This window comes from Rhyacophila brunnea, unplaced genomic scaffold (assembly GCF_057557595.1).
Source record: "Rhyacophila brunnea isolate RB1 unplaced genomic scaffold, BYU_Rbru_1.0 scaffold_20, whole genome shotgun sequence".
Classification (NCBI taxonomy): domain Eukaryota; kingdom Metazoa; phylum Arthropoda; class Insecta; order Trichoptera; family Rhyacophilidae; genus Rhyacophila; species Rhyacophila brunnea.
In genome coordinates this window covers 25,319,800-25,463,978 of record NW_028232860.1, presented here as the reverse complement: position 1 = coordinate 25,463,978, position 144,179 = coordinate 25,319,800, and positions in this window count along the sequence as shown.

The following is a 144,179-nucleotide window of genomic DNA, read 5'->3' as shown; positions in this document are numbered from 1 at the left end:
GTTTTACGGTTTATCTGTTCCGACAAGAAACGTACAATATAAAAATCTACTTCTTATACGTTTTTGTTTATTATTATACCTACTCGTTGTTTTACAACTTAGTAATTATTTGTATTCGCGAGAAAACCTTCAGGCGATAAAAATGATTACATTTTGTGATCTATACGCTAAATAAAATAATACAAATTGGCCGGTTATGTTTGGGCAATCTATCATACTTTGTACTAAGAGTATAAGCCAATTAAAATGTCAAGTTTAATAAAGTAGGATCGTCAAAAGAGTATTGCGACTTTTCTTCCAATACAATTAAACGGTATTAATACTTTTTTGTCAATATCGAATTAAATTTTTTCATAGTTAGAATATTTAAATAATGATTGACGATGAAAATGCATTACAATATTGGTTAATAGTTTAATCATTTTCTGTGAAATAATTTAAATTTTATTTTTAATTAATTACTTTTTTATTCAACTAATAATTCACATGCTTTAAGATTGTTACATTCTTAAATCTTGTGAATTATTCGTTGAATAAAAAAAGTAATTAATTAAAAAATATATGCAAGTTCAAGGAAGCTACAACACTAAAATATGTCGGAGTGATCCGTGACGTCGGTTAGTAATTAAAGTAACTACTAACCTACTTTGATTTAAAATACAAAAGCCGATACCCAATAGAAGCTCAATTTAGAAAACTATTAGGATAGTATTATAAGAGCTATTAGTTAAAGTTTGTCGTAATTAAGTATGGTACCTTTAGCATATTGGTCTATGTGCGTGGGCGTGAAACCCAAGAGAAGACCGGGTATCTTACTTTTTTTCAAAAAGTTTTTTTCGATTGATTTTAAGTGTTGTTCGCCAATAAAGTTAACAATAACGTAAATAATACAATCATCATCATCAGCCAGGAGGCTGGCAATACCCATACTATGAAATTAACTAATGAGGATTTGGGATGAATACATAGAATACAATTGTTATAGATACATTTGGGTGAATTCTCATTTTTGATGTTATCATTTACGTACCGAAATTCAGTGCAGTGTAAGATTTCAAAATGTTCCACCGGTGCTTTTCCCAGTCCGTAACAGCACAGTTACGTTTTGAACCAATATGAAATCCACTGATATTACTATAGCAAGTCGGATGTTCACAGCGATGCAATTGTTACGTATCTACTGATACGAGATAACCAAACTATCTCAAGATATTCGTGATTTTTATTTTGTATTACACAGGTAATTATAATATTATAGTATAGATACGCGTTAATAATAGGTAAATATTGATTTTTTTCTTAATTAAAAAATCAAGTTAATCTTACAAGTATAAAGTAGAAAATTAAACGTTATGTTGATCATTTGACAAATAGAATTAATACATCATTGGTATAATTATTATATATTGTATAATATGATGAATTTATTTTCGTTGTTCATTGCATCAAGGTCGATTATATAATTTATATTTTATACACAACAATTCATACAGTTTCATAATATATAATTACAAGATAAAAAGAACTTTTTTTATACCACGTTTTTAAATTTTCTATTGAATCATATAAACTTGACAATTATATGTATTAATAATTTAGGACAAATAAAGCAATTGTCAACAAATCACTTGTTTGCTATTTTGCAACAAACAAACAAATATATAATACTGAAATGTCGTTTTGATTTCCATTGTAACGCACGTATATATTAATTATTAAGTTGCTAGGACCACCCCCTTAGCAACCAATAATAGTAGATTGAATTACGGATTTCTTCCGAAATAACTTTTATACAAAGCAGAATTAACTGAAAATGATTTCAATCCTGCTTAAAGATGGCCAAAAGTATTAAAAGAATGCATTGGGATCGTGTTCTGATATATTCTAAAAGTTTCAAATGTCTAGCTAGTCGGGAAGTTAGTTAAAAATTGATTATAAGATTTGTACTGAATACTGCGGTGGTTGTTTAACCACCGGACAAACAAGAATACGAGCTAAGAAAAACATGGTAATAAATAAGAATGACGTAGGTTCATAAACTCATAAAATAAAAATATAAAAACAAAAGAATTATAACGGCGTGAAAAGAGACCCAGAGATGGCGCGGCCCATTGACTGGATGCCGCAAGTACTATGTAGACGGATTAGGATTTAACTCTATGTTGGCTTCGTAATTTTATTGATATCTCTCGCAGATCTCTCACAGCCTTACTTACAGACAGTCAGTTTAGTCTGATTAGCTCTGACCCTTTTGATCATACAGGTCCTCTATTTTGAGTCTAAGCACTTTACACTATCGAGATTAATTTCTAGTGATAGGTGTGGTTTCCAATTGTCAAATGTGATACCTAAGTGAACTGAAATAATCCTTTGACAAGTAGTTCATCTGGTTATTTGGTCGAGCGACCGATCTTATCTTGTTAATCTGTTTTCGTGTAGTGTTTGAAGTATTATGTAATAAATACTAAGCCGGAAGTGTTTCTATTTTATAAATAAATAAAAAAACATCCTATAAAATCCAATACAATAATAAAAAATAAATATAAAATACAGTTAAATAAAATCATGAACATGCAATGCTTGTATAACCGAGTAGATGTATTGAACATGCTAATAGACAAACTTTTTAAAAGAAAATAAGTAATTGTTATTATTGAATGCATTTAGAAGATTTGTGGTATTTTATTCGGAATTTAATATTAATAAATTATTAGAAAAACCTTTAAACCAATGTTTTTTATATTTATATTTTATATAAATAATATTAAAAAATATATTAATGTCACCCATGTGTTTTTATAAACCAGATTTTATTGGCAGAATTTAATTTTTTTAATACCTACTTAATTAATCATTAACTAGACTTAGTTCTACGTAATAACAGATAGACGGTAAAATAGATTTTGTTTTTACCTATTAAATTTTATGGAATCGTTTATCATACTACATCAATTACCATAGCTATATATAATAAACAATTTTGTCTGCCTAAATTTAGTACTACAATCATACACATATATAAGGTGTTTTAATTTATCTATTAAATAATACTAGAAAGCGTGCTGTACTGTTGAGTGTGTAGAATATTGTTTGCCTTATTTATGACAAGGTAATTTATTTATATTCAGTCTTATACTAATATATTATTTTTAAAAATATGATAGTAGTATATTTACTTTTACTATTTAGTAATAGGCGTGAAATAATCACAAATACCCAGGCTTGGAGAAAATAAAATACCTAAATATATTGTTGAGATAATCGAACTCAGAGTACCCGGATGAAAGGTCAGTGCCTTACACACTGTTATACAAGGGCCACCATTCGGTATCTAGGGTCGATTCACTGCCGCATGAAGGAATCTCTTTGCTCCTTTCATTATTATCGGTCATTAGTAATTCTACGCTGCTACGTACATCAATCAAACTTTCATTGATCCGACAGGATTAAGGGCGTCCCAGAATGACTGTTTTAATTCAGTGGTTATTCAATTACCGAGCGAATTTTTTAGCTAATTGCTATTACATCATCTTGGTGACCGCTATATTAACATATCACTTACTATCTTATCCATTGGTTTCATTTTTTTATATTATGCCCAACGTATAACTTTTATTTAACAATAATGTAAAAATGTTGCGATTATGACATTTTGTTATGACATTATTATGAATACAATGCCTTTTTGATTATTTATTTAAATATATTCATAGTTATAAAATAAAAAAAAATATCTTATATAATTGATTAAACTGCTTAGAGACACTATTTTGAAACCACTTCACTACGTAGTACTTCTACGGATAGGTAGAGATTCAGTAAAAGTTTCCTAATGTCAGTATATTCCTTCTCTCCAATCGCAGTTTTATGCAAGTGCTACTTCTCTAAGTTCTAAGGGTTGCAGCTGTATAAATTATACATTATAAAAACAATAGTTGTAAATTTAAAAATATAAATTACTACAATTATACATAAGCAGAGAATATGTGTCTCCGTAGAGAGATTAATTAACATATTTTTTTAAAATAGATGTTAGCCATTATTTTTACAACCCGTTTGACTCTTGCTAATTGAATGTAGTTATACACAAAGCAGCCATGCCACAATTTTGAAAACATGAGTTATTGTTATTTCCATAATCTCACACGTTTGTTTTACGTTCTGCGCAAATCAAACAAGCTGCTATCATAAAAAAATCTCATATAAATGCATTTTAAAGATTTTTCAAAACGCAGACTATGACATTTTTGATCTGCATAAAGCGACCAAACTGCTGTCATACAAACATGTCAAACATAAATGCGTTTTAAAAATATGCCATTTTCGATCTGCATAAAGCAACCACATTTTAATATTATGTACTTAATTATTAAAATCCTGACTGTGTAAGATGTATTTTTCTACATTCAATTAATAAACATTTATTTTCTCAATTATATTATATGTTTTTCATTTTATTATATATAATATAATATATTTTTTTTTCATTTAAAAAATAGTGCCAGGAAGCTAAATATTAATTTATAATTTATAAGTTTTTAGAATTATTTTCAGAACTTTGAAATTCCTATAGTACTTGAGTAATTTAGAACGGTTTTTTAAGAAAATAAATGCAATAATAAAGATTTTTCTTACAAAAATAAGAGTTAGCTTCATTCTATATTAATCCATAATATTCTAAAAAAAACGGTTTTGCCAAAAAAAAACCAAAACACCAAAATTGTATAGATTTTATGCTTGTATCTCTTTAAAAGTTACACAAAATTATAGATTATATAATATAATATCTATCATTAAAAAAGTATAAACAGTATACAGAGGCTTTGTGGATTTAAAGAAACATAATTTACATAAAAGTGCTTCTATCTCTGTTTGACGTATGTGTGGACTGGCTGCTTTGCGTATAACTACGCTCAATTTTGCTATGGATCAAATATACGTGAAAATAACAATATATGTTTTTTTAGAAAACGGGATTAAAACCTGTACTTGCAGTTTTAGTGAGGAACATTTCTCAATACTCCACCGTAGTGTACTTCAAACCAGACATCAACATTCTAAGGTTGATGAAGTTTTGACAAACTTAGTGGGGCGTTTGCAATCATACACATACAGTACACTATATCAACACATTATCTTTGCGGCCTTTGTAACAAGCCTAAAACGTCGAGAAAAGAAGTAGGAAGAACACATGGTGGAAACTCATTCAATGTTAACAAACAACGAATTCTCCAAAATCATATTCAAGTTAAAATTGATTGGTATATTTCTGATAATCAGCTATTTTTTTCTGGCAAAGAATTAAATTGGCATACTACTATTGTATCAGTAGGAGAAAACAATGACTTTTAATATTGATATTGCTTCGAGTTTTTTGTATATTGATGTGAGCTTCGACAGGCGTTATTTCATAAATAATTATATTTTATAAACATTTTTATTCACAACAATATTGTTTCCATTGAAAAATATATATTTTTTGCATTTATATATTATTTTTCATGGAAACAACACATCGTAAACATATATCATATATATTTGTGTATTGACATTTAATAATAATATAATAATAGACTTAGTGTTATTTTTGATGCCTTTGTAAAAGAGCCTTAATTAGTGAAAAACTGAAATAAACAAAATTTTGTCCTCAAACCTGCGTAGAATTTATTAAAATTTCTCTCTTTAGTCTTATCATTGTTATTAAAGTATTATTTAATGTTTTATACAATAAAAAGGGGCCTGTTGCGTTATTGTCTTTGCTTTTAATTAGTGTTCGAAAACAACGTTAAATTAATCAAAAAATGAAAAAAATAAAATATTCATATAATTGTTGATATAGGTATATTGTCTAAAAGTGTGTAGGTTTTGTTACAAAAATATATATGTGATACTTCTTTTTTAATTATAAGCTATTAAAAAAATATTTTTTTCAACAATTCAACAAGCAAGCCATAAATACAATTATTGCAATATGTATGTACTAAATCTTTTCTTTTTCTTTTACAGATTTCCAGAAGAGCTGCATTATAGTACAGTGATAGTAGTTTAAATTTAAATGTGAGAAATCAATTACTATAATCACAACGTTTCAAAATTGTTCCCGCACGTGCGTATTATGTTACAATAATATAATATTCCTCCGTGTTAAGAACAATACGTTTTAAAAATACGCACGTGTGATGTTGAAAGCGCGTAAAATTCAACAGCTTCCATTTTAATATGCAGTTTCCACCGACTTGTTACACCTGCTGTGCATATTGCTATCGCAAAGCTTTTAAAAGTAATAATGAATCATAAACAAGACGCGGAAATTGCTACAGTGTGGAGAGAGTTATAAGGAACATTATCAGTTGCTAACTTTATTAAACTTGAGTGAATATTAAATAAATGTTTTGAAAATTAAGGATACAGCCCTGATTGATACAATAGTCTCACTAGAGTCTGTTGCGTTGTACTAGTAGATCGCAAAGTTGCATTTACCTCAACAAACCGGTAGCTCCTCTGTATGTAATATAACTATACAGAATATATAAACTGATGTTAAAAGAAGTACACGTAAGTGAAAAGTTTTAAAGTATTTTTTATTTATAATTATATTAACGTGGTGAAAAATACGGGCAAGAATTGCTTGGAAAAATATGAAGTTTTGTAGCTAAAAAGTTCCCAAACTTGCCGGGAGAATAACTCAAACAGCGATACGGAAATTCGTAGTCGGGAGCCTGTGGTTAATTAATCCCGAGTGTTCCCAAAGTGTGTTTATGAGTGTATATGTGTTATGTGAACGGTAGTGGCATTGGATGAAGGGAGTTTGTTCTCTTTGATGTGTCGCGAAATGGGCGGTAAAGGGTTGGGGTGGGCAGCAAGGTGGGCTGCCGCCCTTCTGCTGACAAGTGCCGCCCTTGCGCAAACCGACTGGGAAGACGAAGATCTCGGTAAGTGGTTTTTGAAATCTGATTTAATCCCATCTGGTGTAACAATTATTGATGCTAGGAGTAGACACAGGCACGGCACGTAATGTGAATTAAGGGTAACTGTAACGCCCTTCTGAAAAAATTAAAAACTACAATTTAATACATTTTATTCATAATTGTCATTTTAAATTATCAATACGTTTCTAAAAACTTTGAAAGTCAAATTTTTATTTTTTTATTATATTTTATAAATATTTGAATCATTATAATGTAGTTTTTATTACAATTAATCTGATAATGAAGGTTATCAGAAAAATATATTAAATTGCAGTTTTTGCTAAAAATACCACTCTCACCTATATGTTTTATTTTTTTATTAAGGAAAATAAACAATTACATTGATTACAAATATGTTTTAAAATATAAAATATAACGATATTGTAACCAGTATAGTTTCCATTTGTAAATTATAATATAGTTAGGCCTAAAAAGATAGAAAGTAAGAAGAACATAAAATATAAAGAAATTACATAAGAAAAATAAGAAATAATATTGATTAATTATAGACAAAGAAGTAAGTTAATATATTTTAGATGTGTGTTAAGAATTATTAAAATTTATACATAATATAAGTAATCTAAAATAAAACAGAAAAATAGAAAAGAAAAAACATAGTATAAAATTCATTTAATGTCAATTATACAAAATTTTAGCGATAAAGAGTTTAAATGAAACAGGTGAATTATTATTGAAAGGATCAACGATGGAGAAATAGTGTAATGTTAGTTATTATCTGGTAACGTAATTTATTTATGAAGATATTATAAAGAAAACTAATTATTTTAGGTTTTTTTTAAATTGAAATATATAAAATCTAATTCAAATATAATACTAAAATTCCATTTCATCAATATGGAAATTATTTTCAAATAATAAACTCATATGAAAACTGGAATAAAAATGATTATCATAATTTGATTTAATACTATGAAATATTACAATTAATATAGTTCTTCTAAAATTTAATTTTTTCAATAACTAAATTCAAACAAATCGCAATTTAATACCGCTATTACTGTATTGGGATGAACATTCATTAAAACGCTTCCCAATTCGAGTACAAACCCATAGGGTTTACATACATATTGTCATGTTTTAATAATGGTTTAGTAAAATATCATACGGAGCTAACGTTCTGCCGCTGAGCTAGACGTGGATTTAAGAAATCTCATAAAACTCTCACAGGGCAATTTATTATTTTAGTGTAAATAAACATACAAAATTATGAGCAAATGGTATCCTATTCTAGAAACATACCACGTGTCTGATATTTTACAACGTTTTTATTAGCTCGTTCTATTATTTGTCCGGTGGTTGTTTATCCAGTACAAATCTTGCAATCGATTTTTAACTAACTTCCCGACTAGCTAGACATTTGAAACTTTTAGAATATATCAGAACACGATGCCAATGCATTCTTTCAATACTTCTAGCCATCTTTAAGTAGAATTAAATTCATTTTCAGTTAATTCTGTTTTGTATGAAAAGTTATTTCGGAAGAAATCTGTAATCCAATCCACTATTATTGGTTGCTAAGTGGGTGGTCCTAGCAACTAAATTATTAATATACACGTGCGTTACTATGGGAATCAAAATGGTATTTCAGTATTATATATTTGTTTTTTATTTACTTCATATCAAGTACAAGTTTCAGTATATTGAGCATATAAATGAACAGAAAATTTAAAAACGTTGTATATAAAAGTTATTTTTATCTTTTAATTTTTTACATGTTGATTTTAAACATGATGTGTCAAAATATAGAGCAGAATACACCCAATTGGTTAAATATTTGACTGTAATCAATTTATAGTGCAATGTGCAGAACTAACCTGCCATTGGTAATGCCAATTGGTAGGGCAATAGCTCTGTTCAACCAAATCACTTCGGATATAGACATATCCCACCTGCGTGAGGATGAGTAAAGGTAGGCATTGTTTTATAAATTCTTTAAATATGGTCTGCTTAGCTCATTCGGTATATTTTCTTGTATCTAATTTATATTTTTTTTTGTATTTACACTTTTATACTGTTTAATAACTTAAGGCTATACTTCAGCTGCGGCACGGTCTATAACGATCGTGAACACGCAACGCAAAGATTGTGCAAATGACGCGTGCAGAACAAAACATAATTTGTCATAAAAAATCAACATGCGTCCATTTAATATCATGTTTATTGTTATATTACTAATAATCATAATATATTCATTGACATGTATTCTTTTTCAAGTAAATGGGTAACGTTTTTTAGTCATCTTTACACGATTTAAGAATTAATTCCCCCGTCGCCATCACAAAACAAATTGACGTGTTCACAGCTCGACTTTTGCTCTCCGATTGCCAGCCAGTCCGAAATTTCGTCTCACCTATAGTTGAAAATTATTTTCCGTTTCACTGAAGTACTTATATATTTCTTTTTAATATTATAATACTGTTTTGATAATATTTCTTTGTTTCTAAATATCATGTTGTGAACGTCTTAAATTAATATTCACTTTTTATTTGTAATGTTCACTATAGGAATGTAAAAATAAATAAAATTTGAATTTGAATAAATTAATAGTATAAATTTATTTCTGTGTTTAAAAAATAATGCTTTTCTTTCTATCAAAACTTTACTACAACGGAAGTGTTGAAAACTCAACTCAGACATTGTATTTTAAGTATCAAAGGTTTAATTACAAAGTGAATAAAAAGATACAAAGTAGTTATAATGGTAGTAGATAACATTGACTTTGAATGCCCCACGCAATAAACAAAATGATAATACCTTATTTTTACAGACCTTAATATTATCGTTGATTTATTATAACTGATGTTTGGAATATTTGAAGAAGAATAATTGCTTATACGCTGAGCCATCGAGAAGTTTAATATTATTAATAAAATGTTTAATAAAAAAATTTAAGGTAAAACACTAACTAATTAGTAAGAAAATATCTACGTTTAAATACGGCAAACACAGTACGTAATGAATTACTTAGGTAAACACATAGCCCATCTTACTCCGTCTGGCAATTAATTAGTGTTATGATTGATCGACACAACGAAATAGTAAAAAAAAATAATATCAAATATAGGAGTTTTAACGTGAAAGTGTTGTTATTTTTTGGCAATTACTGAATTTGGTAGAGTGGAGTGTTTATATGGATTAATAGTTATATGACAGCAAAAAACAGAATACAAAAATAAAGATAACTGACGTAAAAATAATTAAATTGTGATTTTTAAAAGAATGTAATTTTTTATTGAACATACTGGTGGCGATTTTAGCAATGGACTGTATAATTTATTTGAAGGTGATGATAGATGGTGGATATAGGAAGACTCGGTGACTGGAGAAGTGTGGCGAGAGACCGGAGTGAGTGGAGAGCGGTTGTGGAGGAGGCCAAATCCTACCCCGGGATGTAGCGCCGTGGAAGAAGAAGAAGATAGATGGTGGATTACGGATTTAGGGCGGGGGGGGGGGGGGGGGGGTTACACAGGATGCCAGACACTGACCTTTGTTGTTGAGAGGGCTGGCACGCACTGGAACTGGTTAGGTGTTCAAGCACTCACGCATTTGTAAACGGACGATACACTTTTGGATGGATGATAGTATATGAGGTTGATGAATGGTGATGATAAGTTCAGGATGTATGATATAGACGCAAAGTTTGCTCAAACCGTATCAGATTTAGCATAAGACGGTCGAACAGATAATATCTGTTCTCGATACCTAATATCTTCAAACTCAAAACATATTATGTTTTGAGTTAAATTTTGAATCACTCTTTATAACGCGGTGTGGCAACACACACCCATTCATTCTCTTGAGCTGACTTACGCACGATGGCTGTCTTGAAGTTACTTTTTAAGTAGCGACGATTAAGTTATAACAAACTTGCTCACGTCCGCTTGCTGCATATCACTTGAGCTAACTACCTTATTTGCAATAACGGTCGTCTTCTGACCCGTAATTGCTCATCGCCTGGTCTTGTGACAATAATACATAAGGAGATTTGAGTAGGTGGAGACTAAGGATGACTGTGACCACAATTTAGCCCAACCACATACATAATTTGAAAAAACTTATGAGAAACACGTAACCACTGTATTTTTTTTAAACACGACATCCAGCAGGATCTGAACCTGCCGCCCTCAGGATTCTCGTCCATGTGACTTGGTTCTATATAATATAAAAAGGTTTTTTCAACATCTTTGATAAAAAAAACTTCTCGTAGGTACATATCGGAAATAAAAAATACGGTGGAATCCTTTACCAATAGGTAACGAGAGAATAAGTAATTATAGGTGAAAACGAGCAAATATTGATTTCTTATAATTAGTTTATTTTATAAATATCACCACATTTAAATGAAAAAATAAAAAATGCCTTTTGTAATACTTTGAAGCCATTTTACTTCTAGATTATCATACGGGTATTTGTTTTCTTTCTGGTTTCACCGTTGTAATAAATTAATATATTGTTCTATACATCAAAGATAAATTTAAAATAACCTATTGATGTGTATTGCTGTATTTAAGTGTTTCACTTCTCTTGTAGCTCACTCAAATAAAACATCGCTTTAAAAATAAAAAACAAAACGGTAAGCAATTGAGTGTAAAAGCTCGCTGTGTTCCATGAATAGGTTCTGCGATCCATTAATTTTAAATGGCTAAATCTCATATAAGAGTTATCTTACGAGGCACCCTCGGAAAACAATTTCAAATGTTTAAGAGGCTTAGCCGGACCGTTACGGGATTTTGATTAGCATACTCCTATCTAAGCTTTTATGCATCGATTTATAGGCTATCTCTTGAACCCTTTTCACTGAAATTTGCATCAGATCGCCCCCCAAGATCGACGTCACTCGCTTACCTCTAAGGTGACCGACCAAGAGGGGGCGCCCTCTATATTGGTTTAATGTTTGTTTTAACTATAGCTAAGTAATATACGGCAACTGTCTTTGTACAATTCGATACTACTATACTCAGTGACAGACTAGTTGACAATTTGTAGATTGCACCAGGTGTGTAATATAAACCAATTGATACACCCAAATTGGTTTTTTCTTAACTCTATTCTGACGTTGAAAGATATTTTTTTAAATGTTTTAAAATGTATTTTGCTTAACGGCCCATATGCTCAGCGCAGGTCAAAATGGAGCTTTTATGGAATTTTCAGACCATAACTCTGGAAATTCATTAAACGTTGTAGATAATCTATTTATATACTTTTGAAGCGTTATTATCCTTTATATTTATTTTAAACATAAAGCATTTATAAAACCATTAGTAAAATTTATGTCGACATTATTATAATGAAATATTTACAATAAAAAATTATATTGATAATCTCTGTGATCCCAAATTTGACAAGAATTAGGCATTTTATTATTCAAAGAATGGGCAAGATTTAAGAATTTAAAGATAATTTTAAAGATACTGATTATAAGCTATGTCTTTGACCATTCAAATGTGATAAACATTCTACGAATAATGATTGATTTAAAATAATTATTGACCTAAGAATAAGGTAGTATTTTTTTGAAATACGCCATTTCTATTGGCATTTCCCAGTGGCTAAGCTACAACATACGGCCGTAGACATAAATTGACAAACGATAAATGAAGTAGAAAGTAAGATCATATTAACGCGCTTATTTGAACATGTACTGTTTAAAAAAATCGGTTGGGTTGTTATCTTATGTGTTACATAATTTATTTTTTCACACAAAAATAAACGCACTCGATTGGATTAGAACCACCGATTGTTCGGTTATCAGCCGAAGGCATTACGCCACAGTATGATACTCCAATAGTGACAATTATACAGTATAATATTATAGTTTAGAATTGTTCTGTTGCCTAGGCAGCGAATTTATTATTGTCGGCCATTTGCAATTCCTTACGTAAACAAACTATTAAACGTAATAGTGGCAGTTGTTGCTTTAACAATAAAAACAACGATACATAATTATATAATTTAGTAATATAAGTTAAAGTGTATTAGAAATAAACCAACGGTGTTCCAATAAGCGGTCGTTTTTCTTGAGTGTGTATAATTTAACAAGGTAATTAAGAGCTAGTCGAAGAATCTAGGTTATCACAAGTTTTGTTTTTGTTTTGTTACGCCAAAGAAGTATAATTTTTAACGCGCGTACATAAGTACACACACCGATTTTTTTTTACATTGTATATTAATGTATTATGCTTAATAAAGAATATTGCGTTATAAATCTTATAAATTATTCATTCAATCTAAAACTCTAAATGTTTTTTTACGATCATGTTTTTGTAATATCCCATTTGTTGGGTTTTTTATTCGATTTTTTTTTTAAGTAATTATATTAAAAGTAGACAATAAAAATAATAAAAAATTGATATCAATCAAAAATTCTAACTGAGCGTTTTCCTAGCCAAATTTAGAACAACTTATTTAGAAAATACACATCTGGCTTAATATGGCATTATTTCATGTATTTTTCGACATTGTAAAAAGCTTAAAATCTCTTTTAAAAATGATTTAGAATATTAATACAGGTTTTATTGGAAATCAACATGCTGACCTTTCGTATCTCATATATTAATATTAAACTAATTGTTACTCCTGGTATAAGTGATTAGTTTTTTTAGCTACTATGATTTTTATAACTAAAAATAATTAACTATGCGAAAGGTTTTCTTTTAATTTTGAAATTTTTAGAAAATTTCACATTTTTATATAACTGGACGATTTTCAAGCACGTTTAATTCAATGACGGTTGGTATAATAATATTAATACTTTATAATGTGGATTCTCGAATTGTCTTTATTTTAACGACATTAGTGCTTTCCGACTTGATTAGAGCTTTTTTTATTTAATCGAATATTTAAAAATCTATAAATCACAGTAATATACTTACTAAGTTTGAAGTACATGAAACCAAAAAAAGTATCAGAATATAAACTGAGATGCCAGTGCTTCATCATATATTTTATTAATTTAAACATTAGAATACAGTTTTAGTTTTATTCGGGAACAGCACACGAGCATTAAACACTCATACACATAAGTCAAAATTACATCTTTATTGAATTTACTCAAATTTATCTAATATGAAAAGTGTTCACATGTGTTTCATTGATCACCCAATACCACTGATTCCACAATAGTGTAATTTATATCCTTATAATAATTATACATTCAGTACAATAAGAATAACCATCATGGCCGAGTGGTAAAATATCCGCTTTGTCCAGTCGAGTTCAAATCACGGATTTAGAAAAAGTTACGATTTATTTTATAATGTTTGTATGGATCCATCATAGCATAGATCTAATAGGTTGAAAAAATGGTTAAGATACTCGTACATTTCTTGTTAAAAAAAATCGTTACAAAACTTCTTAGTGAGATGGTCTAGTTCCACACCGGATTATAGAAACAAATGAAAAAAAAATAGATAATACAGATGTTGGGTGACTACTGTGGTGTTCGATGTGTGGGTCGAGGATGATGATAATGAAGTCTACGATGTAGCAGGGTGAGATTTATTAGCAGCGTATCGGTACAATAGTATATTATACAATGATAGTACATAATAATATATAATCTACTGAGATAGTTACGAGCTAGGTACTTAGATTCGAGTGACATTTAGATAAATTATTATTCGTTATTTATACAATAAAAAGTAATACATTAACATTAAATTCTGGTACATAATCATATTGGACTAATTATAGAGTCAGCGTTTTAAATCGAGTAGCTTGTGAAATATTATTTATTATTACAGTCGTAAGAAAATATGATACGAGGGTGGGTCAATAATTCCTTAGAAAAAAGCATTAAAACAGTTTTTATTTTTGTATTTTTTTTTATTTCTCAACATAATCTCCTTGGAGCTCAATACACTTGGTAAGACGTTTCTCAATTTTTTTTAAACCGTCAGAAAAATAAGTTTTCGGAAGGTCCTCAAAATAAGCATTTGTCCGATCTATGACTTCTTCATTTGAAAAAAAACGTTGTCCACTTAGCCATTTTTTTAAGTTTGGGAAAAGGAAAAAGTCACTGGGGGCTAAATCTGGCGAATACGGTGGGTGGTCGACCAATTCGAACTTCAATTCTTCAATTTTAGCCATTGATCGTAAACATGTGTGAACACGGGCATTGTCCTGATGAAAGAGGATTTTTTTCCTGTTTAAATGAGGCCGTTTTTCTTCAATTTTGTTTTTTAGCTGGTCCAATAAAGATGCATAATAATCCCCTATTATTGTTTTTCCTTTTTCCAAATAGTCAACGAAAATAATTTCACGTGCATCCCAAAATACAGTAGCCATAACCTTACCATCTGATTTTACGGTTTTCGCCTTCTTTGGACATGGTTTGTCTTCGCAATCCACTGCTTTGACTGTTCTTTCGTCTCGGGAGTATAGTGGTGTATCCATGTTTCATCTACAGTCACAAAGCGACGAAAAAATTCATCCGGATTGCGTTGCATGAGCGACAACAGGGCTTTAGAGGCCACCACCCTATTGCGTTTATTGTCGACTGTGAGCAAACGCGGCACCCATCTTGCAGAAATTTTTTTCATGCCCAATTTGTCATGTAAAATAGAAATGACGCTACATTTTGAGATCCCTGTAACCTCAATTATCTCACTCAACTTTAATCTTCGGTCACTTAACACCATATCGTGGATTTTATTGATCATTTCTGGTGTAGTCACCTCTACAGGACGTCCTGAGCGTGGTTCATCCTTTGTTGATGTACGACCACGTTTAAATTCATTTAACCAGTTATAAATAGTTGCAAGTGAAGGAGCAGATATGCCGTGAACTAAATCCAACTCATTTTTTATTTCCTTTGCTGTTAACCCTTTTATATTAAAATGTTTAATAACAGCTCTAAACTCAATTTTCTCCATTTTCCATTTTTCCATTTTCCACAAGCATTTTTTTTTTTAAATGTACGAAAAACACACAACAACCCGACCAATCTGATTGAAACTTCGCAGCATACTGAATCGGTAGTGCCGCTGCATGAAAATAAACCGCTTACAGTACTAGTCGCGCCACTTGTCGGCTTTTCTAAGGACTTATTGACCCACCCTCGTACCATGAAAAATGATTATTCGGCTTATACACCGTAATGATATAATGTGCTGTGATATGATGTAATAATATACCGTATCTAATATCGCCAATCAACTTGCTGATCTAGCTAAGATTTGTTTACTGGAAATTGATTCGCTGGGAATATATTATTGCAGAATAATTTGATACATTAAACAATAGATATTTGATCGCTATTTTACTACAGCTACACAGATAAATAACGCTTGTTGTACCTAATTATTTAAATTATATGAAACAGTTAAATAAAATGGAAGTTTAATTATATCGAAAAGGATTAAAGACAAGTTATGTAGATACTTAAAACAAATAATATATTATTCTCTGTAATGCTTCAGTACCTGGACAGAAATATTGAACATGCTAATATACATATCGATATCATAGTATAATAGAGGAACTCAAAAAAACTTTTTCCAAGATAATGGCGTTTGAATTTTTTGCAGAAGTTATCATTTTAATTTTAAAGTCTTGATTTTGACGAAAGTGTATATTTTTTTATATTAATTTAGTTTAGAAAAATTCAGAAATGCACAATGTAATTGTACAGTTAATTAAATAAGGAATTAATCAATAAATTTCAGTATATAACGGAATTACTGATTATCTCAGAAATGGTTAGATATTCGATTTTATGACACATTGAAGAAATTTTCGACTCTTTTTTTGCTGAATTATAAATGAAAGACCTTTCTACATCGAATGGCATTATTAACTCAAAACTTTTGATTTGTTTTAGTCGTTTTGTTTTCTTATTGAAATAGAGTATCGATACTATTAATTAGAAAGATATATAATCCTGGGTATTGATGAATGTATCGATATCGAAATGCACACGTCATTCATGATAACCGATGAACGTTCAAAAAAGTATTTTTCTCTTCGTTAGAAACAGGATGACTAAGTCCTTATGAAAAAGTCGTTACACAAACATTTCCATTGCCTAACTAAACTGTAACGTCATTTTGGAAGAAGGTACATATTAGTGTTCACCACATTACACTACAATATTTAAACTGTTGTTCTATGTCATGCCTTGAGGGGTGTCTTGTAAAATCGGTAAACTTTACACCCCTAATGTTTGAAGGCGGAAATCCACCCCAGTATCTGACAGAGTAATCAATCAATGCAGAAGGATTCGATGTAGAGATTCATGAAACCAAAATCTGTTTCAGAAATGTCTAACGCTCTATTTTTCTATATGTCATGCTTGTTAGTTAGGTTAGTTGGTATTACATTGAGTAAACAATGCTTAGATGGCTAAATTGAGTGAACAGTAAGAAATATATGATAATTAATATTTTATGATCATCTATAAAATCAACGTATAATTTATATCAACCTGATTATCTCTGATATGATAATAATATATAATTACAAGATAAAAAAAACTTTTTATATACCACGTTTTAAAATTTTCTGTTAAATCATAATATACACTTGAAAATTCTATGTATTAATAATTTAGGACAAATAAGGCAATTGTCAACAAATCATTTTTTTTTGCAACAAACAAATAAATATAGAATACTGAAATGTCATTTTGATTACCATAGTAACGCATGTATATGTTAATAATTTAGTTGCTAGGACCACCCCCTTAGCAATCAATAATAGTGGATTGGATAACGGATTTTTTTCTAAATAATTTTTCTTACAAAACAAAAATAACTGAAAATGAATTTAATTCTACTTAAAGATGGCTAAAAGTATTAAAATAATGCATTGGCATTGTGTTCTGATATATTCTAAAAGTTTCAAATGTCTAGCTAGTCGGGAAGTTAGTTAAAAATTGATTGCAAGATTTTTACTGGATAAACAACCAATGAACAAACAAGAATACGAGATAAGAAAAACGTGGTAATAAATGATTAAGACTCCTTATCAAACGGTTATTTAAAACCTACCTAAAAAAACAAAGTCTCATATTTTACGATAGGCATCGGATTCATCGGATGAAATGTCATAGTTGTCGCATATGCAAAATACCTACTGATACACGTTCACGCATACATGTTCAAAGACTGTAATAACTGTGATATGAAAATTATCGTAACAGATCGCCATATTGCAGTGAAGTTTGAAGGTAAAAAAGGTGGAAATAACTAAATTATACATTATACATTTTAACTAGATACTTGAAAAGGAATCATGTTTTAAATGTGCATATTCTAACTAGAATCGCCGTACGGATAGGTGACTGTAGATACTGTAGAGAGATAGCCGCTGATGCCACTGGATGGCATCATACAGCCCAAATGCGTGATGAATGACATCCACTATATCGAAATACATCGGAGTAATTACACTTAAAATTAAATGAAGCCTACTTTAGGTTATCCAAGAAGATTTTAGGGTTGCATACAGTGAAAAAAATAGTGCGGTGTAAGAGAAATGTCACTACCCAGCCTTCTCAATGTATTCCGACGAGAAGCTGCCACTTAGGTGCGTGCAAAACTTTGTAGTTTAAAGGACAATCACGGTGTTTAAGGTATGCTTGGAAAGAATTTAGGTACATCTCTCGAATAGATACGACATAATAAGAAAAATTCATTATTACAATCTTAAACATACTATGTTTAGTAAGGGTGCCGGACAAAATCCCGAATGCCGAAATCCCGAATGCTGAAATCCGGAATGGCCGAAATCCCGAAGGCCGAAATCCCAAATGCCAAAATCCCGAACTACTTATAGTATTTGTTGAAAATTATTACTGTTTATATTTTTCGGGATTTCGGCCTTCGAGATTTCGACCCAAACCCGCTAACATGCTAATTATATCAAATGGCCAATTAATTAGTGTACAACAGGTGTGCCGTCCGCGTGTTAATAATAACATATAACATATTATGTTTCTGATGTTTTCTAAAGTTCTATAGTTACCACCCTCTCCGTATATTTGTCTTTTATAGAGATCGTAAGAAAAAAATAGTATAATAATAATATTACAAATACTTCTGATATGACGCTATTCAAGAATTGTGAATATATTTTTATTATTTCTAATATACCTGACAGTATTTTTTATAACGTAGGCGTTATACATGAACAACAGTAAGTTCTGTCTGTGTTTCTAGCTCTGGATTTACGTTATATATCATTGTAAATGTAGCATAGCCATATTTACAAAACGTAATGTATTATTTTTCTAGAAATAGTTAATTGCATAATTATTGATTGAAGAAGAGTTGTTTCAAAGAACTCTTTTATTATTATTCAAATGTGAGTTAGAATATTTCGTATAACGTGAAATAATCCACAATTTGATTCATTATCGAACCTCTATCGCGGCTTAAGTTTTTACCAGGTCTTTAAGGAACCTGACTTCTGGTTCGATCATATTTTATAAAAAAGCTTTGATGTTATGTTACGTGGTCGTATTTTGTATTGGAAGAACAAAACATACACGACGTCTCGAAAAGGTCAAAGTGCATCAAAATAATAGAATTTATATAAAACCAATTTAAACTCGCAGATGTCAATCATCGTTGTTTTTCTTAAAAATAAGTAACAATGCGTGGTGAAATTAATTGGTCTTTAAAAAGACGTATAAAAATGGCTTTCTTCATTTATAAAAACACGCATTCATATTTAAAACAATCAATTAAATTATATCTTCTCATGAGTATTTTAAAGAAAATCATGAATAAAATAAACAAAAAATAACTCCCACGCAGGCCAAGGGACAAATATACACATTGTTTTTCAATTTGTGTTTGGAATCAGAGTTTAGAGCTAATAAGTTGAGCATGTTGCTAACATCCATTTCTCGTAAAAACAAAAATCTTTTTTTACAAACCTTCACTCTGTGGAGACCCATATGATCTTATTAGGATCAGACATGGTCAAAAGAAGGAAAAATGATAATGTATTATTATCCATTGTATTATATTTTAGTGCTACAATCAGTGATGGGTCTTATGGCATGTGTAAATATACCATATATGATTACAATAATTATATTATGTACTTGACGCAATAAGATTCTAATTATGATTTAAAAAAGGCTTCGAAATAGTTCAAATCAATCGTATTGTATTTCTCACAAATTTTATAAGGTATAACAAAATCTCTGCAACTAACATCAAATAGGTAAAAACCGTAATATGGATTGAAATATAATTAATATATTATAAAAGACAAAGGTAATGATAAATTCCTTTGCTGAACCAAAAAAAATCCTCATCAATGGCACTCAAATTGAATGAGTCAACAACTACGTCTAACTCGAATAATAATTGAGTATTTCACAAGCATAGTGAGCCAAGTCCATTTTGGTTATGTTTAAGTAAGCTAAGTTTAAACAGAATATTTGAGTATTTCTTATTCTTTAAGAGAAGGGTATGATTTCTCTTAGATTATAACTTAAATGTACTCAAAATATCACTTAATATTTTCAATCATACCTTTACATAATTAGAAATACTCAAATTTTATGTTTAAACCTAGCTTACTCAAAAATAACCAGAACGGACTTAGTTTACTATGTTTGTGAACCACTCAATTAATGTTAATAATTTATGGTGGTATATAAATGGTTATAAACTAATGCATTCTACCAGTGCTCACGTATGCACGTGTGCAACATGAACATAAATGTATGAAAAATATAAGAAATTATAGCACAAGTGTATTTTAGGCATAACACGGAAAGACAACAAGAAGAAAACAAAAAATTAGGAAGATATGATAGAAGCCGCCAAGCAGATAACATGGAAATATGCTAGAATGGTGGACAGCCATTTGAGAAATGCGATCTTACAGTGGTATCCATGGAGCACTTAATGACCACAGAGATGCCCTAAATTATATTGGATTGACGAACTCATAAAGTTAAATGGTTGTATCTGGCAGCGAAGATCGAAGACCGGAAGGTGATATGGTTGGTCTTTAGCCATCGGTGAATCAAACCTGGTTGATGATGAAAGCATTAAAAATAGCAATTATTGGAAAACCGAGAAGGTAAATACTATTATCGTAAATTTTCATATTTTTGTGTTGTCAACATTTAAAAGTAAAAACTGCACGAGGAAACGCAAACGGTAAAGTTCCATTAAAGTTTTAATGTCTGAAACGTGTAGTGCTATAAATTCTTTCATTACGTATAAAATACTTTTCGAAATGCACCGGACGCAGGATTTCTATTTGAAACTTATTTAAAAACTATAAATAATCTTTTCAATTGCAGGCGGACCAAACCAACAATTTAAATCATTGAGAACTTTCACAGTGAAAAAAAGAACATTTTTAATCAAGTTTTTTGATTTTTTGCTTTCTCTTTGAACCGGAAACAAAGACGATACTATTATACAAGTACGTATTTAAAGTGAATATGCATTATCGTGCAGTGGCAAAGGGTAGAGGCAGGCTGTTGAGATCCGACATAAATAGTGAAATAGTAAATCATTTACAATTTATTATGCCATTAAACCATACATAATTTTAGATATTTTATGGATGGATGAATATTGTTTTATCGATTATTGTTTGGTAGAGGCAGTGCATCACGAATTTTAAAAATGAACTAACACCATCTGTAATATGTATTCTTTATTTCTCTTCTCTTCTTGGTCTTGCACTCATGGCTGAGGATCGTGACCACATTTGAATTTCGCCATCCTTTGAGCGACCAAAACTTTCCATCCTTCTCGATCTTCCGCTTCTCTCAGGGCAGAATGGATGTTCCCCCCAGTCAGCACTTTCACTTGGTCGCTCCAGCGCGCAGACGCTCTTCCTCTGCTTTGCTTTTCTTAGAGGCTACCCAAAACTACTAGTCTCTTCAGGTTGTCCGGTCCGCGTCTAATAATATGTCCAAAAAACTGCAGAATTCTTTTCAGACATATTGTCGAGAGCCGTTCCTTTTTCTTCAGTCTCTGGATGATTGTTCGTCCTGTGCTCCGTCCAAGAAATATGAAGCATTCGTCGCCACACCACATCTCAAAGGCATCAATTACCTTCCGTTTCCTTGCCTTCAGGGTCCACGGCTCGACTCCGTATAGAAATATTGGGAACATTAATGTTTATACAAGCATCATTTTTGTGGCAATCGAAATTCCCCGATCCTTCCATATAGTGGTAAGTCGTGTCATCGCATTTTTTGCAATCTGTGTGCGCTTTCATATTTCCGCTTTGCATCCACCCTTTCCACTGATGGTCGATCCCAGATATACAAACTCGTCGACTGTTTCGAGGTTTTGGAGTGTACTTGCTGTTGTTAGAATGTTAGCCCGATCAACAACCATTAACTTGGTCTTATTCCTATTAATAAGGAGGTCGTATTTGCGACTCTCTTCCTCTACCCAGTGTAGCAGCTCTGTGAGTTCTCCTTCATCAGCAGCGATTCTTAATTTAACAAAAACAAATAATTGTTACTGAAAAAGTGTGCACTATTTTGTCAGAATGCCCATAGCATACCTAAACTATTATGGTTTGGTTTGGGCAGGGTTAAATTGTATTATTTATTTTGTTCAATAAAAAGAAATAAGTATGACTGACAAAGTTTAGTGTGCACTATTTATGTCAAATCTTAACAGCCTATCTCTACCCGTCGTCAGTGATATATTGGAACAATAAATGCTATATAGCCATCTCTTTTTGGCAAACCACAAGCTAACTATGCTACAGTGAAATGTAATACGTATAATTTACACGTAACCAAGTCGATATATATACATTGCAAATTACTAAAAAAAAATTATCAATTTGGTAAAGGACTTTAAAGTTATTTGTATGGGATCGTAATTAATAATTTATTTACTTTTTAAATTGAGACAATCAAATTTGAAACTTATTTACCTACTTCGAAAAGTCTGGACAATTTTCAACAATACATAGTTTTAATTAACTTTACAGAAGTTTTATTTAATAATGTCTAAAAAAGAGCATTGTCTTTTGATTAGAATGTAAATAATAATAAAAACTATTTTTTTATATATATGAAATTAATCGAATTAAACCTCGATTTCTAAAAAACCTTTTATTTAACATTTATTACTTTGCACAGTTAAATGACTATAATTATTGTAGATGAAGATTTTTGGAAAAGTTTTGAGTCGAAGCAGAAAAAATCTTTACACCACGAAGTAAAGCTAATTATTTCATTATTATAAGCAATATTTATGGTCTCACAAATAAATATGTTATAATTACGTGACTTATTTTTGTACCTACCATAAAGTAATACAATAATTTTAAACGTCTTTGAAATGAAATTTGAAGAATAAAGCCTTAATTCGTTTCATAAAATATTCGTGGTTAAAGCACTTTCTGTATTGTAATTTTTTTATCAACACGCACATTGTAAATTTAATTTAATATGCACTGATGATTATAATTTTGTAAAATATATTCGATAAAATATTTCGTTTAAGTCTGTAATTTTCGATAAACGGCGTCATTTTGCGATTTATATTTGCAATGATATTATAATAAGATTACTAAGTATATAAATGGGGTACTACATACTGCAAGTTTAATTTTTTATATCATTCGATAAAATGTACACAGTCATTTTTCAACAATTATGTGTCCTTTAAGAAAAATAATGTTACTAAGACGATCATGCCTTACGACAAACTTACCTGCGCAAACCGGTTTGTATTGAGAAGCCCGTGTGTATAAACGGGAAAACTGTAGCTCGCGCAAACCGAAAAGCGCTGTAAAAGTGTTCCGTATTTTTTGAACAAACTATACCGCGCAGGCAAGTCGCTGCCGTCTAGCCGGCGCATTAATCCAGAGGGTTAAATGTAAAAATGTTTACCTCCAATTTTGAAATTCACAATAGTCACTTTCTGTAATGTTCAATTTCGACTAAATAAAAATAAGTTATATTTAATTTAATAAATGGTATACTCTATTGAGAATGCGTGGAACTCCGCAAACGGTCGTGTAAATTCCCCATTAACAATGGTGTCCTGCAAGGTGATACCATTTCACCTAAACTATTCACCGCTACTCTTGAGGACTTATTTCGGAAACTTGATTGGGAGGAAAAAGTTGTTCCAATCAATGGGGAGCACCTCAGTTTCCTCACTTTCACAAGACCCAAAAGACCTCCAAGGTAGAATGCAAGAACTCGCGGATGTCAATCAAACGGTCGGCCTAAAGATAAACGTCTCAAAGACAAAAGTGATGAGGAGCTGTTTTTCGGACCCCGTGATTATCTGTATTAATGGCACTCAACTCGATCAAGTCAGCAGCTACGTCTATCTCGGACAGCAGGTGTTCATAGACGGAAGCATGCACGATGAAATTGCTCGAAGAACAAAGCTGGGATAGAGTGCTTTCGGACGTCTGAATAGTACATTCAAGAGTGACCTACCATTATGTCTTAAGCGTAGGGTATTCAACCAATGTGTGCTACCCGTGCTCATATATGGCTGCGAGACGTGGACCCTCACCACGATATATGTCCAAAGGCTAAGAGTCGCACAGCGAGGCATGGAGAGGTGTACGTTGGGCATCACGCGAAAGAACCGTTAGAGAAACGAATGGGTTAGGAAGCAGACAGGAGTACGCGATGTAATAGACGTTGCCAAACAGCTGAAATAGAGATGGGCGGGGCACATTGCTCACCGAAAGAACGGCCGCTGGACAAATGCCGTCATCCAGTGGTACCCAAGGGGCACGAAACGACCACAGGGTCACCCTAAAAGCTGCTGGATTGACGAACTGGTAAAGTTCGGCGGAAATACGTGGCAGCGAACGACACAGGACCGAGAGAGTTGGAAAAAGCTTGAGGAGGCCTACATCTAGAAGTGGATTGACCCCTGCTGATAATGATGATGATACTCTATTAATATATTATAATATAATTTATATTGTACCGTAAATCAGGGTGAATAGGAATAACGTAGATAAATTTTAAAAAAAATTCAGATTATTACAATTAATTGCCAAAATGATATTTAAAAATCATATTTCAACTGCCCAAAAAATCGACCCACTCTCAAACCAACTTCCAAAGAAAGAATTATAAAGGATTTTAGGTGTAAGTGATGTTGAGAAGCTCTTTTGATTTTAACCAACTCAATTGTTGACAGGAAAAATATTTGTAAAAATTCGACATGACAATAAATTATACATAAATAATACAAATCATCATAGAATATTTTGTAAATACTAAAAGTATAAAAAATTCTCATGTTTTAAAAAAAAATTAATATGAATGTTTATCCTAATGGCATGTTACTTAAGCTTTAAGCTGTGGCAGACAGAGCTTTGTGAATTTCTACCTCATACATATAATATATAATATTAATTTTCTGCGCCAAACGATTTCAGTAAATGGTACAGATTATGTGATATAATAACATTATTATTTGCATGCAGTGGTTCCCTGAGATAACTGAGGATTTATTGGATAGATAATCGGGTTATTATTTGCAAAGATAACAATATTGTAATGCGTACGCATGCTCGAATAATATAGTATGGAGATATCTTATTTTTTCTTTCAAATAATAGTTGAGTAAGCTCTTTTATATCGTTATCATGAGGTCTTTTTGGTATCATCTAGGTCCCTAGTTATTTGCTGCCAAGTACATCTACCGAACTTTATGAGTTCTTCTATCCAGCGGATTTTAGAGAGTCCCTGTGGTCGTTTAGTTCTCTTGGGTACCACTGTATTATTAAGCGGTTATGTACTCGCCGAGGCTATTGCTCTTTCATCTGGTCTTTAGGCGTTATACCCAACATGCACATTTCTATGCCACGTTAAGCTAGTCCTATTTTTTCTTCCAAATAATAATTGAGTAAGCTATTTTATATTTTCATCATTAGCTGGAGTCTTTGTGGTCTCTTGTCGGTCCCTAGTTATTTACTTCCAAGCAGGTACATCCATCGAACTTTATGAGTTCATCTATACAGTGGATTTTTGAGCATCCCTGTGATCGTTTAGTACCACTTGGGGTACTTAAATATGACGAAAGTTATCTAGAGGTTAGCCATCCGCCGAGCCTATTGCTATTTCATCTGGTCTTTCCGCGTTATATCCAGCATGCACATTAATTCTGTACCACGTTGCGCTAGTCGTGCTTTTTCTTACTTTATTTTGAGTAGGTATATATTATTTCATACCGTCGCCGTAGATGTCAAGGGAGCCAGTCCACAAAATCCTAATGCTGAGAAATATGCGCGCAAAGATTTTGTGTGACAAAAAATGGCACACGTGTGTGGTAGTCAAAAGAGTTTTGTGGCTTAAATCCATTGACCACTGCATCTTTGATGATTTTAAAATGCTTTTGTGTACTTTACTCATTTTCGCCAAATTTGTGGCTTGGCTCCCTTGACATCTACGGCGACGACGTGAGGACTAGTAGCATAATTACATCGGTTGATCGTTTTACGCATAAAACATAGTAGAAAGTCACTGTTGAAGAAACTATTCAGACGAAATGCACTCCATGATAGTTTGGTTATGCAAGATTATTATCTCGTCATATACACCACCGTCAAATATTGACATTTCTTGTATAGACGTAGAGATGCTTATATTTTTAATAAACTATATCTTTTATTCAACGAATAAGACACATGATTTCAGATTGTAATATTTTATATACTGAGTATACATATTTTTGAAAATACCTCATGCATATACACACTAGAAAAAAAATCGTTTTTGTAGAAGAAAATACGACACTCGACGGGACTTAAACCTAAATCTGCTGGATTTGTGCCATTATGTTTTATCTTGATTGCTATCCGGAGTTCGGATCTCTACAAATTTCAGTCATAACGTACTTGCACTTGTTATAATTAAACTATTTTTTATTTCAACGAATAATTCACACGATTTAAGAATGCAACATTCATATTAATTTGAAATCTTTTTAGAAAAATATCTGTTAGGTTATTGATGTTACCTTAGTTTAAATCACAAAAGCCGATAGCCAATGTAAAGCGCTGCATTTGCATGATTATTAGTGAATTTAATCGTAAATATTATATTATAGAGTGTAGGTGATTAATTTGGTAAATTATATTCGTTGAAATCCAATTGATGCACGCTTGAGTCCCGTCTGGTTCCATAATATTACTGTAGATAATTGAATTCCTAAATTTTGTGAATTATTTTTAGTTAAATAAAAAAATAGAGTATGCATATTTTTTAAACCGATAAACCATTAATTTAAATTTATATATTATGCAAAATGATGTTTAAGTAAATACTGGGTTTTAAATGTTTTTTTTCTAAATCGGTTTTTGTACTTTTAAACTTTTAAATCGCACCGTGAGTGTAAAACCAAGGAATCTGCAAATTTTTCAATTTCGAGATTAAATGCAAAACAACTGCAAAAGTCGTGAACTTGATAATGTAAAAGTGAAGTAACTGAAAAAACATGCAACATAATGTAAATATAAACCAAATATTATGGTTTTTTTTAGAAACTCTGTTTCTCCTAACAAAACGAAGACTTCAAACCCTAATATATGCAAAATATGTCTTTTGAAGATGCCTTGGTTTTACACTCACGGTGCGATTATTATTATTAAATATATTGTGAGAAATTACACGTCATAATAATTATAATTTATACGTATTTTTGTTGTTAAATTACTGACTTATTAGTTTTAAGAAATTGATGCCTCCTGCAGACAGACATATTAAAAATATAACCAACTATAACAGCCGATAATATGTTTGAGATGATTTTGTAGTTTATTGGATTAACTTTTAGTAGCTTTACTTATATTATTAAAAACTACAAACAAAATTGATGAAAAACTCTGATAGAATGATAATATGTTTAGTTTTGCTAACAAGTCTATTTATTAATAGTTGATCGTGTTTCAATCAATTCAACATCAGAATGTAACTCATATATCAGCCACTAGACTCCTTTGTCTATCTGAATGAGTGAAATACTTAGAGTATTTTGTATTCAAACAAGTGTTGTATTTTACAACAAAGGCTGTAGTTGCGTGCCTTTCGGTAGTGGCAGGGGAAAGTTGCGTGGGCCTTCATTGAGTTGCTCCATTTAGGGTGGATGGATTCGCGCATGCCGTGTTTGAAAATGTGAGATTCATCGCGCGGGGTAGGTATGGCAGTTACCTACTCGTAATTTGATGACATAGGTTATTTGTGATTCCCTCTTTGTGATTGTGGCTGAAAAGGCTAGGCAAATGTTACACGAAACATAACTGTGGTAGTTTTATGTAACTCGGTTCAGCACTAAAATCGATACAGAAAAAAATAATTATTATATAATCGATAGAGCGGAGTGAGTTTTGACTTGATCACGTAGAGCTTTCTTCTTGACTTCTTGGTTCTGAGGGTTCAGTTACTCTAGTGATTACATTTATTTTACAAACTTTGCGTATTTTGACTTTTACTATAAGCGAGATTCATTAATATAAATAATATCTTAATTATTAAATGTCCTGCTCAAAAAAGCATCTATAGTTGCAGATCTATTTTAACTGAATATCAATATTTTGTATATGATTATTAAAAATTTGACATCTCTTTATATGAGGATGATTTAACAAAATATAATGTTCTAATATCATTTTAGTACATATTTTTTTCCAAGAATTCCATTTTACAAAATATTAATTTGGTAAATTAAATTAATTTCTACAATATATTTTTAAGTCGATAGCTATTTCGGTTATAAAACCATTATCAAGACTACATACATAAACGACTTGTTTATGCTATGGTATAAATTCACGGAAGGAGACAGCATGATCTTTCTCCTAGGACTATTCAAGAATAATACGTAAGTACTTACTTTGAAATCAGTAGTTAAAAATTAGTAGTTAAAAATTAGTAGTTAAAAATTAGTAGGTAGTTTCAGAGAGAGACCATGTCATCTCATTCTATGAATTTTATACTGACAAGTAATTTATTGTTATAATCTTGAAAGTGGTGTTACAGCCGAAACAGCTATCGACTTTAATTTATATTATCATCTTGTATCATTTTTCTATCAACTCTCAATATAATGAGAGAATGAAATGAAATAGATATAGGTACGAAACTGCCATTACTAAATTATTGTAAAGACAGTGGAACTCTCTTCTGAGAAATACGTATTTGCTGTCAGAAAAATTCCATTATTCATGCTGTTTGCACAAAATTCAAAAATATTTAATGAAAATATTTTAACGTTTCAGTGGAAATGGGTGTGCAAATATTGTAATAAAATAGGTACAGATCAAATACTGTAAAAGAGCAATGTTTTAAAAAAAATAAAAGTTACCCAGAATATAAAATAAAATTATTGGGTGCGTCAAAAAGTTTGCTGATAAAAGCTAAATTTATTTTATTTTATTGTACAACTCGCGTAATTTGAAACATAGATTTATTGGAATGGATAACGTTTTAAAGTTTGCAGAAGCTATCAAAATATTAAGTTTATTCAGTTTAATTAGCTTAAAATTATGTACCTATTTATATAAAAAAGAACCTACTAAAATTAACTCAAGCTATTACAAAGAGCTTGCTATCCAAATGGGAATTGCTGGGGCAACATTAAACTTGGTGCGGAGTGTCTGGAACTCAAAATTATTAATTATACTCGTTCAAAATTAAATGCTGCCTATACGACGCTTGCATTCTGATGGTGCTGCTTTTCGATAGCGAATCATAGCACCTTACGAAACAGAGCAACCGTATATTGAGCTTCAAAAATAGATGTTTGCGTCGGATACTGGGTATGACTTTAGGAGTAACGAGGAGATAAGACAACGCAACAAGCAGCCTCTCATTAGGCTGAGAGTGAAGAGGCAACTTTGAACCTGACTTGGAAACGTACTGCGGATGCCAGAAGAGAACTTCAACCTACAACTTGCCTGTTATTCAAACCAACATGAGAATACTATGCTACGGGATGCTGTTTTGACTTGAAACGAAACAAGAAGACTGGCGAGCGAAAGGGATTCTTGGAGGCACCGTGTGGTGTCCATATTATGCTCTAAGGGGCGGATAGGGCCGAAGATGAAGATTAGCTTCAAAGTCGATAACCTCCATTTTTTTTAAAATATTTTAATTACTAATCTTGATTATTAATTAAATACTTTTCCATCATAATTATTATGTATATTTATAAAATATCAAATCTAGCTGCGTTTTTTAGAAAAATAGGATTAAACCAGCGGTTGATTGTAAAATCGTTTATATTCATCAGCCGCCATGTATTATTTTTAACAACTGAATTTAAATATGATTATTTATAAATTTTAATGACGTTGAAGATATTCAATTTCGCTATTCGCTTTTTCTAATTGTAGGTATACTAATATGTTTAAACAAAATATTCCACTAGGGAGTTCTAAATGTGCTTGACGATTTTTTGCGATTATCTCAAAATAGCGAAATATGGAGGTTACCGATTTTGAAACTAAAAACGTCAAATAATGGTATGCATTAGTGCAGGCATCTTCCATAAAAATAAATTATTAATGATAGTATTAATTTGTTATGGAAGATGGATGTAATTTCACCTGGGCTTTTGTCTGAAATAAAATATGCTAACTTAAAAGACTGAAAAAACCAATTATCTACTTAAAAATTTTGAATAGTATTCCTGGCGCAAAAAGCTTGAAAAGCTACTATTTTTTATCATAGATAACTAAATATTATAAAACGTTATATACTTTGAATAAAGACAACGTAGTTTTAATAATTTATAGTAGGACGGTTTTCTAAAACAAAAATATCTCCATTTCTCAACGTATTCAAAGAATTTTGTATTCGTCAAATAAAGGAAACACACAATATGTAGTCTTTTTGTTGTTTTACGGTTACACTATTTCATTAATTTTAACGATAAAGTTTTGTTAAAACTAGTTTTTTTCCATCTATAGTCGCTTTCTGTCTCCTGCAAATTCCATTAACAAGAATCCTCCTGTTCTCGAAAGCTTTCACTCAGTTTTGTACTTCCAGTAGCCTAAGGTGGCTTTCAAAATTATTTAAATATTTTTAAATAATTGCCAATACTTCATCTGCGTCCCACTGTATGTCAGTTGTCTTACCGTTCATGATTCATCTATTATGTTTTCATTATCCAATAGTCTGGGATTATTCTGGGAGTTTTGTGATTTTGACGGATATTTTGTGTGAAAGTTTTCTAAACCTCACTATTGGTGAGAATAAAGCTAAGTACATGATCATGTTATAGATAAAAATACGTGGCTTGATAAAGGTCACCACAAGGGCAATCACTCTGTGAGTTGATAACTCAAGGGGCACAAAACCAACAGCTAGAATATACCTTTATCCTGGAGTGGATCGATCCTGACCGATGATGATAATAACACAAATATCATAAGATGTAGACAGAGTAATAGTTGGGCTTTTCAAACTTTCCAACCATATTTGGTAGTCCATTTTATAAAATATTAGATTCTTTATCATCAGTGACAAAGAGCACAAGACAAAATGATACGTAAGAGATAACAATCAATTTTTCCGTTGCAAGACGTTTGAGCCGCAATTTGAAGTATGTCGTATATTTATTCAGACCCGGTATGCGAGTAATTGTATTGATTGGGCCAAATCAGGCCTTGCACTCCAGAAAACTTGACCTTAGATAGCTTTCAAGTGTCACAAGAAATAAATACAAAAAAAAGCGATAGAGAGAAGTTTGTTATTAATTTAAATATTTATTTTTATAAAACATTTCAAAAGCGGGGCATTTGCAGTAATATAATAAATTATAGAATAATTATTGACAAAACTAAACCCCATGATTTAAAACCACCTTCGATGTTATTTTTAATAAAGATATTCAAAATAGCTCTTTTATAATATAACATTGGATTTTAAAATGAGCTTATTGTCAGCACAACCTGCAAGTACCTACTTACAAAAATAATATTATTGGGTGAATAAAAGCGGCCGAGTAGTTTTATAAATTCATTTTTACCACGTTTTTATTAGCTCGTATTCTTGTTTGTCCAGTACAGATTTTTTCTTGTGTGTCCAAGATTTATATTGGACGATTGAAGATTTTTAACTGACTTCCCGACTATCTAGACATTTGAAACTTTTAGAATATATCAGAACACGACGACACTGCATTCTTTTAGCCATTTTTAAGCAGAATTGAATTCATTTTCAGTTAATTCTGTTTTGTATGAAAAGTTATTATTGTCAGTTGCTAAGGGGGTCCTAGCAACTAAATTATTAATATATACGTGCGTTACTATGGAAATCAATATGAAATGTCAAAATGACATTTCAATATTCTATAATATTTATTCAGTATTTCTATCAAGTACAATAAAAAGTTTTTATTATTACATAGAATTGTCAAGTTTATACGATTCAACAGAAAATTTAAAAACGTGGTATATAAAAAGTTCTTTTTATCTTGTAATTATTTTGAGATATCGGTTCTTTATAACGATCCATACACAATGTTTATAAGCACAAACTAAATAAGTACTCGCAACTCTAAATCGTAAGAGAAAGTTTTAGGTTTTTTAAACTTTATTTATTATTATTTTTATTATTAAAATTTTACAAGAAAGATTTAATTCAATGGACACAAAAATATCTTTAGGTGTTAACATATTTTTGTATTAACATGTTCCTTTGTATATAAATGCGGTTGTCTTTGGAATTTTTTAGATGTATTAATAGGTATACCTAAAATTTCTGCATGAGGTTAAATCGATGATCATTATTACATTATCACATACGTATAGGCGTAAGGTAATGAGTTTATTGTAATAACATTGTAATGTTTGTTGTTGTTGTTTATTGTAATGTAATAATTATTGTAATAAAAAGACACCATTAGAATTGCTTCTGATTGGTTATTGGTACAGATATTCCTTAACTGCTTACAGTTTTTGAAGGACAACATAATATTTACGTCTTATACTTAGGCTTTGCGCATATGCTCCAATCGAGCCTCGTACTTGTTAGGACCGGCCTTGTGTACTGTGTACAACATACATAATATAAGACCAGTTATAACATTATCATCATTAGCCTAAATCTATCTACTGGCGAATAAAGGCCTTTTTCAACCGATTTCGCTCTTCTTGGTTATTTTTGGTAGGTATGTTATTATGTACTTCTGCATAACATTATTTCGTCCATTCAAAGGACTCCGCGTATATCTTGTAGACGTTTCCTACCTCTTGGGTGTAAAAAATGGGTTCTTTTCTAGATAATTTTATAGACGACTAACAAAATATCAATATGAATCATTATTATTGCAATATAGGTAGAGTTCTGTTTTTATTTTATCTTAAATTAAAATAGCAATAAAATTGATATAATATACAAATTAACGTACTTTGGAAATTGACTTATTACACTGTAGATATAATTCATTTTTACTCACTTTTATCTGTATTCGTGTGTTTATTATGAGGGAATACAATTAATATAAAATAATTCTGGCAGAGTAAAATTTTCTAGCCATTTTATTTATCATTCATCCATATATAATATAATAATACCTACGTCACCAGTACCACTAAATAACTTGATTTATTCAGCGGTTGTCTGTTTTTTTTAAATTATGTGAGCCCAATTCTATGATAGGTATTATATTGTATCGCGTACTCTTGTTGGTTTATGAAACTGAAACTTAGTACATGGCCAACTACACAATAATAGTAATTAAAACCATTAAATTGAGGGCATTTCGTGATACTTTTTAATCTAAGAGTAATGATATATAGAGAGGGCCTATTTTTTGGTAAAATGAAGCCGTGTTTTTAGTGTATAATGCACAGTACAATAGCAATTTTATTATTATCAACTTAACTTAAATGTTATACCATCGTGTAGGACTAAAAAAATTGAAAACAACATATCTACCATTCTGTTCTATTAAAATAACTAAAAATAATTACCACTTACTTTATATTTAATACAAAAACAATAAACTTCAGCAATACGTGCTTGCAGTTTTTTTATCAGCCAAATCATTTTTTTCCGGCGACGTTTTCAAATTATTAAAATTCAGCTGTTCTTTCTCCAACGCATATAGCAGAGATATAAGGGTGCCGAATGCTTACTCACTCGAACTTATGGTTCGTTTTTGTTCAGGGTTTGCGTTGGTACGCAGGAGTATATGATATATTATTATACAACAATATAATTGTAATATACGTACGTAATATGATACATATTTATAGCAGTTCAATACAAAAATAACTAGTAAAAATAAGCTATAAATAAAGTTTTATTGACATTTAAATAACGTTCCACTCGACGAGATATAATATTTCATATCCGGAATTTCACAGATAAAGCGCTATTTACTCAGGTGTACCGAGGCGGCACACAGTGGACAGACGGACATACGCAGGGCATTTTGCCCTACAAACAGCTGGGGAACCGAGATAATACTGACGTTCATCAAACGCGCGTAGCCACTGGCCCGTGGCGCGATGACGCCTCCTCTACGGCAGGGTCTACGCCATTCGTAGCAGTTAGACTCGGAGATGTAATGGCTACAAAAGATTTATTTATTGCTGCATTTAAGTGGAATGATAAACTATATTGGGCGTTACGATATGTTTAATTGATATTATGCTATTAATAACAGTTTATTTTTATTGTAAATACTTGAGTCACTCATATTCAAAAATCATCTTGTCCAGTTTTGACCAAAAATTAACTGAATATGCAATTTTATTCCTTATTCAAAGGGACACACATATATTCTATAAACATTTCCAAAACTAGTTTTTTACAGTCTGTATAACGGTTTAAAAGCATTGTCAAATTTCAAAATGCATCTTGTCCGTCTGGTGGCCACTTTCAAATATCATCTTTTCCATTGTTACAGAATGAGTATTTCAAAATTTTCGCTCAAAACAGGAAAGGATATCATGTTACACAACAATTTTAAGTATTAGATTAGAAAAGCTTCGTATATAAAATATTAAAAGCACCCGCCCAATAATGGTTATTTTTTCTATGTAGAGGTTCCATACACGTTTTTTTGTGAATATCTCAAAACATAACAAGATAGACAAGGTGAATAAACATTAAAAATAGGCGTCTCACCTAATCGACTATATACCCACGATTAGGCTTCAGGATTATGATGTCGTTGGTCCCAGGTTCGAATCCCTGATCTGAAAAATTCACATACTATTTTATCAATTTCTCTTTGAACCCAGACTATGGACTCAATATCAAAGTTGAGTCAGTGGCTAATATAAATTTATCTTTAAAATATGACCTTCTTAAGATCAAACATGGAAAAAAACTAACAGCTTTAATGCTTATATAATAATATTATGTGCATGACTTATATGCGGTGCATATGAGAACTCTGCCATTCTTTGTATTATTATCCTGGGTATTCCTGATAACTAGCTGGGTAATCTAAAGCATTATTAGTAGTATGTTCTACAAAGGTGCAAAACTAACCTGTAATTAGTAAAGCCAATAGGTAGGATAACACTTGAAATATTTAAAATTTGTTTTTATACTTGATCCTTGATAATAAGATTTTTACCGTCTATATTGTAGGTTTTAAAATTATTATATAAATAAGTTTTCATTGTCATTGTGTATTTGCCATTATTTATAAGTGCGCCTGAAAATGCCGAAAGGTAAAATCCTCGTCGCAAAAAATACTCTAATGTGCCGGCTAGACGGCAGCGACTTGCCTGCGCGGTATAGTTTGTGCAAAACATACGGTACACTTTTACAGCACTTTTCGATTTGCACGAGCTACAGTTTTCCCGTCCATACACACGGGCTTCCCGATACAAACCGGTTTGCGAAGGTAAGATCGTTGTAAAGCATGAGCGTCTAGCCGGCACTTAAAGGAATAATACAAATTTGAAATATGTACCCTCAGTAAGTTGATAATATTAATTTTCAAAGACATGGCTAGTTGTGTCAATAATTGACTACTTTGGATTAGTAATACTGATATAATAATATCTAATGTCAAGTTGCGAATATACTTTATCTCAAAATAGGCATAAAGATGAGCAAGTAGAAAAGGACGCAAGATTGGTTTTCTCCTTTACACCAACTGTAACGCTGTGGTAGAAGAAAAGGGCTTTATTTTCCTTTGACTCAGTCACTTTAACCTAAGCTGCACAGGTGGACGGATCTCTCGGATAAAAGTATACCTTGACGGTTGCCGCTCGGCCGGTAACCAACTTTAAACTCACTGTTATAAGTAGCTTCATTTGCACTTTTAATATATAGAATCAGTGAATATCTATAGACGAACAAATGAGTATCCATATTAAATATTATTATAATTTCTCTGTCTTTAATAACATTGGTCACGAGTCTCAATTGCTAGTTAATACCTTGTCTCTATTTTTTATTTTGTTTTAATTTGATTATTATGTATTTTAATTTATTATAAACATATTGTCAACTCTCTAAATCACAGTGTTTTCTTTAAATCTACAGTATTTCTTCATGCATATATTTTAGATCATTCATTTAGGTCGCCCCTTACTCACAATCTTTTACATTCTACTTAAATCCATTTTTATATATTCTATAGATTTATGTTGGACTGATAGTCAGATCCACATTACAGCGCGATCGCACGCTCTAATCAATTTAATCATATTCTTTTTATTATTACACTAAGTAGGTAGTAAATTCCTATAAATGATACTACAGTGTTTGATTATAGCTACACGGAAAAACATACATATTTAAAATGACCTTAGTGTTATTAATATCTTTACCATGTTATTAAAAACATGCTTAGAATATGAAATAGATTGGTTATATTGAGACAATAATTTATCCAACAAAATGCTACACTGGTCATAATAAAATATAATTTATAGTTTATCATTTTAATAGAATATTGATTTAATAGCCACGTTTTAAAAAAACCTGTTTTACGAAAGATACAGATGATTAAGTATATTATTATTACAGATATCACTATCATCGGGTGGGTTGATCCACTGCTGGACGAAAACCTTCCCTAACTCCTTTCACTCTTTTTGGTTCCTAGAAATTTGAGAGTTCATAGATCTAGCTGGTTTTATTGTTGGGTAATTTTACCGTATTGGTGTATTTGTCTTATGATTGTCAATTTGCTGAGCAATATTCTTGCCTATTATAATTAATTTAGCAACTGGTTTTACTTTGTATACTCTTATTAATTGGCATCCTTGTATAATGATTTCTTATGATTTTTTTGCTTTATGCCCAATATGCATATAATAATATAATAATTATAGTATACTGTATTCAAGTGTGTAATCAGAAATTAACCAATTTTGTACGTAGTTAATCATACATACTCTTAATATAATACAACTGATGGCATATAATGATATTTCATTATAATATTATTGTAGATACGTCAAAATATATTAAAGAAGCCAGCATCTGGCAATGGATTTAACTAGATCAGAGATAGAAAAAACTTTTTTATAAGTATCAAATTATAATATACAAAAAAATGCAAAAAAAATTATAGCCGATTGTCAGATAATAAAATGAAAACACCAAAATTCTTCCGATTTTAGATGTGAAAGGTTTGTTATTTATTTGCGGTTAATATTGGAGACCTTTCAACAACCATTGAATACGCTATTATAACAAAATGAGTTTATAGATATTTAAGTTAAAATATTACCAATGTTTTACTGTCGATTTGAAATAATTCATCGGCGAAAATAGTTGTCCACAGTTATATATTGATCCAAAGAATGACAGAATAGCAGTCTGCTTATTTTTTAATTTAATTAAACTTGTGGAAAATGAGTTCCAATCAACATTAAGTATAAACAACCAATAAATTATTGTAATAAGAACTTGTAAATTGCCTGCGTTTCACAAAAGTTTGTCATTTCTGATCGAGGCTGGTGATGATGATATTTTAGTGTGTCAATTTGGCGGGAATATTCGTCGTTATTCGTAATGTCCAAATTATCCAAAAAAATATATACGAATCAAAATTACCCACATTGCAATAATATATTCTGATTTTATGATTTCACAAATTACGTAATTTCACACATTCGTCGTAAAATAATAGACAAACAAGTTTCTGTGGGGTAAGTCCACGTCCAAATTGCTTACGAATACACATCACCATTAAAAGTCACTCGTGTTGTATTTATTGCGTGACTAGGTGGAGGTAATGAGGCAACATAATTAGTGTTATCAAAGCAACTGTGGAGAGACCCTTGTAATGTCTAAGCCGGGACGATATCTGGTCTCCAAAACAAGGTCTTATTGTTGTTTAAATGTTTCCTTTCGCGATTTCTCATTCTACGGTATTTTATAGCAATTAATTCCGTTTAACTATAGTAGTGAAACCTAGAGCAAAATTAGTCGCTCACTATAGTATATAATATTATAGTAATTGAGTTAGAATTTACTTTGTACAAATTTAATTAAAAATACTTAGTTTATTATTTTTTAGTTATTTTTCTCTGGAACAGAATATGAACATGATTTAAGAATGTAAGATTTTTTGTATTGAAATAACATATATTTTTAAAACTCGTCAATCTAATCCTAAAATATGTATTTTAGATCAAACTCACATCTTTAACTTTCAAGGCGACGGCTCTTATCCATGAAACGGAAAATAATTTTCAACTATAGGTGCGACGAAATTTTGGACTCGCTGGCAATCGGAGAGCAAAAGTCGACCTGTGAACACGTCAATTTATTTCGTGATGGCGACGGGGGTATTAATTCTTAAATCGTACAAAGATGACTAAAAAAAATTACCCATTTACTTGAAAAAGAAAACATGTCAATAAATATATTATTATTAATACTAATAGAACAATAAACAGAACATTAAATGGACGCATGTTGAATTTTTGTGACAAATTATATTTCGTTCGGCTCGCGTCATTTGCACAATCCGCGCATCGCCTAGTCACAATCTTTTTAGACCATGCTTCAACTGAGGTATAGCCTTAAGCTATCGATTCAACTAAATGAAGTGTTTCAAATTCCATAAATAATTAGTGTACCTAGGCACTACCCACTTTGTATTTCAACACAATGCTTGCTGGCCCTTTTAATTAATTTTGTAATTAACGTGTTAATTTTCATTTGAAAAGTAATTAGCAAAAACACAATTTTGTGCGGCCCGTAAGCTATGGGTTAAATAAATAAAACACCCGGAGAGTAAAAGATGAGAATTTGAATTCACTTGATAATTTTTTTTACACAGTGTATTATTTTCGGCTTTTCTAAATAATACATATTATTTAATAGTTATATTCCATTCTGATAATCTGTGTTTATTGGCAGAATGTATATATAATAAATTATATATATTTTTGGCGGTCTCCTCGTAAAGGGATGAGACTGCTTTAGGAGGACTTGACCAGGAGTTGAGTCTGTAGATGAGTTGTGATACATGAGTTATGTTACTGTTCCGAGGTCCGATGCTCGGTAGATGAGATGCTGTGAAGAGCGATACAGAGAATGAGATCTGACTGATATGAAGATTGATGCTGATCGGACTGAGATATGCCCAGTCTGGAAAGTTATGATGGAGTGTCTTTTCCAATCAATTATGATCCGCTTTTTATTGACGGACCCACTATTGAATAATATGTTGAAATGACTATTCAATAAATTATGGATCAGCTATTTTATTGAGTTTGCGATAATTGGACATTCTGCTGGCTGACACTGAAATGAATAATAATATTATAATTGAGGTCGATTACTTTATGGAGTATGAAAATAATGGACACTGGCTGATTCTATGTGAAAATGAATATTAAGAAATAATATGCTAATTGAGAACTGGGTCACATGGATCCGATGGTGGCCACAATTTCGTTTTATCACAGTAAAACATTTATATTAATTCACAATTAAGTTAGTAGTCAATTGCTATTTCAGTTGTTCATTGATTATTAGGTCTATACAAATAAAAAATGTAATTTTGCTTACTATTATATAGATGACATTGTTTTTTTTATTCACTATAGTAATTATTTAGAAAATAATCTTGTATGGTAGTGTATTTCAGAAACCGTATTAATACAATATACCATTATTTTTTGAAGCAATTGAATTAATAATTCCATATTGATCAGAGTTTTTTATGATGTCAGTTAATTATTACAATCAAAATCACGTTAGGTAGAAAATTAATTCAGGTGAAACCATTTTCAAATATTTTAATAATTTATTTTCTGTTACGATTATGTAGTTATTGTTATAATGTATGTTTTGGAATGTCAAAATACTTTAATTGTTGCAAAAATTTTGGCATTTTGGCACTGATTTTAATCGATACATATTTCAGTCCCCAGACCATTATTATTAAAAAATAATTCGGTTAATAATGTAACGACCAGAATAAGTAGAAAATAAAAAATATTTAACAGTAAATGTAAGCACGGAGATATACAATTGTATCGTCGATAAAAAATATAGTGTTATATAATATGATATAAATGTAATTTGTATTTGCTGTGCTATTCCCGCTATTGTTTAGTTTCACCAGTTTACTCTTTCCCCCAAATAAAAGTTGAGAAAATGGCTAACAAATAAATCTTTAAATAATAAACATTTCTTCAATCTTTACAACATTAAGAAGGTCTATAATAGTATTATAATCCACCTTTAAGCAGATATAGTGATTTGCCCTTTTATAATAGTCTACCGAATTTGCGTTGAATATAGTTTGGATGTATATATGCACTATGCAGGTATTACTATTGTCTCTGAATTGATATTGTGCGCCTAACAAAGCGTTGATAATAATATGTTATGTAACTTATATATACCCAGCATCAAATATAATATGTTTTGTGTGGGTATATTATGTATCAGGAGTGCCCAGTACGTTGACTTCGAGCTATTTTAATAAATTGAATACACTGTACAGCCATATAAATATAATTATACTAGCATGCAACGTTTTCATAAAAGTATATGTTCCATATTTTAGGCTACTTAATACTGCAGTTGCAGGGATGGATGGAAAAGCACCCATTTCTATGCATCAATTCACAATGATGCTGGAAAGGCTCAAGATACTTTTTCATTCTAAATCAATTTTATTGAGCTTTTTATTTTTAGATTGTCTGACACGGTAATTTTCCCTTCAGAATCTAATGTGTGACCGGGGAAATATTGGTTGGTAGGTTTCTCTAAAATTGATGTGTGGTGTGACACTATTTCGCCATTAATGATTCTACGTACTACAGGTTGCAAGTAATGTTTATATACAATGCAGCAAATTTTGCAAACACTAGATACATACAACTATTTAATATACTATACTTTTTACATATGTCAAGCTTTTAAAGCATTTTTTTTAAACTTGCGCATTCTGTATAGAGACATTATTTTTTTATAAGACATAATAATATCATATAAGACAACTCTGAAATTATATTGACCATTGAGTAAGAAAAACAAAAAGAAATTCCAGCAAACTGCAGTTAATTGCAAGCATCATCTTAAATTCAGATTAATTACTTTTTAATCATAAGTATACTAATCAGATGTAAATATATTCAAAATAAAGTTTCAACGAATAGTTAAATCACTCTTAGAGCAAGAGTTAACAACCTTGACGTGATGGAGTGACATTTTCCTCATCTATACAAGATGCAGGACACACTCTTTCGGCTAGCTGCTACAATCGACAGGCATACGGGAGGCGGCAATACATGGCAATTCCGACTCTCCGATGTTCTGTGGCGCAATTATAGGAGATGGCCGGTGGAATATAATACCCTGCGCGGAGTAATATATAAGCAAAAATTGCTGCTAAGCATCGAAGTTGTGGATTCTAACTCTTATACTTAATCAATAATCAATTTAAGTACGTAATATAGTGTTCTAATAGTTAATCTATCTGTATACTGTAACTTCTATATAAATGTAGCACTTTTAATATTATACGAGATATTTGGTTCAAGGTATATCAATCAAAGCATCTCTTCAGCTTGTAGAGATATAGAATTACAAATTAAATATCTATTTTTCGTAGTATCAAATTATATGACCGCAATAATAAATTTCCAGCTACTCGTATGTCCATTGACGCAAATGAAAAATAGTCGCTGACTCGATCAAATAAGTCATGTATAGATATTATGTTGATTGTATAAATACCGAATAATAATTCATGAAAAATGTCACTCGAATCTAAGTAGCTGGCTTGTTACTATTTCAGTATATGTACTGTCAGTTTATTTATATTATTGTACCGATTGTACCCTTGTAGTTATGTAACCATAAATAAACTCTCACTTCTCCATCATTACGAATAACCACGATCGTCTTTCATCTACCCTCACATCGACTACTCCTACAAACTTATTCCAATTAGTAAAAAAAGTTTCCACATCCCTGTTATATATTATGTTATATGAAATGTATTGTTAAATATACGCCCACTACGTCTTAATGTCAAATTATCCGATCAGTATTGTATTGGGAGTAAATTATTGGAAGGGTGGAGGAGGTATAGTGCTTTGATCCTATTACATCTTGTCAATCATAATATTCTTGAACTTGTTAGTGTATTCAAGTGAAAGCGCTATTTCCACCGCAATTTATAAAGAGAGTCGTGGCATGAAAGGTAAATGAACACCATTTACCAGGGCATAAAGCTAGAAATAATAATTATCATCAGTAAAACTTCAATAATAAAAAACTACAAAATATTGTTTCGATTAGCTATAATTACACGAGAACCTAAATTAATCTAAACTATTTACAGCTAGAGCTATTGAGCAGGTATTATTAAAAAGCCAATAGTTAAAAATTTTTGCAATTAAGCATGGCAGTCGTAACACAGTGGTAATGCAAAGGGCGCGAAACCCAAGAGACGCTGGTTCGACTCCAGCCGGGTGTCTTACTTTTTCGAAAAAAGATTTTTTCTATTGGTTATATTTTCTCATGAGTATTTTCAGAATTATGTATGTTAAATAATTAGAATGATACATTCTTAAATCTTGTGAATTATTCGTTAAATAAAAGAAATAGTTAATTATTTACAGCTACCCTTGAACACTTATTCAGGCAACTTGATTGGAATAATAAAGGGATCCCCATAAATGGAAAATACTTTTGTCATCTGCGCTTTGCCGATGACATAGTAATTTTTTTGCAAGACTCGGAAGACCTCCAAAGCAGAATGCAGGAACTTTCTGAAGTAAGCAACAAAGTAGGCTTGAAAATGTAACAAAGACAAAAGACATGTTCAACTGCTTAGCGGGCCAAAGAGAGATCCTCATCAATATTTGATGAAATTATTATTGTTCACAGAGTAAAGCTGCGCTGGAGTGCTTTTGGCCGCCTGAATAGTGTCTTCAAAAGTGACGTCCCACTGTGCCGTGAAGTAGTAACCTTATAAGTTGGACTTAATATTTATGCAAAAAAGATCCCACCAACAAAAATGATGGTTGTTATTGAAGTTATACTTATTTTGGCGCGTTTGGGAAAACAGATCAGAGTGTATTTTTGGCGTGTGACAAAGTTGCGCGCGCCGATGCAACACATAATTTATTATTATGATTATATCCATTTCGGTCTCAAGGGTACATGCGCATGCGCACAGTGTCATTTAGTTAGTCGTTAAATACAACCAAATTAACAGCACGTGTTGTAAACATAACCAATATTGTGTCATAATAAATATATATGTTTATAAACAAATTTCTGGAGACTAACATTCTACGCTATTAATATATATTCATAAAACTATATTTATATTGGAGTGTATATTTATTTCTCATTGTAAAGATTGTGTATCAAGATTTGAGGCTATATTTATGTAAGTATTATATATGAGTACAATTATAATATATCAATAAATAAATAAATTTTGTGAATGTACAGTTGGTAAATAATTCAAAAAATATATTAAAATTTGATTTTTTATTAATTCATCATGGGCACTTCAGAATCTATTATAACTGCTGTATGGCAAAGATGAGTTTTGGTCCAATACAATAATTAAATTACAATTATCATGTGCTATATGAGACACAGATAAATCGCGTACGTTTTCATCAACCTAATCCACTGTAATATTAATAGACTCAGGTAACGGCTTATTTTGTTTTGTTACGCCAAAGAAGTATAACTTCTAACGCTCGTACATAAGTACACACACCGATTTATTTTATTTTATTTAAATATCCCACCTGATGTTTAAATGACATCATAATATTTCAATCAATATTTTTTTTCTAAAATAATGAATTATCTGAAAATGTCCCACGTTAAGGTAGGATTTTGTTTGGAGAAATACGTACAGTTATGATTTATGTTTAAATATCGATAAACCATTATCAGCATTAAAAACGACGTTGCAAGGGTTTTGTAGGGGTAAATATTAAAGATTTTTTTATTTAAACTAAAACCATGGATGCATGGAGATAATTGAATATTAGATGTATATCCTTTTCACACAAGATATACTTGTATAATGGAAACGTTCACGATCAAAATATCACACGTATAGGTTGTATATTGTTTGCAGAAATACGTCCAAGTCTGATACATTTAAATACAACTAAACCATTATTACCATTAAAAACGACGTTGCCAAGATTTTGTAAGGGTCCTAATCTAATATATTTCAAGTGTTTTTTTTTGCTAAAATTAAAAGCATGGATTCAGGGCAATTGAATACGTATTAGGTATATTTCATTTTCACATACGATATATTCGTAGAAAAAAACATTTACGAAAGCCACAAAACACATGTGAAAGTTTATTTAATAGTAATAATAATTGTCAAGCAGTCACGGGTACTTTGTATGTCATTAGGGATGAAACACTATTTATTTTCTTTACACACAATATTTAAGGATTTTACATTTGTGTAAAGAAATATAATATGTGGTACGTGCGTTTTGCTCTATATTTTTCGAACGCACCTAGAAGGTAGTGTCAGCGCTTAAAAACAATATGTTTTTTTGATTTTTTTTACACGCAGGGTTGGAATAACGGATTTTTCTCCGTAAGGTCTAAATCTGTAGTATTATATTTTGTTGTACGGTAAAAGTGTCTGTTGACATTAAAAATATTCTGAACTGCCGTATTTTTGACTGGGGATTTATACATTTAGAATGTTAATTAGTGTCAGTAGGTAAAAATATAAGTTTGAAATTTAATAATAACTTTACTGTATGAATGATGTATTAAATTATATTTTGTAAATGCGAGAACAAAGGCAAATGAATCGATTGTTTTGAAACATAAGCATAAACAAGATATATCTCAAGACAGAAGAGAACTGTTCTTGAAATGTCCTCGTAAATAATAATGATTATTTAACAACGCCGCAAAAGCCTTAAAGTAAAACACGGAGTTGCGGATGAAAACAATAAATTTTCCCAACATTTACAAGTGACAAAATGCAACGTTAAAATTCTTAGAACCCCTTTGTTCCACCTTAAGTAGGAGTATAAACAAAGATTCTCGTTCTGCGAATGGAATGAAGATGTCGCCCGCGTAGCCTCAGATACCTTTTAAATTATTCCGCTAAAGCTATTGAAATCACAAGGCTAAATTGGCAATGATTAAGGTGTCATTAAAAAGGACGTTTATATTTTATATATTCAAACTGGAGGCATATTGTAATTCGAAAAAGATAAAGTAAAATTAGAACTATTTAACCTTTTGTCGTTACTTTAAATTACGTTGAATAAAATGGCTTGAATTATACTGGATATTAATAAGAAGACTGACAATGCAAATGTAATACACAGTTTTCACACCTCCATATCTAAAGACGGCTTACAACTTTCAAGTATTTTTTTAGCATACATAAAAACTGAATACAATGAGTACAAGTAAACCAATCTCGCGTATTAATTATTGTGTTGTGGTAAATTACCATAATACAATTATTATTGAGTGAAATTATTTTGTTTTCTTGCCTCTTTAAAAATGAGTTGTTCTAAAGCAACATTATTACCTAGATAACTGTCTTATATATATTTTTTCTCATATTTATAATTATATAGGTACTATGATTAATTATTTACTGCCTATAAATAATACAAACCTAATATTTTTTTTCAACAGTAAAATACCATATTATATTTTAGAGAATAATAATATTATATTATAAGGAAGGCATGTAAAAGTTATAACTGTGATAACTTTGAAGTTAATATATTTAAAATTTACATCTCAGCAGCTTAAAAATATAATAGATACGATTAATTAACTATATGGCTGCGCTTTTAAGTGGACTGTAATAGGACGGCATGATTGATTTGGATGCTGGGGGTGAGTTATACCATAATTCTAGGTAATGATATCTAATGATGATGTGCGTTAACTCATTTAGTGCTAAGACCGCTACTGGCGCGTTTGGAGTACTTGGCCATTAGATATAATTAACGTGTTATTTAAATGTGGTAATTAAAAGTTCAGAATGAGGTGGGTTAGCATCTTGATTAGATCCATAATAAATATGTTCTAATATATATCTATGTATATTTTTAAGGTGTTCGAAATGATGTACGATTAATAATGAATGCGACATTTCAAAACCTTGTATTAATTTATTTGGGGAAAAAAATATATAATTGAAAATAATATTTATTTATATAATACTATTAAAAATGAAATTCTATTACTTAAGTATAATGTGTTTTCTCAACTTATGACTTAAGAAGTGCCTATTTAAGGGAAATATATTTAGAACGTTTAGTGGTTATTGGCATTTATCATTCATTGAAGTGAAACCCCTCATACATTACCGTACGTCCTCTGTGTCAAGTCATTATGGCCGTGGGTAACGATATACTATCAATTCGTTTTGTACAATTCAGCAGCAAGGATGTAGGGAGGGGGTCGTGGCGGCCGGAAGGCGGATGTCAGGAGAAACAAAACCTCCGCCGCCGCATTGCGTGGCTAGTGACCGTCTTGCGACAAATTGCCACCTTCGGAGCGATCTTGGCCCGCGGCGTCGCCGGCACCGCCAACAAAAGGCCTCTAATGGCCGCAATAAATCGGTCTTATGTAGTTAGCCGGGGAAGGCATTACCTCTTCATCAGCGTGGGAAACGCAAGACGTCATGATTCTCTGGTTTAGACAGATGGAGAATTTTCGTAATTTAACTGAGCGCTTGGCAACAATAGAATTTGGGGGATAATGAAAACCAATGTTGTGTAAAAAATTAAATTGAAAGCTGTTTTAAAATTGCATGCAAGTAAAAAGAACGTGTACTTTAAATCGCGTAATTTCAATTCAAGGTTAGTATTAAATTAAAACTAACATGTTTCACCATAAACATACATTTATAAAAATGTAGAACGCTCATAATAATTACAGTACAAACTTATCTAAAGAACGGTAAAAAATGGAACTACGAACTACCATATGGACGCCATTTCAAAAACGTCATTCGAATGTCTGATTCTGTCCAGTTGCGGGTCTTGATTGGGTAGTTTTCGACAGTAGCTCCCCCATCCATTCTTGAGATAAGTTTGTAGGTATGTAATGAAACTTTTTCTCTGTACTTGATTCATAAATTGGTAATTTACTTGTTGGAATGCCATAGATAGTTGATATATGTATATAAAAAAAAACCACCTGTTAAAGTACCACCACTTATTTATGAACACGTTGAAATTCTGTCATCTTTTGAGTGACTAAGACTTCCCACCCCTCTCGAGCATTTTCTTCATTCAGGGCAGAGCAAAGGCGTGTCTGGAAACTTGTACATATGCAGTTTGCTATATCACGCTTCAACGTGAAATTTCGTTAGGAAATATATGGCCGTATATTAAACAGCGTCCAACGTCTTTGAGTCGTATAGTACTGACATAAAATTCATGTCTAAATAAAATACAGTTCTTGTCGGTTCACACTCTATAGAAAGCCAACAGCAAACAAATTTTCAAAATAGCCGATATACTGGATTATTTGTTAGGTTGGGTTAGGTTTTCATTCTTGAATTGATGAATTTTGCCAAAATTAGCTACGGAAATTGAATTAATGTTCATATTGAATCTAATAAAATTGGCGACCGTATAGTATACGGCATAGATGTATTAAGTATATGGTCACCTCTTTCCGATAAGAAAGTTCACGGCAAAATGTACTACGGTGAAATGTTTTATGTACAATTTACATGTAACCGAGCGAAGGTTGCCTCCAGTTAGTGTATTCAATTTGGTCGCTTCAGCGCTCTGCCTTGCTTTCCCTGGAGGCTACCCAAAACCACCAGTCTCTCCTGGTTATCTGGTCTACGCCAAAAAATATGACAAAAAATTCAGAATACATCTCAATAGTAACTAAAATATATTTCCTAAGTTATCAATTTATTGTACTTGTTATAAATATCTATTAAATACTGAATTAACGCTGGCATGCGGGTGTCAAATCATTGACGCATTCGGGGGGGTAAACTACTGCTATTTAACTTAAATATCGATTGCATTTGGGGATGCCAGTACTTCAGTAGGTTAGTGTTCGTCACTTTGTTGTTTTTTGGCTTCCAAAGGTTGCAGACTTTAAGTGGCTGATCACACTGCAAGAGGCGTAAGCGGCCTAAGCGGCACTTGCTTTACGCACTACGTTGAAGTGCAAAACAAGTGGTTCGTAGCCGGCTCTCACATCTAAACTAGTCTCGTCTATCGCACAGTCATAAATGAGTCGTATAGTCTCAAAAGTAGAACTATTGCAAATATATCTAAATTTAACCATAATGTACGACTAGCAATATAATATTCAAATCAAAATCATATCTGTGTGGTATAAAATTGTGATGGAAAATAGGGCTTGGTATCAGAATTAGAACTGTTCAATACTTTGGAAACAAAAGTAGAACTGTTGAATTTGAATTGAATTTCTAATTTCTAAATGTAGAGACATATTCCATGCTATACTTAACACTAAAAAACCCAACAAAACCTTTTTCGTAATTTTCTCGAAATGATGAATAACTCACAGATCTACTTTTGATACTATACGACTCAAATCAAACCTTCTAGGAACGTCGCTCCGATGTAGCATATGAAGTCCATGCACACAGGCACCTAGCGACAGTAGCGCATAACCTCTCGAAATCCATATATATATTTGGATGCGGCGACCGGCGAGCGTTATAGGAATGATAAATTCGTAGGTATTCATATGCATTCTGGCAGCATCGACTCGCAGCCCGAGACGCATACGATTTATTGCTAGCAGCACTAGATATCTTTTTCAAACTAAAAAGTCACATTCCGCCAATGTGCGGAGTTTCATTTGGCAACGTGTGTTTTGTGTATAACGATGACGTCGATGTTCTGATGTGCGAGCTGAATTATGCCTCTCGCAGTGTACTCTGCTACTTCGAGAAAAAATTACCACTACCTAAACGTGTAATTGCATGGTCACAATAATTTATGATTTTCTTTTATATGTACGTATTTTCAATCTGATTTTGACTGTCTTTAGGTTTCCAATGTGAAGTTGAAGTATTAATTTCAGTAGTAATATAAACATGTATATATATATATATATATATTATTTTAGTATAATTTCTGTTCAAACACATAAGCGACGTTTTAAACTTTCTAAACCGTATCAAAGGAATATTATTATTATTTGAAAATCGAGACGACTAATGAAGAAATAATTCTGCGATACTCTGGCAACACACAATCCCCAAGTAGGCATATCCGCGAAATCAGTTCCCGTCCTTACGGCGCATTAAAAGTTTCTTATTAAATTTCCAAACTGCTGCTGGCTCCAACTAATGTTTATAACCCGAATAAAATTGCGTGAGGGAAACTTCAGCCTTTCGGCTCGGCTTAAAATTAGCCGGCGGGATATCATAATGATAATATCTTCTCCATTGAAAGAAAGCAAAGTGTAGAAATGTACGGATTTATATTATACAAAATACACAACATAATATAAACCAAAACGCTGAATAAAACATGTATATATATATATAATTAAACCGAGCGTAATCACTCGTACATATATAAAAATCAAAAAATAGATTGATAAGATAATAATTCCAAGATAAAAAAAACTTTTTAACTACAACGTTTTTAAATTTTCTGTTAAATCGTATAAACTTTACCTGACTAGCTTAAACGATTAACTTGATAGAAATAATACTGAAATGTCATTTTGACATTTCATATTGATTTCCATAGTAACACACGTATATATTAATAATTTAGTAGCTAGGACCCCAGACCCCCTAGCAGCCAATAATAGTTGATTGGATTACGGATTTCAAATTTTTTCAAATATCTAGTTAGTCGGGAAGTTAGTTAAAAATCGATTGCAAGATTTGTACTGGATAAACAACCACCGGACAAATAATAATACGACCTGATAAAAACGTTGTAAAAATAAAAAAGCCAGTCTTCATACACAAAGACTTTAAATCTAGTTTTAGTTTACGATTTAATGACGATTATACTAGGTACTGTCACCAGATGATAATATTTCTGTGTTTTATTTATTTTTTTGTCCTACCATGACTTTTATTGATAACAACTTATCGCTGTTTCACCAGACGGCTTAGACGGCGTCTAAGAGCCGAGCGGCTTAAGCATCAGTTTATGATATCGTGTATCTCTGGTTTGAATTCTTAGTCTGGCAAATACACATATTGTTTTTCAATTTGTGTTTAGAGTTAAAGTATAGACCTAATAGGTTGAGAAAGTTACTAACACCCATTTTTCGTAAAAACAAAAATCGGTACTGTTCGGCTATCAGGAATACAGCAGAAAACACATTTTGAAAATAGCCGAAAAACTGGATTATTTGTTAGGTTAACCTAACCATACCTAACCTAACCTAACCTAACCTAACCTTACCCAACCTAACCTAACCTAAACTAACCCAAACTAACAAATAATCCAGTATATCGGGTATTTTCAAAATGTGTTTTCCGCTGTATTCCTGATAACCGAACAGTACCCAAAAATCTGTTAATACAAACTTCCAATCTATCGAGGGCCATATATGATCCTATTAGGATCGGACACGGTCAAAAGAAAATTACCAGATATCTAACGTATCTTATAAATAATTTAAAAATACTTCTGAGAAATAAATAACCACTAAAAAATTCGACACCCAGCGGGATTCGCGCCTATATGCTCTCACCGCTAGGCTTTGTGTGTCTTATCTAATTTTTACGAAATTAACTAGCGGCACTTACGATTAATTATTATTGTCACTGAAGTAGTCTCTAAATTGCGCTATTGTTTTGACAATCGGCTTTTGTATCTTAAATCAAAGTATTAATATTAACTTAATTAATAACTCGTGCCACGATCTCTTCATTTTTTTGTTACAGCGTATTTGAAATTGCTAATAATTTAATAAACTATTATGTTTGATGAAGGTTTGATTAAAATCTAATAAAGCTTTTCCCTTGATTTCTATACTGTATTCTTTCGGGAGCACTCTTAATAATTTCATTTTATATACAATAACAGGCATTATTTATAGGAAATAACAAACGATTGATTAACAAAATACTTCAATATACCATTGCTTTTATCAAAATACCGTATTTACACAATAATAATCCTAAGTGCTAATATGCCTCGGGATAGTTAATTAAGGGATATCACGAACTTGTTACTCATTTTCCGAGAAAAGTAATTAACTTTAATACTAATATTTCATATAAGTGACAATTATTATATTATACACAAATAATAACAGATAGTTACACGTGTTAATATTTTACGCATGTACTATGATGGGTGGGTATTTGACAGTCACTTGGATATAAAAATAAAATTTATATGTTAAAATAAGGGACAGTTATTTTTTGGTCGATAAGTAATTTATTTAATCCAATCAATGTATATAATATTATACGTAAGCAACGAAGAAAATCTAATTTAAAGTATTTTTACGGAGGTAATAAAACAATAATTTTGTTACATGTCGAACAATATCGATTATGAATGAATGCATGCGAGATGTAAAGTATAGTTAGTCCAAATTTGATGAAAATGAGTTGCCTACCTATTAACATAATATTAAGATTTTTTTCCATCCTCCATTAATATGATATATACAAGTAACTTTAATGTATTTGATTAAACATAAAATAACTTAGGAGCTGAACTTAAATACAAACTAAATAATAAAAAGATATTTCAAAATCATACAAAATAAATAATAGACATTCGAAAAATAATATAGGTACATAAATGTGATCGCTAAAATATCCTCTTATGTTTTTATCTCTTATAAAGTTGTCAATATATATATATTACGGAAGTTATTTAGGACCAAAGCACACTGAAAGCAGTGTGCGTGGCGTAGGTGGCGCGTGGGATTCTTTTCGGCAGTTGCTAGGCGCATACTGCAGTGCGCAGAGCAATTACTACTGAAAAGAGACCAACGCGCCACCTAGGCCACGCGTACCGCTTCTAGTATGATGTGGCGCTTAGATTAACAAAAATGATTACAATTGTTTTGATTTTAAAATTATAGATGAAATGCCGTCAACTGGATTTACTTTGGGACCAAATTCTGCTGTTTTACTGACCGACGCTTTAAAGAGAATGTGGACACATATTGCAACCTACTGCCCGTCATTGGTTGGCCTTCATATATACTTGCTCTAATTGGCTATACGGATGTATATTATACATTTTGAAATTTTGGGCAACTGGATTTAGGGAGATTTGGAAACCATGGATATTTTATGTAGGTAACATGAATACGTGTATTAATTAAGGCTCTAAGTACCAAAAACAAAAAAACTGACATTTTTATAGAAAAGTGTTCTACATAATAACGCCAATAACTTCAGCTATGGTCTAAGTGCCTCAAGCAAGTCAAAAAAATACAGCAAAATATTTAAACCTGTTGACGTTGTAAGTCCGTTGGCCTGTTTTATTTATAATGGTGTAAATAGCACTACAGTGGTCAACTTCATTCAACATAAAATGGCTGACGATGGTGTGTTGACACTTGCGACTTCCTAATACCTAAAATTATAGAAGCTGCCGTGATTGCATCACACTGTAAAACCACATTTTTCAAAAGGTCTGCTTCATGAAATTTTACTGCAATGACTCGGTATTTTGTATCTACAGGCAATACTACTTTTTGGTACTTAGAGCCTTAATTAATACACGAATTCACATGATGTCTTCATATATATATTTTTTGGAAATTTTGGAATTTGGAATAACAAAATATGTTATTCCAAAGATGTACTTAGTGAACATGGTACATAACTACTAATATTAGTACAGGTACCAGAAAATTCTTAAAATGGTGCTAAATTTTTTTTAGTGGTTATAATTATTATATTTCTTAGAAGTGTGTTCAAATTATTTATTATATTCTATAAAATAATGATACACTTTTAAATCTCGTGGATTATTCATATAAAAAAATAGTTAATTAAATCATAAATCAGTGCAAGTACGTCATAACAAAAGTTATCAGTGATCCTAATGCCGGTTTGTAGCTGAATTACCTGAAATATATTGATTTAAAGTACACAAGCTAATTGCCAATAAGTAACGAAATTTAGAAAGCGCTCCAGAGAGTATTGTAAAACCCGTTAGTTAACTTCGTCAAAATTATAATAGGGAATGTTGAGTTTAGTGACCAGAATACATGGGGTAGAGTCACAGGGGACGCAAGTTCTAATCCTGCTGGGTGTCGTATTTTTTTTTAAAGATTTTTTATAGTGGTTATATTATATGTTTCAGAAGTTTATCAAAGTTACGTGTGTTCATAAGTATTTTTGTATATCATGTATGATTCTAAAAAGGTCATATTACCCTCCATATAATGGACACTGTGTTAACAAATTTTGTTTTTTGTTCTTGCTCAACCTATTAGGTTCATACTCTAGATCCAAAGACACATTGAAAAAAAAAAGCGTTATTTTTTTCGACAGACCCAAAATTCAAAAAATATTACATAATATTATAACTGTTAGGCTTAAATTATATCAATATTATGTTATCAACATAATTTGTTTTGTAAATGAATGATTACGATCGTCATGCTTACAGTGGGTACAATTTCAAAGGTCCACTGTGTATAATAAATAAATAGAGTCGTGAAAAACATCTTCAAATGCGTAAAACAGCAAACGTCAAGTGGTTAGACGTTTTACACGAATGGGCGTCGGGAAATGTCCCCCGCCGTTTTTAAACGCCCTCGACGCTCTGTGTTGTCGACGTCGGCTTCTACGCCGTCACAGAAACCTGCACCTGCCGACATCGCCGTCTTGCTGGTATGGGAAAAGATGAAATGTAAAACTATGCTAGCCTAACAGACTTAGTACAAATGAAGTTGTATTATAATAACATATTAAATTTCTTTTATGTTATTAACCATTATAGGATGGTTTTATTTATTTATAACACAAAAATACTTTGGGCCTACGTTAGTCGCCAGTTATAATAAGTATGTTTTAGTTATAAAATAGAAACACTTTCCGTTTTATTATTTATTCTGATTAATCAACAATAGCAGAGAATACTTCAAACGGTACACGAAAACAGATTAACGAGATAAGATGACTGCTTGGCCAAATAACCTGATGAACATGCCAAAAGATTAGTTCAGTTCAGGTAGGTATCACATTTGACAATTAGATACCACACTTATTACTCGAAATGAATCTAGATAGTGTAAGGTGCTTAGTCTCAAAATAGAGTACCTATATGATCAAAAGGGTTGTGCTAATTGGACTATACTGACTGGCTGTAAGACGGTGAGAGATCTGCGAGAGATATCAATAATGACGGACTCAACATAGAGTTAAATCCTAATCCATCTACATAGTGGTTGTGAGTGTTGTGACGTCCAGTCAATGGGCAGCGCCATCTATGCCTCTCTTATAGAAGTCACACCGCTATAATAAGAGTTGAGTCCCAATTTCTCTACATAACGATTGCGGCGTCCGGTCGATTTGCCGCGCCATCTATGGGTCTCTTTTTGAAGTCATGCCGCTATACCATCAATTATTATTGGTAGGAAAACATTGTTATAATTAAAATTAAACATGAAAATATGTGGTACTAATTCCCCTTAGTTTAATAAGAATCAATACCGGTATCATCCGCCTTAAAGGGACTATATCAACTGGTGCAGAGTATACAATAAAACAGATATTTATATTGTAAATACATTATAAAAGACAAAATTAGGCGAATATGGCATTATTTTTCTTGACGATTTATTGAAAATGTGGTCAACTGAAACACAGCAGATGATTGTACTTTAGAGAGAGTGTATTCAAAAACTGCATTTAACTCGTTAATTATATTTATTATTTAACATAGGAAAGTTACATTGGGTGCACAGTCTTAAAGATGCTAACATAATGTATCACTATGAAATGGAGGGCGGAGCATTGCCGTCCAGTAACAAAATTAATTAATTACATTTATTTAATTATAAATTTACGTTCTGGACAGATTAGATGAAAGTTGCGTGTTTACTCCCGGTTCCTTTTCGACTGTCTTATTTGCAGGTAGGGATCTTGGGACTGGCCGAAAAAGTTTTAAATTTTCTCCAGAAAACGTGGGAATTTTGAAATAAATAAAATAGAATTGTCTGTTTAGAACAAACGATTATTTAGTTAGACTGTAATAATGCATTCGAAATTCACAATGATAACATCAGATATACAAAAGCTTTGTGCTCGAATTCAAATTAATTGCATGCTTTATAAAATGATATGTTTCCGAGGTTTATTTTAATAACGTTATGCTTTGCAATTCTAAAATGGTAAGCACATTCAGTATGCAAGAAAATAAAATTAAAGAACATTACTTGAATATGTTTTTTCAGCGTCTAGAAAATTTGGTTAAACGAGTTGAAATTATTTCTTCAAGCAGTTATTCATCGCTGAGTGGAAAACCGCTAACGGTGAAATTAACGAAAAAATAAAGTTTTATGGACATATTATTATTCCCACTTCTGAGTCATAATAAATTTGGGGCAAAGAAAACTTTTGGCAGTAAAACTATTTAAAGACCATAACGGAAAGATTGAAAAGATTCGCTAAATCATTATTGTCCAACGATTAAAAAACTCCATCTACAGTTTTAACTACTTACCAACTAAATTAAAACTGAATATGTTAAAGTTAAAGCCTCCTCGTCAAAAATGTTGATACTCAACATCCCATACGTAATACTGATAATATGGCACCCAAATAATATAAGTTATTTATAATTAATATATAGCGGCCATGACTTCAGAATAAAACCCACAGATGGCGGTGCCCACTTGCCTGGAAGTCGCAAACGTTATCCTGATGGAAGATAAAATATAATACTAGGTTCACTTCGTAATCTTCACTCACAATCTCTCAGCTTCAGCTAAGTCTGATTAGCTCCGACTCTTTTGATCATGCAGATCTTCTATTTTGAGATTAAGCAACTTTTAATATTGATATCTGTTTCTAGTGCTAAGTGTGGTTATTTAGTTGTCAAATGCGATACACACTTGAAGTGAACTATTCCTTTGAAAATATTATTCTATACTAAATTTCCATAATATTTAGGAATGTTTCTTTCTTGTTATTTATTATAAATACGTATACCTATTTGAAAAATCTCAGAAAATAAGTCAATCCAAGTAAAATGATGTGTTTTTATTGATCATGCTACCGAATCATCTTCCAAATTAATTCTAACAACTATTTACTTACCAGAAATTCTTAAAATCACTACGAATCCTGCATTTATTTGTGAGGTTTTTCAAAATATTTTATATTCAGAACTACTGATAAGAATCTCACAATTTTTTGTAAATTCAGTTTTGAATTACAAAAAATATAAGCAAGTGAAAGGACGTCATCTTTTTATTTGTTTACTATCGGACGTTCTAATTTTATTGTAATTGATTAATAATTAATCAATAATTATTAATACATAGTTGATTAATCTCCGTTCGCGTAATTAAAAAAAACTTGGATGGCCTTTTGACCGTAATTGATTGGATATGAATTCGACTTTAGATTATGTATTTAATGTAAAAACAGTGAGTAAAATGATACAATTTAAATGGAAATTAATTATTTAACCAACCACAAATAATATAAATGCTTTTTATTATTTATTTTGATAATTCTGTGTCTATATAGTAAAATTTGTGAGGTTGCTGCCAAAAGTTGGTAAATCGTTAATTTACGTAGTTTGAGTTAACAACGGATTATGTGTCTATTATGTAAATATGTATGCTAGAAAAGAAATTCAAGGTCATCCGATGTATTGAACATGCACATTAAGCACAAAGAACTTAGCATTTCGCCTGATTTTAGAGAGGATGTCAAATTTAAAATTGCAATTACTCTATAATAGATTTCGAGACTTACCAACTTTTTGCAATAACCCCCACGAATATTTGTTTGTGAGATTTTAATTTAATTTAAAATTTTGTTTTAGAATTTTTAGAAGCTATATTTTAGATACGTAAATAGTTTCAACAGTAAAAAAAATATATGTTTGATACTCGCAGTGATTTTTTTAAATAAAATTTACGTTCAGTTAAAAAAGGAATTTAATTCACTATATTTTTTTCAAGCATTTGAAGTGTCTTGAAATTACAAGTGGTCTCACCACAGAGCTTTAAGCACCAGATTGGGACTAAAGGCGTTAAGAGCTTTTGGCTTTTTATTATGATAATATATGAACGAAAACACCGGAGCTTTTTGAATGCGAAACTCGACGTGTATGGGGTTACTAAAATTTATATTTTATCACTTACAATATTTATGTTATTCTGCTGGTGATTTATATACGATTCGGAGCTGGCAATAAAGACCGGCTCGATTATTAAAGATCATACCCTCATAAATACGATGCGATTTTTTTTATTTATTTCTTATCTTTGGAAATATCGAATACACTAAACCTTGAACCTGGTTTTAGCTTATATTTCACCGTGGTTCATGAAATAAAAAGAACAATGTGACCTATTTTAAATAATTTACTGAGCAATAAAAATTATGCAATAATTTCTCTTTCACACAATAAAATAGTAACTATAAATTCTAAATAATATTTTATATTTGTAGATTTTTATTAGGAGCTGTTAGTTTGAAAGTTGGTTACCTCTATATTTCGCCATTTTGAGATAATTACAAAAAACAATCAAGAACATTCAAATAACTATTTTTTAATTCAACAAATAAGACACAAGATTTCAGAATCGATATTCTAATGCTAATATTCCGTATTATACATTACTTTTTTACGTACTTACTAAAAACAACAAAAATACTGCCCAACGACTGCGGAATTCCCGTATCTGTAGGCGGCGAAAATGATACAGCCATTTTAGTAATTTCCCGTATCTGAACATTGCAGGAATAAACATGTAATAGCCTGTACCTTGCCTCTAAGCTGTCAAGCGTGTTGCATGGCTTGTGTTGAATTCAGCTTCAAAATGTCACTTTAGAATTATTTAAAAGGTAACACAGTAAGTAATATAAAAAATTTGGATGTTTATCTTTATATATTATGTCACATTTTATTTGATGATATCATTGTGTTAGGCGTTATGTGCTTTGCTTTACCACTTTTCAAGTTACAGGTTTATTGACATGCTATATAGTTGCAACACGAGTGTGCTATTAAGATAGTCAGATTCGGGATATTAAATATTTAGTTTCTTAGCTTCCAGCACTAAGGCTATCGGAATGTATCATTCTATAATATTGAATATACATAATTTGAAAACATCTTATGCATATTATACACACTAGTAATTAAGGAATTAATTGATACATACCTTAATGTAATATACTAAAACCAATAGCCAATAATATAATAACGCAATTCGATAAGCATTTCATGTAACAACTAAGGACTAGTTAAAATCGTCGTAATTAACTAAGACGCCTGTAGCTTAAATGAAAAAGCATACTGGCGCGAATCTAGCAGATACAGGTTCAAGTCCCGTCGGGTATCGTATTTTTTTGCATGAGATGTTTTCAAATTATGTAAATTCAAGAACATTTAAGATTAAAAATGGTATTTGTACTTTTTGGAAAAATATTAATTAGTTAATAATTAGAAAACAATAGCTAAGTCATAAAATTAATATAAAAAAAATGTTGAAGATGTAAAGATGAAAAATTAATAATATAACCGACTTTACAACCTACCCTCGATTTAATACTATTCTAGCAACAAATAAAGCTGAATTTGTTAATTTATGAATATGCATACGGTGGAAAAGTATTTAAAAAATTAAAATATTAGCAAATAAATTAAGGTAACCGACTTGTAAACTAATAGCTAAATAGCTAAATTTGATTATTTTTTCACCAGTTTTACTTTTCAGCATCTCTACTATGCACACCTACTTTTTGAAGATAAATATAGAAGTGACACAAATATCGTCATATATAGTTACTTCATTAGACTATGGAGGTCATTTTTAAAAGATTGAGATATTATGTTCAATTTAGATCCACACACTTTTAAAAAAGTGTGCATTTGAAAAACGTGGAATTAAAATCCTTTACATACTGCTTCACATTTTGCTACTCATAAACTCCGGTTATGAATAAAATTAGGGAAAATGGGAGAGATAATAAATAAATAATAATGAAGAAATAAACGTAAATAAAATAAAAATATAATATACTTTAAAACACGGTGAAGCTTCAGTATCGTATGGTTGCAAGCAATTAATTAGAGTGTTACTTGGAAATTTCTAAAATGTGACTGTACTTAATGAGTTTTTAATAGTTTTTAGGGTTGCATTAGAAATAGCATAATAGCAATAATTGAATAATTAATAATAGACGTAATGTATATGTGAGTCAGTTAGATAGCGTGTATATTATATTTCGTTACCTCAATACTACACATAGATAACTTGATTTTCACTGTTTTTGAGATAGCTATAGAATACATGATTCTACATTACCTTCACCATGAAATGATAAAATTAGGTACTTATGTCAGAAGTTAAAGAAAACTGTATTAATATTGTGTTTGAAAATAATAATAACTTTAAAACCATAAATGCATTAAATTTAATAAATACAATAAAAGATCTACAATATTTTTTCATTCAATTGAACATTATTTAATTGTTCCCAATTAGACAAAGCACATTTCACATTTTTATTTTAAATAATAATTATAGCCTAGATTTATGTTAATCAAGTAAAGTTTAAATTTCATTTTCCCAATAATGACCAAATCAGAGTTATTTAATTGTAGTATTGAGGTGACGATTTGATCAATAAAGTAAGTTTAAAGTAAAAAAAGTCTCTATAAAATTTATATTAGCAAAATCTTCGAAATAGACAAACAAAATTGAGCAGGACAAGTATTTCGCTTATTCAGTATGCGCTATAAAAATAACGCTACCGTCATATTATATCCTTACAAAAATGACCATCTACGTTAATTTAAGAATTAAAAAAATCGCCCTCGAAGTTGTAAATTATTTTTAATTTATATATTTGTTTATTAATTAATATTTAATATACACAATATGGAAGAATCTATCGTCTTCATAGGTATGATTTTTTGCTTTTTAAGCTTTTATAACCTCAAGTTATGCATTGTATTCTATATGAAACGTCTGAAAGATGAGGAGCTTAATTTTCTGGAGGTTGGGTACCAAATTAATATTTATATACTACAGATCCAACTGTGTTGCGAAGAATTGCTAATAAATACTATAGCCACCAAACTATCCATACTACCATTTTTTGTCATTTTAAATTAAATTAACGATATTACAATGATATGAATGTATTATATTTGACATGTCGAGTCACAAAAACTGTTGCAAAAAACACTTTGGATATTTAAAAAAAAGACTTTTTTTATTAATTGCATGAAATTTTCTTGTACTGGTATTCATTGTTTTAAGAGAGTTAATATTATGATATATAATATACTTAGTAAGTAGGAAATAAAAACGGTTTTTTTGATTACTAGAGTGAATTTTGTAACTTGCAATTCAATTAATACAAACGATACGGAACCGTTTTTATTATTAATACGATATTTTGACAGATTTTTAGGCTATATCGTTCTGAAGATTGGTTTATAGCCCTTAACAACCAGTCAACAATAATAAAAATTGTAGAAACTTTGATTTAGATCCATGATAATATATTATATTTTTTAACGAGTATAATATTTCTATAACTTCTGACAGCAGCAAAAATAAATTTAACGTAGTTATGCAGAATGTAGCCAGTCCACAATAATGTTGAGCATAATGGCACTTTAGTAACAACATGATTATTAAAAATGTAAAATTTTAAATAGTATTTTATTTCAAGAATATTTTTTTTGCGGCTTTGCTAGTTAGCTTTGCTAGTTAACTTAGCTTTTGTAGAGAAAACCTTCTCGCATCTGATCTATATCAAATCTCATTTTTTTATTTTTTGCGGACTGGCTACTTTCTGCATAACTATGTCCAATTATTATTTAAATTAATTTTCTTTTGAGTATTAAAATAGATATATAAATTATTAATATACAACTTTTAAATACTAAATCGTTCATTCAAATGTTAAATCGTAGTATTATAATATGCACTATTATTTAACTGTCACGATAAAATCTGACGTATTTATTCAACCTATTCACGAAAATCTATAAACATAAATAAATCTATTGAAATTTTAATCAGAAGATTCGAAGATTGTGTACAATATAATGATAGCGAGGCAATAAAACAAACACTACCTAGATCCAAGACCATCAATAGAAAATAACCCCTAACGCTACGAGGAAATCAATGGATATATAAGAAAGATGCATGTCGGATACCTATTACGTACGCCCAGCGATCGTAAAATAAACGAATGGGTGCGTGCCCATATTATGCGAGTTGATGACTAAACATACTGCGCCGTAAAGTTCAAATGGCAACGGGAAGGACATTTCACTCGATATGCGGATCAACCTTTGATAACGAAGACACGCAGCGACCGATGTGTTCATGACTTTGTAAGAAACAATTGATGTATGTGGGATTTTTTTATGTGTAAAGATCTTAGTTATCTTCATAATTAGAAACATTTCAATTAATGTCCCATCAAACCACACCTGGTCTTCATTGAATTTATCACGGATCCCTGCGTTTGGAGGTGATCATTTTTTTAATGAATGGGAATGTATCAGGAGCAGTTACCCATGACTGAGGTTGTTATACACTCAAATGTGCTTTGATTGAATTTACATAACTTTAAGTTTCACGTAATACACATATTGCACATATCACAAAACCCTGCGTTTGGAGGTGATAATTTTTTTAATGACTGGAAATGTATCAGGAGTAGTTGCCCATGACTGAGGTTGTCATACACTCAAATGTGATTTGATTGAATTTACATAGGTAACTTTAAATTAGGAATACTCATGGGAGAGAGGAGAGCACGTAGAGGAATTGTAGTAAGTAACAAAAGCTAAAATTGTGAATGCACCGTAATTAAATAAATCTTAGCTATCTTCGTAATTAGACACATTGTAATTAATGAAATCACCAAACCACACCTGCGCATCTATTCTATACACACATTACTGCTTTCGGCCACTATCGGAAACTATCGAGCGTTGATTTGTATCGAAGTATTAGCACTTATTGTAACAATACAATAAGTGCTATGTTTTAACAGCACCTCTCTTGGGTATGCTAAATTTTAAAGCAATATATACAGTTTTGACCGTTTGGACGGCTAACTTGTTGTAACAATTATAATACTACGATACAAATATATGAAAAACTATCCTCGATAGCTGTCGATAGCAGTCTTGTGTATATAATAGTTGCGCAGGAGTGATTATTTGTATCTCTAAGACGTATAGAATAGATGCGATGGTCTTATCACATATTACACACATTGGACGTATTGTTATGTCCTTCCAATGAGTGCTTTAAGGAAACAGGTCATTTGGGCTGGCATGTATCCTGTATGGTTTGATGGTGTTAACCTTCTTTAAGTTTCTTACCAGAATTGGGACACTGTGAAACTCCTTGATGTAATTCTTCACAGTTGTACGTTTAAAAACCGTGTGTCTTTGAAAGTAATTTTGTCAGGTTAGTTACCTTCTAAGATGCTGGAGCGGTTTGGGCGTTGATAATTGATTATGAACACAGGAAATCATATAATTTTACGTAAAGTAAAACGTTACTATTTATTTCAGCGTAACTTCAACTACAAAATGCTCAACAGACAAAGTTTACGTACTGTACAATGGTTTGGAGACAAAAGACAAGGGGAACAACATTTCTTGGAGTTTTATACAGTTTATTTTAATGGATTCTTTGACTTGAATCAAAGTCCAATTTGATCTGTAGGTGTAAATATAGGGCGTCTGCTTACAGCAACGAAAAATAATATTGATAAAGCTTAATGGGTTTTTTGATCTGAACCAAAGTCTAAGGGTATGGATTCCAATAGTGATCACGAGCTCGTAATAACACAAAATAACATTGATAATAGTTAATGAGTTTCTTGGCCTGGGTCAAAGTCTAAGGGGAGAGTGCAGGTGTCCAAATCAACATTGATAACAGATTGTTTTACTCCGAGTATGAGATGTTGCTCACATAAACAAAACACATGTTTCATTTTAATTATTAAGATATGCTGCACGTGTGCATTCAAAAGTGGAAGATTCGTTTATAACGTTATCTCGATTAATTTATTGGTCTTAGATAAAGAACTAAAGTATTGTGAGTCTTCTGAACATTTCTTAGATTGATACAGTCAAGTAGGTATGTAAGTATTAATATTATGTTATATTGTTTATTTTAAAGCTTAAACATTATATAATTTAGAAAAACGCTAACTGAGAGAGTATATCACAACCAATAGAAAAAACTTTTTTGAAAAAAGTAAGCCAACCGGTCGGGAATCGAACCCGGCATCTCCAACGGGTAAACGCCCCAAACTCGTCGCATTCAACCATTATGCTACGGTAAGACATACTAATAACGACAAATATTTTAGCTATTGGCTATTAAATACCTACCACTCAGCGCTCTTCGAAATCATGCTACTTCGGCAATCGATTTTTGTTTATTAAATCAAAGTAGGTAGCTATTTTACTATTACTAAGATTACTAACCGACGTCTAGGAATTTCTCCAATATTTTTAAGTAACTTCTTGTACTTGCTAATAATTTTTAATTAACTATTTCTTTTATTGAAACGAATAATTCACAAGATTTAAGAATATATCAAACAAAAATCGATTGCCGAAGTAGCATGATTTCGAAGAGCGCTGAGTGGTAGGTATTTAATAACCAATAGCTAAAATATTTGTCGTTATTAGTATGTTTTACCGTAGCATAATGGTTGAATGCGACGAGTTTGGGACGTTTACCCGTTGGAGATGCCGGGTTCGATTCCCGACCGGTTGGCTGACTTTTTTCAAAAAAGTTTTTTCTATTGGTTGTGATATACTCTCTCAGTTAGCGTTTTTCTAAATTATATAATGTTCAATAATCAGAATGATATATTCTTAAATCTTGTGAATTATTCGTTTGAATAAAAGAAATAGTTAATTTAAAAGCTTACAGTTTATAAGATTCAATAATCAAATGGTATTGTAAATTTGATAGGTATCCTGCGTCTGGAGATGATCATTATTTTAATGACTGGAAATGTATCAGAAGCAGTTACCAATGACCAAGGTCATCATAAATTCAAATGTGCTTTGATTAAATTTACATAACTTTAAGTTAGGAATACTCATGTAAGGGAGGAGCACGTAGAGGCAAAATTAAAAATTGTAGTAAGTAACAAAAGCTAATACAAAACTGTCAAACTGTCTTGTCGTTGACAATACGACGCCGCAAATTTTCTAAATGCAACAAAATTGTGAATGCAAGTATTTAAATATATCGCTTGGCAAGCGAAAGACGTGTCTTTGAATGCCACTCGTTGCGTAATTAATTATATCAATTTTATTATAGTAAGCAAATTTCGAAACGCGATTTCTTCTATTTGAGTCATTCAGCGTGTAGATCACTTTTGTAGCACTGCAGAACTTTGATAAAAGATTGACTGTGGTGACGAATTCCTTGAGACTGTGATTTTAACTGTGCGAAAGGTTGCAATATAAAAAAGAATAATTGTCAACAACAAAACTGTAAATAGAATTTTTGTCATAATATACACAAAGCTGTATTAAATTAACCATTAGATTTATGAAAACTATAAATAGACTATGCGGGTTTTATTTCTACGTAGGTAATGTTATTTTTAATTGTATCATCTATTAATATCAAACAATATCAAGGACACGTAAATATAATTATTTCTGTGAACAAAATGTTTTTTTTAATTACACACGTAAATACAATTTCTAAATATAATGTAAACTATGTAAGATTTTTATTTATTTATAAAAGGTACATATTATTATACTAGGTAAAAATAGATATACGAATTTGACATTTTAAAAAGGAATATATTAAAACAAAACATAATATAGAACAGTACTAAAAAAATAATAGAAAGTTAAAAGTAAAAAGGATCACAATTTGTCGTAATATGTCTAGTGGGGACACAAAACTGGATTATACTCAATAATTTGAATAGTTAAATATTAAATTTGCAGTGTTTAATATAATCAAAAAGTCAGCTGTTTGTTGCCTTGATTTTAGTGTGGATATACTTGTTATCTCTAACAGATACCAAATTAATAAAACATATATATTTTATTAGAATTATTTCAATAATTTGAATATAAACTTTATAATTATGTTAATACACTAGAGTAAATATTATGAAAGATCTCATTATTTTCTGTTTGTTGTAATTACGTAAATAATACTCTTTTTTCAGAAGTCTTTAGAGACCAAAATAGCATAGGTATGTTGATGAAGTTGATCCGGTAATTTATTTCAGTTACACGTAAATTGTACGTATTACATTTCACCGTAAAAAAAGTCTGTCGTGAGCTTTCTTACCGTATACTATAGCACCAAGATGAAAAAATACGCGTTGTTCGTGGAGCATTTTCATAGCCGATTATGGCAAAATTTATAAATTCATGAATGCAAACGGTTTATTTGTAATACGGCAAACTGCATACGTATAAATTTCCGTACTTGATTTATTTCGACAGTTCAAGACGACGAGGAAGAACAAATAGCTGGACAGTTTTAAAAACATCGCCGCCAACGGTAAGGCTGCGATAATCATATTAAACAAATTAACTGGTTATATTTTTATAGTCACAATAAAGGTATAACTATCTTATGTGATATCAACTAATCAATTTATACGTATATTATAAAAACAATATTAAACAGAAATGTTATTTAAATCTACACCGTGCCTGAAAGGGTTAAGAAAATGGCGAAAAAGTGAAGATATAATCGTAAAAGTTGTACAGATACTCACGCATTGTAAAGGGTTATGTTGTGATTTTACCTTAACCCTCTTATATTTTATAGGAAACTACCATATAACTAAAGTAAGTGATTACCATTGGAGCAAAGTAATATTTTATAGTGCGTACTCATTGTCATAAATCTATTATTTTACTACTATGTAGATATGAAATTCATTATAGAACGACCGATGCCTGAAGTCCTTATTTATTTACAATATTTAAATACGGCCTTGTTTTTTTATACCGTCGAAAGGTTTTTTTTGTTGATGTTAAATGTTTTTTTAAATGATTGAGTGTTAAAATACATCGATATTATCTAGAAAATAATTACATGCATAATTGAATATCGTCTCTGTTCTGGCAGAACACACAAACTGGAGAATACTAGTTTTGATAAATTTTACTTTGAAGTTGTTAAAATGTTTGAAATGGTCTATCATGTGATTTTATTAAGTAACGGTAAAAAGGATGACTTTAAAATAAAGACTGTTTATTTATTATGAACGTTTCTAGACGGTAAAGTTTGAAATAAGGACAATTTTGGTATAATTAATTCAATATGTCATTTTTTCGAATTACTGTCTTCTGCCAGAACAGTGACGATATCCAATCCATAGAACAGGTAGTGGGATCAACGATTCATGTTATAAGTGGCCAGGGCTTAACTGCTTAACTTAGGTTTTAGTGCTATGAATAAAAATAACTCATTCAAAGATTATATAAAGTTGTTAATTAGGTAATAACATCTCCGCAAAAAATGTATATATATATATAAAACTTTGCCCAAGTGCGCAATTATGAAATTACGTGTTCAAACGATAAAGTGTTTTCTTTTTTGAAAAAAAAACAAAATGTTTGTAAAGTGTGTCAGGCTGTTTAATAAAAAAAAAAACGGTGGAAATTTTTAATTAACTCCCGAAAACCTTACCTGTTTATACAAAGCTTATCGGTACTAGAGCGTTGATGAATCTGTTTTTTCTCGCAAAATATTTCACAACTGGTATCCGGAAAATTCACCGCTGAATGTTCATCGCGTTAACAATTCATATTCGATAATTCATCGTCAAAATTCATCGCCAAAAATTATCTGCGTTTCCCGAAAGCGTCCTTTTTTGTTGTATTTTCGATGTTAAACGTAATTAAACAAATTACACCAATACATTCAAAGAATACTACTATTGAGGCTGCAGATTTTAGCGATGGATTGTAGGCATGGTGAATTGTTGGGTGATGCGGTGAATGTTTCATAAATATTAAATACCATTTTTGAGCGAAAGAAAAAATGAAAAGTGTTTCGTTTGTGGAAATTTTTGTATTATACGTTACAAGTATTTATGAATGTTAATTAATTCAAAATTTTAAAAAGTATCCTAGATTATGTTCATAACATCTATTTTTATTTAAAAGATTGCCATTTCACTGTTAATTTCACTTATAATCTTATATTAATAATTTTCCAAATATTACAGCAGTGACGTTGATGATAGATAATCTGCCTGTGAAAGGCGGCTCTCGTGGTGCAGTGCGTAAGGCGCTTACCTTCCAGCCGAGAGTTCCTGGGTTCGATTCCCGGTCAGGACACACAATATTTATGTATTTTTCTCAAAGCCTGGGTGTTTGTGATTGTTCAAAATTACTAACCAACCACCTTGTACGAAAAAACAAGGATATGGTTATTATTTATTCTAAAAAAAAAAACCTGCCTGTGAAGCCGTGCATTACACATTCGATGCCATGGCTGTTAAATATATGTACTTATTGTTTTTTAATATGTGTTTGGTCTAGCAATGGGTTAAAAAATTGGCTGGCAATCAAGAAAAACAAAAATAATTGAGAGTGCCATTACCTTCTGGGTGAGGTTGTAAGAAGGTACAATTTTCAATTATGAATAAAAATGAGGTAAAGTCAAATTTTTAAATATAATGTAAATTTAAATATTTACGTCTGTATTAAAGTTTTTCACTTAAAACCAACATAAATTCAATGTTGTTAATACTTCAAAGCATTCAGGGGTCTTTATCTTGCATTTATTAGCTTACAATCTTATTAGTAATATTATGTTCTGTACTAGCAACTATTCATAATACAAAAAAATGTATCTAATGGAACGACCACATTCTGTGAAGTACTATGTGATTTTAATGTTTTTAATATTTTATTTATTCTTAGCCACTGCTTCCGACACTTTACCGCTCGGCTAATTGCTACATAATATTTAGAATATGACAGCAGTTATACTGTTCTATTGGACACCGATAAAGTTATATAAGTAGTTAATTCAATACTATATTTTTTAGAAATACTAGTGTTTTTAATATGAATAATATCGACCGAAGGTACTTGATGGAATTTGAATTTAAATTCTAATGGATTCATTTGAGTTGTTTTTTGCGACTCAGAAGTGTATTTGCCTTTTGGTGAGTGTAAATAGTGCCAGGGGATGCTGAAAGGCGAAACCCGGGTCGCAAATGGAATAGTGCAAAACTTAAATCCATTAGAATTTACAGTCTTTTTATTTTTAGGATGGCAATACATATTGAATAAGGAGTGGAAGTAACCAATTTTGCCTACCGATAGCAAGAAATATCACAGAAATTAAAATAATGTATCGATCCTAAACAGTTCACGCGACATTTTTAAAAACTAAACATGAAAATCAAAAGATTCATCAATCACGGTGTGTGGTTGTTGTTTTATTTTAAATTCCATAATCCACCCTGCTAAGCACTCTTTTAGGGTAGGGGGATGATAGTTTTTCGCCCTTCGTCGTGGCCATGTGCCCAGAGTGGCAAATGGGTATTAATGACTAAAATGTCCCAGCGTTTGCGCGAGGCTATGAAATGAAAATTTATTTTCCGCAACTGTCAAGCGGCAAGTCGAAACTCTCCCGGGTCTTTATTTTACTTATTTTATTACTCCATTTAGCCTTTCTTAGCAAAAAACAACCACAAGCTCTACTCTTTCCGCATTCCTTATTTTTTTATTTTTTTTCCTTGATTTTTTTCCACATCGGTCTATCCTCGTGTAATTCCTTACATTAAATACAATATTCAAATCCCTGGGGGATGTGTAGATATTTTTTAGTACATAAGTCACTATTTTAGGATCTAGAATTATTACTTGTCCCGGAGGGATGCTGGAAAACATGACCAAAATAATGCGAGTTATTCGCTCGGAAAATACAAATCCTCATTTTTTTTTTTAAAAAAACCTTGTACATTTCAATGACAGCGAAAAATATTATAAAAGATAAACCTAACTGTGTTTTATGATGTATAATAAATAAACACCAAAACATATTGCTTAAATAATTATTATTATTTTATTATTTCTGTGCTATACTTTGGGAATATCTAAAATAATATACTTATAAATAATATTAATACTATCGACTGAAAGTACTGGATGGAATTTTAATTTAAATTCTAATGGCTTTAAGTTTTTTACTATTCCATTTGAGTTGTTTTTTGCGACCCGAGATTCGCCTTTCGGCGTCTTCAGGTACTAACTGTGTACACTCACCAAAAAGCAAATACACACTGACAACGAACACTAGTAACGCTAACTTTACTTATATAACAAACCAATACAAAAAGTAGGTAAAAACTTTATAACCTACCTTAATATTATTAATAAACTATTTTTTTATTCAATGAATAGTTCACAAGACGAATGTAACATTCTTTTATTGAACATAATATTACATCATATTTTTAAAACACTTTAGCAAATATATAACATTAGTTAACGTAGTCGCAATTAGATATGATACGAGTATGTATAGCTTAGTGTTCAGGCACATGTGCGCTAATCCCGAGGAGCACATGTTCGAATCGTGCTGGGTTTCGTATTTTTTCTAAAAAAATTTTCTATAGTATCTAGTTATGTATTTTATTAGACGCGTTTTCAAATTATTTAGTTATGTTACATAATATTATAAAATAATATTTATATTTATTTAAATTACCTATCTTATAACTACTTACGATATGACGGCGCTTTTTAGTGGACTGTAAGAAGATGATGATTTGGATGCTGGAGGGGTTATACAGGGATTAAATCCAGGAACTAACCTTTGATGTTGATAAGGTGGGTGCGCTGGGCTGGCTCCGTATTCCCGCACTCACAAAACCAGTACGATTACTCTCACGGTTATAATGTACTTTATGGTCTGAAGGTAATTGATTTGTTTACAACATTCCTGGACGCACTACAATCGTTGTGGGAGGTAGGTTAGGAATTTGTATGGGATTAGCGCTACCCTAATAAAATCGTCCCAAACAATATACAATATACGTAAATGCGTATTTGGTAATAATAATAACGCCAGTGCCTTAATTGAATACCTCGTATAAATTAAAACTACAATTTGGTTAATACAAACTTTTCACTTTGATTTTATGTTAATAAAGTTAAAGTAAAATATACTTCATTTGATGTGTGGTAAAATCACAGAGTCAAAACTATTAATTTGAAATGCTGCAAATATGCAAAGTCCAACTTTTGATGCCGCAAAGCTTAATTGGAATAACATCGCTGCTATACGCGGCGGTATATTATTAAGCTTCTTAATATATCAATTTTCACGGAACGTCCTTGAAATGAAACCACTAATTGCAATAATAAAGTCCCCAAAGCATAGAGACTCTTAATAAGAGAATAATTGAAATAAAGTTTTAGATCGATGAGCTAGTTAAAGTGATTTATGGTAATTGCATCATTCTACCATCAACTTCATGGAAGTAAAAGCACGCTGAAGAGCTTTCGGGAGGCGTTCGATGGAAAACTTTTAATAAAAAGTGCAAACATTTTTAAATCTAGCTAGAAACGCGGAGCTTTTTTTAAACGAAAGGTTTTTTCGTAAGTTTTCTAATTATGCGAAATGAAATTAATTAATGGGATTGAATTTCATGATTCTGCATTTTATGAGTTTTTCATATAGATAGACTACATTCATAAAAATATATTGTAACTGTTTTATAATTTGTAATATATTTTGAATAATCATGTAGATCTATAAACTGTGTCACACAAGTCTTCACGGTATGCTCAGTGGTTTCAAATCATCCACACTTGTAGACGAGAATCATTAATTTAATAAGTAAATTTGAAAAACCTCAGAAATACACAAACCATATAAAGTAATAGAAAAAAATGGACCTAGTGGAATTTTAATTACCATCTCTTATAATCACGGAGAGATTTCTTATTCGTTGAGTTTTCGTTCCACCTTTGCAGATAAATTATAATAACTACGAAATCCGAGGTTAGAGTGACATCAAACGATCTCAGACGATAATTATGTACTTCTCACTCGAAATAGTAGTAATACATTATATTGGATGTGATGAGTAGTCAATATCAAATCTTTCAATCAGGCAGTTCACAAATAATCTCTTAATTAAATAATCATTCCTCGCATGCTGGGTTTGTCCGAGAATGACGTAAAACAATTAAATACTAAATTCACACAGATAACTAAATTATTATTATCTAAATATATACATCCTCAAAATATAATACAATGTATAAGAGCATACAATAAAACAACCATACAAACTGTTCTGTGTTAATCAAATATGTATTCATATAAAATTCACATTAGTAGTTGGATATCATACAAATAACTACAAATGGTAATCCCGATAAAAGTGATGATAAATTTCACAGTATCATAATATTCTACGAATTTTTTTATGCCCACGATGGTCGAGTGGTAACTTGTCTGCTTTTTAACGTCTATTTGGACCTAAAAACTAGACCGAATAGGTTAAGCAAAAGACTAAAATTCATTTTTCGTAAAAACAAAAATATGGTTTTACTGTCTGTGGAGGCCCATACGATCTTCTTACTCCTCACAATGGCACAACTAATTAATGTTGGTGCCCTTTAATGCATGGTGAAATACCAACTCTGTGTCGGTAGATGGCAAACGTTTGCCAGCCAGCGCAAATATCGCTCTCTTCACACTGGCGAGCATCACGTCACTATAAACGTTTGTCTTACTTAAGCCATTGTGTGGGGTAAGTGTATGGTAAAATGGTAGAAAAAAATATGACGTCATCGATAGCGTAGTTATTAGAAGGTTACACACATATTATTTATATTTGAGCAAGTCTGTATTATACAGAATTGATAAAAACCTATTAATTCAAATTATTTATTATGGACTTACGTGTTTTGAAAAGTGATGAATGAAAAATTAAAATACCTGCTTACAGTTTTTTTATATCAAATATATTTTTTTTAATGCTTTAAATTTTCCAACGAGTCATTAAATATTCCGTACAAACGTTTATTTGAACAGTCGTAGGTACGTGATTTGATTATAACGAAGACAAAATACATAGTCTTTAAAATTTACACTGATTTTCACGTAAGTATGGAAACGTGATGTAAGTGTATAAATTTATATCAGTCAGAATGTTCGCTGTACAGTAGATGTTCGGAATGATAATTTATTATTGGAGCTTAAAGTTAATGTAATTAATTTGGCCTTCAATAAAAGCTCGCTTGGTAATACCAATATAATGGCGTTCATGTATTTGTTTACTATAAAACAGTAAGTTACCATGAATAAAAAGACTTTCTAGTGAAAGGGGCTGTTTTAAAATTTGTTTACACATAATATTGAATTGTGGAATAATATGAATATTAGAAGCTATGATTTCTTTTTAATTACTGAGTAGGTAGTAGTGTAAAGTTGAATGTAATCATTCAAGGACAGATTTTATTAAAAATAGATACGAAAACTGCAGCATTTATACAAAGTTTTTATATTTAATATTGAATTGTGGGTTCATTAATTTTTGTGATTAGACGCCACATATACGATAAATAGATGGATCGTTCTAAAATCTAAATAATAGTTTATAGCGAAAAACAGTAGCAAATATCCTTAACGCAAATGATACAATTGATTCATCAAATAAATTAAAAGGAGACTTCCGAACAGTCAACATAGACTCTATAATATGTCATAGAGTTATTAAATTATAACGAAATCTAAAAATATGACCATTTATTACAAATTGAGTGTAAAGTATTATTTCAATTTCAATTTATTTTTTAACATATTGTGCTCATTACAAATTATAAGTAAGACTGAAATAAGTAATAATGAAAAATAAGTAATAAAAACGATAAAAATGAAAATATAAAAAGAGAACATAATATAAAAGCAGTGTAAATACAATTATACATCTATAGAAGTTCAAAGAAGTACACTGAGTTTGCTAAGGAGACTCTATTTTAAGAATTTATAAAATAGCGTCCACCTAAACTCACTCACGCAATTGGAATAATATATCAACACCCGAAGCAATCTGGTTGAACATAGTTAACGCTCTAGTTTTTATGTCGGTATTTATAATATATCATCATGATTGGTTGATACACCGCTGGATGAAGGCCTCCCCTGACTCCTTTCATTCTTCTTGGTCCCTAGTTTTTCACTGCCACTGACAACCATCGACATTCATGAATAATAAACATATTTAGTAGGTTTTCGGGCATCCTTGTTGTAGTTTAGTGCCCCTTGTAGGATACCCGTAGTTTAATTGGAAAAGCACACTGGTCCGAATCCAGTCCCGACGAATATAATATTTAGTGGATACATGAGATGTTTTCAAATTATGCATATGTTAAATTTTATTAATAATTTACATCTATATTATTTTTAAAATATTTAATAAATATATTGTAGCAAAAAACAATAAAATGCTATAAGAGTTATATTCGTTAAATAATTGTATCTTTATTTCATTTGAATCATTACACTTGAGGGCGCTAGAAACAAAAATGGTAGTTTCTATTTTCGTATGACAACAAAATTATTATAAATTCTTAACAGAGTATTAAAAAAATGTTGTATAACGTATACTAATAGAACAGCATTATCAAAAGTTATTCCCATAGGAAGAAAATTAGACATTTATATTGGGCTAGTCAAAATTTTCTGAGAATGAAAACTGCCGTTTTGGTTTCGTGAACGGTATTTGTAGTTTATTTTTTTATTATTAACATACATATTATATAATTTAAATTTTATCATTTCTATGTATTCAAATCAAGACATAGTACGGTTATAATACATATTTATTGTTTTTAATTCAGTTTGTATTGCAAAAATTCAAACGACAAGTACCTACGCTGTTCAATATTCATCGTATTTTTCAGTGCTCCCATTTTCCGGCGCCGATCCAAAGGAAACCGATCGCGATCAAATTGTGGGGCACAATTAAGTTTTCCAGCTGCACGTCTTAACCCATCTCTAGTTACCCCCCTTCTACCCTATTCATCCGCGCTGCTGCTACCAATCTTCGCACCCCCAACCCCACCCTGGCTTTAAAGAGCGGCGCCTCTCATCCCTTGTGAAACCGTCTTAATTTTCATTTGCTCTTTGCGAAACTTTTTCCGACCATATTTTGGCGGTGACTTTTCGCTGGCAGTGGCAACTCACTGTGATTTTCAATATATTTATCACTCATATTATTATCATGGAAAAACATTCTAAAAAACACGCATTTCACGCAAAAATATAATATTATTATTGATCTTTTACACTTTTACTTTGCGGAAGCTTTTATTGAATAATTGTCAATATCCAATGGTGTTTATTTTGTTATAATATAAATCTATGCCTGGCTGTTCCCTACCTATATAAGTATATGATTTGTATAAAAGCCATAAAGACCTTTCTCTTATTACAATAATTAATATAGATATTATTATATCGTGGATATAGCTTAGTTCTGCAACATAAATTAGGTAGCTACTTTAATTAACCACCACCAGAAAACTTTTATTTCTGTATACCTTTTCGTCAATCTGTTACAAATGCATATTGTAATATCGTTTAATACTTTCAATGCACTCGATATTTCAGCATCTATCAAACTATTATGAGAGTGTCCTTCTATTAATTGTTCTATTTCACGACCCGATTAAATAAATAGGCGATAATTTTATAAACGTGTCAGTTTATTTTTCAAATTTATAATTTATATTTATGTGTGTGTTTTCTCTCGCCGTACCCCTTTTAATACGTCTTATTCCTATTTCACGCCCTACACATTATGGTATATTTTTTTTATCTCATGCGTTACACCTTAGATCAGGACAAATATAAAAGGTGATTTCTCACCTTAGATTACTATAGATATACCATGATAAATCGTCAGGTGCTCGAATTTAGAACTAAGCTCATTCAAGTATAGAAAAGTATTAAAATGATATGTCAAACATTGACATGTGGCGCCTTCACTTAGCCGACAACTTTTCTAGGTGGACTCATAGACAACTTTAATTTTAAGATTGTTGTAAAATAAAATTGTAAACTGATTGTCAAGGACATAATATAATAATTAGCCGTAATCGATGCACTGTTGAACAAACACACTTGCAAGCTTTATTTACACGTCTCGGTTCTTGTTTTTGGGTGCTACGTAAATATACTGAACATGATGTCATTAAATAGATACCACTGTATAATCTTATTAATGTATTCATTGTTTTTCCACTTATAAGCGACATGTCCGGTCCACGGTGATTTCATCTGTATGGGGACCTCTATCACATAGCATACTCTTGACTGTTTGACTTATATGCAGTGGCGGCTCGTGGATAAGATATTTGGGAGTGCTGCGGTTGATTAAAAATAAAAACAAATGTTTTTTTGGATTAAGTATATTTTAGGTACTATTAATATCAAAATTAAATATAAATAATTAATTATATTAATAATTAAAATAAAGAACTTTGCATAAATTGCTTGCAGAAATAAATTTTAACAATGTTAATAAATCATTATAGCTATATTTCTTTCCTCGCTGTGGCGCGCTTGCTCACGCGCGACGCAGAAACGGAGAAATACTGAAATCGGACTGTCTGCCCGGCAGTACGAAGCTGCGAGCAACGCTGCCCGCGCCCATCCGTCGCTCACTCGAGAATATTCTATTGAAATCGGTACTGTGCAAAATCAAGTACCTACCGTGGTGTATGATTACATTATTATTGAACATTAGATGTATCGATGCGGGGGCGAGCTGATTACACGCATAATATTATTGATATTTTCATATAATATACATAAATTTATGTATATTATAATATTACATTTGTCTCAATATGTTTGGGGGTGCTGCAGTTCCGCAGTGCATATGGACGAGCTGCCACTGCTTATATCACCAACATCCTTCAAATTATTAATTTTCAACTATATTTTTTATACTATTACTATATTTTTAAAGATAGAATAAATCAATCATCTTAAAGAAAATAAATAAATTCCACAGTTAGTATCCCCAGTAATGTGGCCCAGAGTAAATTGTGACGGTGGTTCCCCGTTTCGAAAGTTTAGCGCGCGAGTCATTCTGGCGGCAATCTGCCGCGCGGCCACTTAGCCGCGTATCTTGTTACGCGACAGACTCTCTGCTTGATCCAGATAGCAAGTAGGAGCCACACCAAAGGGTAATATATCAAAAAGAGTTTTAAATTGAACGCCTCTGTGGTAATCGGGCCAGAGAAGTTTTTCAAAATTATTTAACTAGCTTTATATTGTAGCAGTGGAAATTATTCCTTATTTTTTTACATTTTTAATTAAAAACCTCTCAAATAAACAGACTTAAGTACTTATTTACTAAAACAGGGTTGCTAACTGTTATACACAAAGGATATAAGATAAGATTGGATAAGAAAATAAACTTGATAGTCAACATGCTAAATTTTCTAATAATTAAAATAATATCAAGAAACTATTGTAAAAAATAAAATAAAATCAACACTGTTTTTACGAGAATAAATCTTAAAGGAAGGATTTAAGATTAATTAAATTTAATATTGTATGTGACAATGATTTTGTTGGTATGATATATGATATAAAAATCCAGCGTATAAAGCAAATAATCTTGTGTAATAATTTACCCATTTTATAAAAAATTTTAAGCTGTTACGGTGCCGAAAACGCTAGATTTAACGCCACATTCCAGATACTAATTTTAGTAAGGCAAGTTCCTATCCAAAAGTGCAATATCTTGTATGAAAAGCGCTAAGTTAGCAATACTGTACTAAAGTCTGAATCGACATAAATTTCGAATTTTAAAAGTAACCAGCACTATAATGTAATAATTAATTGTATGCGTAGTTCAATAAAAACAAATAAAATAAGTATTACTGACAAAGTTTAGTGTGCACTATTTATGTCGAATTTTAACAGCTTTCTTCCAACATTTTTCACTGCCATGTTTAATGTCACTAATTTTTGTTTTTACGAGAAATGTATGTTAGCTATAATATGCTCCACCGATTAGGACCATAAGCTAGGTAACTTATTGGGGGTTATCGATGATTTGATGTAGGCCCAATATTAAGATTATCTTGTTTAGAAGGTTGCGTTGGGTGTGCGTGATATGGTAAATTCGGGTAGTGATGAATAATACACAGTGGTGGTATTTTCTTGTTTTATATTGAAGTATTAAACTTTAAATAAACAGAGCACTAATAAAGAACTGTCACATTGGTTTTATGCTAAGTGGGAAGGTTTACATTACAATTTGAATTTAGGTTGAATGTTACGCGGAATTGCGCGCGTAAATTAACTACATTGTTGAAAGGCCAAAATGTAACTATTTTAGGACGGTCAAGATGCAATCGTTTCTTTTTCCGTTTTTGCGTGGTTGTCTATGGTCTATCAATGACCATAGACAACAACGTGACAATTTGTAGGTTTATATACGAAACCTCTATAAACTATACATTGAAAAATTCATTGTGATTCTAATCCCGGGATCCATGACATTTTACGCAGACGCGTTACCGCTTGGACATCGTGAGTATGTAACACAATTGTAAATTACGTGTTAAAGTAATGTTCCACGAATTTTCCATGAAGATATAAAAAATCAAATTATATTCTGAATAAAAGCTCTATAAATATAAAACGAAGGTACTAAACGCTTCGTTTTTTGATTCATAAAGATTGTGTACCATAACAGCACCAGCTGTCTGCGAATGCTAATTGTTTTCAATTATACTCTTTTATTGGGGTTACCTTGGGCCTCCGCCATACTTTAACAATAGTATCGAATTACGTTGGCACCAAATTATAATGGATTTATGTGAGCTGCTCCATCTCGCTTTCAAATAATTGGAGGTTCGCGTGACTTGTTTATAGTTGGCTACCTTTTATTTTTATGCAATAAATGTTACGGCTGCTAAATAATATTATTCTTTAATAATAATTAAATTTATATGTCAGCACAGTTTTTTTTTGTTATCTGATTTCAATAGAAAAGCTTTTCTTTAATATCTAAATCGGTTTAATTAATTCTTATTAATGGAATACTTTCGTCAAAACAGACATTAGTTAGATTACATACAGTTATCTATCAAAAATCTCACATAACATGGGGTTACTGCAGTGTTGCTAACCGTACCATAACTATAGTATTTGTACTATAATTTTGGTCCACGTACTATGTAAGATATTTAAAAGGTGTAGTATGCCCAAAATACTATAATTTTAAATATCGGAAAAAAATACGCAAAAACTACTAAAATTTCGATATTTTCATAATATAAATTTGTGAAAAGTTTGACGAACCAAGTTAAAAAAGCCTTAGGAGTTTGGTTTAAAATTCACTACATTTTCAAGAGATGACAATGCGTACCTACCATATTTTTTACGGAAATACGAGGGTGGGTCAATAAGTTTTAGAAGTTAGTCGGGTTGTTGTCTGTTTCTCGTACATTTAAAAAAAAAATTGCTTGTGGAAAATGGAAAAATGGAAAATGGAGAAAATTGAGTTTAGAGCTGTTATTAAACATTTTAATATAAAAGGGTTAACAGCAAAGGAAATAAAAAATGAGTTGGATTTAGTTCACGGCACATTTGCTCCTTCACTTGCAATTATTTATAACTGGTTAAATGAATTTAAACGTGGTCGTACATCAACAAAGGATAAACCACGCTCAGGACGTCCTGTAGAGGTGACTACACCAGAAATGATCAATAAAATCCACGATATGGTGTTAAGTGACCGAAGATTAAAGTTGAGTGAGATAATTGAGGTTACAGGGATCTCAAAAGGTAGCGTCATTTCTATTTTACATGACAAATTGGGCATGAAAAAAGTTTCTGCAAGATGGGTGCCGCGTTTGCTCACAGTCGACAATAAACGCAATAGGGTGGTGGCCTCTAAAGCCCTGTTGTCGCTCATGCAACGCAATCCGGATAAATTTTTTCGTCGCTTTGTGACTGTAGATGAAACATGGATACACCACTATACTCCCGAGACGAAAGAACAGTCAAAGCAGTGGATTGCGAAAGGCGAACCATGTCCAAAGAAGGCGAAAACCGTAAAATCAGCTGGTAAGGTTATGGCTACTGTATTATTGGATGCACGTGGAATTATTTTCGTTGACTATTTGGAAAAAAGAAAAACAATAACAGAGGATTATTATGCATCTTTATTGGACCAGCTAAAAAACGAAATTGAAGAAAAACGGCCTCATTTAAACAGGAAAAAAATCCTCTTTCATCAGGACAATGCCCGTGTTCACACATGTTTACGATCAATGGCTAAAATTGAAGAATTGAAGTTCGAATTGGTCGACCACCCACCGTATTCGCCAGATTTAGCCCCCAGTGACTTTTTCCTTTTCCCAAACTTAAAAAAATGGCTAAGTGGACAACGTTTTTTTTCAAATGAATAAGTCATCGATCGGAAAAATGCTTATTTTGAGGACCTTCCGAAAACTTATTTTTCTGACGGTTTAAAAAAAATTGAGAAACGTCTAACCAAGTGCATTGAGCTCCAAGGAGATTATGTTGAGAATTAAAAAAAAAATACAAAAATAAAAACTGTTTTAATGCTTTTTTCTAAGGAATTATTGACCCACCCTCGTAGTATAATTTTACAAACCGCATACATTCGGAAGGTAACAAAAAGATGGCCACACAGTTGCTGTAAAAAATTGATTATTTAGATATTTAGAGTATGTGTCTATATATTATAATATATAGGTCTGTATGCTAGAAAAAAAATTAAGGCCATCCGATATATATATATTATGCATATAAAGCACAGAGAAATTAGCATAATGCCTGATTTTAGAGGGCATACAAACAAACTTTAAATAAAATTGAGTTTATTCTTCTCCCTAGAAGCTGATAATCTGATATATTATGTATTAACGTTTTAATCTATTTGTAAGTAATATTATGAGAAACGTAAACATATGGTTCTATTATGATATCTACAAATATATTATAATATTACCGTAAAACAGGACTTAGATCACCCACTATTTAATTGATACACACGAAAAATATATAATTTCAGTATTTCCAAGAATATTTGATGAATCACACGTAAATTATATTTAACACTATAAAACCTTGATAATATAATAATTACATAAAAGGTCGGCATTAAAAATTTGTTTAATAAAAGGTGAAAAGTAAAAATAAATATCATTTATTTATATTTTTTTTATGAAATATAAGTATATTACGTACATTATAATATTATATATTATACTTTTTAATAATGACAAAAGAGCATGCAGCCAAATGACAGTGATGTAGCTGTAGAATTGAAACAATCACACAACCAGTCTTTGATAAATTTGTAGGTATATTATGTAAATATTTTGTAACCTCACCGGGATACAACACAGATCCACCAGATAAAAGACCAGTGCCTTACGCATTGGACTACGAGGACCACCATGTTTGATCCTAATGGGATCAAAATAATTATTGCATAAGTAAGTATCTACGTATTCAGAGTGGTTACGTTTGACTCTAGCTAAAAAATATTCAAATAATCAATAATCAGTAGTACTGAAGCACAGCATGGTTTATAATGGATAACTTTGGAAAATTATAGTTCTTAATATTGTGGGAAAATCAATATAACATTTATTCTAATATGAATAAAAATAGAAATCATTTATATTTCTCGGTTTTGGATGCGCAAACAGTGACACGGAGTGTTGTAATTAACAAACAAATTAACCAAAGATCTTCAATAAAATCATATTGTACAGAGGTGAAGTCTAAACGTATATAAAATAATTTTAAGGGGGGACATGCTCGTCGAAGGTCAAAATTGAGTTTTTATTGTATTTTCAAACCATGATCCTGGACACTCCTTAAACGTTGTAGATAATCTATTTATATAATTTTGAAGCCTTATTATCCTTTATAGTTATTTTAAACATTTGATGACTGCATAAAGTATTTTTGTTACATAAAATAGTATTCTTTTAAACCTCTCGCTCTAATGTTTTAGAATATAGTCATATTTCGGTACATAACTGTGCAGTGGTGTTAAGATTTTTTGCATTTATTAATTTTTAAACGCATTTATAAAACCATAAGCATAATTTATTACGAGATAATTTTTGTAAAATATTCATGATAAAAAATTGAATTGATAATCTCTGTGATCCCAAATTTGACAAGAATTAGGCATTTTATTATTCAAAAAATCGGCAAGATTAACACATTTGAAGATGATTCTAAAGGTATTTATTATAAGCTATGTCTTTGACCATTCAAGTGTGATAAACATCTTATGAATAATGATTGCTTTATAATAATTATTGACCTAAGAATAAGGTAGTGTTTTTTTGAAATACGCTATTTCTTTTGTCATTCCCCAGTAGTTAAGCTACACCATACGGCCGTAGCTATAAATTGACAAACTATAATTGAAGTAGGGAGTAAAATGATATTGACGCGCGTGTTTGAACATGTACCGTTTAAAAAAAAATAAAAAAAAATTCGGTTAGGTCATTTTTTGGGACCCGGCTTTTGCCTTTCGACATCTTCAGACACTATGTGCACTCGCCAAAAGGTAAATACATAATGACAACAATTCTGCCTAAGATTTAATCGAATTTTAAAAACCATCTGTAATTTCTATTCTTAGTTTAATGGAAACAAATAAGTATCACTGGCAATGTTTACTGAACACGATGTATCCTACCTCTGCCCTCGGCCACTGATATATTGAAAAATGATAATATAATTTAAATATTTATTTTAATTAAAGCAATTGGCCAGAATTTACTTCCCAATATAGTACCTATATTAAAAACAAATATTATGCATAAACATACCTGTAATTACTATTTCTACAAGTATCCACATATGAATTTATAAAAAAGGTTGCACAACTATTATATTTTACTTATATGAAAACAAAATAAACATCACATAAATCTATATACTTACCGTTTTCAATAAATGCATATTTATATACCAACTTTCACCCAATAACATAGCGAAAGATGATTAAACATGTCAGTAGTCACCAGTCATATAACACATTTTAAACATCATTAAAAAATAGAAAGATGTAAAAGTCACCATAAATTTTTCAAAAATATTTTCATTTAAATAATATATTACGCGGCGAAGAATTATTGCTTTCTTAGAATTTAAAGAATTGTGGGCGAAGAATGTTCCGGACACCCAATTCGATAGAATTAATGTTTTACTGGTTTAAAATAAAGTGAAATATTATTTTCTTCATATTTTGTTTGATAAAATAAGATATAGCCGTCTTTTATATTTCACACAATATCAAATATCTTGCGGAAAGCATACTTAAGCAGATGTTAAAAAAAATCAATACTTAGTAGGGAAAAAAACTACCCTTTAACCCCCGCGAGACTTGATCCTAAAAAGTTTGGTGTGACACAACCATCGCTTTATCGATAATTCACGCCACATGGGGGTAGAATATATCACCCTTCAACCCTAAAGCGGTTATATTTTTGATATCTAAATTTATAAACCAAACATAATATGCGCGAGTACGGTGCTTTTCATATCATATCGGTTACTTGAAAAGTTGTAAATTTAAAAACGATTACCCACGAAACCTTTTCTTTGTATCGCCGTAAGCTTTATCTGTAATATTCTCCTTCTTCTTGATATTTTAACCCTATGTGGGGTTTGCTCTTGTCTCATACTGAGCTGTGTTGGCGAATCCAGTAACAAACCTTTTGACAGAGAGAACGGTTTAATATTTTAAAAAAAAGCACAACGATACCGTACAATACAGGAGTAATTATCATCTAAATTATTTAATTTTTAATAAAAAGGATCACTTGGCGAGTTCTCCACCCAGGGAATATAAAATTAATGGGAACTGGCTTACCCTACTGGATGTGGTATAAAAAGCAACGAATCTTGATTGTGGAAAAATATGGTGTTAACTTAAACACGTGTTCGAATACGTTATTTTCAAAAGTTACTAATGATATGCATCAAACATACATAATTCTGAAAAACGCTTCTGAGAAAGTACATTATAACCAATAGATTTTTTTTTTAAAAGTAAAACACCCGGCAGGAATCGAGCCTGCATCTCTTGAGTTTACTCCCCGTCCGCGCATTATCCACTATGCTACGAGGTGACATACTAATTACGTAAAATTTTAACTGTTGGCCTTTTAATACCTGCTCATCAGCGCTCCTCTAAATCATGCTACTATTGGATATAGGTTTTTTTTTTAAATCAAAAGAGGTACCCACTACTATTACCCATTTTCACTTAGTGAACAAAATGTAATGCAGATGCCTAGTAACATACAATAATTGAACTGATTGATTTAAAAACAAATTCGTTATTGAAAATGAGATTTGATGCGCTTTTTCCAGATAAAAATGCTTCTGACATAATTAATTTTTGGCGTTCATTATCCTGTGAACATTTCGCAGAGCAAAGAAAATTTACAAAAAGTTATATATGTCGCTTTCGATCGACATACAGATGTGAATAAGTATTTTCATCTATGAAATTGATTAAAAACAAAACAAGGTCGCGAATAACTGATTTAAATTTGAAGAATTCTCTGCTGCTCTCAGTAACAAATTTAACACCAAACATTGAAAGACTAGCGAAATCCAAACGCTCAAAAGCTTCCATTCCGTACAGAGCTCTCTTTTTCTCTTCCTTATCACATCCAACTACTGTGATCCAGAGTTATCTACACCAAACGAGACTCTCCGGCAGCAGTAGCACCATCAACGGGGTCCAAGACAGCGATCACCCTCTCGTCCAAGAGATCATTTCTGACTATTGTAGATTGGTGCTCCAATAAACGTGTGTTTTTTGAACTGGCATAAATTTATTAATTCATTTTCGTGATTGAGTTATTCCTTTTCCTCCGCTAAGCAAAGCAGATCCTACCCTTATCCCTATTTTCCAACTTCAACCGTAAACGTAAGAAGGTATAAAAGGTATACTTGAATTGTATGGCGCATCTGAACTCGTCTGTAAAAAAAATTAGCGCATGGTATGCAATAGGTTGGCCACCCCTGCTTTAAGGCATCGCTCATGCTAAATGAGACTCAGGATGGTGACAAAGTCCACGATGCTTTACTATGAGGTCGTAGAGTATCGCATTCTTAGGCAGTACCTATACGGATCCCATATCCAATATTGTTGTCATTGAACTAAAAATTAAAATTACAGGTGTTTAAAATTTGATTAAACTTCAAATCAAACCATAAAAGATAAAATGCAATAAAGTACAACTTCTACTTACTAATATTATTTATTCATCATTATTTTGAATACTGCAAGAGGCCATGAGGCCCAATGTAGTGTTCTAATAGAAGTGAACTTAGAGAGAGATAATATTTTATTTAATATTTATTACGGGTTACTAATTTAGGCATGGATTAACGGCCCACATGCTCAGCGTACGTCAAAATGGAGCATTTATGCTATTTTCAAAGCATGATCCTGGACATTTCTTAAACATTTCATTTATCGTTTGTCAATTTATGGCTACGGCCGTATGTTGTAGCTTAGCCACTGGGAAATGCCAATAGAAATGGCGTATTTCAAAAAAATACTACCTCATTCTTAGGTCAATAATTATTATAAAGCAAACATTATTCATAGAATGTTTATCACATTTGCATGGTAAAAGACATAGCTTATAATCAGTATCTTTAAATGTACAAATCTTGCCCATTTTTTGAATAATAGAATGCCTAATTCTTGTCAAATTTGGGATTATCAATATAATTTTTTATTGTAAATATTTCACTATAATAATGTCAACATTATTTTTACTAATAGTTTTATAAATGCTTTTAAAAATAATAAATAAAAAAAAATTTTAACACCACTTTACATGGACGTACTGGAATATGACTATATTCTAAAACATTAGAGTGAGAGGTTTAAAAGAATACTATTTTATGTAATAAAAATACTCTGTGCAGTCATCAAATGTTTAAAATAAATATAAAGGATAATAAGGCTTCAAAATTATGTAATCAGATTATCTACAACGTGTAAGGAATGTCCAGGATCATGCTTTGAAAATATCATAAAAGCTCCATTTCGACGTACGCTGAGCATGTCCCTCCTTGATTTTTAAAAACTAGCCAATGTCATTTACAAATTGTATTATTAGTTCAATACAAATAAATAAGTGTGGCTGACAAAGTTTACTGGGCACTATTTATCTCGGATCTCTACAGTTTACCTCCACCCTTCGCCACTGAACTGTTGTTGCTGAAGTGAGTGGGGAATCTTTATTTAGGAGTTATTATATATATATATATATATATATATAGTTTAATAACGACTGATCCCTTAGATTATGTAGAATAAAATTAATGCATTCTCATACCTATGTATATTATAATAAAAAATATGATAGATTACTGACAGTGAAAATAAAATATTACTAAGTATAATGGACGTTTTTTTTGAAAATATCCAATAGTAATGACTTTTATAGATTTCAATTTTGTATCGCGCACAACCACTTAACGTCATAGAATTTTTATAAAAAAAAAAAGTTTTAATGATTTATTACTTCATTGAATTTATTCGAAGTTAAGTGCGTATTATATTTTTGTAAATGTAATATATAATATTACATTTACAAAAAATAAGAATAATTGAAAAATGATTTCATTTTTCATTTTTTCCAGTACATCACCCACGATAACCGAGCGGTTACCGCGTCGACTTATCATGTTGATGGTGCTGAGTTCAAATGCCGAGCTTATAAAAACCCATAATATTCAAATTCAAATTCATTTTTTAACATATTATACATATGTTAGCTACATTACAAATTATTATTTTAAGACGTTCACAACATGAAATTTAAAAATAAAGAAATATTATTAAAACAGTATAATATAAAAGTTATTAAACAGTTGAAAAGTGTAAATAGTAAAAAGTGGACCTAATAGATTGAGCAAGTGGCTAACATACGCTTGTAAAAAATAAATAACAATAAAGAACACATTATTAAATTATAATAAATGCAAGTGCAAGGATGTTCAAATTAAAATTTGGAGAGATCCAGATCCGTCATCTAAGTTTGTATTTTTATTTTCTCAATCAGCTTACGTAAAAGTCGTTTAATAAGAATTAACGACGAGGAGGCCGGCATGATGTTATTACATTAGGTACTTGATTCGCGTTGTTTCATTCATGGCCTGCCGCAGAAGTGAGAGAAAGAGAATAAGTGAATCCCTGTGCTTTAATTTAGGCGTAGTTTCCATTAACCATCGCGCAGTAGGCTCTTTGCACAGTAAGAAAATACCTTGAGGATGAGTGCAATGATTGCCCAAAATATGATCGAAATTAAATGTTAAATGGGAAATTGATTATTTCTTTATGGTTGTGAAAGATATCTGTTGCGTTGTCAACAAAATGTAGTTACATTTGGCTCTTTCTATATGAGTCGCTTAGAATCATAACTCACATATTGCAATTTTGTCGTTTTTTAGTTAAATACGCCAAGTGATTCTAAATGAATTAATCTATATACCGAAAAATAGTTGAGTATTAAAAGTCAATTTAAACCATGTGAAAATCGTTGACAAAGTTCATTGTTGGTGTAATATGTCGTATATTTCAAAGAATAGAGTTTTGTCACCAACGCCTTCCTAACCAATCAGGGAGCTCTATTTCTCATAGTATGCTGTATGTCTGCAACGTTAGGAGTATTAGGTATATATATTAAAAAAAAAAAGTTATTCGACTCTCTCACTCATTAATATTCTAGGGAGTTCAATACTGTTATTCTAATTACAAAAAATAGTGCTCTGTTGGTTTTTAGCGATTATCTCAAAACTTGATTTTTGGAATATGTGAGTTATGATTCTAAGCGACTCATATATACATTCTTCTTTTTTTTTTGGCCATGATCGCCTCTTAGTTGGAGCATATGGACACCACGAGGCGCCTCCAAGAATCCCGGTCGCTTGCCAGTCTTCTTGCATCGTTCCAGATTGAACCAACATCCCGGAGCTCCGCCATATACACTTTACAGAAAGTATTTAGCGGCCTTTCAAGACATCGGAATCCAGTTGGATTGAAGAACAGACAAGCCAAGTCGAAATTCTCTTCTGGCATCCGCAGCACGTGACGAAGCCAGGTCCAACGTCGCTCTTCACTCTCAGCGTAATGGTATGCTGCTTCGTGCGTTCTCTTATCTGCACACCCAGTATCCGTCTCAAACATCTGTTTTCGACGCTCAGTATACGGTTGCTCTGAACCTTTCTAAGGTGCTATGATTCGCTACCGTAAAACAGCACTGTCGGAATGCAAGCGTCGAATAGGCAGCAGAGTTGAATGTATATACATGTAGTGGCCAATGACTTCGGGCCTTCTCAGCATTATTTCGACAGTGTAAGAATAAGCAAAAAATCATTTAAACTATCGCACAATAGTCGCATCTACAGTCAACATATTCTATACGTGTAACATCTACGTGCAATAATGCAGAGGCCAGCAGATTTCACAATTGCAAACTTTATCAGCAATGACTCGCAATTTACCGAATATTCTTGCATATAATTAGCAGGTCATAGTTACTTATTATCTCATAATCTCCGTCAGATCAGTAAGCATCGTATAAGGCACTCCTAGATTGGATCTCGGGACAATATCATAAGTACTGTAACATAACGTTCTTGTAACATACTCTTGTACCGACTATTTACGCTGCAAATAAAACTCGCTCCTGCATCCATCGGAGCAACCACCACCAAATATTGACTTCTCATCTCTCGTCCTGACGACTTTCCGTATTCATCTTCTGGTCATCCCCAAACACAGCGATCTCATCCCAACAACGAGATTCGCAAAATATATAATAATGCAAATCTCATTACAAACCAGTTGACAATAAAATTGGAACTTCCTTTTGAAATAATCGAAACAATAACATACGATACAAGTATAACTCAAATGTTCCTGAAATGTAAAATTCCTACAAATACGACTATGTAATAATATAATTACGCGTGTCTGTTTGGATGTTCTGCGACAATTTGCACACTTTTTCGGCAGAGACCACACGACTGAGGCCAGTGTTTGGTTTTATTTCCGCCCTGGGAAGGTTTACGAGGGTCCCGCCCCTAGGCCTCAGAGGGACACGCATAATAATAATATGTAGTACCTACTCTCTCCCTTTTTTTGGTCCGGACGCGAGGCCGACTGGGTGGGTAGGGATTGTATTTTTTGTCATTGTATCATTAGTCATGGGGTAATTCGGGTGAAAAAAATGTGAAACATGAACGGAATTCAATTATAATAAAAACACGTTTACAAATTTGCTTTTACTCATTGTGCTCGTGATATTTTACTCACACGCCTTACAATCAAGAATAACTTTTGTTTTAGAATAAATTATCAAAACATATCATAATTTAGATATTGACTATTTAAAGTACAGTATAAAACAACATATATTCTAAAAACCTTCTTCGATAAAGGTGAAGTCTAAGGATATAATGCAGAGTAAGTTGTCGAAGTTAAGCTGACATTCTAACATGAATAATATTAAGAAACACGTCACATGCTTTCTCTCTCTTCCACTTAGGTATTCTAATAAGAAAAATATAATATGTATTTCTGACTGAACATGGCGTCTTTAAGTTAGGCGCGTATCTTAGAAGACTTACGCGTCTACGTATAATTTTTCATCGGGTTCTTAATCTATTGTATATTATATAGGAATTCAAGCAAACAAATCACCTGTGATCTACTGATTTAGCTAACTACAAGCGAATATGTTGAAAAAAACTTAATTCTATGGAGATGAAGCCTAAGTTAATAAATATACGGAAAAAACCTCTGCGCATCTATTATATATACAAGACTGCTATCGGTGGTTATCGAGGGTAGCTCATCATTTATACTGTTTGTATTGAGGTGTTAAAATTGTTACAATAAGTTAGCCGTCTAAACAGTCAAAACTGTCTATTTCAATTTTTTTTTTAGCATATTGTGGACATTATAAATTATAAGTTTAAGATGTTCACAACATGACATTTAGAAACAAAGATATATAAATATAACAGTATTACATAAAAAAAGAGATAGATAAGTAGATAAATTAGATAGGTACAAGGAAGTACACCGGATGAGTTAAGCAGACCCTATTTTAAGAATTTATAAAACAACGTCCACCTAAACTCTTTCTCACGTAGGTGGAATATATCAACACCCGAAGCAATTTCGTTGAATATAGTTATCGCCCTCCCAATTGGCATTACCAGTGGCAGGTTCTAATCTATCGCTCTAAAAGTTAGCATAGTCAAGAGAGGCGCTGTTAAAACATAGCACTTTTTGTAACAATTACAGCTAACTTATTGTGTATAAATTATAATATTTCAATACAAAAATATGAAAAACTACCCTCGATAGCCGCCGATAGCAGCCTTGTGTATAGAATATATGCGCTGGTCTACTAATTAAGTTAACGGTAAGCGACTTTGCATTTTAATTTTATTTGAAGAGAATATTCACACTTGAGGATGTTAGTTTTAAAGTAATTTTGTCGTCAAATATTTTTAATGACAAAATTTATATTAGCATTGTTTATAATAATGAGGTTAATAATTACCTATATTAATTTACCATTATGTATGTGCCTTTAATTTATATAAATTTGATGTGTACACAATTTTTGATAGTTTATAAAGCATTCGGAGCTATTCATTGGTCGGTGTATTGGTATTTAATAAAATGCAGTCAGTGTTGTATCAACTACATTATAGTACTTAAATTCATATCATTATGCAGGTTTTTCCAAAATAAAGATGCGAGATATACAATTTTGGTTTGTTAGAGCATCTCGAAAGACGACATGAAAAAATATCAAACCTCATTTATGAAAGAGCTTAACGCTTTCGCTGCTGAATAGATAATGAGATTTTAATTGCCCCCTTTAAAATGCACGTTAATTACATCGATCGGCCGCCTGGTCATTACGCACCGTGTGCGTCTTCCGCGTCCAAAGTATTAAACACACTGAAGATGTATTTATTAGGTTATAAGGTTTTGACAAATGGATATACAAAAGATGATGTAGATTTTATTTTTGCATATCAATATAGCTTATTATTTGACGGAATGTGTTCATTTGTTGTGGATTAATTTTTTAACCACTTACAATCATAATGTAATACTAATATAACACTATAATAATATATATCGATGGAGGTAAAAGCATTAACGTAAGTTTGCAATATGCCCACTATTTCTATATTCCTTTTGAATTTCTATATTAAACTAAATTAATTTGTTTATGATATAATTAAATTTGTGTTAGTATTATATTTGAGCGGGTGAAGTTTCGAGGCTTTTTCGTTCTTCAAATACCGCGTTCATTACTAAAAATAGATCTATTATTCATATGAATACAAGGCAAGTAGGCTTACCTCAAACATTTATTGAGTGGTTATAGCTCCCACGGAGAGAAAATCGATGGATGCGATTAGAAAATGATTTTCCCGGTAGAGTAATTTCCATCAACAATCGATATTTATAGAAATGAAGGATATGCTGTCAGAAGTACAGAATAAAATGCTGATGGATAAATAAATTAAAAACATCTAACAGTTATTTTTAAGAAATGCAGTATTTGAGTTTATAACACGCGTGGCTTATTTTTTGGTACTTATATAATATTTGGCTGTATTGAACAGTAGTGAATTTATTTTTGGTCCTATCCTATCCTATGTTAGGTAGTAATTTTCTTCCGTGGCAGAATAATTTGACGAGTTCATTTATCTAAGCAGAAATGTTGAATATGTGTGATATTTTTTTGTTTACAAATTTAAGAAATATGTAATCAAACATGTATGATCGGCATCATGGACCTGAAGTGGGCACCCAGACCGTATTGTTTGACCCTTTACCTATCGCTAAGATTAAGGGCAGTCGGTAGTGTTCCCCACATCCCCAAATGATATTCTGTGGAATCCGAGGGTTCCGCGAGGTAAACTTTATGGTAGTATTTTTAGCAATTTTATGTATTTTTAAATAAATCCACTTGCATTACTGAGTTGTCGGCACTAGGCATTATAGTATTATAAACCGCTGATCGCGACCTCCTTTTGTGGTAGGCAAGTAATATGCGACCCTTCGACATATGAGATAAATAACCATTTTTAGTAGTCAGGAAACTACAGATAAATTCTACATATGAATAATTATTTAGCTCCCTATATCAATTATCATATTATCACATCCAATTACATCACTCAGACACATATACATATTTAATTCTTTAGTTCGAAGCAGACTTTAGAGTGGGTCTATTGTTTGGGCACCGCATCAGTTGAAGTATGCCCTTATGGTGGAGAGGGTTCAGAAAAAAATCTTGAGACTCCTTTACTTGAGGTTGTATGGATACTATCCGTGGCTTTATCCAACTGACTTTCTCTTAGGTATGTTTACATACTGCAGTCTGCAATTTAGAAGAAATCTTTATTTAGATTTCGACTTATACGAGGTATAAATGAGAACTCTGCCATTCTGGGCAGTGTTGACTTGTGTGTCCCTGATAACTATCTTAGAAATAGAGAGCATCAGTTGTTTATTCTCCCGATGTGTAGAACCAACCTGCCACTGGTAATGCCAATTGGGAGGGCGATAACTATGTTAAACGAAATTGCTCCGGGTGTTGATATATTCCACCTACGTGAAAATGAGTATAGGTGGACGTTGTTTTATAAATTCTTAAAATAGGGTCTGCTTTACTCATCCGGTGTACTTTCTTGTACCTATCTAATTTATATTTTTGTATATGCACATTTCTACTTTTTAATAACTTACTATGTATATGTCTATTCTGATCTATCTCTTTTTTATGTCATACTGTTTTATATTTTTTTCTTTATAAATGTCATATTGTGAACGTCTTAAACTTATGATTTGTAATGTCCACAATATGTAAAAATAAATAAAATGAAATTGGAATTATAAAATATTTATATTCTTTAAGTGATATAACACGCAGGCGATTTTTTTCACTAATAGAGCGGATTTGTGGAGTGTGTTTGTCTAACTTAACTGATCGACCCGCAACGCCCTTTAATCTGGGTCCCCAGGCTAGAGCCCTGTCAGCCCTACCCTTGTGGGGGCCATGATTTGCATACACAATACAAAAATAAAGGTAACGGTGCCTACAACATCAGCCTAGCAAAATAAATGTAATTTATTGATATAAAGCCATGCTATGATGTATATACAGACAATTTCATAATCATCCAATCAAATCAACATTGACTTCTATCAAATATTGCTAGAAAGTTATTTCTAGTAATATATTGTGATTGTAATGGTGGAAATTTCATTATGGTTTTATAATGAAATACCTAATATAAATTAAGTGAGTCAAGTTTGGTATTTCGCTTAACCCTCACAAAAGTCAACTCAATGGGCAAGTTGTCATGACGACTAATAGCTTTTTTTAATCTGATCGAATGAATTGGATGCGAGATAAATCCATTGTTCCGCTTTGCAGAAGGATCCTTTCGGAAATGACCCTCTTAAAATCAGGATATCTCTTCTTTCTTATCATTATAACATTAATTATCCTCATATTTTATATTTATTAAACAATAAATTCGCTTTTGGGGAGAACTAAGGGGGTAGAAAAGAAATCAGATGCTTTCAAAGAGTTTTGTTTATTAATTTTTACAATTTAAATCTAACGAAATCATAAATATTATTAACTAATGTCCGACATCAAGGTCTCTTCGATAACTGATAGTCACTGTAGTCGCATTTGGAAGACTTCTCAGTGCGTACGTACGTACCCGTCATGGCGGTAACGCAACGCGTGTTTAAATAATGTATCAGCTCTATTTTTAGATGCGACGCCTTTTATTATTCGAAATAAACCAAAAGTTTACTAATAATAATTTAAATATCGCTCCTGATTGTTTTATATACCTATATGTTTATTATAAAAAGGATCAAATTACGTAAATTGATGGATCCGTACACCACGGAAGCGTAAAATGAATAAAAAAATTTGGAGGCGTTCCTCGTTTGAAATGGAAGTACGATTAACTGCATAGGAGGGGATTGTTTGTTCACAGTTTTAACACGTGGACAAGCAGTTCTTGTTTGACAACACATAAAAGTGTATTTTTTTTTTATAACATGTCAGAGAAAAAATACCGAATTATGAGGGCTAAAGCTCTATACTCACTAATATCGATGAAAATTTATAACATTCTGTATGTGAGTTGTTATTTCAAATAGCATTAATATTTGCAACCATGTTGTGTAATTTCAAATCAAGGCATTTTAAAAAATCATTCCTAGATGGTGAAAGGATTTCTTAAATTATTTTTTTAACGTTTCTTGCATTTTGTTATTTCTTTTAAACTAAACTAATTTAACTTAAAAGAAATACTTACAAGATTTAAGAATAAAGCATCTTTATACGCGTTATTATAATTAATTATTGTGAATTATTTGAATTTAAATAAAATAGTATATTTATTAAGTTTGCTTATTGATAATTTTGTAAGACGAACACGGTACTGGTATTGTAATGTAAAGTTACATAATATAATAAATATATTATTTAACAAGAGAGTTAATTATTAATGGCTACTGTGTCATTTCTTTACACTATTATTTATTTTTTCCAACAAATAAAAGCTGCCATAATTTAAAAAAAATTGTGTTTTTATGTCAGAGTCATAGACAGGACACACCTCACATTAAAACTCTCATTATTGAAGTATTTAATAGATACTGTTGGTATTCCTGCGTATCTATTTTATACACAATGTAGCTATTGACGGTAGTTTATTGTTTTATATATTATTATAAGTTAACCGTTAAATTAATTAATTAATTTTCATATTTTTTCCAGTGTATCTTTTGTATTCACAAGGCTGCTATCGGCGACTATTGAGTGGTAGTTTATCGTATTTATGTGTTGAGGCGGTTAATTGTTACAATAAGTTAACCGTCTGAACTACATGGTGTGTAAAACTCCCACCTCCGCACCCGTTATGTATATGCAGCCACGTCATACGCAGCCGCTTAACATAACCCTTACGTGTGCCAGATCAAAGAATTTAAACCCTCAATTTGTTTCGAGCAGAGCCGCACGGGACTGGTGATGCAACCTTGCACCGAAGTGCGAATGTATGAGTCGGAACTATCAAAACGTGGAATGTTTTAATGGCGTCTCTTTTGGCTGTGTTAACTTTTAGAACGAGATAGACAGTTTTGACACTTTAGACGGCCAACTAATTGAAACAATATTATTATACCTCAATCCATAAATATGATAAACTACCGTCGATAGCCACCTTATGTATTAAATAGACCTACTTGTTGATTTTTCAATTACATAGTTAATATCTGTTGTACAATTATATATTATGTGGATATCTGACGATACATTAGAAAACTAGATAAAATCTGCTGTAAAGATATGCAATAATCGGGTGCCAGACGAAATCCCGAAGGCCGAAATCCCGAATGGCTGAAATCCCGAAAGCCCAAATCCCGAAAGCTGAAATCCCGAAAGCCGAAATCCCGAATACCGAAATCCCGAACGCTGAAATCCCGAATGGCCGGAATCCCGAAGGCCGAAATCCCGAAAAATAAAAAAATACAAACATCAATAATTGCGCAATATTGAATTGCGCAATTTTTGGAAGAGAGATACAATTTTGTAGAACAAATGGTTTTGTATGTTTGATTTTAATATCTTGTGACGTGTACATAATTTATTATGCTCGTTTAAATTTTTCGACTGCATTGATAAAGTGAGTTATACTTATAAAAAAAATGTATCAGAGATTTCAACAGCTCAATAAGGATATAAATAATATTATTATGAAAGGATGACACTTGCATTTATTTAGTTTTGACAATGGTTTAAAAATGAAAATATCTACCGATTTAAAACTGAATGTTGTGGAGCTTGATATTATTGATATATTATTATGCACACTGTCGTATAATTAGTTAGGACAAATAATTCAAAACACACTAGTCATAAATTAAAAAAAAAAACAAATGTATACCTAGGTACTTTTTGGACGGATTCAGTAATAAACTTATTAAGTATTATATTTACGTTTTTAAGCATTGAATTAACCCTAATAACGTAAGTAAGCACATTAAATAATCTGCATAAAACTAGCATTAAAACTACAATAATAATCAAATATAAAATGAAAAAAATACGCAATAAAAGTCATAATCTAATACAATAAAAAAATTACATATCATGTTTTAGTCGGCCCCAACGTCCCAGTTAGGCTTTTTAAGCACATGTTACGCCAGGTCGAAATGGATAAAATTGTAAGGAAACATTCCGCTTTCTGGGGAAAATTATTATGTAGATTACCCGATTGCGTGAAAAAATTTCGCGTCGTATATATTATAATACTACTATTGAATGTGCGGCTATCGAAATATGTATGCATTATTTATATGGAAAGCGTCTATGTAGCGAGGTGGACGGATTTGCTGAAAGGTGTTGTAATATTAACCCTACTTGAAGACACTGGTTGTAAAGTGAGTTTACTATTATATGCCAGTTAACTACGGACCTAAATGCCTCACTCGTAGATTTTGTCTAATTATATATTATAAGCTGGGGTGTTAAAATTTCTGTCAACATAAATGGCTTAAATGAAGTTATTAACTTTATAAATCGTGGGGTTGCTGCCAAAAGTTGATAAGTCAATAATTTAAGTATTAAGAGTTAACAACGGATTATTTGTCTATCTTCTCTTCCACCCTGTCACGTCTCAACATTGGGGCATAGGGCAAGCACAAGTTGGCGCCACTTCCCTCGGTCCATCGCCAACTCTTGCGACTTCCGCCATGTCAGACCTGCAGCACGTAGGTTGCTCTTGTAGCACCGCTGCAGGGTGGCTACCACAAGGTGTGTCATAAGGGTACGAAGTGTCGTACTCTTTGGCGGCATCCGGGATACGTATCCCAGCCACGTAAAGCGTCTCTTGGTGATAACTTCAATCACCGAATGTTGTTGTGTCAGCTCACGAACTCGGGTGTTTGTAACGCGGTCGTACCAATGTACCCTTAAAATTCGGCGGAGACATCGATTCTCAAAGCTCAAAAGCCGAGACTCTTAAAGCTTAGTAAGATGCCATGTCTCACAGCCATACATGAGCACAGGTAGCACACACGCGACATTTGGTCCTTACAGAATACAGCCTTGACCTCCTCCATGTATCTATACTTATATAAATATGTATGCTAGAAAAAAATTCACGGTCATCCGATATTATAGAACTTGCAATTAAAGCACAAAGAAATTGACATTATGTCTGATTTTAGAGGGCATGTCAAACTTCAAATTGCAATTAGTCCATAACAAGATTTCGAGATCTACCAACATTATGCAGTACGAAATATAATTTCGAAATACCTCAGAAATACAAATAATAGTAGACATTTTTAGTTTTTTTTTTGACTAAGTGGGATTTTATTAAAAATCTTTTACTGTCTTGGTGATAACTCTTATATTATTATTAATTAAGTTACCGATCTTTCAGGAGGATTTTTCAAATTCTCCTGTAAACAATTATAGCAAACATCATGACAGTTAAAAATATGTAGTCGAATTCCATTGGGTCCGATTTTTTAATGTGATTATATGTGTATGGTTTTTATAAACTATTTATTACCACATTTTTATTAGCTCGTATTCTTGTTTGTCCGGTACAGATTTTTTCTTGTGCAGTACAAATTTTTTAACTAACTTCCCGAATAGCTAGACATTTGAAACTTTTAGAATATATCAGAACACGACGACAATGCATTCTTTTAATACTTTTGGCCATCTTTAAGCAGAATTGAATTCATTTTCAGTTAATTCTATTTTGTATGTTTCGGAAAAAAATCGTTAAAAGTAATATTTACTACTCACTATTATTGGTTGCTAAGTGGGTCCTAGCAGCTTAATTATTAATATATACGTGCGTTACTATGGAAATCAATATGAAATGTCAATACGACATTTCAGTATTCTATATTTATTCAGTATTTCTATCAAGTACAAAAAAAGTATTTATTAATACATAGAATAAATTGTCAAGTTTATATGATTTAACAGAAATTTTAAAAACGTGGTATATAAAAAGTTATTTTTATCTTGTAATTATTTTTATAAATAGGTATCTAAATTTCTTTAATCTTATATATACCTATTCCAGTGTTGAATAAAAATATATTCAGTTAATAAATTTGTTAACTTTGATTTATATAACATTATAGTGTAAGAATTTCTCTAAACGTTTATTTATTGTACATACAGTTTAGGTACTCAAGGTTTTCACTGAATTAACATTTTTGATGAATTTGATTTTACCTTTTTTTTAAACAATAAAGAGTATTTTATTTCAATACATTATATTATACATGCACCGTTTATAAATAAAATAAATCTGTTACATTTTGCGACTCATAATAATAATAATAATTTATGGTGAAGAGTCTTTTTGACTGACTTACTGAGAGAAAATAAGGCCTTCTTTTCAAAAGATTATCACATTATTTAAAATGTCATATTGAAGAGCCTTGACAGAATAAAGCTATCGAAAAGACCTTTTTATAAAAGTATTTTTTTTTTGCACAGGTAGGACTGACTAACAAACAATATTATTTTTCCTGCATGATATCCACGCGTGTACAGAAATTTTTTACATCACCCTGTCACGGGTAGGGATTGCAATTCCGAGCGGAATTTTTAATCCCGGGTTTGATGAAAAAAAATTATCAATGTATTTAATGAAATATTAGCATATGAGACGAAAGTAAATATTCACGTTTAGTGACATCTTTTAATTATGATTATGATATTTGATTAAAAAATAAATATATATATATATATATAAAGATTCAACATCAATTCTGAGAATGTCTACAAAATAAACAAACCGTGACGATGCTATTCAATGAATGCTTAAGGAATTTAAATTTTATATCGAGACCGGGGTACTTTTTATCCGTCCATCCCTTATTTATATTATTATTAAAGTGTCTATGTTTACAACCAAAATAATTAATACTAGTATAATAATATTTTATGTGACGAATTTAATCATATACATAGTTTAATCCAATAGCTCACTTGACTCTGATACGATTTACTGAATACCTACAGCGTATCCGTTTTCACAAGTCTTATGTACTGATCTCGGCAAGCAAGATATTTACAGTGAGCTGAACTAAATATTGACCAAAGATCAAGCAGCGTATTATATAGCTGAACGGACGACATAAATAATATGATGTTAAAATACTTTTCAGTATCACTGTTTAATAGTTTTATCTTTACTTCTTCTTTCGACCATGTTCGATACTGATAGGATCATATGGGCATCCACAGATCGTATTAACATAAATGTTTGTTTTGGCGAGAAATGTATGTTATCCACTTGCTCAACTTATAAGGTCCATACTTTGACTCCAAACACAAATTGAAAAACATGATATGTCTTTTCCAGACACAGGATTTGAACCTGGGACCCACTATATTATAAGCCGACGCGAAGCCGCTCGGCCATCGTGCGAATTCTCAGTCAAAGATATATTTGCTGTGAAAATAATATTCTTAAAAGCATACCATGGTTTTACCATATTAAATAATTTTCTTTTTAACACATATAGTTCAATGTAGGTACAAGCTGTTTAACCCTTTACTGCATGATTTTTTTTTTTTGAAAAATTTTATTTTTTCTTGGTGTTAAAATGCATTGTGAATGAAGGAAAAATAATAAAAAAAATATTTTTCGAAAATTTCATTAAATTTTGTATGCTACTGCGTGTTGTCGCATTTTTACGACATTTGGAAATCTTACATTTTAGTATGACAAAATACAAAACCAAATGAAAACAATTATAAAAAACAAATGTACACACCTTATTTGATGCGTAAATATTTTTATTTAACCAATTTCGATCTTCTGTATATTTTTTTTTATTTATTTACAAATGCGGATTTTCGCGTACATACGAATTCGTCAACTGTCAAAGCAGAAATGCAGAGACTATAATGCAGAAATGCTTTATTTCTTGAAATGTCCAAACAAAATCGGTAAAGTAGGATGTTTATGGTAAAACAGTTTTCTAGGCATCGAAAAAGGATATTATTTGATAATTTACACAGATGGCATTGGCTATATCGAAATAGTTTGAAATGTCGCAAATTTGCGACACTATGCAGTAAAGGGTTAAGCTCTATTCGAACTTTTATGATTTTAATAAATCATAAAAGTTTTATGTCTGAGTGCAGCTAGAGTTTGGTATTTTCCGGGAAAATCTCAATCTTGAGATTCGGGATTTCCCGGAATGATGAAATTTTGAATTCTCGAGTTTCGAGATTTCCAAAAAAGAGTTTTCGAGGATTCTCGGGATATCGGGAAATTTAAAAAAAAACTGTAAAACTCTAAAATCAGTGTAAAAACAGACAAATTCCAAAAAACTATGTTTTTTTTTATTTATATAAGAAGACAAAATAGAAGTTGGAAAACAAAAATTATTCAAAACATTATTTATTAAAGTACAATTTAAAGAACACAGACTGTCAATCGCTGCATCTGAAAATCGCGTACGCTTTTGAGACACAAAATTCTCTGATGTTGCAAACATTGCGCTCATTTTGAGTCGACGTTGGCTTAATTGTATTAAATGCCCCGATCAGTCTTTGAACGTTTTGTGTTTCTGTCCACTTTTTTCATATAGAAAATCATTTTTTCAATGAATATTTAATAATAAAAAAATCCCGAATCCAGAGAAAAGATTTTCGAGATCCTGGATTTCCCAAAATGTTAAAAATTTCAATTCTCGAGATTCGGGATAGAAAATCTCGAAAATTTCTCGGGAATTCCCGTCGGGAAATTCCCGAAACCCAACTCTAAGTGCAGCTCCATTACGAAAATAATAAAATTTACTTGTAGTTTAGTTAATCAGTAGACAAAAGGGTATTTTTTGCTTATTTTTTATATAATACCTAAGCTCCATCTCTATGTATAGATGTATGTTTTTCAATATCTTTGGATATTTTTGTAACTATTATGAGTAAGTTATTTCATATTATTCATGTAAATTTTTAATTTTGATATGATTAGGGAATTTTTGTATTATAAATCCCGGGATTCAATAATCTGAGAGTGATACCGGGATTCCGGGACTGAAAACCTTATTCACGACGTTGTGCGTTGTTTGTATTTCATTTTAGATGTTTTATTGTGCCTTCCTCTGACCTTGCATATCAAACAAATTTTCGAATTGTTGGGAAATGTGATGAATTGTTTTCTTCCGTTCCTACCTCACAGGCCTATTAATTTTAAATAAATGTTGTTTGAGCTGAATTTTGACGCAGCACGGTATTATCCGCAAGACCAAATTTACCGGATCATTTTAGCACGATTGAATTTGACAATAATTAAAACAACGGAGAAAACATACGAAACATACTACTGCAACTAATTAGTATTTACTATTCAACCATATTTGATACTAATACGATCATAATGTGGGCCTTCACAGAATAGAGATTTGTATTAACAGATTTTTTGTTTTTACTAGAAACGAATGTTAGCCACTTGCTCAACCTATTAGGTCCATTCATACTCATACACACATAAAAAACAATATGTGTACTTGCCAGATCCAGCGGCCTGTGGTTCTGCGGAAGTACGTGGTATTGGAACGCATATGACTGAAAGAAGTGAAATCAGCTCGGAGAGGTCTTCATCCAGCAGTGGATAGATTCAGACTGATGATGATGATGACATAATGCAAAAATTAGTTATGTAGCATTAAATTTACAGTCTCATACCTTGATGTCGATTTACTTAATTTGGTCACCGGTGCAAATGTATTAGTTCAATCCTAAGCACCTAAACCTTGTATCATCATTACAACTATAATATTGGTCGTCCAGTGCACATGTCAAATACCACTAATCCCTAATGAAATATAGAATTATTTAGATACGTTTACCGGTTTTAGCAAGGGTTTTGCAAGTAATATCGACATTCATTAAAGATGAAAGTCTGGAAGTCACATATTCAATATTTTGCAGGTAACATACCTAGTTAATCTAATCTGGTTAAAATACTCACTCGCATTCTGACTAAGTGTCGAGCCACACCGGGCGACTCTGGTCTCGAAACCAGTCTGCAAAAAATACGTTCTCTCCGCGGCGTGTCTGCCGGCGACTGGTCGCCTAGTGTGGCAGCGCTTAATACATAGCTATATGTTTTCATACATTGCTACTGATCGCCCGACCAGAGAGACCAGGAGACTAGATCGAGTGCACGAACGAGATTTTACTGATCGCGCGACTTTATTGCTTGCGCGACTACTGGGCGACCAGGTGTGGCATGGTCCATATAACTGCATGCATCGGTGTGGTCTCGGCGACTGGTCTCGAGACCAGAGTCGCCCGGTGTGGCTCGGCTCTAAAACTCCGTACGTTAGACTTCCCCACTTTTGCAATTAATCTTTTTGCTATAGTTTAAAGAAAAAATGACTTAAATCGAACATTCACTCTTTCAGCTCGAAAGTATAATAATTGAACTACCATCGTTTTTAGTATTTTGAAAATCATGTGACATTGGACTTCCAAATTGTCAGAATTAAGAGAACGTGAATACCCATTTAAATCTGCATACTTAACTAAAAAATGATAAAAATATGACTTCCCCACTTTCAGCTCTGAGGTACAGATAAATAAGTGGTGGTGTTGAATATTCCAAGAATTTAAAAAATCTACATAAACACGAGGAATCGCAACAGAAATCGTAAACTCTGATATTATATTCATAAATTCTTTCGGAGTCAAATGTTTATTCCATTCGATATAAAAACACGTGAATCGCTGAAAATAAAGCGATGCGACTCGATACGATGCGATGTTACGACAAGTAATTAAACTTTAGCATCTTAGCTATTCTTGAGGGTCCTTCATGGAAAATAATGCAACCAGAGACGTATTTGCATGAAGATCTCAGAATTGAATATTATAATAAATTAAATTACAATTTATTTTTCCGACCATGTCCGATCCTAATAAGATCATAATGGGCTTCCACGGAGTGGAGGTTTGTATTAACAGATTTTGTTTTTACGAGATATGGATGTCAGCCTTTTGCTCAACCTATTGGGTCCATACTCTGACTCATACACAAATTGAAAAACAATATGTCTACTTTTTCAGACCCAGGTTCGAACCTGGGTCCCACGACACTTATTTACGTGGGTTATTTATTTTACATTATTTTATTGTAAAATTTAGAAATTATAAATTCAAGACGTTTGTTAACACCATAGGATAAGAAATTAATACTAGTATTAAAAAAACGGTATTTTTATTAGTTTTTTTTATTAGTTAGTTTTTTTTAACGACGTAACCAGAAGAGATAATACTTAATTCAAAAACCGTACACAATAATATAACCTCTAATCAATGAAGGGTCTTATTCAAATTACTTACTTATTTACATGAGTAAATATTGCGAATCACACGTTTAAGATGGTCACAGCATTACATTATAGATATATATAAAAATCATTTTGATTATACAAAGATAGTTATAAGGAAGTGTACAGATTTATTGACGAAATTTAATAAAACAAAATATAAAACAGTAGAATATATCAATATCTGAAGCAATTTGGTTAAATACAGTTGTTATCCATCCAATTTACTTAACCACACATTAATTTGCACATTAGAATAATATAAAAACCGAAGTTCCCAATATCTTAGTAACCAAAAACACATAGGTTAATAAAACCAAAAATTCTTTACGAGTTCTCATTTACACTGTATAAGTTGGTAAAAGAAGCTACATATTATTATCTAAATATAAATATCCTCTAGCTTTTAGACTACAATAATATTTAAGCATATCTAAGATAAGGTCAGTTGGATAAAACTAAAGATAGTACTTATCCATATAGTTTCCTGTTTTACCAACAGACGGTAGGTTCTAAACTATGGCATGCTTCGAACTGAAGAATTTTAAAAATAATTCAATTCCGCAAGACGGAATCTTTGTAGCTGCTTGTTGCGAATGGTAACAATTTAGCCACTAAACGCCAGTTTGCTATCAAACGTAATGCCAAGATCCCTTTCAGATGATATTCGCGAGAGAGCACTGACACGCATCGGGAATTTAAAAAAAATAGGTATATCTAGTAAGTGACGACATATTGCCTTCATCAATATTGTAGTTCTGGTTTCTATGCCTATTATAATGTTATATTATAATAATATTTATATCAAGTTGGAGTTGAAGACAATGTTACAAGGTGATCATGTAAAGTAGGTATCCCATGATCAAGTAACATTTGTTTTTCTTTTACATCTATGTAATACGTCAATTTATGTTTATGTAAAAAATGTGACATCTGGTTTTATACACTTCTTATTCGTAACCGTCAACATATTTTATCTTTCAAGATATCACGTCACTTTTCAGTGATTTATGTGAACACAAATTAAAAAAGAAAATACAGTAATATTATTTCGACTTAGTGTATCATCGTACGAAATCTAACTTGGTTAATTTTAATACTACATATTATTAGCTGACATTAGGTTTTTACATATCATTATTATTAACCGGAGTTATCGACTGCTAGATTATAGCCTCCTCTAGCACCTTTTACTCTTCAAATCCACTGAAATTTAAGAGTTATGTGGCGTTCTTATGGTCGTTAATTGCCTCTCGGGTAATAACGACATTTTCCAACGGCGCTTTCATAGCTATTTTATTTTGTGGTCTTTCCGCGTTATGCCTAACATGCACCTTTCCATGACACATGAGCTAATCGATTTTTTTTAATTTATGATAAACTTCTTAGTATATTGGCTGCTGCTCGGTCGGCACATATCAATAATTATTAATTCATGGTGGTATCCATGACAAGAACTAAACTGGCATTTTACACATTTGGGCGTCTGAATAGTATCTTTAAATCTTCCGCCGTGATTCAAGTCTTTAACCAATTGTGCTACTAGTGCTTAAATAATATGAAAATGAAGAACCACCCAAGATTCACTGGTGTTGAATTACAGAATTTATTAGTAATACTTACACACTAAACTATCATATTTTAGAAAACATATATTTATATAAATTCTCATAAGTAAAAATATTTACTTTACTTTAAATATTAGCAAGTTCAAGTAAGCTACAACAAAAATCTTGGAGTGATCTGTGACGTCGGTAAGCAATTAAAGTAATACCTACATTGGTTTTAAATACAAAAGCCGATCGCCAATAGTAACTAAATTTGGAAAGCGCTTTAGAGAGTATTAAGAGCCATTAGTAAAAATTTGTCACAATTAAGTATGCACTACAGCTACTGCATAGTAGTCTATGTGCATGGGCGCGAAACCCGAGAGATGCAGGTTAGATTCCTGCTGGGTGTCTTACTTTTTTCAAAAAATATTTTTTCTAATGGTTATAAAATATTTTCTCAGAAGTGTTTTCAAAATTATTTATATTCAAAAATACTTACGTTATGTGTATATTAGTACAACAAAATGTCAAAAAATACCGCCATTTTTCAAAAAAATTTATAAACCATTATAAAAATAAAATAGTGTTGTAGCACAAAAATTTTAAATAAATCTCTGTATAATATTTAATAAAGTTTTGTTTAAAGTTGATAATTTTGTAGCGAACATTATTTTGTTGTTATAGTTTGTAAAATTTATAATTATTAAGTACCTACCTAGTATTAATTATAATTAAAAGAAGAACGCTTTAAATAAAATGAGACGCTTTGAAGTTTTTTCCAGCCGATTCTGCCCCAGTCTGGAAACTCAAAACTGCCCGTACCCATACAATTTTATTTGCGACTATAAACCTTAATCCAATCGCACTTGGGGACATTAACAATTACACCTTCACACGGGGACTTAAGACTTTTACGCACCGCTTTATTTATTATTCATTATTCACATCTTGATTTTATGGCTCAGGTAACTGTCGAAGGCGGCGATTTCACGGGGTAACGGATAATGGCGTCCGCTGACGCTATAAAAAACGAATAAACGATAGTTTCTGATGTGTCTAGTGCAGTGGTAGAGCCTTAAGGCTTTAAATAATAGAACATTCAAGTACCTATCAAATATATTATAACATATTTAGTTTATAACATTATCGTTAGATTAAAAGTTAGTGCTGAGAATAGTTTTGACGCTATTCTGGTGCTATTTTCTGAATCTTTAATTGACATTATAACAGCATTTAATAATGAGCTTTAAAGAAGAATGAAATGAATGTCTAAATTATAGAATATTCAAGTACCTATCAAATATAATATGACATATTTATTTTATAACATTATCATTAGATTAAAAGTTCGTACTGAAAATAACTTTAAAGCTATTCTGGTGCTATTTTGTGAATTATTAATTAACACTATAACAGTATTTAATAATGAGCTGTAGAGAAAAATTAAATGAATATCTAAATAATAGAACATTCAAGTACCTATCAAATATAATATGACATATTTATTTTATAACATTATCATTAGATTAAAAGGTCTTACTGATAATAGCTTTAACGCTATTCTGGTGTTATTTTGTGAATCATTAATCAACACTATAACAGTATTTAACAATGAGCTGTAATGAGATGAGACTGACTTATATCCGGTCCAAAAGCCCTACTTACTTATTTATACCATTAAGGTCCATGTCATGAGATATCCTCCTACAGGAATCTTTATCTCGAGTTATCTCTCTTTAGCTTCTCTACGTCTCTCATGACGCTGTCCGTTCCTCTCATACAAGGGTTCCTTCATACCTTTATGGATAACTCTAGGATCCTTCGCGTTGACTTTGAGAAAAGCTCTAATCAGTCATAAAAAGCAAGCATATAACCATTTTTGAATGCAAGAGGTAAATTACTGTCCTAAGTAAGTAATTTCACATTCAAAACTTTTCAGGATAGGGAAATTAATAATTTTTCCTTCATTAAACATCTGCTATTTTTAAGTGATGAAATTTAATGTATCTATTTACTTTTTTCCCAATCTTCTTCTTATTGTACCATCCCCTAGCAGAGGTCGGCCACCACCAAGGCGATCTATCTTGTCGTTTGCTACCCGGAACAGTTCAGTGGAGCTGCACTCGTACCAATCACGGAGGTTCTTAAGCCACAAAATGCGACGTCGTCCTCTGCTACGCTTCCTATTGGTATTTTCCATGACAAGTTGAGGAATGCTGTATTTTTGTCCTCTCAGAATGTGGTCAATATATTAAAATAACTATATTTTGTTTGTTTTGGGTTCGTTCTAGTTTTAAAATATCTTTTTATTTTTTTAAATGGTCAAAACGGATGATAAAAAGGAAATTTAAATATGATAATATCTTATTTTCACAAAATTTTGACTTACTGTAGCTCGAATACAGATTAAAAAAAAATTGTTCCATTAAAAACAAATATTTCAATATTAAAAGTCTAATACCGCTTATTTCATACTAGTCACGTCCGCAAAATACCATTAAAAGTGTATTATAATCAGTTTATATAAGAATTGATCACTTAGATTATTTTATAATTACTTTTTACGCTATGCTGTTAAGAAATACATAAAATTATAAAATAAATACTAGAAAAATCATACAATATAAAATTTAATATCGTAATTTGAATATCTTTGTTTAATTATTCAAAGCTGAATACGAGGTATTTACGGATGCAGTTTTGAACTTTGGTTCTTCTGCGCAGACAATTAAAGAATAAGTCGTTTTCCGGTGAACAAAGCAAATGAAAATAGCGTTACGATCATTTGCATTTTACTGTGAAAATTGTTATTAATTCAATTATAATATGTGAATATTATAATATATTGTGACGGCCCAATGATGGCCGAGTGGCTAATGCATCTTTTTATAATGTTATGAGTCCTAGGTTTAAATCCTGGTTCTGGAAAATACACATATTGTTTGTTTAATGTGTGTTTGGAGTCAGAGTATGGGCCTAAAAGGGTTGAGTGGCTAACACAAATTTCTCGTGCAATCGAAAATCTGTTAATAAAAACCTCCATCCTGTTGAGGCCCATATTATGATCATCTCAGAATTGAACAAGGTGAAAAATATAAATAAATACTGTTTGTAGCAGTTCCTAAAAATTTTAGGAAATAGTTGGTCAATCATGAAAAATATTATTTATTAAAAGGTTTCAGAAGATGTTCTGGCCATTCGAATGACTTAATTAATTATTGTTAGTTATAGAAATATTTTTTTTTCACAAAACATTTTCCTCGGCAGTGGTAAAAAATTACGGGAATAGATACTTAATTTACATGACACTTTAGGCAATTTTTTCTGTCATTTTATATGAGGCATATTTAAAAATTATAGATACCTGCATAAAGCGCCTAATAATTAATAAAAACTAATAAAATATGTAGCGATCATGTTATTCTGCATTAAATTAATGTAGGTTTAATTTGTTATTAAAACAAAATATTAGCAACAATAATTTTCAGCGATTCCTCAATCATAACTAGACCAGTAGGTAGTGTTTGTTTTGATTGAGAAATACGACACTACCTATGGTAATAAATGTACTGAATTAATATAAATAAGAAGAACAATCTATGAATATACACTCAACTCGTCGAGTCCGTCACGAGACATAAGTACTGCTATTGTCACATAGTACATCCGTTATTTAACTCGAATCAGTTTCTCAGTGCATTCTTATAATTAATCCCTTGATTATATCGATCTCAACAGTATATCATTATTTCGCGATTATAATCGTATGTCATCATCCTTATTGTTGTATTCAGTGTATTCTTGTAGTAACCAATAAACTCACACTTAAACAACCAAGCAACAACGTCTATTACTCTCATCATATTTCTGAAAATATGTATGTATGATATGGTTTGTAGGGAAAGCTTTAAATTTAGTATTTTATAAATTGACATGAGTCGCTAAAAGTATTCATCGAATCTATGCAAAGCATCTGTCATTCATTTTAGATTTAAGCAATCACGACTACTTAGATTAAGTTGATTTAATAAAATCTCTTCAAATCCTATTCCGAAATTTTTTTCTTTTATTCTACGATGTTACTGTTGGTCCACGATACGTTTTTTTTTCCCAAATCATGTGGGAATATATTGTTTATTCGTCGGAAAAGTAATATTAGCAAACGCAAATCACAACTCCCTGACAGTTATTGTTTACTTGGCTACATAGAGCTGCCTCTCCTCTTTCCGAATATTTTTATCGACATGCTATTGCGTGTGTATATGTGGATGTACATGCGGATGTACGCCTGTACATGTAACAATAAATGTCTGGTAAAATTTCACTCTCATGAACGATAAATAATATTGATATTATACGAACAATCTATACGCTGGGACTGATGAAAACAAAACAATGCGATGTTTACAGTGAATACAAATTGAAAATTGGAAAGCAATATTATCTACTCAATTCCACATATTAGTCGTAACTCGTAATCATTTTCATCATCGTCAGCCATTAACTTCAGTCAGTAGTCAGGACTCGACAGACCATTGTGAAGCATTCGTACCAACATCATACCATTGACGAAATCTGCGTAAAAGAAATTTCACAATATGTAACTCCAATATAATATAACAACAATTAATACAATCGACCAAAGGCACTTGATTGAATTTGAACATAAATTCTATGATGGTTTTGACACGGTTTTGACGATTTATTATATGCTTATCGAGTGTATTATTATTGATAAGTTAAGGGCGGACGTGCTCAGCGTGGGTCAAAATGGAGCTTTTTTCTATTTTCAAAGCATGATCCTGGACATACCTTAAACGTTGTAGATAAACTATTTATATAATTTTGAAGCCTTATTATCCGTTATATTTATTTTAAACATTTGATGACTGTATAAAGTATTTTTATTAGATAAAATAGTATTTTTTTAAACCTCTCGCTCTAATGTTTTAGAATATAATCATATTTTAGTACATAAATGTGCAGTGGTGTTAAGATTTTTTACATTTATTAATTTTTAAACGCATTTATAAAATTATCAGTATAATTTATATCGACATTATTTTAGTGAAAATTTACAATAAAAAATTATATTGATAATCTCTGTGATCCCAAATTTGAAAAGAATTAGGCATTTTATTATTCAAAAAATGGGCAAGATTTAACACATTTGAAGATAATTTTAAAGATACTAATTATAAGCAATGTCTTTGACCATTCAAGTGTAATAAACATCTTACGAATAATGATTGCTTTATAATAATTATTGACCTAAGAATAAGGTAGTGTTTTTTTGAAATACGCAATTTCTTTTGGCATTCCCCAGTAGTTAAGCTACAACATACGGCCGTAGCCATAAATTGACAAACTATAATTGAAGTAGGGAGTAAAATGATGTTAACACGCGTGTTTGAACATATACCGTTTAAAAAAAATCGGTTAGGTACATGTTCAAACACATGATACATGAAACACGTGATAAAGATTGTACCTACTTTATTGTATTGATTTGTTATATAATTTAGAGTTAATAGTATTCGTTGTCAGTCTGTATTTGCCTTTTGGTGAGTGTATACAGTGTCTGAAAATGCCGAAAAAAGAAACGCGGGTCACATAAAACGACTCAAATGGAATAGTACAAAACATAAATCCATTATAATCTAATATATAAAAATTAATATTTGTGTGTTTGTTTGTTCGTATTTAATGCGCAGCCATACCGTTCATCCGATTGCGATAAAACTTTGTAAACTTATTGCTTGCACTTGCGGGAAGAGTATAGGCTATACTAATATATAAAAATGAATGTCTGTCTGTCTGTCCCGTATGCGTTCCTATACCATTCATCCGATTGCAATGAAATTTTGGTAAGTAGTTGTATGCACACCCATAAAGGTTTCTGAATTAGAAAAATCATCATCTTCTTCTTCTTCTTCATTCTATCTTCTTTTATTCGTATGGTTCCTATACCATTCATCCGATTGCAATGAAATTTTGGCAAATGGTTGTATGCACACCCATGAAGGTTTCTAAATTAGAAAAATCATCATCTTCTTCTTCTTCTTCATTCTATCTTCTTTTATTCGTATGGTCCCTATACCATTCATCCGATTGCGATGAAACCTTCATCAGTTGTTGTGGTAACACCCGCAATGGTTTTTGAATTAGTACAACCATCTTCTTCTTCTTCTTCTTCTTCTATTCTATATTCTTCTATTCGTATGCGTTCCTATTCCATTCATCCGATTGCAATAAAATTTTCGTCAGTAATTGTGCCAACACCCGCAAAGGTTTCTGAATTAGTACAACTATCTTCTTCTTCTTCTTCATTCTATCTTCTTTTATTTGTATGGTCCCTATACCATTCATCCGATTGCAATGAAACCTTCATCAGTTGTTGTGGTAACACCCGCAATGGTTTTTGAATTAGTACAACCATCTTCTTCTTCTTCTTCTTCTATTCTATATTCTTCTATTCGTATGCGTTCCTATTCCATTCATCCGATTGCAATAAAATTTTCGCAAGTAATTGTGCCTACACCCGCGAAGGTTTCTGAATTAGTACAACCATCTTCTTCTTCTTCTTCTTCATTCTATCTTCTTTTATTCGTATGGTCCCTATACCATTTATCCGATTGCGATGAAACCTTCGTCAGTTGTTGTGGTAACACCCGCAATGGTTTTTGAATTAGTACAACTATCTTCTTCTTCTTCTTCTATTCTATATTCTTCTATTCGTATGCGTTTCTATTCCATTCATCCGATTGCAACAAATTTTTCGTCAGTAATTGTGCCAACACCCGCGAAGGTTTCTGAATTGGTACAACCATCTTCTTCTTCTATTCTATCTTCTATTCGTATGCGTTCCTATACCATTCATCCGATTACAATGAAATTTTGATCAACTGTTGTGCTCACGCCGCAAAGGTCTCTGAATTGTTACAACTATTTTCTTTTTTCTTCTATTCTATCTTCTTCTATTTGTATGCGTTCTTATACCATTCATCCGATTGCGATGAAATTTTGACCAGTTGTTGTGAGCACGCCCGCGAAGAGTTCTGAATTAGTACAACCATCTTCTTCTTCTTCTATTCGTATGCGTTCCTATACCATTCATCCGATTGCAATGAAACTTTGGTGAGTTGTTGTGCCCTTGCCCGCAAAGGTTTCTGAATTACTACAATCATCTTTTTCTTCTTCTATTTGTATGCGTTCTTATGCCATTCATCCGATTGTGATGAAATTTTGACCAGTTGTTGTGCGCAAACCCGCGAAGGTTTTTGAATTAGTACAACCATCTTCTTCTATTCGTATGCGTTCCTATACCATTAATCCGATTGCAATGAAACTTTGGTGAGTTGTCATGCGCATGCCCACGAAGGTTTCTGAATTAGAAAATCATCTTCTTCTACTATTCGTATGCGTTCCTATACCATTCATCCGATTGCGATGAAACTTTTGTCAGTTGTGTGCGGTTTCTAAATTATTATTATATAACATACAAAGTTTGTTGTTTGTTTGTTCCATCCAATTTTGATTTTTTTTTTTACTACATATTTATAACATTAATAACGTTTTCATATTTTGGATTCGATTTTAATTTAGTGTTCTTATGTTTGACCTTTACTCCTATTATACTTATTTTCATATTGCCATATTGTATTACACAGGTATTTTAATATTAAAGAAATAATTACCTCTTATTATTTTTCAAATATCTAAGATAAATATAACCACGAAGCGACCCCGTGCGAAGCCGGGTACTTTAGCTAGTATAACAATAAAATAAACACTAGGTGTCTTATTTATTGCATACTACTTGAATTAAATTCTACTCATTTATATGAGTGCGTAGAAACCTACACCCCCCTATGCCTAGTATAAATCTCTGTCATCTAGATCATAGTTTCTTAACCGGTGGTCCGCGAAGATTTTCTGCAGTTCAAATATAGTTACCTAGAAACCCAATGTTTGATGTGGGGTTGTATTATATTTCGACAATTGTTTCAAAAATAGTGTAAATATTAATATTTATTATTTTATTCCAATGGTCCGCAAAACATTTTTTGATTTTTGTGTGGTCCGCGGATGTAAAAAGGTTAAGAAAGATTGATATAGCTAGATTCTAGACTCTTGAGTATACGTTTTATAACTTTGCACCTTTTTTTTGCATTTTTTACTACACTGATACGTCTCTTTGCCTGATTTCCTTGCATAAAATTAGATCAAATGATATTCCATTGCATTAAAAAGTATAGTAATAAGAAAATAAATTGATAATATTTGTAAAAAAATATTTTTAGAATATATTACATCATGTTCATGCTAGAGCCGGAGTGCAAAATTATGAAGCGGCAATTCTACCCAGGTGCCGCTCTAGTTAACAATGGGAATTTGTGCTACGAGTACCATAATAATGTATTATAACATCAATGGCGTCACCGATATCCTGCCGGCATACAATTGAATAAATGAATTAGAATATTTGACTGCTGCTGGATTATAACACTTTCGTAGAATCCTCTCCACTTGAAAAATAATGGAAAGAAAAGCTAAAATAAATATCGACTTTATTCTGAAAAAAAAATAAAAATTGATTTTGAAAGAAAACCGTCTTGTTGAAAATAAATCTGAAAAGCTGCAACCCTAAAAAGCTCGATTTGTGTGGAAAATTGAAAAAAAACCTTTATTATCGCACAGGACGAAATTAATAATGTCCTGTATTTACATAAAAATATGGTCACCGTAGCTATAAATTCATCGTTGGCACGTTATCGTCAGACTATTTTTTGAAAATTTTTGTTTTGGAATACTTAGATAGCTTTTCCTTGTTTTTCAACGGGCCTAAAAAGCCGTGCAGAACTTTTGGTTTTAGTACATTGATATATCTACAGGATATTACACCATTCCACACAATATCTGAACAGGAAAATGGGACCTTTTGCAGAAAAGGTTATAGACATCACTGGAAAAATCACCCTTATTTCAATGTTGGTAAAGTCCAGTTTTAGTATTTAAAATAACTACCATTTTTTTTACAAAAATATCCCGCAAAATTTAATTATTTTCTTCTATTTTAAAAATAAAACTTCCAATAATATAATATTGATTAAATAGATGATAAAGAAACGCCATTTGAAAATTCACCGTTATTACAATGCTAATAGAGTTGATAGAAGTCACTTTTTACCAAGTATATATTTTATCTTTCTTTATTCTGGTAGACTAAACTTTAGAACATACTAAAATTTTACAGGTATTGTTAACATTGTAATAGTGCATGGGTAAGACGTGTGATACGCCGTGTTACACGTGTTAGCGCCCACGGTGACCGCACGGCTTAAGCGTTGGACTATCACACCGTAGGTCCCAGGTTCGAATCCTGGGTCTGGCAAGTACACATATTGTTTTTCAATTTGTGCGTGCGTCAGAGTATGGATCTAATAGGTTGAGCAAGTGGCTGATATCCATTTCTCGTAAAAAAACAAAATCTGTTAATACAAACCTCTACTCTGTGGAGGCCCGTATAATCCCATTAGGATCGGAAATGGTCGGAAAAAAAAGACGTGTGAACCGATTTATTAATATTGTGATCACAATTAATTGAGAAAAACATAGCCAGTATGATATTTGTTTAAAATGTGCACCTTTTAGCAAGACGCGTTGCAAAAGGGAAAGCGGCTAAGGCCTTGTCCACATAGCGCATTTTAACCCGCGCGTATTCCAGGTACATGTGACCTCATTGAGCCGTTCATATATATTCGCGCCGTGACGGCTGTCGCGCGCGGTCGAGCTACAGGTAACCTTATTGAGGTGTCCACATGCACTCGCGGCGAGACACGCGCCATGTGGATAAGGCCTAAAATAAGCATTTACACATTTTTATAATTATTGATCGGTAAACTAGTTTTTCGATATTTTAATTATATTTTAATTTGGTATTACGTTTAACTACAAAACCTAATTTTTTATATGGATACAAATTTCATTAATAAACACATAACTGTTTTTGTGATTGTTCATTGTTTCATGTCTATTCTAATAGTACACAATAGTATGGTTTTTTTTATTTTGGTAGTTTAATGTGTATTGCTTACAAACACAATATGCGAGGAATGATTATTCAATTGAGAGATTTCTATTAACTGCTGTATACAAAGATTTGATATCGACTACTTCTTGTAACCTATATTATATATTTATATCTATGTTCGGTTAAAGTCAGTTTATGTAAATTGTATTTGCGCCGAGTACTTCATTATAGACGGTGATCGTTATTTCTATTTTATATCGATGGATGTTGTTACTATAGAAAATAATATTGTCTTTCAACTGTTTCTAGCATGCATCCGATTTAAAATCTAACTTCCTCAGATTTATTTTACTGCATGTTAATAAGTTAAAATGAAATCCATAATCGTGTATAACTATCATAATATTGTAAATGTGTTTTGTCGAAAGAGAACATTACTATAAAGATAAACGAAATCATGATGAGGTTTCTGCTGATCACCGTAAAGTGCCACACTCATCGATATAATGAACGCGAATGTTTTGCTTACATATTTGAAAACTTGTCACCTTGGGTAATTCAAAATCACATTTGTTTCATCAATAATAAAAATGTTCGATTTCCTTAGCATTCATCTATTTATTTCTCGAATTGTTTACACATTTCTTTCCTATCAGTTGCTATATATTTACGCTGACGTAAAGAACGCAATCATGTAAAAAAAGCTGCGTGATATGAGGCCGTTACAATAATATGTTAATGTTTTCTGTATGGACGGCTATACGTTCGTATACACATAATATTATTATCTACATAATGTTGGCGGTCGGCAAAGTTTTATATATTTGAATAAGATGTCTGACTTACGATATAGATTTCGAAAGACGTATGTATATCTAGGGTTACCATATTTTCTTGAAAAAATAAAAACAAATTCGAAGCAGCGGAGAGAGAGAAGAGATTTTTGTCGTAGGCCATGTCCGATCTTTATTTAGGGAATAATAACATGCGAGACTTCCTGGAATCTCGCATCCTTCCAGGTAATGCCAGTATGAATACACCATGTGCGTAATATTTACCGGCCTTTCAAGATGCACAAATTTGTTAGCTTGAAGAAAAGATAGGCTAAGTTAAAACTCTACTGAGGCATCCTTAGCTTTTTCATATTCAAAGAAAAAAGCTACAATCTGGATAGTTAATATTTTAAAAAAAATCTGTTATTTCATCTGATTAGTCAGAATTGCAAATCATCATCATCAGCCGGGATCAATCCACTGCTGGATGGAGCCCCACTAGCTCCCTACACTCTTCTCGGTCCCTAGATCTTCGTTCGCTCGTTCATTCATTAAACTTGACAAGTACATCTATTCATAGGGTTTGAAGGCGTCCTTGTGATTGTTTAGTTCCCCTTGAGTACCACTGTATGATGGCCAGCCCATTGATGAAGAGTCTATCCAGGCGCCCAAATGCACTCCATGCTAACAATATCGTCATACATACCTACCCCGCTTAATTGACATTTGTTATCAAGGATAGAAGTAGTTGTAGACTTTATCGATTTGAGTGCCATTAGTGAGGATCGCGTTTGCTTCATTAAAGCAGTTTATAGTTACTTTTATCTTCGAGACATTAATCTTTAAACGTATTTACTACTAATATACTATTTCCGTATTTGTTTGTGATACTCAGTATACCGTTGCTCTGGGTCGGCATAAGGTTATTTTCTTTACGAAAGTATGTACCCATATTAATTTAAACATTGATTATATTGTTTATCTAACAGGATCGGGAAAATTATAACACAGTATTAACATGTTTTCTTTTTACATTGCTAGTGTCCCTAGTATATTAGGAAGCGCATATTGAGAGAGTTTAGGGTTGAACCGGCTTGTTGATAGAATTAACATGAACATTATGTTAACAAAACCCAACCCGCAGACCATAGATAATATACCACATTATTATAGAAAATACATAGTGCCAACCGCTAAAAACAAGTATGTAGGCATGTAGAAAATGATAAAAAAAAATGTTCATTGAGTCATGCGGGTGACTTAATTGTTGTTTTGGTGATTTAGGAAGATTTTGCTAACTGACAATGTTTGTTTAAAGGTTCAAAATGTGCTACGGGATGGAAGCATCAGTTTGATAACATTTTAAACACCAAGAAAAACGACATTACACAGTTTTTTCCCATAGAGGCAGCTTACAGTGACGTCACGCGATAGTACGCGACGCGCATCTCAATATAATCACAACTTAAGTCTCAATATAGATTGCATAATAATTTTGAGTTGTGACGTGTGAGCTATATGAAATAACCGATATGATAATATTTATTATTGCATAACCAATACTTACAAACATGGCCCCCACATCCTAAAGCGGGCTCTTTACCTATCGCTAAGTTTAAAGGCAGTCTGACGCTCTACAGTAATGTTTTCCAAATGGTGTTTGAGGTCTAATAAAATCCATTAGTGTATTTTTAGCGATTTTTTAACACATCGAATTATGGAGTCGTCGAGTATCAACACACAATAACCAAAAATGGCATTGTACAATCTTATATTTTAAAATGGTAATACTTTCGAAACAACATGCGACTTTTTTTACTAGGTATTAGGGCAAATTTAAGATGTGTGTTTATCTCAATTTATCTGATCGACCCGCTACGCGAGGCCCCCTATTAGGCACGGGCCCCTAGGCTAGAGCCCTGCCAGGCCACCTATTGTGAGGGCCATGCTTACAAACATTCGGTAGTTCAAAAAATTTAAAACTGTAGATACTTGGCTTTATTATTTATATACCTGCTAGAAATATAAAAAAGCAAACAATGAAGGAGTACAACAAATGTTGTTCGGAATTTGCACGGATCACACTGTTGCAGTTTTTCCTTCTCAGTTCCTCACCATTTTATAAGTTAAAAAAGACTCTTTTCAACACGATTCAGAATATATTTTGTTTACAGTCTAAAACCCAATACGATACTAACAAACCGTGAAACTCACAAGCAATATACTGTGAACAAAGTGAGTTTCGAAAGAAACACGATGACATGAACTACTTCCTCCAATAAAGGACGAATGGTCACCATACGCTTTCCAATGAATAAAATCAATAAATATAAATTTCCCTATAGCAATTTAAAGTTGTAATATTTATAGGCCAATGAAAAGTAATTTAAATTTTTCATCTATTTATATTGACAGAAAATTATATTGAAATCATAGGATTGTAACCTTAAATGGATTTTAAAATACAAGTTATATAATAATGGCCGGAAGTTATGTTATACGTGGTTATGCATTTCACAGCTTGCAATTTAAGTTGATACGGCGTAAGTCAAAATAAAAAGTTTAATAACTAACCTTAAAAAAGAAAATAATTATTACAATTTAATTGCAGAAATACATAACATAATTACAGTCAGATTGTAGTTAGATGAACGTAGCAATCAACAAGTTCTGTGAGAATAAGCATTATCACACATTAAGCACAAATCCGTTATAATAGAATCTTCTCAAATTCATATAATTTAATTATTTTTAAATAAATTTTTCACAAGCCGTCAGCGATATCGGTTAGTGTTTACTCAGTGAGAAACACGGACGGCAAAAAATAAGTCCCATTTAGTATACAAATTTTACACGAATCTAATTACTAATAATAGTAAACGTCAGTAATATTGTTAATATCTATTATATCAAAATGAATTTCTCACTGAAGGCATGGGATACTCAGTGAAAGCATTATTAAATCATCAGGAGTTCAATAAATAGGCTAACACGATTGAAGGAATATCTCACTCAGAATTTTATCTTGGTAGAGAACTGTCACTCCGTACCATCGTGCCTCGGGCCAGAAATGTCTACCTCGCTGTTATCTTGCATCATTGTACCTATATGTAAACTGCACCAAGCAATCGCTATCTACAATTATTATACTTCAGCTCTTCCCTCATCTCCTCATTACAAAAGGATTTTAAGAGTTCTACTAGTGAAAATAGGTGAGGTAAATAATGTTTTTCACCATTAAATTAATTATCTACGTAATAATATAATGATAAATAACAATATTTTCAGTGGAATGGTAGAAAACACAATATATCAGTAAGGAAGAAAAATGGTTTTTTGATTAACCATTGATTATAAACATTGACCATTATTATGTTTTTACAAGTTTCACAATAACAGCCGTAATTATATATTATATATGAGAAACCGTATCGCTGATAGGTTTAACAAGACCCCTTTAAACTGGTAATTAGTAATATTAAGTTATTAGTAATACTAACATTAGTAATATTAAGAAATTACTTTTATTGTGTTAACTGTCAATAATTATTATTCATGGTAGAACTGCATTATATTATTGATTAATTTAACAAAACACAATTTTTTTTAGTAGTAAAAATGGAATAAGTATTTATTAATAAACTTTGCGTTTTATTAAATAATTAATCAATAATCTTAAGAAAATCTTTTTAATTATAATTATTTTTTTACAATTTCTTCATCTTATTTTAACTCCGTCTTCCATCAAAGAAGAGTGACAAAGTTGTAGTAGGTACATATCTTTATCCTGGAACTGACGTATCAGATCACCGGTAGTTTAGAATCTAAAAGTTCCGTAGTGGCGACAGCCTACGTATACCTTCATCTCTGCTACCCCTACCTTTATTTACAATATGAGCCATTATATTAAATCATACTTCTCACAGAGAAAAGTATAACTGAAGTAAGTATATAGCTTTTCTGTACTGAGATTATTAAGATAGTAGATATTATATTATGAATATAACAAAATTGAAAACACCCCACATATAATATTATGCCTGACAGAAAAAAAAAATAGAAAACATACGAATCCCGACGGGACATAAACTTATAACCACTGAATTCGTGCTAATGTGCTTTACCAATTAAGCTATGGGCGTCTTGATAAATTAGGACTAAGTTAATTAGTAGTTTTTACATGAAATGCTTATCAAATTTTGTTAATGTTTGCTATCGCTTTTTGTGTATCGATTAAGTGCCCTAATTACTAACAGACGCCCGGATCACTCCAAAATTTAGTTATAACGTACTCGCACGTCTAGTGATTTTGTAAACTATATGTTTTTTTCAACGAATAAATCACAATAATTGAGAATGTAACATTCTTTATATTGAAACACCTAAGATATAACATACCTAGTAGAAAATCTCTTTTTAGAAAAAAATACGGGGTGTTTTCAATATATGTATATTCAATATAAAGAATGTTACCTACATTCTCAAATCTTATGAATTTTTCATTCAATAAAAAAACAGTTTATATATATATATATATTTATGGTATATAATAATATATAATATGAAAGCTCTGGAAATCAAAGAGAAAGTTTCTATTTTGATAAAATGTTAGTAATAAATAAGTAAGAAAACGTATATTTTTAAACAAAATTCTCAAAAATATTGTATGTATACTAATAAAAAATAACATTTAAGAATAGATCTTTTCAGATGTCATACCCATAAGAAAGAAATACTCGACATTTTTATTGACTTGAAAACATTTTACGAGAATGTAAACTGCCGGTTTTGTTTCCAGACTCATATATATTTTTTAAGATTTTGGTACTTTCTTACAAAGCAATGGCCTCGTCTGCTGCATGGAAAAGTAGAATAATAATAATACGTACGTTTTATTATAATGTATATTATTATGTAAGTATGTATCAGCAAACTGAAACCGACTGATAAAACTACAAACTGTTTAAACATTCTGCTTTCATTTGAAAGGCATTAACCCGAATTACATGCCACGGTCGTATCTTTATTATTACTGAAAGCGGAAGACGGTCGGACGAGTTGCACAGGGGAAAAAGGAAAAAAAACTAACTATCGAAATTTGTTCAGAAACGTCGCTCGGATCTGATTGTAAATTCACAATTTTATGGGCGCCATTTCTACTGCTGGAAAGCTATTATAAATTTTAAGGTGACAGCACATAATCGGAAGCTATAAAACAAATTACGGATAGTATGCATAATATTTCTAGGGGGACTATTATGAATCAACCGCTAGTACTATTTTATTTTATAGTATATATTTCTTTGGTAACCCAAGTGTCTACGTGCCGTATTAATAGATGTTAACAGTTAAAGGATATTTCTGTGAGCTAAAAACTTTGAATTGGACATGTATATATATTAAGTCATTATGGTACCCTATCTTTTCTCATTATGTGAATGAATATTTCATAATCACATACAATATCAACTTTAGAGAGGAAAAAGGGCACAACCTTCATTTTTTTCAAAATAGGTTTTATTGGATAATAATGTTGTACACAACTAAATATATGTTGTGTCCAAAGGATGTAAGCTGCAAACACCGATTTATTATCTAAATTTAGCTGTCAATTTAAAAAAAAAGGAAGTGAAGTGGGAAAAACGACTTAACCATAATTTTTGTTAGTTTATATTATTCATAATTGATTTCAGATTAGGAATATAAAAACCAAATTATTAATTATTATGCACTTCAAGGTTATGTTTTATTTGCATTTTTACTTTGACCGAAAACCATAACAAAAACGTTTAGTGCCTCCTGTAAAATTTCATTTGTGTGGATAACGTCTTTTTTTCCATTCTAATAACAATATAAAGGAGTATTTTTTTTTCGTAGGTAATCAATAACAGAATATCTTAAATTTAATCTCAAACCAAAAAATGATCACAAACCAAAGCCGACTATATTTAGGCAGTTGCATTGAATTTCAAGTAATGATGCCAGTGCTAGTAATTGATTATCTTCTAATATAATACCGTACCATTTTTACAATAAATGAAAATTTTTTGATTGCATATTTTGTTCAAATTTTTAATATTATTTATTTCAATATCAACGATCAATCAATACACAAAATTAACGATATTGTATTCAAAGTATAAGCAATATTAGTACTTGTTTTTCCCTCTACACCCGTTATGCAGGCGTATACCGTGGCGTAACGAACGTTGGGCGCTCTTAAAATTTGTGCCGAAAGTGTCCTAGGAGCAACTTCCCAAGATTGGTTGGCGTGCATTAGAGTGTGCGTGATTCCTACTTCGATATTAGCACTACCATCGAAGTTTGCAGTTTCATATCACGGCCTGACTTTAAATGAATGATCGCACGAATAAAAATGTTAAAACCGGTTTTTCGATATTTCCTTTTGAATACCGGTATTAATACCGGTAATCTTTAAAACATTAAAAAAACAGAAGTACTTAACAAGTAAATATATCTATTAAAATCTCTTTAAAACATTATTTTATAGCAAAAACTTATATACAAACGGTTATTATGTTGACATTCAAAAATATCTATTGGTCTTAATATTGTAGAACTGGTGGTTTTTACAAATAATTTAAATAAGTATATTGATAATTTTAACTAAAGCCCTCAAAAAAGCTAATGTTCATCATGTGCAAATAAGTCCAGCTGCAAGAAATGCTTCTTAAATTCAACGCTTGTACAGTCATCAGTTAGTACAGTCATATAATAATAATTGAACATTTGTCACGGATGTTTACTATTTCGAAATAATATTATGATAATTCATCGCGACAATTATATATTTAATATCATATTATTGATAGATTTTGTTTTTTCATTATTTCACATCTGTTGCATTTTAGCAGCACATAACTTAAAATTCATTTTCAAAAACGTAAATTAGTGTGCTTTTTTAATACTAAAAATTCCGGTATTTTGGAATTTTAAAACCGGTAATTCGGTATTGAGAAATACTGGAATACCGGTTTTCAAATACCGGTTATTCAAACACTAGCCTGACTATAAGTGGGTCTTGTCACAAATCGTAAAGAAGCAAACAATACATTGAAGACCATTAGAATATCTTTTATAAAAAAGGTAGATACTTATATCTAAGTAGGCCCAAGAAGTTTGTTTGCTTGACCTCTTAATTGGATGAATTAAGTATTTTATGGAAAAATCGATAGCTTTTATATGGTATCATAAATTATTTACGATCGATCGATGGGCTTTGGATGTACCTTTTATAGCGATTACAATTCATTCTATATCGATTCCGGAGCGATAACTAAAGTAATTACTGTTTTATTTTTGAACCCTGAAAGCTTATCGGATAACAGAAAATATACCAAGCAACTTCATTAAATTATTAGGCACTTACTGAAAGGTAGATTATTAAATAATATTGCAAGATAAAAAAATATAATTTCACTAAGGTATATCTGTTACATTTCTTGTACTTATACGAAATCCATTATTTTTTAATAATTTTCAGAAAGTTTAAATAAATAAAAATATTGAAAGGATTTTTAATCTAAGTGAAGTAAGCAAAGTTATTTTTTATTGAAATGTTAATAAAAGCTCACCCCGTATTGATTACTAATTGCGGAAAATTATTCCAACTTGAAATATGTAATTGTTCCAATTATAATTAATTATGTGAATAAGCATAAAATATATATTAATTTATTGTTTTCTTTGTTTTCAGGTAAGCTGTAATTAATTTATTTATTACTGTAAATAAATAAATGGATGTCTACGACAAGATAATATAATTTGGATTCAATTATTATTTTGTATCACAAAATATGGTAAGAAAGCTTATATTATATATTATAATATATTCCTTATTTAATCATCGTCATCAACTGGGGTCTATGGACTGCTGAATGAAGGTCACCCTTAACTCCTTCCATTTTTCTCGTACCTAAATTGAGGCTGGTATGGTAGAAATATGGATAACTTTAATAGGAGAGTTTTGAGTAGAATCTTTGGGGTTGTTCAAGAAAGTGGCATTTGGAGGTCAATATAGAACGAGGAGCTGTACACATTTAATGGGGGCAATCATGTATATGAAAACGCAGAGACTGCGCTAGATTGGCCAAGTGCATAGAATGCCGGAGATCCACATGCATACGTGAGCACTAATAGCACACGTTGGTTGAACACTTTGTGCTTAAGACATACTGGGAGATCATTTTAAAGATACTCTTCAGATTGTTGTTTTTATTTACCGTTTTCCGGTTTCGTCCGCCTTAGAGTTGAAAATGTCCCTCTGAGGCGGACGAAACCGGTCGTAATCTATTGTATAAAAGTGGAATAAGTACTACAAAATTATTAAATAAAAACAACAATACAATGCAGTTCCACCATGAATTGACAGTTAACAAAATAAAAGAAAATACTCTTCAGATGTCTGAATGCGCCCCATGCCAGTTTGGTTCTGCGAGCTTTTTTTTAAGATTGAATAAAGTCAAACTGGTATTTTACCTACATACAATGTTATTTTTGGATACACTGTATTTAATGATATTATTATCATTTATAGTCCTAAAATTAGATTATTTTCCATTAACACGGTATATAAAACATTATTTTTAGTTTAATAGCAACGTATACAATTTGAATATTTTTTCCTGAATTATTCTTTTTGAAATAGAAAATACATAATTAATTTACAGAATAATGCAAAAATTTATGTAAAATTAAAGCCCGAAGAATTAAAAATAAATTAATCGCGAAGTAGTTTTTATTATGCCAATTGAGTTAACTGGCAGAGTAGTAGGTATGAGCAAAATATTGTGCACTACAATCAGGCCGTGACATGAAACTGTAAATTTATAGTACTAGTAATCGCTCATACTTTTCGTGCAATATTATAGTAAACAGCTTGTAGAAAATGATGATTGTTGTATATTAAAATAAATGATAATAATTTGAACGAAATATATACTTAATTGAAAATATTAGTTTGTTGTGAACAGGTTACCGTATTGCATTCTAAAATAATCAACACATTAGCACTACCATCGTACTTCATAATTAAGGCCCCGTCATGTCAGGATACCAATTCACGGAATGAAGCACTATGACCGGTTGCGCAACGTAAGCGCAAGCCTACTTCAACGAAGTATATTAAAAGTCAACCGGTAGTGTCGACTGCAATATGCGATTGAAGTATACATGCTTTGGCGGTAGAGGCGCTAGCAACTCTCCGTTTGACATATTATTAAATGTCAGAAATTCGTACGTAGTATTGAAGAGGCTGTTAATCTATTTTTTTCTATCTTTTACATAACTATTACCGCTGAAAGTATAATTTTGTGTTTAAATTATCATTTAAATATTTATTGTGATTTTGTTATACAGAAACACACATGTTTGTTTGCAAAATATAACGGAAATTCCGTGTTGTAATATTGTTATATTGGAGACGTAACTAGCTTGTTTTAAGATTAATTGGCTACGTACTTCAACAATGAATGGTTTAATTATGCAACGTTAACGGTAAGTACTGATTTAATATGAAGTCATTACCAAAATGGATAAAAATGTTATTTAATTTCCATGAAACTGACGTGAGTTCCGTCATGACATGTTTACTTTCTATCTTACTCTAACGCATGGACATGAGGTATAAGCATGCTGAATGCTTTCTCACTTGCACTTATGTATCATCTATCCATTTCATTCGAAGCTCTATACACACAATATCTCCTGTAAAACTAAAAATTTTACGTGCTTTAGTTGAAGCGGTTCGGTGAAGTTTTTTGCAGTGCTTCATTTGGGGATTGGCCTCCTGGTCGTGATACGCCGTATAGTTTTTAGCCTAATCTTAGGTCGAATTACTATAACATTTTTTTTAAATTAAAGACGATTTGCTCAACTTGGTCACCGATATACTTGTATTCTATTAAAAATATTAATAAAGCGAAACCCGGGTCGTAAAAAAACGTCTCAAATGGAATAGTAAAAAACTTAAATAATGTATTAGAATACTTGTATTCTTTCAATACTTTAGCATGATATTATAATAATATGTTCATTGACGCTCTGAAAAAATATAATGATTGATGGTTTTGACACTTTGAATAAAATGAGGTAAATTTATTCTTATTTTAAACATTGAAATCTTTTGAACCGCGCATTACTACGTATGTAGGTATGTTATAAGGTTTTGAATTGAATATTTTTGCTATAATAATATAAATTCATGGCTAAGTGTGTCAAAAATTGACTTTCAGTATTGTAATAAGCATGCAGTCGTATAGATATAATAATCCATTTAAATGTAGACACCTTGCCTGCCGGACTTGTCGTTTGATTGATGGTCACTATTGGCCTCGGAGTATCGTGGAATTAGATTATAGCAGTCATAATGGGCCGAGAGGGTGCTAAAGGCGAGGCCGACTGCTCGGCCGTCTGGGGCGGGGTGGGGAAGAAGAAGACCCGCACATTAATCACGTCGATTCACTTTTAATGGAGACATCAAATCCTCAAATCCGCACGGGTGACCACGCCTTGTCTCTTCACCGTCCGGCAGCAGTAGATTTATCATTTTCTGAAAGCTAAATAATCATTATTAACGCCGTCTTTATGATTGTCCATTCTCAATGCGGACATTCTGGTGAACTGTTTAGATATTTTTATTGTATGTAATTACACATACGTTCGAATAGTATATTATTGGCATAAAATATTGAGTTAGTAATGTCGGTGTCTACGTCAAGAAATTGAATATTATTATTATAAAATATTAGCTATATAATATAACTATTTGTTTAGAAAATTATAAAATAATTGCAAAAACTATCATGCACATTTTAGATAGCAAATATAATACTATTTTTTTCAAACATGTTAGGAAATAATAATTGGAAAGAATAACAAGATAAAAAGAACTTTTTATATACAACGTTTTTAAATTTTCTGTTGAATCATATAAACTTGACTTGACTAGCTTAAACGATCAAAAAAATTTGTACTTGATAGAAATAATACTGAAATGTCATATTGCTTTCCATAGTTACGCACGTATATATTAATAATTTAGTTGCTAGGATCCTAGACCCCTAGCAACCAATAATGGTGTCGAAATAACTTTTCATACAAAACTGAATTAACTGAAAATTAATTAAATTCTACTTAAATATGGCTAAAAGTATAAAAAAATGCATTAGCATCGTGCTCTGATATATTCTAAAAGTTTCAAATGTCTAGCTAGTCGGGAAGTTAGTTAAAATCGATTGTAAGATTTGTACCGGACAAAGAACCACCGGATAAATAAGAATACGAGCTAAGAAAAACGTTGTAATAAAAAGGAAAAGTGGAATAAAATGTCGTTAACGTCATGAAAATCAATAAAAAAACATGTTTAAAATTGGTCTAAATTGATCAAGCTCCAGGTTCATTCTAGTTTAATGTTTACTGAAATTTGATAACGTATCATGAATGTAGTGGTGGGAGGATCGTACCTTTGTATCTTAACCCCGATGTTATATATAATTCAGATGTGTGTGATATGTGGTGGGCAGCATTAACGTTAACACAAGTTGGTATTTACATCGTTTATTTATATTATAGCCCAAATATATTGGTTGTTATTACAAGGCACTATGAAAAGACAGTATATTAATTTAAGTTTTGAGAAAAGGCGTAACATGATATTTTTGGAATATTATATTGAAAGGGAACGGCGAGCTGCTCGGATCGACTACATTTTTGGAGCGCTCTATAACGACTGTGTTATTTCCGTAGCGTTCTTGTCTATGCTCTAGAAATGAGCATAGACAAGAACATGTCGGTTGTATAAAACCTCTACAAATTCCTCTCTTAGACAGTTTTGTCAGTACTTTGTAAAAAGAGGGACAATTACTGAAAGCAAGCGAATAGCAATAAACGAGTGTAATATTTAGTTACACGCTTAATTATTTCTAAAGGCTTTAAAAAATCTCATATTATAGGTTTACCTACTTATTAGAAAAAGACGAGAAAAAAGTCAGACCTGTAGAATTCCTTCTCATACCATTTACCGGCTAAATGATATTGATTGAAATATATATTTTGAATAAATACAACCTCAATATTAGAATTGAAATAAAAAAATATTTATTTATGAATAAGTTTGTAAAATGTAAGACATTTTTTAATGAAGTAAATTTCGCAATACTGAAAAATACTTTTGTTGGGTCAAAAATTTCTTCAATAAAAATTTACAAACACATTATAAAATAAATCGATTTTAAGTATTATTTTCCCTGATTATAACTATATTTTTAAGATGTTGGAAATTAATTATATATTAAAACTTTAGGAGTATATTCTTTTTTTTTGTGATTTTACCGAGGCTTTGACTGCGACTCGCTGTCATATCGCCTCTTCTCTTCTAGAAGGGGATCCGTCGATCAGGTCCTCACTCCTATTCTGTTAAATAACTTTACAATTTTGCCTAGCTCTTCCGTCTTACCCACCGCCAGGACACCCTTCAATTCGTCGACATTCTCATAGATATCTGCAATTCGCAGCTGTACTCTGTGAACTTCATATTTGGGGCATTGCAGTGCTATATGTACAATGTCCTCTAAAACATGACATTCATCGCAGAGCTGCGATTCACTTCTTCCCATGAGGACATCAAATCTTTTGCCCATGGTGTGCCCTGTTCTTAGCCTCAGTATTAACTTAAGCTCATTCCTCGTCAAAGAAGACTCTACAAACCAGGGCACCTCTCGTGGTGTTTGTAGAATCGACTTACTCCATTTACCCTTTTCTAATGATGCCCTATGGTGAAAATCTATCCACATACTATGGCACATTTTCTTTATAGCCTCATTCCAGTCCAGGTTTTCTGGTATCCACTGATACGGTACCCCTGAATGGCCGGCTACCTTTGCCAGATCATCTGCCCTTTCATTTCCCTCAATGCCCATGAGTATATTCTTATCAAGGTGCATTTCAGGTGTGCAGGGTATCAATCCGAATGATTTTAAAGCATAAATATTATACGTTATTTATTTTCCTGAAGACTTTAAATTTATGACTTAACTTTTGATATCACTTTTATATTGTTAACTATTTTCAATGATAACTAAAAGACCCGTTATTATCATATAATATAATACAAAAAAATGTACAAAAGCGACATAATTTATGAAGGAACTGTTTTCATATTATATAGATGTTAATTTACCGACCTATTTAATAACTATAAATACCAATTTGTCTACAACTATACGTCGAATATATCGATGTGATTTTGTTGGTATTTACAAAAATTTAACACATATAACTGAATGAACCTTCGCACATGGCTAGAATGCGACATTTTAGTTTGAAAAAAAAAACAGTTGTCGCAATATGCAACAATTTTCATCCAATATGGAGCGCAGGTATAATGCTAAAATGTCGTGATTCGTCATTCATTTTAGCTGGCCGCGTGAAATCACCGCCGCGACATCGCCTCTCCTATGCGCACGGAAGAAAGATGCAATATTGCGACCAGATTTAATTTATGAGTATATCCCAGTTGAGACGATTTTAAATGTGCGATTGAGCTGATGTGAAATACGAATGACTGAATTTACATTGATAGTTGGTTAAATCTTATCTATTCTCAGATTAAACCAATACGTTGATATTATTACAATATTCCAACACAATTTAACTGCACGTATTAAAACTTTACATCTTTCTACATAACATTTAGACAAAAAAATTAATGACGAACTAATTCAAATACATTTATTTTATTAATTTTTTAAAAATTTGCAGTGGTAGGTATTCAAAAATGTACATTTTCTAGTGGTGCTGTTTGATTTATTTTTATAGAAAATAATGGTTCTGGATGAAAAAGCTGTCGCACGGTTTCAGATAGGGAAAAAAGTTCTTTCACTTGACTAGACGAAATTTTTTTTTGAAGGAAAGACCTAAACATAGTGCTCTTGACTGGGATTTTGGACAGAATTTGCATTTCTTAGGAAAAAGCTAACAACAGCTAGAAAAAAATTGAAAGGAAGAACTAAATAAATGCCATTGGAAAAGAACATTTAGGCACTCAGGGCACCGGGAAATGAAACTGTTTTAAGACCACTGTATTAATAATATATTTTTAACAAATAATTTCACAGATGCATACATCATAATCAATCGGATAATTTTACCTATACATGACCGATTGTTTTAAATAAGTACGTCATTTTTGAGAGGTTTTATTAATTTAATACATTTTTTAATTTTTGCGATATTAAGATGAACGTTTATTACATTTATACCAATCACAAATGTAGTATATTATGACATCTGAAAGATTTGTTAACATTGGTCACGTAGTCGTTTTTGTTTCATTATATAATAGTCAAATAGATTATTTTTATTTATTTATTTAAAAAAAAAACACGTTGAGTACATAACAAATTATTAATTCAGGACGTTCACAACATGATATTTAGAATAAAAAATACAAGTAATCCGTTAGAGAAAAAATAAAGCAATGCAAAGCAAAAACAAAAAAAAGCAAAGTTTCATACAAAAGAAATATAATAAAAAAACAACAATAATTCAAAAAAAAAATACAAAAATAACAATAAAATAGAATTTAAAAAACAGAATATATAATGGATCGCCAAAAATATCTACATCTCTAGGGAGTGCATTGACTTGCCGCACAGCCCTCGCTATTGGTGCCTGGTGAGCCTGACATGAGAAAACAGCTTTCACCCAAAATAAGTCATGGAATGTGATGTCATGGAAACCACGCATGTAATTGACGGGTGCATAAAAATCTAATTTCTGAAGTATCATAGAAATACTCAAAACGCTGATTTAATAATATAAATATATTTTTAAAGAACAGACAGATACCTACCTACTTAAATTTTATTGTTAGTCATTATTTATGTCCGTTCATATTGATTCGAATTTTAAAATGAAACAAACAAGTGTTAAATATATTAGAGGGTTTATTTAGAATCTACTTAGTAAAAGACATATCATCCTAATATATTATTATCCGGCAACAAATGCGGCCTTTGTTTTCCCTTGCACATCGCATCGCCCCATTCTTTTAGCCTCAGACAAATCGCCCATCGCCGATACATTACGCCCCGACAAAAAGGTCCATAATTCTGAGTGTAGCCGGTCGCATTATGGTCGCCCCCGGTTTTATAACATTGTCCGAATTTTTTGCACCGCAGGGTCTGCGCAAAAACCTCGTGTGTGTGTTATTTTTTTGGCCCCGGCCCACGGTCTTCGATCAATCACTGCTTCATTTAATAGACCGAGACATTCCGGAGGGCCACGGCGGACGGGCTCGCGCAGTGGTGAAGAACTTTACATTGCAGGACTTACTATATTATGTATACCGCAATCATTGACCCTTAATTAATACTTGATGGCAACCCTTAATTTATATAATATTTTTTTTAATCGATCACATATTTTAATGTGTAATGTTATTTTAAATTAACAGTAGTACCTGTGAATAAAAACTATAACTATTTTGTCAATTGTAGAGAACTGTAAGTTTTAATCACACAAAAATATGAAACAAATGATACAGTTTGTTGCTGAAAAGCAACACCTTGAAATTGAAGGTTAATATATAGCAAATGCTATATTAAATTTTTCATAAGATAATTAAATATATTGAAAATCAATAGATTCAGCGGACATAATCAAATTTAAATACTAATTTATTGATAAGCGTTTTCTTATTTTCAGTACATACCTGTTTTAGCGACTCGAGTTTTCTATTTGTCTTTATCGTAGATAAGCTCACATACTTTAGTCTTATCGCAATAAAGTATCTATATTTAGCCCTCTGCCTTCCTTCGCTGATCGCTGCCGTGATCAGTATCAGGTTGGCCTCCGGAGAATGAGGGCCGGGTTCTAGAAGTTTTTGTTTTCATATGAAGGTTTTGGACATAACACACCACGCTGTCCAGACGGGTTGGTGTGTTATGTCCAAAACCTTCATACATGACGCGAAAGGACAAAAAGAGGAATGAGTGGATAAGGAAGCAGACAAGGGTTTGCGATGTAATAGAGTTTATTAAAAGCCTTAAATGGAGATGGGCTGGACACATAGCTCGAAGAAGAGACAATCGTTGGACAAATCTAGTCATCCAGTGGTATCCAAGAAGTACAAAACGTCCACAAGGTAGACCTAGAGGCCGCTGGATCGATGAAATGATAAAGTTCTGCGGAAGTACGTGGCAACGCAATGCACAGGACCGAGAGAAGTGGAAGCAACTTGAAGAGGCCTTCATCCAGCAGTGGATAGATTCAGGCTGATGATGATGATGATGATTTAGCCAGGTTTTTTCGGAATTATAGGCGGTGTCATTGTTGGTAGTATTGACATATTAATATAATATCCATCTGTCTTAAAATTGAGAAAATCAGGTAATTTTTATTTTCGCAATGTACAGAACATACCTGCCTTTGGTGACGCTAATTATTGGGTGAGCAATAAATTTGATATATATATCAGCTTCATGAGGAGAGTTCAGGTGGACGTTATTAAATATATTATATTCGGTCCACCAAGCTGATTCGGTATTATGGTTCCATATATTTTTTTATGATGTGTCTGTTTAATTTTTTAACTACTCTATTTTTTGTATACTTATATTATCCTCGCCCCTTATCATGTTGTTTTATTTTCCAAAAAATATAACAATTGACCACGTGGTAATTTCTGTTTTTCATTTTAACACACTAAACTTACGTACCCATTTGCACTAAAATCTCGTTTCTATCTTACGCTCAAGATAACGTATTGTTTTAAGATAATTTACGAGATTATAACAATTGCACGCTTTGTGGCCCACTTGTCTAATTTTCATCAAGTAAAATCGTAATTTTTTGCCTTTCTGATGATTTAAAAAATGTCATCTGGCAACACTGTAAAAGACTTTAAACCATAGACTAAAGTTTGATTACAGGTAAATCGTACCATAACCTCTTTATAAAAGAAATATTTTATAAAATTAAAACACTAAAACATTTTTATAAAATATTCTACATAAAATATTTTTGTCGAAGATCTTTTATATAATGCCGGCATAAGGAAAAGTATGCTTAAGATCAAGGTTACAATAAACAGAAATTACTATTCAGTATTACTCTCCGACAACAAGATCTCGTCGATAACAGGAAGTCGCTGTAGTCGCATATATAAGACTTCTCAGTGACGTACATGCCATGACGGCAACGCATGTTTAAATAAACATCGGCTCCTTTTATTCTTCTCAATAAACCAAAACTTTACTAATAATAATTATAACATTACTCCAGATTGTTTTATACATCTATTTGTTTTAAAAGGTAGCAAATTACGTAAATTGGTCGATCCGTACACCACGGTGGCGTAAAATGAAATGATAAATTTGGAGGCATTCCTCATTTGAAAATGGAACATAATATAGTTTCATGATTCATGACTAGTTTCTACGAAAATGCTTGCATTCTACGCAATACGTTCATATTTACAACAAACTGACTCAAATATCCAATGAATCAAATGAACTAATTAGTCAGAACGGATCATTGCCTCTAATAATTGAAAGAAAGTCCGAGTGTCTCAGTTCCCATGGCTAACAGCAATGATAAATTCAAATAACGTCACTACTTAACCACAAAATGATTGCCAGTTGAGATGTTATTCATAACTGCTTCTTTAAAAGAGGGTGTGTCGGTATGTGTTTTTGTGATTTTGTATGATGTCAGGGAGGGTGGCGGGGGCGGCATCTTTGTCGCGTCATCATCCTTGAGATGTTGCCTCTTTACGGGCTTTAAAGGGTAAACATTTTGGGTTAAGGGACGACCTCGTGGCATGTAAAGAGCCATTGCGGTACACAATAGAGGGTTAATGGTGTAGGCGAATAATTACTATCTATGTGGCAATGTAAAGTTTTTAATAATACACGTGATAAAGGTGAACTCATCCCGCGTTTATAGATTACTGGCAATAAAGCAGAATCAGATTATCTGCCTCTGAAACAGTGTTTTTTTTTTATGATTTAAACTACGATCTCTCATCTGAGGCTTTTTAGTTCTACCTTTAATACATTGGCTATTACATTTATATAATACTTATTAATGATTATAAAAACAAAAAAAATCGCTGTGTGTACTTATGTAAGGGATTTATACTTCTTTGGCGTAACAAAACTTGTGATAACCTGGTTTCTTCGACTAGCTCTTAATTATCTTGTTAAATTTCACACTCAAGAAAAAGGACTGCTTATTGGAACGCCGTTGGTTTATTTCTATACACTTTAACTTATAATACTAAATTATGTAATTATTTATCGTTGTTTTTATTTTTAAAGTAACAACTGCCACTATGACGTTTAATAGTTTGTTCGTAAAGAATTGCAAACGGCCGACAATAATAAATTTGTCTCCTAGGCAACGGAACAATTCTTCGTACATATAATAATAAATTCGCTGCCTAGGAAACGGAATAAACTATAATATTATACTGTATAATCGTCACGATTGCATTATCATACTGTAGCACAAGGTAGTACGTTCGGCTGATAACCGAACAAATCGGTGGTTCGAATCCAATCGAGTGCGTTGTTTTTAGAATGAAAAAATAAATTATGTGTTACATGTCACACGCCAAAAATACACTCTGATCTGATTTCCAAAACGCGCCAAAAGAAGTATAACTTTAAAAAAATAGATATTATTCATAATGGGCACGGCATTACAATTGTGGTGGTCATCAACCCCAGGCCGTATCAGCAATAATGTCAAAATGATAAAAGCTATAAGTATAATTTAAAAATTAGTATCAAATAAAATTTTAAATGGGGGAAAAAATTTTTACACAACAAATAAAAAATAAATATTTAATAATGCCCCTATTATCTTTTATCAGAAAATTATTATGAACGCCTCTTGGAAAGACCTATTGTCATCCAGACATAATTTGTGACTGTTAATATTATAATGTGTCGTATAATTTTACATGCCTGATAGGCTCGACCTTGGTCACTATCTCGGGTGAGTTATTTTCTCCGGTTGAAAGACCCTTAGAATAATTCACCACGATGACGTCATGAGTAACGTAGCCCATTTTTCTAAAAATGAAAACTTTCTGATAAGAAAACGTAAAAGAAAAACATAACGTGGAATACATAGCATAGCATACAAACCTACCTGTTAGAAATGACCTAAAAAATTGGATTGAGTGAAATTCGAATTTAGAAACTTTTGCTTGTCCAGCGAGTGATTTATCTATCCAAGGTAATGAATTGAAGTGTCCTTACGAAATGTTTCTAATATCTGTATAGGTAAGAATGTTTTACAATAAATTTGCAATTTTGCAATTTAAACCATGGCCATAAATACGAGTATCATTTTTACTTAATTTCGTTCATACATGGGATAATTATTTCTCCAATATCAATTCTACTTGCTAATATTATAATTGTACAGTTTTACTAAGACATTGCAATACTGTAGTAGTGAAAACACATTACGAATATCTCACGTGAGCTCACGTTTGAACAAAGTTTGAAATGTTGTTTTTCATGGTATTTAAAATGGTATATGAGACCTATGCTGCTATTCCGCAGTACATTTCAAGCCGAAAATAAATAGTGTCAGTTAAAAAAATTTGCCAAAATGTGCCAGAACTACACTAAAGTCACCTTTAACCCGTAATAGACCATTTTTTTATGAAAATATAAACATTTTCCTGCAAGGTATTCTCTGGTACCTTTGACTTTAGTGGTTCGGAAGAGATGGCACAATGTTTTTGTAGGTTGTCAGTGTCTATTCTGCTGGCTCATGCATGTCACCTTACGTGACGTGATGGTAATTTTAGTTTTAGTTTAGTGGCAGTGTCCAACTTTATGGAACCATTTTTGGTGATTTTATTTTAGGATACTGAAGATTCCATATATTGATTTTCCCTCCTCCACCCGCCACGTATCCACACCCATTATGCAGGCGTATACCGTGGCGTAACCAATGTTAGAAACCCTTTAATGTTGTGCTGAGAGTAGTTTAGAAGCAACTTACCAAGACATTGGTTGGTGTGCACAAGATTCTACTTAATCTAACCAAACATATTAATTATTTATTATTACTATTGTCTGTATCACATTATTTGTGGTAAAGAATGATAATTTGATGTAAAGCTTTACATTTTATAATTAACTGCTCATAAAATTCTAAGATGGCGGCCAAAAAGTTTGATTTTCCACAATAAATTATCGTTTAAATTGAATAATTTTCAGTTCAGAGAATAAAAAAGTGTATGCTTTTATGCAAGAATTCACAATTATTTTGTTATTTAGCTGATTTAAATAGTTTTGTAATAATGATTAATTAATTCGATGATTATGATAAATTAATAATACGAGACGTATTAGAAAAATTAAATAATAATACGTAAGTCGATAAGTCGTACATTAATAATTAATAAAGCTTTTGCCAAGCATTTAAAAATAAGCTTTTGAAAGCGAATTATCCATTTCACATTAACAAAAAGTGATAAATAGTTAGCAGAATGTTCCACAGTATTTTCATAAATATGCATCTGCTGGAAAATTAAATGGATATTTTATTTCCTGTTCACGAAAACCCCCGCCAATACGGTTCGTGCATTTCCCATTAATAATTCATAAGAAAATAACAGGGAAGCATTGCGATATGATATTTCAGTGATGTGATATGTATGTAATTTCTCCCGCCTTTGTTGATCGCCGATATATGCCACCCTTTCGAATCGCGCTGTTCTTCAACGATGCGAATTTAATAATATGAATTCCACAAATAAGTGTTATATAAGAATAGTGATATCGTGATGTAGTACCTATTCTAAAATAGTAACGTTTGTATTAAAAGACGATGTAACAATCAATAAATTTGCAATAATTATTGATTCTCTACTAAAACTTTTAACAATAAATATTTACCCTAAATGACTTTAAAATTAAAGTTATTTTTATAATTCAGTTATTATACGGATACCTATTTTATCGCGTTTTTCTTAGCGTATTCTTGTTTGTCCGGTGGATGTTTATTTAGTACAAATCTTGCAATCGATTTTTAACTAACTTTCCGACTAGTTAGACATTTGAAACTCTTAGCATATATCAGAACACGATGCCAATGCATTATTTTAATACTTTTAGCCATCTTTAAGTAGAATTGAATTCATTTTCAGTTAATTCTGTTTTAAGTATATGAAAAGTTATTTCGGAAGAAATCTCTAATCCAATTCACTATTATTGGTTGCTAAGGGGGTGGTCCTAGCAACTAAATTATTAATATATACGTGCGTTACTATGGAAATCAAAATGACATTTCAGTATTCTATATTAATTGTTTGTTTGTTGCAAAATAGCAAAAAAATGATTTATTTTAAAACGTGGTATATAAAAAGTCCTTTTTATTTTGTAATTATTTTGAGATATATGTTCTTTAGAACAATCCTTACACAATGTTTATAAGCACAAACAAAATAGGTACTCGCAACTCTAAATCGTAAGAGAAAGTTTCAATTTTTTAAAACTTTATTTAATATTATTTTTGTTATTAAAATTTTACAAGAAAAATTTAATTAAATGGACTCAAAAATATCTTTAGGTATTAAATATATTACATATTTTTGTATAAATATGTTCATATGTATATAAATGCGGTTGTTTTTGGAATTTTTTAGATACATTAATAGGTATATCTAAAATTTCTGCATGAGGTTAAATCGATGATCCTTATTACATTATCACATACGTATAGGCATAGGGTAATGAGTTGTTTGAAAATATTGTTGTTCTCAATTGCTTGGCATATTATTATATTATATTGCATATTTTCCATGAATGTACACGTCATGTTCTCAATATCGGTATTTATTAATCGCCGATACGCATTTTTTTACCGGTCCGAAAATATTATAATATAAAAAAATAAAACTAATTATTGCTTCTTAAAATTTCATAGGTTCTATTATTAAGAATTTATTTACTGACCAGTTTATGATTATATCAAGTAATAATAGAATTTTCATGTTTTATTTATTTTTACTAAGACTGTTAAAGCTAACTATTACATTATTAGATTTGACCTGATCACTGCCAGAGCTGAGTTAACTCCTCGTCAAAACATGTATGTCGCGTCAGGTCATGGAAGAGTTAGCTCGTGCATTCTTGTAAGCATCATAACTTCTTAATAAACTTTCTGTCTATATTTTATTAACAATATTTACAACAAACTCGAGAAACATGTTTATTTGGTAAGTTCGGTTCCTATTTCATATTTCGTAAGGGATTTATTTTATTCCAAAAATAGCTGGCCTACAAAACGTGTCCACTTAGTAAAAATTAGCTGGCAGTGATAAGGTTAAAGCTAGTAAACAAAATACTAATTAAATAATTTCTGTGATAGCGGTCCGCTAAATATTTTTTTCTATTTTCACCGTCCGCATATGTAAAAGGTTAAACATACACATTATAAAACTAGTAGATAATACTTTTGCCAGTCTGATCCAGATACACTACTCGATAAGTTTCGTTAGGTTAGGTTGGTAGTAAAATATACAGCATTTTTCCTTGTAGAAAGCTTTTTTGTCTATTTATGTTTGATCAAAACCACTTATTTGGTACATCAAAGACATTCACTTATCAATTGAAACTTTACTCCAAATAGCACACATATTTGCCAGCAAGAATTGAATTGAAATTTAATAGTATATACATGGAATTTGTAAATATATATTAATTAAAAAAATGTTACATTGCTATTCAAAATAAATTCTTGTTACGTTTGTTCATTGATATTAGTATTTAATTAAAAATACTGTAGTACAAAGAATTGAAATATAATACAATAAATTATAATTATTTCAAATATCATGTTTTACCAAAGCATAGTATTATTATGAACTCTAACAGAGCAAAATTTATGTTAAAATCCATTGCTACCTTACTCAGTATCAACCAAATATTGAGAAAAAAAATACATAGGTTTTTACCAGCCTTCATGTTTTATTTGAATAACATATTAATTATTTGGAGATACTCTTACACGAGTCAGTATTTGGAAACCCAGGATGGGTCTTAGTTCCCTCTAAAAAAATGCTTCTTCTGTATTTCAAAGCATAAGGTAGTCATCGATAGCTGCAACATCTGGCACAGGATTTTTGCCTGCCTCTATTATTTTTGCATCCTATTAGACTGTTCGGCGAAACTCTTTTCTCGGGTTTATTGTCATTCATAAGATACACATGGTCAAGGTACTAGTCCGCTAATTTAATTGATAGATGCGATGCAATCTTTGAACATGCACTGGAGGTCAGCATTGTATCCTCTCTTTCATTAAATAGTTTTATTTTCCGAATTGATCCATAGATAGATACGGTTGTTATTTTATTAAAAAAACATAGATACATAAAAAACCTGATTTACTTTGAGTTATTATTCAGGTTTAAGATAAATATAGGCGAAAGCTTTTGGAAATATCTTTAAAGCTTTCTTGTAATACTGTTGGATAGTTACCCAGACTTTTAAAATACGAAAATAGAATTTGTTCGACAATAATATTGTGACAATCATATTATGATTCTCATACAGAATCTTCTGCTTCATAAAATTTTATAATATTACGAAGTAAGTGAGTTTACAAGTAAATATGGTTCCCATACATGGATGATTGATTGTATTAAATGTTTGTCTTGCTTATTTATTTGTGTTTATGTTAGTAACGCATAAGAGAACATATATATTAATGTATATAAGAGAAAGCAATACATAGAGAAGACGTAAATGAACTAATGGTTTATTTTAGTCGAGTCGTTAAAAAAACTAATGATATGATACTTTAACAGATATCCACAGTACTGCAATAGCACGACAATACAACTGACTGATAACAGATCGAAGGAAAGGTATAAATAAATATGGTGTCGAATAGGAAATACGATTATAAAAATGATATTATATTTATGAAAATATCAATTTCTATAAGGATATGCTCAATTCCAATTAAAGAGGTTTCAAAAGTGGATAATTCGAAATTAGTATTAAAAATCAACAAAGTGGCATTTGCATAAGAAATTGGTTTATTATTCAATACACAATCAATCAAAGGAATAGAAACTTTATGGATGAGGAAAAAACATAAAATAAACGTCAAGAGACGAGTTCAGCGATGGCGTGGTCGTCAAAATCAAGAGACTTTACAAACACTTTGATAGGTTGATGCAGCAGCTCGTATTTCCAGCTGGCATTTTTTTTCTAAATAAAAAAATAATAGTCACATAAATTAAGTCTTTTAAAAACATATTATGTTCTTTAATAAACTCTTCAAGCAGGGTAGATACTCTCACTTCCGTCCATGACTACAAAATACATAATATGAATTTTTCGCGTAAAAGATAATATGCTAAATGCAAGTGTTATGCTATAAAAAGAGAACTCACGCTAAACATATTCATGTTTTTCTTTCTCTCTGCACTTTTTCTAAATAAATGCGTTTATAATAGGGGTGTTATGAATAATTAACATTTAAAATCTACATGCATAATATTATTCGGTAGAAATATTTCAACGGACGCCCCCTCGACAATAGTTAATTGCAAAACAGCACTTTGTTAAAGTCGAAATCTCATTTCAGGCGAAACAACATAGAATAGTCAAAGTTTTTTTTGTTTGTTTCCACGAAAGCGTCGGTCAAATGAATTCAACGCTACAACATTACGACTCTTATTATTAAATACAGGGCAGTAGTAAACACGCTACATCTTTTCACTTACACTATAAGGTAAAAACATTGGTTAATAATGACGGTTAACAATTAATAGTCACGTGTGTGGTTATTTTCATTCAAAACTCGACATCATTAATGATTATAAGCAAATTACATAGACTTCAATTATTATTAGAGTAGAGATTATTATATTAAGAGACTTTTTAATAAAAAAAAAGTTGTTAGTTTGACGCCCAAGCCAAAGTATGTTATACCCACAAAACTTTGCAAGATAATAAGGGTTACTAAATAATATCCATATACCTAATATCGACTGTGGAAAAGAAAATGGGCATAATCCACACAAATAAAATTTTACAGGAGGCATAAAAATATTTTACTCATGGTTTTCAGTCAAAGTTAAAATACAAAATAGACATACCCTTGAAGTACGTGATAATTGATAATATGGTTTTTATATCCCTAATCTGATATTAATTATTGAGTTAATTAAAAAAAACCAACAAAAATGATGGTTAAGTCGTTTTTCCAAAGTCACGTCCTTCTTTTTTTTTTTTTTTAAATTGCTAGCTAAATTTAGATAATAAATCAGCATTTTCAGCTTACATCCTTTGGACACAATGTATGTTTAGACGTGTACAACGTTACCATGCAATAAAACCTATTTTGAAAAAACTTAGGGTTACGCCCTTTTTCCTTTCTATAGTCGATATTATGATGCAGTACTTATGGATATGTACTAACTAGATAAACACAAGTGTGTCATTACTAACTTGATAAATACAGACAGTCATAGGACTATGGACCCACGTCCGGATATCATAGACAAGAAAAGTCTATAAAAAAATTGATATGATATCACCAACATGAATAAAAAGGACCACGCAATTCATCTTAGGCTTTTGTCTATTATTTTAAATTCCCTGTAACGTGTATATCTTGTCAGCTGTATATTATGTAATAATTGCATTTCTGTTGAATGAAGGTAATTATTTTAACTTTCTTGAAAGTTTTATCGTGCCTCGATCATATTATCACCACCTAGTCTAAACACATCCCTGAGCTGATATTAATAATGGAAAAAAAAATAATAGATTTGAAAAGTGATCTTACGCATTAAGCTTCATTTTCTTAACTTCACCAGCATTTTGGATTTCAGTTTAGGATTAATAATATTATTCTCAAGTTACTACTACAGCCATTAAATCTCCTTTGTCATTCGGATTGTCATATATTTGCTAATTAGGTTTCTCAGCGCTCATGGAAATAAAATTAAAAAAAAAAAAAACGAGAACCATTACAGATGGCAGTAGCGAAGGGTGGAGGTAGGCTGTCAAGATACGCCATAAATAGTGCACATTAAACTTTGTCAGCCATACTTATTTGTTTTCATTAAACTAAGAATACAATTTACAGATGATGTTAGTTAGTTTTTAAAATGAATTAAACCCTGCCTAACCAAACCATAATAGTTTTGGGCGATACGACAAAATTGTGCAGACTTTTTAATGCATACTTATTTGTTTTCGTTGGATTAAAAATACATATTACACATATTGTTTGTTCATTTTTTTTAAATTCATTAAGCTCTACCTAAACCAAACTAGAATAGATAAAAAAAATACTATTCTCTCTATAAAATATACAAGTTATGTGTGATTTAATTGCATAATTTTAGATGATTTATAGAAAAACAAGTATTTTCTGACTGTTATCTATTATGGTTTGGTTTTCGCAGGGTTTCATTGAATTTTAAAAACAAATTAACACCATCTGTAAATTGTAGTTATATTTCAATGAAAACAAATACGTATGACTGACAAAGTTTAATGTGCACTATTTATTGCAGATATTAACAGCCTACCCCCACCCTTCGCCACTGACAGATGGTAAAGGAGTTAATTAGAACCGCATTTAGATATAGTTATTTCTCAAATTCAATAGCATTTTTCTTACTAGTACAATAATTTTATTATTCTAATTTACGTACCAATCCTAAATATTTCATTATATTTAAATTAAAAATAAATACATAACTGATAATATAATGATCGGTATAATAGAGTCTGCCGTGTTTGTTAAACAACCCATATTTTAAGGAATGTGAATCTAAACCCTCCATCACATTGGTATAATACAGGGTTATAAACAACTCAGTTGAATATATATATTTTCCAATTAAATTATACATTATCAATGATGTTATTAATATATTAATAATATATACCTAGTACAAATAAAATATTATTATTATCTATTGTGAGGGTACACATAAAGTTTTTGAGATAGTTGTATAGGATAATATTAGTTATTTGGTTATATAGGGACCAAATTTGTTATTACGTTGTTTTTAGGGAAAAATATTATGTTATTGTATTATTAATGTACTACAAATAATATTACTTAGAAATAAAATATCTAAATAATAAATTTAAATAATCAAATTAAGGATTGTAGTATTGGTTTTTTGGAGACTAAATGAAATAATCTATGAAATGAAATAATTTAAAGTGTTTCATTTTTTTGGGTTTCAATCTTTGGCACATCTTTATAATAATCCTACAAAAATGGATCATGCAATAATATTTGTTTATTTAATACAACCGCCAATTTATTGAAATTCTGATTCTCTTTCAAATATTGGAAGATAGTCGTGAAGAGAACACAATAGTTGCAGCTATCATCGGTTGTTTGTTCTTTCAAAATGTAGAGCTAACCTCTCATCAGAAATGCTAATTGAAGGAGCTATAACAGCTGTCGTCAATCAAAATTTTCAGATATTTATATATTTCACTTGCGTGAGTGTAAGTTTCGTATTTAGAAATAGTTTTTTAAAATTTAAAAAACGACTATTGTACTATTTTTTTTATGATTTCTGTTTCCTCGTTGTAAAGTTGTAAAATAAATAAATTTTAAATTGAGTTTTAAAAAAAAAAAAATAGTTTTTCGCACCTACCCAATTTCAGGAAGGTTGAGGTATTCATTGCAATCCGTATTCAAGATCTAAATGACCGTTTCCTTAATAGGGCGTGATAGTTTATTCATGATTGCCCTGTGTTTTAAGTAATATGCTGGGTGTGTGCGGCGTCGTGGAAAAGCGGCGCATCGCCCGCCAGAAGTGCTCGCGGACCAAAAAAAAGAATTATGCATGTAAAATTATTCAAATGAAATGTAGCGGGTAGCATGGGTAGACCCAATGGCATACGCGTACGGATGCGTTAATTCATGATGCGTGAGTGATAATTATTTCAATATAAAAATAACTCATGTAAAGAATCAAATGATCGCAATAAATTTAATTTAGAACACCACCTGCCTTATTTTTTTTCAGCCATGATATATTTTATTACCATGAATTTTAGTACCAAATTTATTGTTTAACCTTTAGTTTTATGTTGAGAGATATATCTCATAGTCATGTAACGATATTGGATGACACCTGATGTTGTGAAGACAAGTATCGGACCGTCATCTCAAATCATAGTTCAAACGTTTGGATCAGGCAGTGGACTAACGTCCTAAAAACCGTATTTAATATGGATGAAGCTATTATAACATATAAAAGTAAATTAATTACTGAAGTTACTCTTTATAAAATTAAATTAAATAACATAGTCTCTATCTCTATCTCTACCAGTTACTTTTAATTATATAATCATATTTATAGTTTAGTTACTAAACATTCAATATAGGATATAGAGTAATGGATACTTATATAAATATCTCAATATTTGCAGAGTTGTATTAATTATTGTTATAAAATAATTAATAATATAAAAATATGGCTCTAGGTTCATACAATGAATTAATAAAATTTAAAGAATCACACAAATGATGAACTGAGATCAACAAAAACCCAATAATTCACTCATGGCGTGAGCCAACGCACTCCTTTTAGGAGATCCTGGCCTCGTTGAGAAGATCAAGACCCACAAATAATATACTTCTTGGTAGTGACTTATCCCTCTACGCATAAGGTACTTTAATCTGGT